Source organism: Manacus vitellinus, unplaced genomic scaffold, assembly GCF_001715985.3.
Source record: "Manacus vitellinus isolate BGI_N305 unplaced genomic scaffold, ASM171598v3 scaffold_9_pilon, whole genome shotgun sequence".
NCBI lineage: Eukaryota > Metazoa > Chordata > Aves > Passeriformes > Pipridae > Manacus > Manacus vitellinus.
This window is the reverse complement of record NW_021940917.1, coordinates 605816-749994: the sequence shown is the minus strand read 5'-3', so window position 1 is coordinate 749994 and position 144179 is coordinate 605816. Positions and strand designations below refer to the sequence as shown.

Below are 144179 nucleotides of genomic sequence, written 5' to 3'. Positions count from 1 at the left end.
GTTATCAATATTGTTGCTGTTCCTGTTTGTTTTCTTATTTCATTGCTGTTTCCATTAAATTGTTTTTATTTTAATCCATTTTCTTTGCATTTTGTGCCTCCAGTTATCCTCTCCAGCCAGCTGCACGGGATGGGGTTGGGGGAGTGTGCAAGCAGCGCATGGTTTGGAGTGTTTTGGTGAGAGCATGAAACTGGGGAATACCATTGCTAAACCACGACAGCCTTATTTGGTGCCCAATGTGACACATGAAGGGTTGAGACAAAAACATATCTGCCCAGAGTAGGTTGGAAACAAATTTGAGCTAAGAATTTCTTGTATTAGGTCCAGAGGCACTGGTCGCAATATTGCTTGGTCTGCTCACATGGTTGTGGTACCTAATCATATATGTATTTCCATATATGCAATTTATGCTCCTAGCAGTGTTCTTTTTCAGAGGACAGAGAAGGATCAGGATTACTTTGTTGTTGTACTGTGTGATATCAACTTATGACATGACAACATCAGCGGCAAGGAGGGTCATTTAGTATGTATATTCAGTGTGGCTCTCCTACCCTTATCTCGGGCACTACCTTTGAGAGGCCATTAACAATCATACTCGGTGGGGAGAACAGGGGTCAGTGATTTTCCTCAGCTTTTTCTTCTTCAGAACTGTTACAATAGCTTTTGAGAATTTTGAATTTCCTGTGGATGTTAAGGAAAGTATGCTCTTGTTGCTATGTCTCCTATGTCTCCTCAGTATGGTCTATATCATGTTTAGAGTCAGTACAGTGAACACCAAGTTTAGAGTCAGGACAGAGTTCAAAGAAGGTCATTCAGAGATTGACCCTGAGGGCAGCTAATCATGAGTGGTACAGAATATGGGAGAAAACGGGCCAGTTTTGGGGGAAATTGTCTGCTCCAATCATTAGGAAGTTCATCCATAAGCAGCTATAGGACCCTGATAAAATGACAGAATATTTGCAAGGAGAATGCTGTGGCAACTCCGTAAAGGAGCAACTTACTGAATTGTGCTGGGCCCTGGCTACTATTTATTGGGACACTACTTGTCACTAGACCACACTCAGCGAGAGAAGGAGGAAAGCAGTCCAACAGGCACTGTGGCCACTCCAAGACCAAATCAGTTTGCTTAGTGAAGTATGAAGAGGTAGCAGGACCCTCAGAATAAGCCAAAGAGGCAGGGCCAGAGATAATCACCTGATCCCTATCCTTGAGTGAGCTGTAAGATATGTGAAAAGATTTCAGCTGCAAGTCAGGTGAGCCCCTGATGACCTGGGCTGCTCTGATGCTGGGATATTGCCACCCACGATGTGAAATCAGATGGTAGTGAAGCCAAGTAACTGGGACCCCTGTCCCAGGACATGGGCATTGACAAGGAAATTGGGAAGAGGATAGAGACTCTCAGCCTCTGGAGGTGACTCTGTCAAGTCTGAGAGAAAGGTATTCTCACAAAGATGATCTAGTAGTGTGCCCAAGCAGGTGAAATACCATGGAGAAAGGAATCCAGTACCTGAGAGAATTAGCTGTGCTGGAGGTAATCTACAAGGACTCAAAAAATGTTCCCTGTAGGTCCAGTGTACACAATCTATGTGGTGGAAATTTGTATGGAGCATGCCATCATCACACACCAACTCATTGGCATTGATATCGATGAAATAAGGAGAACAAAGAGTACTTTAGGTGGCTGACTCCACAGATGTGAACATCAGTGTGCCCAGGTGGCCAAGAAGACCAATGACATCCTGGCCTGGATCAGGAACAGTGTGGCCTACAGGTCCAGGGAAGTGATTTGTCCCCTGTACTCAGCCCTGGGGAGGCCACACCTGGAGTACTGTGTCCAGTTCTGGGCCCCTCAGTTCAGGAAGGATATTGAGGTGCTGGAGCAGGTACAGAGAAGAGCAACTAGCCTGGTGAAGGGACTTGAGCACAAGTCCTGTGAGGAGAGGCTGAGGGAGCTGGGGCTGTTCAGCCTGGAGAAGAGGAGGTTCAGGGGAGACCTCATCACTCTCTACAACTCCCTGAAAGGAGGTTGTAGCCAGGTGGGGGCATGGTCTTAAACTGTGCCAGGGGAGGTGTAGATTAGATATTAGGAAGAAATTCTTTCCAGAAAGGGTAATCAAGCATTGGAATGGGCTGCCCAGAGAAGTGGTGGATTCTCCATTCCTGGAGGTTTTTAAGATGATGGATGTGGTGCTGGTGAGACTGGATGTGGTGCTTAGTGCCATGGTCTAGTAACCATGGCAGTAGTGGATCAAGGGTTGGACTTGATGATCTCAGAGGTCTTTTCCAACTGGGCTGATTCTATGATGCTACGATTCTGTGATCGTCTCCTTTCCTCCCTACTGACCAGCATCTCAGCTATGGAAAGACTTTCCAAGACTGCAGACAGGTTTGAAAGATTCAAGAAAATTAGAGAGGAAATGTTCCATTCCCCACTGGTATAGACCAGAGCATCTGCTAATAGGAGAAGGCACCCCACTTTGTGAGAAAGAGGGTACACACCACAAAGTGTGTTTTTTCCTGTGCAACAGTGGAGATGGCATGGAGTGGGAAGTGGGATGGAAAATTCACCTCTGCCCTGCAGACATGGTCACAAGAGTTGAAAGGAAGGAGAACCACAATTCTTCAAGCATAAATATCACTTCAGTTTCCAGTGGGCAAGTCCTCACACAGAATAGGAGAGCTGATTTTACCTTTGATTCTCTTGAGGGGACCTCCATTACTTATTTGCAAGAAGGGAGCAACAAGTACTATGAACAGAAATAAAGGGGCTCTGCCTTCAGCCAGGTGGAGGAAAGGGACAATTGGATCTTTGGACTATGTAGATTCAATAACCTGACACATCAGGTTATTGAATCTTACTTGAAAGTGTAAGGCTTTACTTGACACCAGTGCACAACACACCCTGATGCCATCAAGAAATGTAGGGGCAAAATCCATCTCTATTTTGGGAGTGACAGGGGAATCCCAACATCTGATTGTACTGGAAGCTGAAGTGAGCCTGACTGGGAATGAATGGCAAAGACACCTCACTGTGCCTGGTCCAGAGGCCCCGTGCAGCCTTGGCATAGATTATCTCAGGAGAGGGTATTTCAAGGATCAAAAAGGCATTGTTGCTTTTGGGATAGCTGCTGTGGAGACAGAGGAAATTAGACAACTGAATACCTTCCTGGTTCTCTCAGAGGACCCTTCTGCTGTGGCACTGAACAACGGGTAGCGATCGCTACCACAGCAGTGTACTGTCGACTGCACCAGCCGGGACCCCGTGACCCCCAACCAAGAGATGATTCGTGAACTGGAGAGCCAGGGAGAAGTCAGCAAGACTCACTCACTCTTTAATAGTCCAGTGAAGAGTGGAGATTGACAGTAGACTATCATGGCCTGAAAGAAGTCACACCACCACTCAGTGCAGCTGTGTGAGACGTGCTGGAACTTCAGTACAAACTGGAGTCCAAGGCAGCAAAGTGGTGCCACCATCAACGTCGCTAATGCATTTTTCTCCATTCCTTTGGTGTGCAGACCATTTTGCTTTCACCTGGTGTGGTGTCCAGTACACTTGGAAACGACTGCCCCAGAGGTGGAAACACAGTCCCACTATTTGTTATGAACTGACCCAGAATGCACTGGAAAAGGGTGAGGCTCCAGAACACTTGCAATACATTGATGACATCATTGTGTGGGGCAACACAGCAGAGGACGTTTTTGAGAAAGGGGTGGAAGATAATTCAGATCCTCCTGAAGGCCGGTTTTACCATAAAGCAAAGTGAGGTCAAGGCACCTGCCCAGGAAATTCAGTTTTTAGGAGTAAAGTGACAAGATGGATGTCATCAGATTCCAACAGATGTGGTCAACAAAACAGCAGCTATTTCCCCAGCAAGCAGCAAAAAAGGAAACAGAGGCTTTCCTAGGCATTGTGGTTTTATGGAGAGTGCATATTCCAGATTACAGTCAGATTGTAAGCCCTCTCTATCATGTGACCTGGAAGAAGAACGATTTTAAGTGGGGGCCTGAAAAACAAGCTTTTGAGCAAATTAAGTAGGAGATTGTTCATGCAGTAGCTCTTGGGCCAGTCAGGACAGGACAAGATGTGAAAAATGTTCTCTACATTGCAGCTGGGGAGAATGGTTCCTTCCTGGAACTCCCGGAACTCCTTCCTGGGGTCTCTGGCAAAAAGTACCAGTGGAGACTCAAGGATTCTGGAGTGCTGGATTGACTGGTGTTCTGGAGTCAGAGATACAAAGGATCTGAGACCTGTTACACCCTAAATAAAAAAGACATATTGGTAGCTTATGAAGGGATTTGAGCTGCTTTAAAAGTGATTAGAAGCACAGCTCCTCCTGGCACCCCAACTGCCAGTGTTGGGCTGGATGTTCAAAGGGAAAGTCCCTTCCACACATCATGCCACTGATACTACGTGGATCATGCTGATCACATAGCAAGCTTGAATAGGAAACCCTACTCGACCAGTGATCTTGGAAACCATCATGAACTAGCCTGAAGGTGAAAATTTCAAACTCTCATCATCAGAGGAGGAGAAGGAGGTGACACATGCTAAGGAGGCCCCCACGTTTAATCAGCTACCACAAAATGAAAAGCAACATGCTCTCTTTACTGACATTTCCTGCCCTATTGTAGGGATACATCAAAAATGGAAAGCTACAGTGTGGAGTCCTATGTCATGAGTCACAGAATCTACTGAGGGACAAGGTGGATCAAGTCAGGTTGCAGACCTGAAAGGCACTCAGCTAACTTTAGATATCACTGAATGAGAGACATGGCCAGTGCTCTACCTTTGCACTGACTCGTGGATGGTAGCAAATGCCCTGTGGGGTTGGCTAGACTGATGGAGAAAGATGAATTAGGAGGATAGAGGTAAACTTACCTGGGCTGCCGAATTGTGGCAAGGCGTCACTGTCTGGGTAGAGAAGATGGCTGTAAAAGTACATTATTGTAGATGCACATGTACCCAAGGGCTACTGGGCTACTGAAGAACATCACAACAATGGACAGGTGAATCAGGCTGCCAAGATTAAAATATTTCAGGGGATCTGGACTGACAGCATGAGTGAATTATTTCTGGCTCAGTGGGCCTGTGATGCCTCAGGTCATTAGGGAAGAGATGCAACATAGAGATAGGGTCATGATCAAGGGGAGGACTCAACCATGCACACTCCTAGGTTTTCCATAACTCTGAAACATGCTGCAATCAAGCAGGCCAATCTAACCCTCTGCGGTATGGTGAATGATGACTGAAATATAAATATATGGAGACCTGGCAGATATGATTACATCACACTCCTGCAAACATGCCAAGGCAAACGCTACATGCTTATGATGTTGGAAACATCCACTGGAGGCATACCCTCTGCCTCACACCACTGCTTGGAACACCCCCTTGGGCCTTGAAAAGCAAGTCCTGTGCCAACATGACACCTCAGAAAGAACTGAGTTGGACAACAGGAACTCATTTAAAATAGCCTTAAAGAAAGCATGGTATGAGTACATATATCACATTCTCTATCATATACTCACCTCTGGGAAAATTGAACAGTACAATGGACTATAAAAACCACATTTAAAGCAATGGATGGGAGAACCTTCAAACATTAGGACCTACATTTAACAAAGGGCAGCTAGTCAGTTAACGCTAGAGTCTCTACCAATCCAGCTGGCCCTGCCCAATCAAAACCCCCACCAGAAGGGGATAAAGTCTCTGTAGTGCATATGAGAAATATGTTAGGGAAGACACTTTGGATTAGTCCTGCCTCAAGCAAAAGTAAACCCATTGTTGGGATTGTTTTTCCTCAAGGACCCGGGTGCACTTGGTGGGTAAAACAGAGGGACAGGGAAACATGATGTGTACCTCAAGGGGATCAGATTTTTGGGTGAGAACAGTCTGTAATGTTGAGTTGTATAATACTGGTTGCTAAATGACACTGCCACTGTATGCCATAACTACCATGGACAATGAGGATGGACTGCTCCAGATACACCAGCTGTGACCTCCTGATGCAGCTTGCAACCAGCTGACAGTACTCCTGCCCTGAAAGACATCTAGGATGGATAGAACCCACAGTCATGGACTAAATGAACTCAGCAGTCATCTTGGAGGGACAGCTATTGGCTATGGAAATGACACCTGTTCTTCTGTATATACATATATATATATATATGTGTGTGTGTACATATATAGAGATATATATATGTATAATTGGAAGTTGGAATATCTGGGCTTGACAAAAATGGTATAAAATAAGAGGTGGATAATGTCCTGGTTTCAGTCACAACCGGGTTCATTTTTGCAGGAGGGGCATGTTCAGAACTATCTCTCATCATTTCCAGGGGTAGGGGAAGGAGTCCCTTTCCAGGTCACATAGTATGGTGTGGTCAAGCTGGGGGGCTTTGTGGACTAGTGGTGAAAGGTTAATCATTTGCCTATTGTACAATTTGTTATTAATATTGTTGCTGTTCTTGTTTGTTTTCTTATTTCATTGCTGTTTGCAGTAAATTGTTCTTACCTCAGACTGTGATCTTTATCTTTTGTGCCTCCAATTCTCTTCTCCATCCTGCTGCAGGGGAGAGGGAGGAGTACAGGGAAGTGAATGAGTGGCACATGGTTTGGAGTGTTTCATTGAGAGCACAAAATTGGGGAATACCATTCCTAAAGCTTGACAATATGTGAGTGAAAAAGTACAGCTCCTAAAGGCCAAGATTCAGATGGATGTTTGACTTTATCTACAAATCATTTTACTGAAGTCATAGTACTTTTCAAAGGGAGTCTTAAAAGTAAAACAGGTGGATTATTCATTCACAGAGAAAGACCAAGTTCTGCTTACTTTCTAGTAGACATAAATGACTACTGCATGGACTATGGTATAAGTACATCTAGGTAAAGGATCAAAAGGTAATTTTTCTCAGAAAAAATCTCAAAGAAAAATAATCTTTGAAGTCTAAGATTCAAGTTCAAAACACTTTTCATATAGTAAATACTATGAATAAGATTGGGAAAACGAAGGATTAAAGTTCAAGTTTAAATTTAACGAACAAGTAGTTGCTAAATTTGTAATCATGCCCTATCTTCTTTAAAAGAGTCTTTGACGATGGTCGCTGTGTTGTGCAATGCCCCAGAGGAAAGTTTGAATTCAAAGGACAATGTCATGTGTGCCATCACACCTGCCTGGATTGCAGTGGAAGTGAACCTAACAAATGCACCTCTTGTGGAACAGGTAAGAAATATTTCTTCTTGCCAGTTTTTTTCCCCTCCCTTGGCCTCCAAGTTCCCTTTTCCCTCAGCTCTCAGGGCCAGTTTTTAAGAGTCAATAAAATGAGTAGTGCTTTTGCTACCAACCTGTGTCATAATCTTGTTGTAACTCTGAAGGGTATTGGAACTCAATTTGTTTTTTAAATAGTACAAGAAACCACAACTCTGTATTGTCCTTGCAACTTAATGCATTTCTGTTGGTATATTTTCAAGAGGAGCTACGTTAACAGAAAGAACAGCACAGGGGCGGGGGGGGGGGGGGGGTATGGACAGAAAACCTATGTAGCCTGTTTCTGGAAAAGAAATTTCCATACATGCCTCCCCCAGCCTCTGCACAGGATGTGCTATACTGCAAGTTTGCACAAGCAGGCAGGGAGCCAGGCTACTTTCCATAACATCTGTCTGGGGAAGGCTAAGAAACAAACATGGTGGGTTCCACTGCAGATTGCTGTGTCCCTACAGCTGAACAAACAGAGTTTGCAAAGAAAAGCTTACCACTAACAGACATTTTTATAGAACTTTGGTTGAGAGGCAGGCAAATGTAGTTAGATTTGTGGAAATTCAAAAAAGCAACCCTTCTCCTTTTGAAGCTCCATTTTAAAAATTATTCTGTCTTGTCTCTGTAACACCTAATGGCTGTAACACCTGAGGCTGTTACATACAAGTATGTTAACTAGTCTGAGCTTCCTTTGGAAATAAGTATTTAACTTCTAATATACTTAATAAAGGGCAATTTTTAATGAGCTTTATTCTGAGGACTCACAATGGATTCACAGCCTTTTTAATTTCACCTGCTACTTCCATTTCAGTCCTAGTCATCAGTGTCCCAGGCTTTATTTAGTAAGTGTTTAGATTACAAGCAAACACTAGCATAGCTGGCAATTAGTCATACTGATTATGATACTGGCTTTTTCACTTTGGGAAATGTGACTCAGTAGCTGACATTTTCAAACAGTACTTCAGGCCTAATGTGAGAGCAAGTGTGTATAGTTGTTCCTTAGGTCTGTTCCTTATTGTAGACAGAAGTTCTTGTGTTTCTGTGCATTAAGAAATGAAGACATTGATGAGATTCACACCCTTAGGAGTCTGGAAAAGTTAATTATAAAAGAAACAAAGGCAGTGCTTCTGCTATTATTGCTATTATTGCTGCTATTGCAGCAATTAGTCTCTATTGCTGCAATTATTATTATATTACAAGCACTTTCAAAAATAAATTATGGTAAGCAAATTCTTGCTCTGCAGTTAAGGCAATGAAATACACTTAGGACAGTAATGTATGTAATTTATACTGAAGGGTAACCTACTAGAAAACTACCCATGTTACAGCAGATGGCACATGGAGTTATGGGTGTTTCCACAGATTTCATTCAGAAGGATTTGAAGCAGGGGACCCCCCAGTTCCTGTGCACTACAGAATGCTAATGTACTGATAGCAAATAGCTGCATATTTGCTATTCAAATTCAAATCTAGATGATTCACTAGGGTAAAGATTACAGTTGAATATTCTAGGGACGAAGACTGGTCTTTTCCAAAGGTGAAGTGAGGCACTTTGCTTTCCTAATAGTAATTCTATACCTGTATGTACAATGCAGTACAAATACTCATTTTTCCTCTGCAAGGGAAACTCAGTGGTGGAAAAGTGTTGATCATTATTTTACTATGTTGATGGATGTAAACAGTCATAATTCAAGCATGACATCTTTATAAGCCATAAATCTCCAGGAAAGCAGAATGTTTGAGGTCCTGAAACTCTTATAGATGTGAACTCACCTGGCGTAAAACTGTACAAATCTAGCAGTCAGTGTCTCAACCACAGAACCAGTGTTTTGTAAAGCTTCTTCTTATACTGAAATGCCTTCTATGGCTGACAACTTTTTCCTATTTGTTTGCCACACAGACAGAAGAGGGACTGAACGTTTCTTGTATCGAGGGGAGTGCAGAGAGAGCTGTCCTCCAGGTCACTACCATGCAGACCATACCTGTATGCCTTGTTCTGGCCACTGTGAGGTGTGCCTGAACTCCCATCACTGCAAAAGATGTTTCAGAGGCTACTACCTTACTGAAAATATGTGTCAGAAGCATAGTTGTAAAGAAGGTAAGCATCCTTCAGCAGGAGTTAACAAATATTCTATTAAATTTGTTACAGAAATCTGGTTAAGCATATTAACCAAATCCTGTTTTGGAATATACAGTCACACCTGACCTCAAGGCCCTGAAGTTTCTACTCTGATTCCCTTCTAATGTCATGTTAATGTAAAATAGCAGTATTTTCCTCAAATTGAGTGGGGTTACACAAGAGCAAGTGAGAAAACAAATTTCTGTGAGTATTTCTCCTTTTTTGATTTGAATCAAGTTTATTTTCAGGAACCTTGCTGAGTCCTTCCAGATGTAGCCCTTTCATTATCTAAAATTAACCCATATTGATGATTTGCAAAACACAGGTGAAGTGGAAGATCCTGACTCTGAAGAGTGCATACCATGTTCAGATGGATGCCAGAATTGCAAAGAGGGTAAATATTCCCTTTATTAACCTTTATTCTTATTCTTAAAGTAGGGAAAAAGTGGTTCTCCTTACTCTTTTCACAAGTTCAAGTGCAAGCTGCTGAGTAATTAGTCAAGAGACGTTAAGGGAGAGTATCTGTACTATCTTTGTTGATGTTATTTCCCCATGCTAGTATTTTCAATGTTCTTCACAACACTTATGACTTAAAATTCTTTTTTACTCTTCTGAAACAGTTTAGTGTCAATCTGTGTTTCGAATTGTTGCCGCTGTATTTAGATGCTGAAAAAATCTCCCGGAGCAGTTAATTAGCGGTGAGATAAGAAAGGGTTTATTCTGCCAAGGCTAAGATGTTACAGGACGTGCACTGGCCGTGCCTGAGATGTTACATTTTATAATACCATCCATCCAATCCAGATGTGTCCACCCTGTGGCCTTTACTCTGGTCCGCCCCAGGTCCGCCCCCCTTAAAATGAGTCTGGGGTGCATTTTGGGACCCCCCCATTCATCCCATCTTCACCATCATCAGAGCACAAAGGGTACATAGTTACCTAATTCTTGACCATATTCCGTGGTTTAGGCCCTGATATGCTGTTCTCCCACAATCTAGGCCTTGCCTTGACAAAAGACTAAACATTTCTATTGGATTTGGGGCTATGAGTGGGGTAGAAAGGAACAAGGGACAAAAAGGGGGGGGAGGTTGCTACTTCCACTACTTATAAAACTTACAAGTCTTAAAAATATTAGAAAAATAAAAAAAATTAGGGGCTTAAGGCATCAGAATTAAGGTGAAATGCATGGTGCATAGGAATTTTTCTTAAAAACAGTAATTGCAAGTAATTCATAGAATGATCTTCTTTGTATATTAACTTAATAAACCCGCATAAAGAGACTGGAAGGCTATTCATACAGAAAAATGGCATACAGAGAGAGGTTGTGCTCATTTACATTTTTTTCTCAGATGATCACTGATATCCTAAATATTAATCATCCATAACATTTGCTACATATATATTCTCAGATTCTTGCACTTAAAGTTCTGACTTAATATAGGCCCTTTAAAGCTTGAAGATCAGCAGAATGGCTGCAGGTAAAACAAAGACTGAATTAGTTTTCACTGCTGTGTAAAGTCAGAAGTATTAAGATGCCAGAGATTAATAATGGACAGTGTATTAAGGAAACTCTTTGATGGTTATGATGCATATATTATTGAGAGTCAAAGAGAAGGCTTTATTGTTAGCTCTGTTTGGAACAGAAGCACCAGCAGTGGGCTAAAAGCACAGTCCCAAGCAGATTTTGCAAATTACTGTGTTTTCCTGAAATAAAGCACAACCTGTAAGCTTCAACTTACTATAAGTCTGGTAGATATGCTGTTTTCTTGTGTTTCTGCTCTCAATATTCAATGAGTTTTCAGGCATATCAATAACTTAATTCATAGATAAGTTGAGTAGAGTAATAAGTTTTTCATGTCTAATCAGAAAGCTAGAGAGAGAGACTTTCGTAAAAAAAAACCAACAAAACAAACCTAAAACTGAACTGCTTGTCTCATAGAAGAAACTGATTATTTTGAAAGCTGTAAAGAAATTGCACTACCATAAAAATACTTCAAATACTAAAACATCTAGATGAGAAAATAAGGAATGTGACACATTTAGTTTCATATCTAAATGGTCTTTCTACAGACACTCTTAAAAATTAAGTGAATGCCACGTGATCTTGCAATCTCTTTTTGTCTTATCTTCCTTGCAACACCACTGATGAATTCAATCTGAGTAAGAATTGCAGAGCGGGTGTAGGAATTGTTCAATGCTATGAACGTTTCAACTAGAAGTGTAGTGGGGAAAAAAAGAGAAACGTAGTCATTATAGTAATTGGAATCAAAATTATATAGTTCACATATTGAAAAGTAGTTATTCATATATATAAATGCAAATACATTTTGTGTATATTTGTGGATCTACAGAAGACCCAAGATTGTTCTCTCACAGAAAATCTCCCAGCACCTGCTCTTTCTGAAGTGTTTTGAGATCCTTCAATATAAACTCTAAGAAATAAAAGTAATTAACTTCCTTAGGAAGTTATACTGAACACAGAGTGACTTAAAGAGTTTTTATTAATTCAAAAGGGGATATTAGGCCACCTTGGCATTACATTGTAAATAGGGAGCAATGAAATGTAAGTGCTTCTCTTACTGTCTACAAATTACAAAGATTATTATATTTTTCTCTTTTTTGTAGACACAAATCTGGTTTTTAGGAGCGATAGATAAGCTAATTAAGAACTACCTGTTTTCATACTAGCCCAAAAGACACACATTTTTTATTCCAAAATTTTTTTCACCAGGCACCAAATAATAAATTAAACCACTATCTGCAGTCTTGGTCAGTTTTGTCCTGCTTGGCACAGGCAAGAAAATTAATAGGATTTGTTGCCTTTTGGCATGGTGCCAGAGGCCAGCATAACAGAGCAAGTAGTGGAGGCAGACTGTGTGGGCAACCTCTCTTCTTGATCAGTAGTGACACTACATACAGTTTAAGACACAGGTATTATACTTTTATATTGGTTTGATACTCCTACATGCCATATCAAGTATTTCATAGGAGAGTGTAAAACCCACCCAGTAAGTAACACTGCAGGTTATTCTTCGCCAGGTATGAGGAGGAATACTGACAGTGTTTGTTCGTAATATTTTCTGAAATCCTTATGGAATATAGTTTTCCTCCAAGTTTGGAGTCAATTTTGTTTTAAGGCACCTGTGTGGCAAATATGTCTTTATTGTATCAACACTGGAGGTTAAGAGCAAAGACAGGAACTGTCAGAGAGACTTAATCAAGGACAGGTAAGTCCGTGTAGTTTAAATACAGATGATGATTTATTTTAAATTCAGTCAATTCTTTTCTTTCTGATTTGCTTCATTGATTGCTTGTATTCTGAGGAGATAAAGAATCTTTATTGCTCACAAATATCATTCTGCCTGCAGGCACCGACGAGATGTGGCACATGTAATAGGAACATTGCCTTAGCAAAGCACTAATCACAAAAATATCTATGGCTTTTTGTACACAGTGTCCAAACAATGGCTACAGATATTAGGGTTCACCTTTGTACCTTCTTCTGCCCACATACTCTTGAGTGCAGTTGACTCTGCTTGATGCCATACTAGCCTAATTGGCATGCTTATGAATGGTCTGGAACTAATTTTTAATGTGGAATAACATATGTATTAAATATTTTATTAAGCCTCTATAGTAATGTTAAAAAAAACACAGACAAACAAAACCCACAAAAACCAAATTACACTGTTCCTTGACATATTTGAAGCAAAACACTCTTCCAGCATAACAAGGCTGTGCTTTTAACATTAATGCCCATACTGCAATCCCAGAGTAGAAAAGAACACAAATTCATTTCAAATCAGAGAGTCCTAACAGTTTGTATGACTGTTTGACCTTTCACCAGTATTTAATCTTGACACATACCTTTTCTGTATTATAACATATCTGTACTCCAAATGGATTGTACTTGAGAAGGCTGGGTGTGGAGAAGGGAACAGGAATATCAGTTTATTACACACAAGGGAAGAAACCAAATTTTCTATGAACTCTAGACAATATTTACTTATCTAAAAAAAAGACAATGAAACCAGAACAAAACAGGGGAGTATTTTGTGTCTATGGCCTTATGTTTTAAAAATAGTTGAATGCTACTTTAAATGCTATCAAAATCACTTTTCTTTCTGTCTTTAAAAGAGTGACAAAGCTAAAATCAATACAAATGGAAACTCTAAAATATAGATAAAATATTAATAGCTGTCAAGACAAGAGGTCTTTTGGAGCATGACATCATATAGATCAACCCCCTTTGCACCACAGAGATCTCATTACTCAGTGAACATAGGATGTTTACTACCACTAATCCAAGAACTGATTGTGGCAGATTTTAAAAGAGGACAGTGTTAAAGAACAAACCACATGCATATATCCATAAAATTCCCAAGACTTATTTCATTCTTATAATTAATTTCCAAGATTTTGCAAACATTACACATGTTACATATAAAATTTGCTATTGCAGCAATAGTTACTTATTTAGTCTCCTCTTTGCTGGCTATTAGATAGTTGCCCTTTTTGCATTTCTTTCCAAATTATGTTAATTATTCCTCAACAGTTTAAATTCAGAAACTATGACTAAGTACAGAAGGTAATAGATCTTCTCTTTAGTGGATGTGTCTTTGATAGAAAGAGGAATGTTTCAGTAAGGGTTGATAAATGCCATAATATACTATAAAAAAGCCTCTAAATTAACTCACACTAACATAGTGCAATGAGTGCATGTTTTCATTTTGCAAAATTGTCAAGAAATTCTTCCTGCTCCTGCCGCCAAAATCTTAGGTCGAAGAAAGCTTCAGTTCACTCCCAAATGAAATACAACAAAGCAACTATTATGAAATTTGTGGCCTTCTAATAAGGCATTTAATATTACCACTTCTGTCTAAACTTTGTGTAAGCAGTAGAATACAAGTTCTATTAGTGATACTTTTTTTTTTTTTCCCCTCTCCACACTATGTATTCCAACTCACAATCTAAATTAACTATTTTTATCCATGTTTTACCAGATATTTTCATTTAGATCCTAAACCAACTCAAAATATGTTATCTTTACTTAATGGTCACTTACCTAATACTTGTTTCTTCTAATCTCTTTCCAGAGAAAAACCATAAATTTTGACTTTCTTTGTAATTACTGCTGAGATCTGACTCAAACTGAGCTACATAGATAGTCATCCATGCAGGTAAAACTGAGAGGGCAGTTAGGAAGAAACAATCATCAGAACATCCCACAGGCAAGAAAGCAAATAGTCCTTTCTCCATAAAAGCCAGAAAGTACATGGAGAATTAGTTACTAAACCCACAAACAAATTTAATGATCTCTTTTGGTGTGTACTTGTCTCAGTTTAAAGGAGACTGAAGTGTTTTGCTAAGGAGGATGAGTTATGCGGTGGACCAAACTCCTCTCTCTCAGCAATTGTAAATCCAAAATTTAGAGGCTCCAATCGAGGAAGTATGGAAAAAGAGAAAATAACAACCCTTTATTAAATATATGTGTATTGGCAGAACAACAAAAGAACATAAAAACAACTAAACAATAATCCTGTAACCAAAAGTCCCCTTCAAAAAGGAAACAGTTTGATACTTCTCTGTCCTCTGGCACAATTCTGATTCCGGTTGGCAGGGGCACTGTTGGATCACTGGAGGAGCAGAGCCTGCAGTGCTGGGTGTTGGTCAGCAGGGCTGTTGGGCTCCGGATCGCAGGAGAAGCTGAAAATGGCAATTTCCACCCCACAGAGAAGGGAAGGGGGAAAAGGGGAAAGAAGGGCGGTTTCTTTCCCACGAAACTCATATTGTCTGCAGCTGATTGTGGTTGGGACTTCCCCCTTTCCTCAATGAGCACAAACTGCTGCCAAAACACAGGATCGGAGGAGGGAAAAACTAAAACGACCCCCTCCCCAAAAGGTTCCTCTGCAGGATGAACCAAACTTCTCCCATGAAATCTGAGCAGGTCCGGCTGGTGACAGAGCAGACCATAGGCAAGCCGAGGCCGGAGAACAGCCAGATGACCAGGTCAAGAGCAAAACGGCCTCAGAGCTTTTCCAACACACACCTTGCTCCCGTTAAGGCAAAGAGTGAAGTGCCCCCCGTTTGCAAGGAGAGGAGGCGAAAAACTTCTACCCCCATCCTGCAGTTTTGGAAGGTCCATCAGCCTGGAGTGCAAGTCTGCCAGCCAGTTCTTTTGTATAGTCAATTACCTCTTCCCCCTCCCTCATTCAACATCCTTCTTTTAGAGCAGGACAAGGGAAAGGAAAATTTCTGCTTGGATTTTTAGAATAAGTAAACCTATGACAGTACTCTATTTTTTTTTCCATCAACAAAAGAGAAGGACTGTATGTACCAATATTATAATAATTTTCAAAAGGTATAAATACTCTTATTTACCACTGGCTCCTAACAATACTATATTAACACTTTAAATGCAAAAAAACCACACAAGTGAATTGAGGAAAATAATATCTCAAGAAGTCTCCTCATTTAGAAACAATATTTCATAAATCACTCAAAATGAAGCCCTGGACAAACCAAATGCCTTTTACCTGGAATTAAAACAAGACTTCATAGAGAGTGAAGAACAGTAGATCAGGTCATTGCTGTTTCTCTTTGTGCTTTAAACACTAAAGGGAATATTTTAACAGATCTGCAACATTTCTGGGTAAAACCTTACACCTCACAGATAAATTGCTAGAACCAGTTGCAAAACCAAGTGTGTGTTGCCTAATGAGTTTGCATGTGTGAAGTGTGTTTTATTGTAAACACAGTTCTAACAGATGCAGTGAAAATTTTGCACTATGTGTACTGTTAATATCAAAAATAATTTATAGGCATTTCATAGTAGAACAATTTATAAATACATTCACCCCACTTGTTATATTTCCTTCAATTCTGCTCCCATTGGGAACTTTGGTTAAGGTGAAAGAAAAGAAAGCTAATAGACAGCAATAGAAGGAAGGTTATAGAAAATATTCTTTATGTTGTGAGCATGAAGCCACATCCATAATTTTAACAGTTTTAAATGTTCCCGTTCATTCAACAAAATTTTTGAATACAAAAATTAATTTTCTGATGAGAAAATTTACCCAAAAGGCTTACACTTCCCCCACCACTACCCCCTCCCCAAATACAGAAACCTGCTTGTCTAGCTCAGTATTTTTAAGGTTAAACTGATTGCTTAGATGTCCTTGAAAAGTTTGCTTTTAGAAGTGTCAAATGCTTTTATCTCTGCAACAAATAAAGAGGGTGAAATTACAGATTTAGATAAGTTAAATCTCCTTTTAGGAGTTCATTTGACCCAATCTGAGCCCCTGTGAACATTCTGTTTTTCAGATCATCAATTCCTAAGCATTCATCATCTTCTAGGTACCTATTGGGGTTCATAATGAGGACTAAAAAGCCACAGGTTTTTATGAACCTATGAACATAGAGGCCAGAATCTGATTGTGGAAGAGTTTATCTCCAAAAAAACTGTAAACAGAGATTCAGAGGCAACGATGTTCTTGTTATGGCTGTAGCTATTTTAGTGTTAGAAATATTAAAATAAAAATGTTGTAGCAATAATTCTTTTTAGCATTCTGGTTTTAACTCTGAAAATTATTTACAGAATTTTATATTTTTAATTTCAGATGATCCAAGAACCTGTATAACATGCATTCAGAACTATTATATGTAAGTATAGCTGCATAGCTTTTCATGCCTACACTTTTTTCTAAAGCAAAAACACATGGTACACTACATAGACCTGTGCTCTGTATGTTGTCTCATTCCTTAAATTGCCTATCTGAGAACAGTAACTTTGGAAAAGACTAGGGAAATGCTGGAAACTCACCAATCACTCAGAATTAAGGCTTGTTTAACCTTAGGGACTGATGTGAACTTTACATAAATGAAAAGAGGACTATGAAGAATGGGTCTAAAAATTAAATAGTGCTTTGGGACTGGATTTCAACTAGTTTGCTCTTAGTATGTTGTGTCCAGTTCTGGTATGTGCTGTTCATTAGACATAAAAATGTATGGAGTTTATGCAAAGGAAAAAATAATTCATTAAAAGCTTAACTTAAGTGGAGAGAAAAGAACTCTACTGCTTTTCGAAGAGACAGTTAAGAGATCTCTGTAAAAATCACCATGACAAAAGAAAGTGTTGGTTACAACCTATCTACAAACTACAGCATTGGATTATATGTTTTTACAAGCTCTTTACAACAGCAATACAGTAATTTCTAATTAAGCATGTGTTCATTTTTGTGCTTTCATTTAAAAATTCAATTAGCTATACTTAAGAATCATGAGATTAGAAACCATGTCTTTGTCAGTTGAATAAGTAACATAACCACAAATACAATTTGAATCCTCATTAGAGGAATTATTTCTGTTCACTAGGATGACATTAGAACTTTATGATTACCACTCCTAGAAACACACAGAAAACAAACTCAATAGTCTCAAAAGAACTTACTAATGATGTTCTACTTTATCTTGCAGGTATAAGCACTATTGCTACAAATACTGCCCAGAAAACACCTACAGAGATGAAGATTCTCTGCAGTGTAGAGATTGTCCTAGCAATTGTGATAGCTGTGACAAGGACAAATGTGACTCCTGTGAGGAAGGCTTTTATCTCTCAGGTAAGCAAAGTACCAAGTATGGCATATCTACAAAAATATTTTAGACCTTTTGTTTAGGGAAAGATTCTGAATCCAAATTCTTGAATTCTTAAGTCTATACTATGTCAGACAGTGGAGGCTGAGGGGAGTTAGCCTTTTGCAAAATCAGGCATTTGAACTAATGTAAGGTGGTTATGTTAGCCAGTGGTGTAATTTGATTCAAAGGATCCATGTATTTGAATTTCCACTCTTTGGGTATATAAAAAAGTTTTGTATTTGATTCAGATTTTGTCTTTAACTGTGGAAAGGCACTTAAATGTTTCCTTTCTATTTGCAAGTCTAGTTTTACTTTGACTTTCAGGTGCATGTGGAGTAACAAGCCTTAAACACTCTGAAATAAGTTCAGTTAAAACCACTAAATTCCACACCAGGTTCACACAAGACTAGGAGTTTCTTAGCTTTATTAAGAAGCCGTAAATCAGGCAGGTCTGGTTCAGACATGGTGCCAAAAATTAATCACAGGAATTTCTGAGATTATAGTATTCTTTTGCATTACCTGCTGAAGGTGCCTAGTAGTGTCATCACACTCATGGAAAACTGTGGTCACAACCAGAGGTGATCTGTCGGTCTACAGTTTTATTAATTGAAATCAGAGGAAGCTGAAAAAGCTATCAGTGTAACAACTTCCAGGACCTTTGGTATGCCAATCCTTAAGCTGAATCAGGATTGCCTGAGTTTAATTTTATATTCAGCAGAAACTAGAGATCCCAAAAATCTGCATATATCTAAAATTGATTTTCTATTGGGACTGTATAATAATTGGGACTCAACCACAAAACTTTTATTCAGACCTGGACTTCCATAAGATTTGTATGTACTAGGATTTAGCATACTGATTAAAGCCCAGCATGATATAAATTTAAGTGCAGATTGGTTTGAAGTTTGTGAAGCTTGCGTAAGCAACTGAACTGAATTTAGGTTTCATACTAAAAAAATTAGAGTTCATGTAGCTGCAAAAAATAACATGTGTTCTTATATACTGGTTCTTTTCCTTAAACCATTTCTTGCTGGAGACAGAGATAAGCTATACATGAGGTACCTCCTTGCAGGGTTGACAGGGGTCAGTATGATAACAGTATGATAAATAGACATATGCTATGTCTATTGCAGGTGGCACATGTGTGAGTGAGTGTGGAGATGGCTTCTTCGCTGACGACATCTCTAGAGAATGCGAACCTTGCCACAGGAACTGTGCAACCTGTGTTGGGTACAGTTATGAGAACTGTACTGGGTGCAAAAACAGTTTCCAGTTATCTCATGGGCAGTGTCTGAATCCAAGAAATTCTCAGTCAGTGGGAAAGTTCTGGAGCCGTAAGTTGCAACAGATTCCATAATCTTTTCTGTTTCTTTGAAGACTACTAAACAATTTGAAATAGTATAGCAAGATCTTGCAGATCGAGTGAAATTGCACTGTTGTCAAACTTGCTGTAATTTTAAAAGTATAAATGACCAAACCCATTGGTTTCACAGAGTGAAATCCATCTTCCTGAAAATAGCATAACATTTCAATATAACATGTTTCTTATCTGTGAGTTATCTTATCTGAATAGATAAAAGATTAGAAATATAACAGATAAAAAGACAAAACATATGAAAAGTGTAAAATATAGATAATAGATTAGGATACTGGGATTTCCTTATCTAAACTAGTTGGAGCCTTATGGGCTGTGTCTTAGAGTAGCTTTGTGGCTATTGGTTCCCTACATAGAAGTCAATATAAGTTGAACTCGATGATCCTCATGGGTCTCTTCAAACTTGCCATATTCTGTGATTCTTTGAAAATAATCTAATATGTGGCTCTGTGTAAGGGTAGTGTATGCTAAAAAAAGCTCTCTCTTTTCTTTTCCCTGCTCTTCCCTAGATAGACATACACTGCTTTCTGAGAGACCAAACATGGGCTGTAGAACTATATTCTGGCATTCTGCTCCCACACAGGATGTTACCACAATCTTCACAAAATAATCAGTTCTTTCTTGGTGCCCTCATCCCTAGCATGGGAAAATCAATTCTCTGTTCCAAAAAGGCCCAAATAATCCAAAAAGTATTTGGAAGAAAAATGCTTTTAAAACTAAAGATGTTGAGGGGAATGCTTTGTAATAGTTTTAAAAATTATTTTCCCTCAGGAGCATCTTTAAATGCATCACAGTACTGCCACAAATTTATGAAGAAAGCTTTAAATGAAGAGTGTATATGTAGAATATTTGTCATTCCCATTATGCCAGTTATATAAAGTACAATTGAATGTTTATGTTACCAAATGAAATTGCTAATGGAATAAATGGGACTTTCAAATAGAATAATGGAGCAATAGTGGAATATTCTGGGAGATTTAGGGATTTACATCACTAAGGGTCTTTAAGAGCAAATGAAAAGTATCTGACAGGGATGTTCACTGAATGAAGCAAGAGACCAGATTAATAGCTATATTTTTGAATCAAATATACATTTTCTTCTGATCCCTATGTCTTTATTTGAATGAAACACATCAAAGAATGACTATCCTTAGAACTGTGTGATCTTGTACTAAAAATTAAAATACAGTGACAAATATTTTCAGGAAAAATATTTACCATTTCTATTCATTGCCTATCTGATGGAGAAATGTTGTTTCAAAAGGAATAACTTTTCTTCATTTCAAAAAAACCCACAGACCTAAAAATGAGAAATATTACTAGAAAGTTGATCTCCTATATTCATTTCCTTGTGTTTAATGCATATAAGCAAGTATTTTTTTTTCAATTTGAGACTGTCTACGTCAGTGCCTTGGGAAGAGCATATCTGCAGTCTGGTCTATGTATTGGTTATTTCTTTCTCACACTGTAAAACAAGGTGACTTCTTGTCAGCTTTTTTCCTTTGAGCAGACATCTGATGCAATTCTGTATATATCAGCATTGCTGATATATACAATCAGTGATATACTGCTGTGCTGTGAAACTTCTTTCTCTCTATCTTGCATACCATTTCTCTTTCCTCCCAGTACTAAAAATATGTTTGTCTTAGGGGCATTTCAAACTGCAAGATACATCTCTCTCAGAGCTGTACTGGCTTGAATAATAGTGACTACTCCAAAGTTGCAGGATTCCTGCTGCAGCTGGAGATGGGATGCCAGGGAACATGGCTGGTGGCTCTACACCTTTTTGTGAATAGACTTGCTGCGATTCCTTCAGTGTGGTAGCTGCTGTACCATATAACTGCTGGGAAAATGATGTTGAACTTGTTGAAATCCTGAGCCTTTTCTGTCAAGGATAGGCTTCCAAATACTAGTAGTCTTCAAGTAAAAATGTTAATGTAGTTGTTACTGTCTTTCCTGAAGTTACACTCTTAATAACTACACTTATCTACATTTTGTGAAGTTTCCTGTTCAGACATTCTAAGATCATCCAGTTCTCATAATAGTAATTTTCATTGTCTAATTAAGAACAGAATCTAAATAATTGAGTTTTTGGCTAGACTGTCAGTCATTCATTTCTTTTGATGATGCAGTCAGGGAACAGATGTCAGCTGAGTCCAGATTTCCAACTGTCTGAAAATCCTTGTTGCATGCTAAAAATCCTTAACAAAAAATACAGGATTTAGGCAGGCAGGACTAAAGCACATTTAGCTCTAGCAATGCATCACACCAACAGGATAGTTCCTGGTTAGAGACTGCAGTATGTTTCACACTCTGGTAATGTTTTGAAAAATTTCAAAGGGGCGGAGGGGGGGGAAACAAAACCAAAAACCAAACCAAGCCAAAAATCCAAAAGTTTCACAATCTCTTACAATTATTTTCTTCCTCATCTAAATCTTTCTGAAAACCAATAAAATTTAGGAAAGGCAGTCACTATCCTTGTCTACACTATTCTGTAGGATTAGTACAAACACGAATAAAATGAAAACATGTTTGTGCTCCTTGAAGCTTACTGTCGGTGAAGATTCTGGTATTCATACCTGTACAGAAAACATCCCTGGGCCCAGAACAAGTGAGTCCTCTCCATCTCTTTTTAAGCATATCTGCAGGATCTCATCTTTTCCATTCTTTACTTCAAAGATCATGGGGACAGAGAAAGTACTTTTTCTTTCATACAAAGGGACAAACTCCATAGCATCTTTCCAAATTTTCACTTGTTAACCTGGACAAATCTACAAATATTTTATCCAATTTTACTCTATGTTTGTTTGTTTGTTTCTTTGTTTTTTATTTTTTTTTAAATACACTTTGATTTCCTCCAGGGTTATTTTTTCTTAGCAAAATACAAGGATCTTCCATCTCATCTGTTGTCACACTCCTTTTCTAAGGGTAGCTGTAACGTGGGGTCTTTATATAATAAATGGAGTCAGCTCTCCAATGAGGTGGCAATCAAAGAGGCTTTAATTCAAAGCCAGCGCTCTTTTTATCCCTTAAAACCATGTGACCTTGTGACCAATGGGGTTGTCTATTCCGGTGCATGTCCCCTGGGCTTCCTTGCCCTTAGTGTGTCCCCTGCAGCCCTGGACACGCCTCCCACAGGTAGCCTGTCATGCAGCACAGGCATCGTCCAAGAAGCTTGTCCGGGCTGCAGATGATATTAGAATACTTTTCATGTTTGCTCACCAGCCAGTGTGGGCAAGGTTGCGGCTGATATTACACGTTTGACTCTCATCCTGTCTGCCCATTTATCAATATACACTTCTTCCACTGAGTGCTCAGCATCCTAAACACATTTACATTGGTACAGCACCCTGGCAGAGCTTGCCTGAATTAAAGAATCTGATTAAAGAACACAGGCCACATGATTATTACTCCCCCTGCTTTGTGAGATTGAGGTGGCCAAGTATTAAATAAAAAACCTTGCCCTTTGTCACAGGAATGAAGATATCATATCACCAAGCTCATCCTCAGTACATGGCCTGCTCCAGAAAATGCAGGAATACAATACAACTAGGACAATAACCAAAATTTCCAAATCTAGTAATTTACATCAGCTTTTACTATGTTACTTTTCTATTTACTCTTTTTCTTTAGAAAAGTACTATTAGAGAGATGAGGTATTAGACCTTGAATTGTATTTACAAATAATGAAACCATTTATCTTTGGCTCTTACAGTCACATGGATTCAGCGGGTTCCACTATGGGTTTAGTGACTGTGTTGACACACAATTTGGAACAATGTGATTTCTGGGAAACAGATTTGTTTTGTTAGTTCCAAGACTAACATACATTAAAGGGCAGTACATCAGAACCTGCAATGGAGAAATCAACCCAAAGTCTGACTTCCTTTGCAATTTGAGAGACTAGTCCACCTAGCGTTAAAACCTTTGTGAATGTGGAATGCATCTTTTTTTTTCCATATTGAAGCTTTCCCTTAATTTCTTATGCAAGGATGAATGATAGACCTGTCTTACGAATTTTTATTAGCAAACGCTCCAGTAACCAAAACATTCTATTAAAAAAGAGACTTTTTCAAATTATATTTACTTTGTGGGTATATTTTGCTGGGCAAAGAGTTCAGCTCATATCAGGAATCCCTAAAAAGTCATATTCAGTCTGAAAAAAATGCAACAGACTATGTCTGTTATTCAGGCTTTTAAAAAGACAGGGTAAGCTAAGAAAGGGAGAAAGGAAAAAGAAACAAAACGAACAACTGAACTCTGTGTTTCTATTGTGAAGCATCTGTATTTTTTCTCATGTGCTAGATGATGAAATGACTTTGGAAGCCAGGAAACACACTAGTGTAAGCTTAATTCACCAAGTCAATACACATACCATTTCAACTGGATCAGATGTTTTCCAAGTTCTGCAAAACACTGATCACTGAAATGCTGCACTCTAAAAACAGTTAATTCCTTGGTTTAGTCTGCCATATTTTTATGAAAAGTGTGCTGGTTTAAAAGTAAACTGGTGGAAGAAATGAACCCAACTCAAGAGAGAGTACAGGTCAGAGTTGCAATTTACAAAAAAAATTACAATAAATACAATGATACAGAGAAAACCGGTTTTAACCCACAAAGACAGATGTGTAACCCTGCACCCTGCAACAAGAACAGAACGGTGTTTGTTAACCTCTGTGCTGAGCACCATGTGGCCCCTGTGGGTGCAAAGAGGAAGGGAAACCTGTTGGTCCAGATGATGGTCTCAGTTCTGTTGAAGTAATGATTGCAGTCTTGTTGAGAGTGGCAATGGCAGTCCTGTTGGAGTTCTGGGCCTCCTCTGGATCCAACAGGTGCTATCAGAAGTCCCAAAATCCCAAGATCATATATGCTCAGGTTTAGGTGGAAATGCCCAGTACCTCCCCCAGGGTAGGGAGTTTCACAATGGGTGATCTAACTCTGAATCATTGGATATTTTTGAAGTCTTTGATAGTCTAGGTGTTGAGCTGCCTATTATGCCAGTCCAGTATGGCCCATTAGCAGAGATGACCCCTCAGGCTGGGTGTGAAGGTGCAATGCCTCCCAGGAGAGGAGTTATCACAGCAGAGTCATAGATGTGAAGCCAAAGAAACACTCCTTGCAGAGTACTTTAACACCCAGCTTGTAGCCTGAGGTGTCAGGTGTGGTCTGGGCAGCTGCTGCAAATGATCCATTATTAACAGTCCATCAGAAATGACATAGTGAGTGTAGATTACACAGTTTTGGTTATACCCACATAGTGACAAACTGGTCAGAAGTCTGTCCAGGACAGAAACTGGATATGGAATGAGGTCTATTTCTGATGAAAATTCAAAATGGAACACGTGCTTCTTTACGTACAGATAATATATGCTGTAGCAAATTACATATCCAAATAGCATCTGGTTCAGTTTACTATTACATACCACACCCAATAATAAGAGCAATCTCCCATCAGCAGCCATTGACATATCCTGTGTATTTTCCTTCTCCTAAATACACAGCAAAAAAATCAGTAAAAATGTACTGGTTGAGAAAAACAATAATACACGCTTTAAAAATATTACTTAAAGGACCTCAATGCAGCTCTGCAGATATATATATAAAGGTCTCAGAAAATGGAAAGGGGGAAAAAAGCAGGAATGGGATATGCAAAAGACAGAAGAGAAATCATCAGCAGAAGAGAACAGGTCTTCTAAATATGAAAATGCTACAGCATTTAGAGTGCAGAATTAGAGCATCATGGGAAGAGGTAGGATACATTTTTAAGCATCATCTATATGTGAAATTTCAGGTTGTTTAGAAGCAAGCAAAAATTATTCATTATCACATATGTTCTTAAGCATGCCAAATTCACAATCTAGCTATTTGTTTGTAAAATAATACTATCATTGTTACAAGATAATTAGAGTGGGAATTAATGGTTACTGGAGAGTGTGATTCACTTCCCAGCACGCCTATACTTTCCTGGAATTTACAGTTCACATAAATCTTCAAAATGGGATTGGTCTAGTATTTTATTGCTAATTTGTATATTGTTTTCAATGCAATTACCTCTTGGAGATAAGTAACCTGTTTTTGCGTTTTCATTCATGATAGTATCGGTTTTGTAAGGACAATGCCATGCACAGAATAAAATCTAACAAACGAAGTCACATTTCAGTTGGATCACATTCAAATCACATGCATAGTAAAAGGTAGACAGGTCATCTTCTGAAAGGAATGTGCTTGCAGTTACAAACAGCCATGGCACTTAATTTTCTTCTGCATTCCTTCTTGCACTTATTGTGCTACGGCCCAATTACAAAATATACCGTAAATACACAATCCTTGTAGAAATCATTATGTAAAAGCTAAGGGTATTACAAATGTACACAGAGACCTACTTCAATAGCAACTTAAAAATAGAAGTTTTTAAGTCCCCTTTTTACTCATAGAAAAGGATGAATAAATGAGATTTAAAATTAAGGAAATAAACCATCTTTTATCAATCTGAACACTAACTGCTTGCAATACCTGACATAAAGGTCCATTTTCCATAAGGAGCAGGTAGAGAAAGCAAGGTGGACAGCACAAAGAGGATAAATATATACTAGAAAGGACTCTTATAATACAGTTGTGGATCTGAATGAAATTATAGAAGAATTATAAGGCAATTCAAATGCTTTTATGTTAAAGGCATACCTCTTTATATATGACCATATCTTTGCTCATATGTCCTCAGGTTTTGTAGAGGGTTTCGTAGGTTTTTTTGAATAAACTTTACATTTTCCAGAATAAGCAAGGAGAATGTGAAGAGGACCATACTTTCCACATGGACCTATGTTTTTCACCCTGAATATTTTTGAGGATTCATTTAATCTTTCTCTAAAATCAGATTGAAAATTTTGGGAGCTCAAATGAAGATGACTTAAGCAAAAATAAAGGAAACATAGGGACATTGTGTTAAATGGAACTAAAATTTTACTCATTTTTTCTTGATTCATTTTGCAGTCACAGTTAAAGTCTAACAGTACTAGGTTTCAAGAAACTTTGCCATTGTCTCAATAATGATGCACAAGCCCAAATGAGAAAAGAGAAAAGAAAATATTTTTCAGTCTTTCCCCACCTGTCCAGTTTGACAATCCCTTGAATAAACTGTGTGTGCAAGAGCACTGTGATAGCTTCAGAGCTGCAGTGAAGTTTAGCTCAAGTAATGATATGGTGGGATTCAGTTTCTCAGTTTCTAGAAAAGAATAAGAGACACTTAGCTGGGTCAAAAAAGAATATCCTTGTAAAGGTCATTCATTTTGGCCTTTAAAAAAAAAAGAAGAGCAGAACAGCCTAATAATAAACCACAGTGTTCTTTCAGAGTCAATGTCCCACAATTGGTACATGGATGGTTTACAACTGTGCTGGTTTTAAAAACTCAGCAGTAAAAAATTAACCCCACTTGGATGCCCTCCTCCCACCCCCTTTCTAGCAGCAGGAGAAACACTAGGGGAGACCAGAAGCAGGAGTCACAACTTTCTTGAGAAAAACTTACAATAAACACGACAATACAGAGGGAATAATTTAACCAACAAAGGCGAGATGTAGCCTGGCCCCCCCCAGAACAAAAGAAAACAAAATGGCAGCCACTACCATGCTGCACTCCATGTGGGCCCCCAGGAACAAAGGGTAAAAATTGGGGATGGCTTCCACACTGATCATTTTCCTCCCCATAGCCAGACAAAACTACAGGGAATAGGGGCAAAGCAAAAAACCTGCAAAGCCGTTTCATCCAAAAGCAGCTATGCTGCTGAGCTGCTCACTCTGTGTCACTTGGCAAAGCTCAGGTCCCGGTTGTAACAGCAGTGTTGGTGTTCTCTTATCTCCATGGTGTGGCAGGAGTAAATGAGGGTGGGATGCAGCGCAGTGGTGAGCGGTCAGTCTCTCTGTCTCTCTCTGACTCTCTCCCTGCTGTGGTAACTGGTGGTGGTGGCAGCAGCAGTGGTAAAAAGCAGTGGCAGCAGCAGTGGTGGCAGTGCCAGCAAAGGGTCTCTCCTGGCAGCAGCGGGCCGACTCCCACTGTGCTCCCCTAGTTTTTTGTTCTGCTCAGCTCCTCTGGGCTGGAAGTTACCCCTGCTGCTCCATTCTCCCACAGCAACCTCCCCACACTGGAGCCATCTTTTCAGCACCACAGCAGAGCTGTGGCTTGAAAAGCAATGGGTAAGGGACTGGTGGCGGTGGCGTTGTGGTTCCAAGTGGTGGCCACCTCTCTCCAGAGCCGAGGAAGAGAAAGCTTTAGCTTCCACCTGCAGCTTTTAAAGGGACCAGTCCGGTCCTTTCCTCAACCCAGGCAAGAAAAAAAAGGGTTCCATTTCCTTCACCTCTGAGTTCCCTGACGAACAAAAAGCTCCCCCATTCTGCCAATGGTGACATGGGTGATGTGGAATAAACAGTGCTGAAAAACTCCACCCCTGTTTCTCTATAATCATTACAACAGCATCATATATATATGACCCCTACATTTACAAGTTTCATTGGCCGCTGTAAGAGCTACAGAGTGAAATTTTAAAGGAAAGCTTGCTGGATCCCCAAGTCCTTTAGGGGAAAGCAAAATAAAACCCAACAGATAAAACCAGTAATTTTCAAGCTTTTCATTTGTCATCAGTCCAAAGTCCAAGGCAATACACATTGCATGACCATTTTTCATGCAATTCTTTGGAAGATCTGGTTACATTGTCTGAAGTAGTGTGCACAGGTTCATGTAAAAAAAATTGTTGCATCACATTTTCCCATTCGGAGAACTTTTTGCTGTGCAGGAAAATTACATTGAGAAACTCCACATTATTCTAAATGTGTGCTTCATTTGGGTTTTCTCATAAATAAAAGCCTATTTCCAGTCACATTTAACCTATCCAGAATTTAAAAAAAAATAAATAATCTTTTTCACAGATTTCTTCTGTCGATACTAAAGCTGAGGAATTTAAATACTTATATTTGACTGGAAGATAAAGGTTGTTTACCTTGCCAACTATCAGAACCCAATTGCTTGTTCGCATTCCCCTCTGGTGGCAACCAGTATATATTACAGAATATAGCACACGCTGCAAAGGGCAAATGTTAAACAGAAATAAAAACTACTTTACTGAAAAATATCTTTATTTTTAATTGTAAGTCTTGAAACATTTTGAAACAATGACCTCTTTTAAATACTCTTCAGCAATAGCTAACAAATTCTCTGCTTAACCTCACCTTCCTGCTATTTACCTTCATTCAAGAACAGCAAAAGAGAGAAGCTCTGCATAAATAAAGTGAGGATAATAGAAAACCTAGTAACATCAAACATCTAAATTTTCTGGAGTATTCCTTATATTCTTACAGGCACAATCAAAATGGACCCTTTTTAAAGTTTTGTTGAATAATGAAGAGTCAGGAAAAACATGAAGTTAAGAAGTAGTCTCTCAAAAAAAATTTTTGACAGTGAATTTGTGCATCTCACAAAAGTAAGCAATGATCTCTTTTAGGATTATTTAGATGAGAAAACTCAAGACGCTTGTGCGCTATATGGCTTAAAAAAAGACTCAAACTGCCCTCTGCACTCGGGAGCACTAAAACAGACTAGAATCCTCTTAGAACAGCATGTTGTAGCCTGAAATATAGAAAGTAGGTCTTCAGCAGGGGAAAAAAAACCATAGAAGTTATGTCAGCAGGAGTCAGAAAGGATCTAAATTCACAGGACCTGCTGTTGTAAAAAGCCATACAAGACACTCATATCTACATGCTTAAAAGAGCTAGGAAAAGAAAAACAAAATACTTTTTCTCCTCAAGAAGGATGAACTGTACAGGCAAATAAAGATAGTATTTTAAATTTATTTTGTAACTCTAGCTTATCACTGAGCATACTACATACTACACTGAACATACATACTACACAACTATTAATCTGCACGTGAATATATAACTTATACATAGAGAGTGCAAAGTACAGAGCCTAATCAGAGTTTTCAAGAAATCTCCTTTCACCCTAAATGTTCAGTGAATCTGACAACTGCCTCCCCAACAGAAGGAATGTCGTGGCAAAGAGCCCCAGAGCTCAGTTATACTGTTGATACCAGAAGATGGGGCATTTTATTTCTGCTTTGGGTAGCACTGAACTCACAACATGCACCAAGGTTTCCTTGCCTCTCCAGTCCTTCATCAATGCCTACGCCTGTGCTGCAAATTCAGAGATTACTTAATAGTAAATCCCTCCACTTCTTGTGCTCCTAGTGCTTATACATAATTTCCATTTGTTCTTATTCCACAAGCCAGTCACTTCCTCACTTAGTCTTGTCTTTCCAAAGAGCTTTTCCAGAGGTTTTAGTTTTGCACGCTCAGATTACCTGATACTATACCCCTCTGGTTCAGCTGTGGTCAATATGGAGTCACAAAGCTAACACAGACCAAGTACACACAGTTTGTGTATTCAAACACAGGGGTTTAATGTCAGGTGCTTACAGTGCTTGAGGCTGCCCATCTCAAAATTCAGTTTCAGGCACTTTCTACCTCTTCTGTTCCTTTGAAGTTGAAAATTGTCTTCAGTCAGCACTCACTGAAATACTGTCATAGTCCCACCTCTCTCAGTCCTTGATAGATTTCTGACTCACTATGTCACCAACGCTTCTGGCTACTAAAACCAATGCTAAAGCTATATGGTCTTTTGTGGAGTATACCAGGGTCTAATATTTTGTCCATTGACCTCAGACTTGGCAAACCCAGTCTGCAATCTGGACTGTCACAACTCACATTCACCCTGGCAACATGCAGCTTTCATCTGTTACCTACATTATCCTGTGGATCCTATGACCTGTGCCTGGGCCCTGCAAACACTGGGTCCTTGTTCAGGGAGTTCAGAGATGCTGTAGCCAGAATGGTAGTGACAAGGAAAACTCTGCTAATCTCCTGACAAATCTGGAGTGGCTTTATACTGTGCTAGTTGCCAGCAAGAATAATACTATAGGCTTTCACTGTACAAGTAGTATGCACAAGTGTTGCAACCCACCCCAGAAGGAGAGGCTAACCCAGATTCTTATTAATAAATCCCTTGAGGCAGATTAGAGTGAAACAGCACTGAAAAATATCTAAACACTTACATGAAGGGTTTATTTTAGAACAATTTTGTTTCAAAGGTAAACAGGTATGTTGTCGTTTTGGGTGTTAGCAGTACAGCAGTATTACAGCATCTATAGCAATATAGCATTATCAAAGCATAGCAATATTAAAGCATCTATAGCTATATAGCAATATTAAAGCATAGTGATACAGTACTATTAAAGCATAAAGATAACACTTAAGGAAATGCATGAGGGAGAGAAAGGGAAAGAAAGGAAAAAGGTGGAAAAATATATATAGTCACTGCCCACTGGATCCAGTGATAAAACTTGGTAGGTACAGCTTCCACATTGGTTGGTTGAAGTGGGGGTCTTGCACTATTGGGGTTGGGGCAAGCCCCCCCCAAAACTCAAAGGTGTTATGAGTTATTATATATTTCTAGCTCAGGTGGGAACACCTTGTACCTCCCCGGGGTGGGGAGTCTTACAATGGATAGTGTCACGGGACATGTGACTGAGTCTCTGACATCTTCTAAGACAGCTGCAGCTGCCTATTGTGCCAGCACCAATCATGGTCCATCATGGTCCAACATTTGAGATGCATAGCCCAGGCTAGATGTGCGGAGTTATCATGTAAAGGGAGGACATTGGCATGATAAGAGGGATTCTCCCACCTTGCTGGGCTTGCCTCTTCTTAGCCTCTTCCCTTATTTGGAAATCCAGCTTGTAGCTTCAGGTATGCATCCGCACCCAGGAGACTTGGACAATGGCACCCACTTACCTGATGTGAAGGTCCTTCAGCAGTGTTCAGGGAAAGGCAGGCTTTACTGGGTGAGCAGCTGCTTCTTTTCAGTTTGCAAAAGTCTTTTGATGATCTGAGAATGTGTAAGTCATTAACCGTTTCAGCCTCTGACAACAAGTAGTCCTAGTAAAGAATCATAGAACTATAGACTCATAGAATCACAGATTTATAGAATCAACCAGGTTGGAAAAGACCTCCAAGATCATCAAGTCCAACCCTTGATCCAACACTCCCGTGGTTACTAGACCATGGCATTGAGTGCCACATCCAGTCTCATCTTAAAAACCTCCAGGGATGGAGAATCCACCACCTTCCTGGACAGCCCATTCCAAGGTCTGATTACTCTCTTTGTAAAGAATTTCTTCCTAATATCTAACCTAAACCTCCCTTGGCACAGTTTAAGACCGTGCTTTCTTGTCCTACTGCTGGTTGCCTGGGAGACCGCCGCCCACCTGGCTACACCTTCCTTACAGGGAGTTGTAGAGAGTGACGAGGTCTCCCTTGAGCATCCACTTCTCCAAGCTGAACAATCCCAACTCCTTCAGCCTCTCCTCACAGGACTTGTGCTTAAGTCCCTTCACCAGCCTTGTTGCTCTTCTCTGGACCTGCTCCAGCACCTCAATATCCTTCCTGAACTGAGGGGCCTAAATGACTAACCATGTCCTTGCTGAGTGACCTACAATTAAATATCCCTTTCATCCCAGATGCAAAAAGGAAGTTGCTGTCCTGTGACTCTTCATGTAGGACCTGTGAGAAATCTGCTGATATGTGTACTACATGTCCAGAAGGTAAGACTTCAGCTTCCTTGGGTAAGTTTTGCAAAAGACCATAATATTTGGTATCCTACACCCTACCAGGGAATGTTTCTGTCAATAGTCACTAGAAAGTTCCTTAACAGCTGAAAGGATAGGCAGGGAATCAGACAATCAGCACCTGGAGTCAGGCATCAGCACATGCCTTTGGCAATATGGGTTAAAAAATTGTCAGGTAAATGGTGTTCCTTTCCTTTCAGTCAAAAGTTGTAGGTATGATGCAGGAGTTACCAAGCAGGGATTTATTCAGGAAGATGTACTTGATGATCCTGATGATTCCTTCTAACCATAAATTTCAGTGAGGTCTGAGCAAAATACTTCGGGAAATTGCTTAAAGAATGTTTTATTCATGCTTTTAAGCATCCATGTTGAATTTTGAGAAGTAGAAAGCTTCTTTTATAGCCATCCAAGGCAGGAATCTTTTAAATATATTTCTAATTGATGCACTTACCCACCTGGGTTGCTCTTTTTCCAGGAAAATTTCTTATCCATGATACCTGTGTTTCTCTGTGCCCTCAAAAAACTTTTGGCAACATTGCAAGTGGAAAGTGTGAGATGTGCAGGGATGGTTGTGAGGTATGTTCTGACCAATGGCATTGTCAGAAGTGTCAGGCTGAACAGGACCAGCTTCTCTTCCTCCACAAAGGCAGATGTTTACTGGAGTGCCCTGAGTAAGTAGCGCCTGCTGGATAACTGGTCCTTATTTTTTTTCACTGTGCTCTTTCTCTTTGAAGTTCAGGTCCATTATAAACCTTTCAAGGAAGACCTTAATGTAACCTAAGGTACCAGAAACTGCCACACTGTAAAATAATTTAGTCTGCCTGAATAAACAGCATTTTCACTTGATTAGAGAAAAATCAAAAGTGAAGCTAAGATATGAAATCCTATGACAGATGGAACAGCTTCCATTGATTTCAGTAGGACTGTGGTGCTTCAAGATGGTTCTTTATGGTGAATACAAATAAGCCTCTAGTCATTCTTCAGATTTGTTTCTTCCTCAAAGTAGTACAGAGAAGTGGTATGAATCAGAAAGTTAACCTATCAGAGTCCAATATGGAAATACAGTGCTTTGACTCATATTCTTTATTTTTTCCTGTAGTAAATGAAATTCAAAAAGAGAGATTCCCATTTGACTGCAACTGATATTAGATGGATACTCAGGCACATGAGTAGAGCAGGTTCTGCCTTTTCTGTGCTTTTTTAATCAGCATTCTTCATAATCAGCATACACATAAAACCTGTGCTACCCAGCATGAAAATCTTGCTTAGTTAACCTTTTTCTTCAAAAAAATGTGCAACACCTACTTTTCTTGCAATCAGTGCAAATTCTTTGCCACTATATTTCTGGTAATTTTGTCAAATGAAATAGTGAATGCCAGTGGAACATGTTTTGTTCATGAAATGTCAGAGTAAATACAAAGTAATGGCACTAAAGCCGACTGTAGTCCAGAAAAAACTTTTAATATCAGAAACTGTGGCATACAAGCACAGATAACGTTTTGGCATTAATATGCATGTTGTGAGTACCAATGCCCCAGTTATCCTACGCAGTGAGTATAACACAATTAAATCTTTTTGTATAGCACTAATCTTTTCAGGCATTATTATCCCCCTTTTTCCCAAATTCTAGACCGTAAATAATGGCTTCTCATGATTCAGCAAAGTTCTCCTGTTTTAAACTCTGGTTTGAGACTCTGAGGCAAAGTTCTTGAGGCATAACTACTCTCCCCTGGAGCAGAGGATTATATGAGAAATTTTTTTAGGGGGTTGGTTCAGTTTGATTTTTTTGAGTTTTGGGACATGCTGTAAGGGATAAAGAGGATTGGCTTACTGCACTGGTAATTTTTAACAGAGGAATTTTCAAAGACCAGACTGAATACTCAACACAGAAACAAGAGATGACAGGACTGTGAGAAATAGATGCAGAATCTTGACAAAGGTTAGAAGAAAAAAAAAAGATGAAAATAGACGGCATGCACAGCTCTTCCTATCTTTTCTCTAACCTTACTCCTAATGCATCTCCCCAGCCTTTCCTTGGAAAGATTACCTCCAAGAAGGAAAGGAGAAGCACCCTTCTACAGGGAAAAACAAGCTTGTTAATGTAAAGTACATATTCTGGAACTATTTTCTATCTCATCTTCTTCCCTAGTTTTCACCAATGGCTCTACAGATATGGATTAGCAGTCAGCTAAAAATGCCAACTTGCTTGTCCTTTAATCTTGTAACATTGGTTTTGAGATTTTAGACAGCCTCTCTTCCTATACATCTTCTCCTGAAATACAAGTGCATTTTTTTCTGTATTGTCTTTATGACAGTTACTGTGGCTGTCTGCATTTGCTCTCACACCACAGATACCAATGAAACATAACCCCTCTTCATCACCTCTAGCCTGCCTTCACACTACCAGGGTTTTCTCTTCTCTTTCGCCTCTCTAGGGCCACTGAGATTGTATTTCTCTGTCTTTCTCTGGTATCACCATCACAAGTCAGCTGTGCAAGACTAGAAATTGCACCTTTCTTTTCCTAAAGATCTATCTTATGTAAAGGAGGAAATAAAGAAATGAGCAAGTAAGAAAGTTCAACGTGCCTTAGAGAATATGTACAAGAAAAAAGGAGGGTCAGATGCCCTGCATCTGCACTAATCATGCACGTTTTCTTTTCACGGACACAGGGGATTTAAGTGGAGGACAGGTAACAAGTTGTATGAGAAACCTGTAAGATCCAGAGAAATGTGTGTGCTGGGAAAGTCTCCTTGAGAGTTCTTATAGCCTGGACTGTTTGATAACTCCACATTGACCAGAAGTCTGCTTTGTGTTTTTTGTTTTTGTTTTTTTCTTCAATAGGGGATATTTTAATGATTCTGGGACTTGCAAGGAATGCAGTGGATCCTGTAAGACATGCACAGGAAGTGCAACCAAATGCCTGTCCTGTAAAAGCCCTTTGCTTTGGGAGCACTGGAAATGTAAACCTACCTGTTCAGAGAAGTATTTTGCCTCTGAAGGAATCTGCAAACACTGCCCTGAAATGTGTCAGGAATGCATTCACAATGAAATATGCAAAGGTATTACGAAGAATTGGTCTTGACTTGGCTAAAATCCACCTAGATCTGTCTGGAGACAGACTGACAGAAACATAGATCAGAATTGAAGTTCTGTAATGTGCAAAAATAAAAAAAGAAGTGATATGCATATCATTTCTATTCTCTAAGACAGAGGCAAAACAACTGGTGCTTTATGATGAGACTCAGTCAAATGGTTAATCTGTAAAGATTTCACGTTGCTTTACCTGTTTCCATTGTTCCTCAGAGATTCCTACTCATTTCATTCTATTTCTGATCTAGTGTATACATATCTAAACACTTACATATGCATTTATACCAATGTGAAATACAGAACATTTCTTTCCTTATTTGGTTGAACTTCACATCCCCTAGCGATTTTTGCCAGTGACTGTTGAAGAAAGAAATTTCCGTAATGAAACATATTAGGAAAGCCTGGGATATCCTGGTGAGGCTGAGTGCCCCCTCAAAAATTTCCAGCATAGTTAATATTAAGTTAGCCGTTCTGGAAAACAAACATATTAAACCAAGTACTAGTAACAAAAGTAGCAACTGATTCACAGCTCAAAGACAAACATTCAAGTCAATATACTCTAGACAAACTCATATTTTAATAATAAGCTAAACAAAACTTCAGATGTGGACATTCCTGATTTTGCAGAAAGTTCATAATGCAGATACAGTATGCCAGGAAAAGGCTATCTATATTCAGTGGTAAATGGTTTAATTAATATCAGCAAACCTGAACCAGTGAATTTGATTCACAGTCTCTTGATATAGCACAGAAGATACCATGTGAGGATTAGGCCAATATGAGTGTTTTAAAGAGGAAGGAGTCGAAAAAGAAAGTCTCAAGCTGTTCTGTCGCCTTCTGTTATGACAGATAATGCAGAATTTATGGTTTCCTAGGATTTATTCACTCCATCACTTAGAGGGTGAGAATTAGCTGCCCCTTTGCTTACCCGTTTTCTGGTCTTCCCTGTAGAGTGTATGGACCAGTTCTTCCTGCACGAGGGGAAGTGTGTGCAGGAATGCCCTTCACACTTCTATGCTGAAGACAAGCACTGCTTTCCCTGCCATGCCGACTGCAAGGATTGCAATGGGCCAGATTCCAACGACTGCACAGCATGCACCTTCAGCTTGTTTGTCCTCTACAATGGCATGTGTTTTGAAGAATGCCCTGAAGGGAGTTACTATGAAGAAGCCACTGGAGACTGTCAAGGTTGGCAGCTGTTGTTTTCCCCAAAACAGTACTGAGATACAAATGGGTCTGTTTAAAGGCCATGTTCAGAAAGTGTGTGTGCCAGCTAAGGTCGATACCAGTGTCCTGGAATCAAAGGAGGTAGCTAATGCAGAAAAATAACAAGGCTTGTCTCAGAACAGCAAAGTTTGAAGAAAGCAGAGAGGGAGGTAGCAGAGCTACATATGTTTAATACTATGGGCAACCACTATGGTAAAATGCTGAGAATTGCCAGAGACCATATGTTGCAAAACCAGTGCTGGTTCAGAAAAAAATGTAAGGAACTGTCTGCACAAGATTGACAATAATTTCTTTCAGCCTTTCATCCTGAGATGACAACTACTTCTTTCAAAATTAAAGCTGTAATAATACTCTGAGATACATCAAGAAGTGGTGATGTTCCTATTGTTTGTCCATTTCAGCGTGCAACAGGACATGCCAGACTTGTTCTTCTTCCAATGCCTGCCTTACTTGCAGAAATGGCCTGATATTGAACCGTGATGGGCACTGTGCGGTATCTGAGTACTGCCCTCCCACTGAGTTCTACGCTGAGGAAACTCAGACTTGCAAGTCTTGTCACAAGAAATGCTTCCACTGCTCAGGACCCACTGAACACCAGTGTCTTAGCTGTGCAAATAACCGCTATCTTCTCCGTAAGTATCTCGCTCCTACCTCTAGATTTCATTCTACACCCAAAGCATGAAGTAGGCAAGTCTCTGTCACATTTATACAATATCTAGGGCTGCATCAACCAATAAATACTGTAAAGTTGACCTGACAAGTAGGTAAATTGTACAGAGATAATTTCTTCTGTGAGGCTACCTGGAAACTCTTTATGAGACTGGGCTTGCCACTGAGGCCAAAGACGGACTTTTAAGTAGCAACAAACTCCATGGCTAAACAAAACTCATATGTTTAATTTTCTTGGTATGTACTGTTCCTGTTTTTTCCTGACCTTAAAAAAAATAAAAAGAAGGCTATCCTTAGCATCTTTTTTTTTCGTTTGGTTTTATTTGTTTGTTTGTTTGGGGAGTTGTTTTTTTGTGGGAGTTGGGTTTTTTTGCAACTGTATCCACAAAGGGCTCACAGTGTCATGTTGACTTGTTTTATCTGTGCAGAGGCCTGATGAGTAAAGAAATACATAGACAGAGCTGTTAAAAAGTGATATATTGATCCCTAGGTCAGTATCTAGTGGGTGGCTGAGGTGCAAAGCTACTTTTCCGATTTGAAGCAAAAGACTATACTGTCTCAGAAACTAATTTGTAAAAAACATTAAATCCTAGAACTTAAAAATTGCTTCTTTGCATATTCTTCTAGAAGTAAACAAAAAATTTAGAAAACAACTGGGAGAAAAAAATTATTAAACTATCTTTCATGCAGGAAAAATCTAAAGAGAATGTGGATTGAAACTGAACCTAAGCTTTTTGAGTCTAATTCTAATGCAGATTTTGCATTCTTAAATTTCTGAGGCCTTGCATCAGACCTGTCTTTTTTATCAACACACCCAGCTGCTTTGCACCATTACAATTGGTAAAGTTAATGGAAGCACGTAAAGAAACATCCTGGAGTTGAGAAAGAAACGCAAAAAAGGGAAAAAAACCACAACATCTCCCCCCGCAAAACCTAGAAATAAATAGAAGTATCTTCCTTTGCCCAGTTGCAATCTAAGCAGCAAAACTATCAAGACAGGCTATGTAATAAGTACAAGCAACTCATGAGTAATTACTCCTCTCTTAGCTTGATGCACTTGCAGCTTGTTAGATTAGCCTTAACTTCTTATTCAGGATTCCTATTTTAAAGACTGAAATTTCACTGAAAAAAAGTGGGATCTACCTGGTACACTTGGTAGCATTACAGACATTTAATCCCATATAAAGAAGCAGGCACAGACAAGGGTAAAGACCAGTAAATAAATGTCATTAGATCTCAGATATACCATCTGATTTGTCATATACACAGAATGCAATGAGATTGATACTTAGAGCAAAACGTAAGGAAAATGGCAATGCAGATAGAAAATTTCCTCATTACTAGTGTTGCCTAAAAGTGGCACTTAAAAGAAATCTCTAAGACTCAATTTGTGAGTTAGAAACCAGGCATTCTTTAGTTGGCGCCGGGTACATTGCCAAAATGCACATCAAGCTATCTTCACTACACCTTATATGTCAGCCTTACAAGATTATTCATTTTTTGTTCCCTGCATTCCTGTTACATATTCATGATGCTTCCCAACATTTATTATCATATATGCTTAGCGTTATAAGGTTTCTGAGGGTCTTCATCAAGGGTCTTGGTAGTCTTTCCTGTCTGGAGCCCCTCAGAGTTCTAAATGACCTCCTTGTGAACTTCTTCACCTAGTTATACAGTAACTGGGTGTTGCCTGACTGGCTGCCTCAGTTCCCGTCCTCATTTTTTCTTTAAATCACTTGGCTCAGCTATCTGTAGTTTCTGTGTTGTAAATACTATCAGTTCTTTTACATCTCTAAACCTCAACATCACTGGGATAAGATTTCTTTTGATTATTCCGAAAGAGGTCACATCTTCTGTTTATTATTATGTTTATACATTTATATTCCCTAAAGTAAAAAACTTATTTGTTCTGCAGAGCCTGCTAATATACATAAGACACCAAAATGAGGATCAATAAATTAACAAGACTTAGAAGAATCAAAAAATAATTTCTATATCCCAGCATTTGCTTCTCTTGTTCTGGTACATGTATATCAGCATCTCCTGTTACGGAGTTTGCTCTAGCACAACTGTATGAGTTGTTTTATAGCAGCAGATACTGAATATGATGCATTATTCTGCATTGTTGTCTGTGCAGATACAACCTGTGTTGAAACATGTCCAGATGGATATTATGCTGATAGTGATGAGGGGCAATGTTCTGCATGTCACAGTGCCTGTGTCACTTGCACTGGAAGATACAGCTCACAGTGCCTTTCCTGCAAACCGGGTTGGTACAGACAAGGAAAAGGATGCGTAAACCAGTGTCCATCAGGGTAAGGTCCAAGATCTTTTGCTGAGAGCTGTACCACAGAGAGAGCTTTGAGAAATTAGATCACTCAGCAGTATTCTACTTCAGTAGAACTGTGTTTTGTTTCAGGTGAAAATTTCTTATGTTGTCCCACTACAGAGGTGGTAGAAAACCTCCCCTCACAGTAGAAAACTCTCAGTTGGTGCCCAAGTTGGGACCATTTTGATATGGTGTGGACATTCTTATACTCCAAAGGTGATCTGAGGCTATATCTATACAGAACAGTGTGAACCAGAATAAGTATATGAACTTATCTGTCCATCAGCTTGAGCACAGGAAGCAGTGTAACTTTCCTCAAGAACCTTTGCAGCTTCCCCTGAAGTTTTGATGAAGTTATTTTTTTTTTGCATTTAGTGAATGTTTATAATGTGTGATAATAAAAATAACCATTAAAACACCTCTCAACTGAGCACTCATAATTCTAGACAGAAACTTCTTTAATGAATCCATTTAAGTTCAAAATGTGAATTCAGTGTGCTCTTGTGACTATATCTCAGAAATTCAAATTTAGAAAGTGGACCTATGATTTCTGTTTCAGATCCCTTTAGTTCAAAAGTAGAGTACAATTGCACTGGCTGTTAAATTATCATCCCATTAAACTGGAGGTCTACAATGACCGCGTTTTAGCAAAACCCCAATGTATCAATTCTTCTTTTTACCTGAGAGCATAACTTGGGTGAATAGAGTCAAAGCAGAGTTGAGCTTTTTTGAACCCTGCCTATTTATATACTTTGTGACTGAATTCACTCTAGATTTTAGAAAGTATTGCTTTATACACCTTCAGTTTACAAAGTCTTGCTTTGTAGCTGAACTCCAATAACCAAGGAAAATTAAAAGGAAATTAATTCTATTTTCACTGAGATTGCAAGTAATTACTGTGTTCACATTAAAATTATTTTTATACATTGATGTAATCACAGTAAAAAGCTAAGAATTAAATATGTTTTGGTTTTCCTGTCACTGCTGAGCTTTATGCAAAGCTATGACTATCTGATCTGTTTCAGGTATTTTGCACAAAATTCCACTGGATTATGTGAGAGATGCCACAAGAGTTGTAAGGAGTGTACGGGACCTCAACCCACAGATTGTCTTTTATGTGATACATATTTCTACCTGTTGCACTCGAAGAATGAATGTGTTAGCTCTTGTCCTCAGTACTACTACGAAAACAAGGACAACAATGTCTGTGAGAGATGCCACCCTTCTTGTCTAACGTGTGAAGGTAAAAGCTTACACTCTGCTTTGAGCAAAAAAAGGCATCACTAAAACACCTGTAATCTCTCCTCCAAGATTTGGAAACGCTTCACAAAGATACATTACAGTGCTACAAACCTGGCAATGACCTAAGTAGCTACAGTGGGTGATGCAGACCTCTCCCTGGCCCTGGGTGACTTGCTGCACTGACTGTTCCCTGCTGCCAACTTACTTTTACAGTATTGAACAACTGAGATGAAAATAAGAATATGAATTCCTGCCAAGCGGTCCACAGGGCTTCCTCAAGCACAGAGCACAAATGTAAAGACAGCCACTTAACAGGGAGGGCTGGAACTGAGTTCTGTTTCCAAGTCAATGAAGGGAAACAAATGGACAACGGTAATGAATTTTCCATCAGCCAAGCCTCTCTCAAACATGCCCATGAGCTTCAAAAAATGGGCTCTGTTAGTTGCAGAGCTGGACCTCATTTCTCACACAAATACTGAATAATAAGTGAAATATACCTTACTCTCTGAGCCATCCTACTGTATGCTGCTATGTAAAAGTCAAGCCAAGGAACCTAATTCCAACCACACATCTGTACAGTCTGCAATGGGAAGAGTAAAGACCCACAGAGCATATCTTTAGGGTAAAAGAAAAAAAATATATATATAGTGACACACATATATTCAGATTCTTAGTTTTCCTAATTAATCTATATCTGAAGCAAGCAGCATTAATCAGTTAGTTAGCAGGGCTAATAAGTATGGATTTTGTGAAGGACAGCTTTTGGCTAAGGTTCTCCACAATTTTACTTTAGCGCACTGACCTAATTGATTTTCCTGAATGTGTCAGAGCTTCCCTGTTCCAGAATCATCTTTTCATGAATATAAAAACACATAAATATATTTCGTGGGCACATAAAAAACCAAGACAAGGCCCAAACTTCTTCTAATACCAACCTCTTTCTAATACCAAACTCTTCATGCTGAACTCCTCACCAGTGATTCTTATTGTTGACAAATACCCTTTTGTTTAAGTGGTAGTTGTCAGTATGATTTTTAAAGGAAGTTAGCTGGCAATTTTCCTGTTGTAATCCTGTTGTTTCATTTGCTCTTCTAGGAAAGGGAGCATTCAGCTGCACATCTTGCGTATGGAGCTACAGTTTATTAGGTGGAATGTGCAACTCGGACTGTTTTGTAGGTGAATACAAAGTCCAGGAGACACCAGGACAAGAGGTACCCCTTTGTAGGCTTTTTCTGCTGTGAATCTTACACAATACTAGGAACAGATTGCTCTTTGCTGAGTTTTTAAGTGTGCTTATCTTTAAGTATGTTTACCTGTTTGTTTCTCTTTCTGGGGTTGTCGACTATAGAGTAATCCTCTATAGTCAACAATGATATCAAAACATTGTTTGATGATATCATATCATGTGAACAAAATCAACTTTATTAGTCAAAGAGCTAATATCATTATATATTTTGGTATAACTGAGATTTGCCCATGGATTTCTGATGCCTTTTCTGTAAGAAATCATTTTGCATTTCTGATTGAGAGCTTTGCTGGCACAAACCTCTAGTGGAGGGACAGGCTGAAGTTAACAGAGCTGTATATTTAGAAGAATAGGACCACAGTTAGATTTGGGTCTGTGCCACAAGTCTGGGCACTCCAGCTTCCAGATTTCCACACCAACTGCCTTCCAAAAATGTTTATTCAAGAGTATATCATGAAAGCATAGCAGCTTGCCTGAGATGTTTCATACCCTGGAGTCTCTGGCCTGGAATATCCCCTTAGCAGGGCTACTTCATACCAGTGAGAAAACAGCCTAAGAGCTGGAGACCACAGAGGTCCTCAGGTCTTTGCAAAAGCTTTGACTCTAAGAAATTATGATCTGCTATGATCCTCCCATCTTGCACAGGTTCTTCAATCTAGGATAAGCAGCCTTGCAAGTCTGACAGCAAGTTTGGTGAAAGTTTATTAGAGTTTCCAAATCCTCACAGTGGGGTCCTTGGTCCCACAGCAGAAAAATAAAGTTTTTTCTCCAGTCAGCCAGTAGAAAAGAACCAACACAATCTAATAGAAATCTGTTTTGATAGAAAATTTCCAGCTATCTTTATTCCTTATTTCTGCTCGTTCTCCAGTTAGAAAGAAAATGCATTCTCTCAGCTGTCTTTTTTTTTCTTTCCCTGGGATATTTCATGTTGCTTCTTCCATGTCAGTTACTTTTAATGATACTCTTGAGGAAGCTTCTGGAAAGTCACTTTACCATCATTACTGCTGAACTACCATAGATCTGCTAGTGTGGGACTAGTAAAACAAAAACACACTTTCTGGCCCAAAGAGCTTGCACTTTGAATAAACTTTACCTTCTTGTCTAGCTAGATGAGATCTCTAATCTCCAACAACAATTTATCCCATCCCCCTACAAGCAGACCACTGAGAACTCAGGAAATAGGAAATTTTAGATTTGCTACTGTATTTGCCATTGACACTCATGGTGCCCAGAGATGATCACCCAGATAGTAAATGACAGGATAGAACTATCAGGTCAGATCCCAAGAATCCAAAATGAAAGGTGCATTGCTTGTGTTCTGTGTTTGAAGGAGGATGAACCCAAGTGTGAGAAATGTGACAGCTCATGCACTGAGTGCAAGGGACCTGGTCCTCTCAACTGCACAGTCTGTCCAGCTAGCATGCAGCTCTACCTAGAGGAAAGCCGCTGCCTGCCCTGCTGCAATGACTCTGATCCAGCAGGCAACACAGAGTGCTGTGACTGCAGGGAAACACAAGGTAGGACGATGCAGTAGAAGAGCAGTAGTAGTGCTGAAGGGTTTTATGGCTGATTAGGCTGACATTTAAAAATCAAAAGGAGAATAGACCAAAAATATGCTGCTGAGCTGTTGGCAGTGTGTTTCTACTGCTCCATCACCACAATGGGAAAGGCTTTACAAAAATAATAGCAATTGCAACTGATACTGGAGATGGCAACTTCTCTCACTCCCAACCATTATGTCAAATGGCCAGGCATTTTATAAACCGAATGACTAAGAAATGCTTGCTTCAATGAGTAGAAATCTGAATAATTTCATTTGTGTGCCTGCTAGCTTTTCTGATTCTTTCTGATTATTTTGAATCAAATAAAGAAGAATAGGTATCTCAACAACCTTGCTGACATCCTTACAGTATCACAGCTACAAAAATACAGTTGTGCTACTGGAAAAGTAAGCTATCTAGTTAAATGATTTTAAAAATGTAAACAGTCCTAAACACTGTACTGGGCTTTTTAAGACAGATATACCACACACACACACACAAACACATGCACACAAGCTCATATAATTTTTTTTTTTTTTTTAACTGCTGTTGTAGATGACTGTGTGTTACAGAACACTGTACCCCCCGAGAGAAAAAGCAAAACTACTTTCTTTGTTATCATTTGCATTTTGCTTCTCCTTGTCATTGGAGCCATTGTATTCATCTGGAGAAGATCAAGAGCCAAAACCCAGGCTGTCAATAAAGGTGGGTATGAAAAACTGACAAATCACTCCAAAACCTTTCCTTCCTCTGTGAGCAACTACCACAAGAGTCCCAGTTACCAGGAGGATCAAGTGATTGAGTACAGAGATAGAGAGAATGGGGATGATGATGATGAAGAAGATGACATTGTATACATGAGCCAGGACGGCACAATCTATCGCAAATTTAAATATGGACTTTTGGACGATGATGAGGAAGATGAACTTGAATATGATGATGAAAGTTATTCATTTAGATAAGTTTTTACTAACTTACTAATAGCAAATTGGTCCTGCTCTGTTGTTTTTCTTATGAAATTACAGCAATTTAGTTAAGTATATTTAGTTACTTGATAGCATGCTGACCTCCAAATTTTTTGCTAATAGTTATTGTGAGAGCAGACTGGTTTCTAAAAACATTTTTTCCTAAAGCTTTGCATAAATCCTTTCTAGACTTTTAAATATCACGCCAGATATAGTCTGGTTAAGAGATTATGTTTCTGTGCATTTGTGTGGAGAATAATTCCTTTCCCAATATGAATTTGTGTGCATTATAAGTAATACAAACTTTGCTTCAAACCATGCACACACACTTATTAAGAACCTTGTCAATCACTACCAGAAATGTGATAAGCAAAATGAATGTGATAAGCAAAATGAATGTATCTACCTTATGAATGCCACTGGGATAGGGTGACAGTAGTTTACTACTTTGTGATTATAGTTACTCAGCAGTTCATGATAGAGTAGGCAACTTGGCTGACTTTACCTAGGTTTTCTTCATTGGCGTCACCTGGTGCATCTGTATTCCCTGAAGCCAACACATTTCTCTTTATAATCCTTATAGCACTCTTTCCAGGGAATTTGGGCATCTATGATGTGAAGTTTTAAGATTTCTGATGGTGACTATTCCTCACAACCATATTGTATTCACAGTTTATATGAAATATAACTAAAATATTTTATATATCAGCCTCTGATTAAAACTTACCATGAGTGTTTGTCAACTAATCTTTCATTGTACTGGATTTACCACAAAGGGGAGTATTGTTAATAAGCATGGCGTACACATACATGTGCCCTAAGCAGCTTTTCTATTTCTATTATAAATGGCTCAGGGTGTTCAGAAAAGAGCAAAGGGGATATTTAGCACTTATTTGATAACTTGAAAGAACACAGAAATATGATTTTTAATTATTATTGTTATGATGATAAAACATCATTTTAAAGAAAAGTATGCTTTGTGGCCCTTTGTTGTGAAGTAATAAATTCTTTAACTGTCTTAAAAATGCTGTTATTTGTTAAGTTTCATTCACCTTCAGAGTTCCTTTAGATTTCCAATGAAAATAACTGCTCTAGAATGATAAACCAATTAGATTTAGTGTCTACAAAGGAATTGTGTGAAAATACCCATTTTATGGCTCAATACCTCAGTGGAATTTTTTGCATTAAGTATTCCTAAAGACCTCAAGATAGTTCTATCTGTAAGATTAATGAAGTTTTATGGCGAGGTTTGAATTTTAACCTTCTAGTCATTTCACCTCCAGTAAGGGAGAGGAATGTCATGTGACTTCACAAAAGCTGGAACAAGTAGCTATATTTATCAAAAGTTGTATGACAGCAAGGTACTTTGGAAAGATGGATGTTATCTTTCACTTCAAGTTTCGAAAAATTGGAACAGGAAAAAAGGAGTGAAAAATCAGTTTGAAAGGTCATACTACTATCCTGCTTTCCTAAACTTGTTTGGATTAACAATATGCTTTATTAATGTTGCTAGTGGCTTACAACACAAATATAAGAATTTGCTTTGACCTGACGTACCTCCTCACATTTCAAAGGCTTATTCCTAGCTATGCCTGAGCATCTGAAACCATTGTGATAGATGTAATGAGCATTTAGTTTATGGGCTCTTAGATTATGAAATTATATTATTATGAAATAGGCATATAAATCTGGCAGGTCAACAAATGGTTAAAGCAATGTGCTGTAGTCAGGACTTTGGTTACTCAGACCATGGGACTTGTTTAGCCGAGCCTTGTTTCTCTGGAGGCTCACGGAGTCTATCTGACACAGAGGGAAAAAAGCATCTTTGGTTAGGGACTTGCCAGATTGGTGAAGGGGGCTTTAAACTAGATTTCTTAAGGGAGGGAGTCATCTATCCATCCCAATCCTGCCAGTTAGATGCCAACACCTGTAATGGATGCCTGGAAGAGTGCAATGGCATTCCAGATACTCCAGCCAGTGAATCAGCTTTATCTGAGGCCCAGCTCAGATGCCTGTACACAAATATATGTAGTAGGGAGAACAAACAAGAGGAATTAGAGACATGTACATGCCTGCAAGGGTATGATATTGGTGCCATCACAGAGACATGATGGGATGGCTCCTATGACTGGAGCATTGGAGTGGAAGGTTTTAGCTTTTTAGGAAAGATCATCTTTAAGGTCCATTCCAATCCCTTAACATGCTATAATTAACTTCATCATCACTTCATGAAAACAGTTTCTGACATTTTGTTAACCCAAAAGGTAAAAAACTATCAGCAAAATGCAAATAAGGACTCATTTTGTAAAACTTGCAAGTCAATATTTCTGGGGGAAAAAAAAAGGAACTCTTAAATTTTCTCAAATGCCAGTGTCTTAAAAATGGCAGATAATTGCCTTGAAGGTGACTCAGTCTTCTTAGAAGAGCAGTAAATAACTGATGAATTAAGTTAGAAGGATATGATAGGTGAAAGAGAATCACATTCAAAATTATTATATTTTTTTAAAGTTAAAGTTTCGAAATAGTGCTGAAAGAGACACAAATTTAGCAACCTGTATCACTTTACAGTGTTTACAATTAAAAAATCCCTGCTAAGAGTCCACGAGAAGACCAAGAAAATAAAAGTTTGTTACTTGACACAAAGAGGAAATAATTCAAGTTGCACTTCTAAAGAAACTTCATGGAAAACTGATTACAACGAAGGAAGACAGTGAAAAACAGGCAGAGAATACGGCACACAAAGGGAATATTGTTTTTCTGAATTATTTTACGGTCTTCCTTAGTCTGAGTTCCTTACACTCTTTCCTGAAATAAAGGCAGAGAACGTCAAATCCAGTTTTTGAATCCTGCAATTCCTTAGCCGATACAAAACCAATTTTCTTTTCTCCTGCTTTCTCCTCCAACCACCACAGTGAGAAAGATGTTCCAAAGGAAACAAACAACTTTGAAAACCAAAGCTGTTATGGTATCTCTTCCACTAGACTCATTAATTTTCTTTTAATCAGCCCAAAATTTCTGTTAACTTTAGCAAATTTCTCTAACCCTTTTGCTTCTCAAGTTCTTTTTCATCTAACACCTTCCTCCTGCACCTCTTTCTTGGCTGTTCTTTTTCATTCAAGAAGTTTCCAAAGTCCTTCAGTCACCAACAATTTTACTTTCTCTAGTCTTTTCTTAGGGAACTCTCTCTCTTTCAGTAGGAAAGCTCTTTCAAAAAGATTTCATACAAATCACATCTCCTACCTAGTTTCACTAACCACTTACCTCTCATACAGTCAAGTAACTTGATTTCAAGAGCAAGTGTAAGCTACCAGGGTTCTTTACCCACTGTTTCCACAGAGTTACATAAGCAGGGAAAAGCTTTCTCTTCCCTGACTCTATCCTAAAGTTTTGCTAAAAAGGTGGTGAAGACCAAGACTCCATCATCCTGTTCCCTGATGAGACTACACTCTCACTTGTATACCATGTATTTTCCCCTCGGTCATAAAATCATAGAGTTATAGAATACCCTGAGCTGGAAGGGATCATATTTTGAGGTACTTGGTTTTCTCATGATAAATAACATATGTTTCAAATACATATTTTCATACGTATTTACAAAAAGTTTTCTTAGCAATCAAACTCCACACTTCTAAAGTTACCTATAGAAGAATTCCGATTAACCATAATAAGTCATTATTTCACCTAGGTCACCCTGTTGGGGTGGGGACAGGATGGGGACAGAATATCTTTCAGAGTAGACCAGAATTAACTGTTGATTCTTTCATGTCCCCTTAACCTTTTACGTGTGCATGTTCTTTCAAGCCTGAAGTTAAAGGAGTAACAAGACATGCAGCCTGATGAGGAGTAGACAGATATTCCAAGGGAAGGCTCAGAAACAGTTTTGAATGGCAAGACTTTAGGAAGCTTTTCCACTTTTTTCCAAATTAGTACATATATATGACAATAATAAGCAATCATATCAAATAGCTGATTACTAAACATTCTGACTGTACACAGACATACAGTAACAAGGTACATAGGTGTTAAGATGCAAAATTAATGGGACACATACACACATGCAACTTCTGTTCTCCTTTCAAAGTAGGTACTGGATGTTCCTATTTTATTGATTGTTTACTACTGATCAGAAATATCTACAAAGTTGCCCAACACATTTCGGCAGATTGTACCATAGATATTATGATATCATTAATTGTTAACATGACAAAAGACAATTTTTTCCCCATGGAAAAGATATGTTATGAAGTAGGCAGTAACTGAATTTTTTTCCCCCAGCATCCCTTTTCAGATTTAGGTCTATACTTGAGGAACATCTCCTCTTGGACCTTAACAAACAAACAGATGCACTTATTACCTCTTTGCATTATTTTGCAGGGTTATATTACACATTTAATCGAATAGTAAAAAGGAAAATAAGTATTATTTTATTCTACCTAATTTATATTGCTTATTTAGCATCTAGATAGTCAGATTTTCCTTTTCAGGTAGAGTTAACATACCATATATAACTAAGAACCACTACGCTAAATATTTATTGCTCTTTTTGCTCCATTTTTTTTCTAGTGTTTCTCCATTGTTGTTCACTGTGTGTCATGTCTAAAATCCTCATCCAATTACGTTTTCTGAATCCTTTCTTCCCCTTCTTGTCATCAGTTCCCAGTTCTTTTTTCTGATGCAAAAAAACTATGTTAGTAATTTTAGTATCTCATCGTGAGTAACAAAACACCAAAAAGTCCTGATATAACTCTTACTGTATTCGTTGCACTGGATTTTACCTTCTCGCAGTGCCAAATCTATGCACTATGGAAATGCAAGCTAATCATACACTCAAAACAAATAATAATTAAAAAAAAGTAGTACTTAACTTTGCAACTCTCAGGCACGCAAAAGAAAGCAGAATTAAATTCTTGGACATTACAGAAGATGACCCTTATGTGAAGTCAGCACCTTCAGGTATGTAACTAATCATATATTAATTGTCATTTTCAGCAACATTTATAAAGTTCTAGTCTCCCTAAAAACACAAATCTTTCCAAATACTCCTCTAGATCAACAGATAATGCAACATCTTTAAACATCACACTAATAAGTACAGCTTTCTGTTTATAATTTCTCTTTCATACTTCCACTGTGGGTTTTTGGAGGATGCATATTCCAGATTAGAGTCAGATTGTAAACCCCCTCTATCAAGTGACAAGGAACAATTTTAAGTGGGGTCCTGAACAACAAGCTTTTCAATAAATTACACAGGATATTGTTCATGCAGTAGCCCTTGGGCCAGTCAAGACAGGACAAAAGAAGAGGAGCCCGGAGAAGAGGATGCTCGGGGGAATCCTCATCACTCTCTATAACTCCCTGAAAGGAGGTTGTAGCCAGGTGGGGGTTGGTCTCTTCTCCCACACAACTATCAGCAAGACAAGACAGCATGGTCTTAAACTGTGCCAGGGGAGGTTTAGGTTAGATATTGGGAAGAAATTCTTTACAGAGGGGGTAATCAGGCATTGGAATGGGCTGCCCAGGGAAGTGGTGGATTCTCCATCCCTGGAGGTTTTTAAGATGAGACTGGATGTGGTACTTAGTGCCATGGTCTAGTAACCATGGGCTGTTGGATCAAGGGTTGGACTTGATGATCTCAGAGGTCCCTTCCAACCCAGCTGATTCAATGATTCTATAATTAGATATGAAAAATGTTCTCTACACTGCAGCTGGGGAGAATGATCCTTCCTGGAGTCTCTGGAAAAAAGCACCAGGGAAGAGTCGAGGATGACCCCGTAGGGTTCTGGAGCCAGCAGTACAAAGTATTTGAGGCCTGTTACACTCCAACTGAAAAAGAGATACTGGTAGCTTATGAAGGGCAAAGTCCCTTCTATACATCATGCAACTGATGCTATGTGGAGTAAGTGGGTTGCATTAATCACACAACAAGCTCAAACAGGAAACCCCAGTCAACCAAGGACCTTGCAAGTCATCACAAACTGTCCCAAAAAGGAAAATTTTAGACTATCATCATCGTCGGAGAGGAAAAAGTGACACGTGCTGACCAGGCCCTACCCAGTAACCAGAAAATGAAAAGCAATATGCTCTCTTTACTGACATTCCTGCCGTAATCTAGGGATACACTGAAAATGAAAAGCTGACGTTTGGAGTCTTAGGAGGCAAGTGTCAGCTATTGAGGGACAAGGTGGATCAAGTCAGGCTGCAGAGCTGAAAGCCATCCAGCTGGCTTTAGGTATTGCTGAATGAGAGAAATGGCCAGCACTCTATGTCTGCACTGACTCATGGATGATGGCAAATGCTTTGTGAGGGTGGCAAAATGATGGAAAAAGACAAATTGGCAGCAGAGAGGTAAACCCATGTGGGCTGCTGTATTGTGGCAAGATATCACTGCCTAAGTAGAGAAGTTGATTGTAAAAGTATGTCATGTAGATGCACACATACCCGAGAGTCAGGCTACTGAAGAACATTGCAACAATGGACAGGTGGATTGGGCTGCCAAGATTAAAGTGTCTCAGGTGGATCTGGACTGGCAACATAAGGGTGAATATTGCTGGCTTGGTGATGACACCTCAGGTCATCAGGGAAGAGACGCCCTGGACAGATGGGCTCATGATTGAGGGGTCGACTTAACCATGGACACTATTTCCCAGGTTATCCATAGCTGTGAAACATGTGCTGAAATCGAGCAGGCCATATCTCTGTAATATGTTGAACAATGGTCAAAATATAAATGGGGAGGCCTGGCACACTGGTTATATCACACTCCTGCAAACCCACCAAGGAAAGCACTATGTGCTTATGATGGTAGAAGCAACCACTGGATGGCTGAAGACCTCCCCTGTCCCTCATGCCACTGCCTGGAGCACCATCTTGGTCCTTGAAAAGTGTAAGTCCTGTAGCGACATGGTACCCTAGAAAGAGTTGAGTCAGACAACAGGATTCGCTTCCTAAATAGCTTCATCAGACCTTGGCCAAAGAGCATAGTATTGAGCAGGTATATCATACTCCCTATCATACACCAACATGTGAAAACTAAACACTACAATGGAATGTTAAGGTGGGACCCTCAAACATTGGGATCTACATTTAGCAAAGATCATCTGGTTCTACCCGTTGACCTGGCTCTGCCCAATCAAAAAAACCTTTGCATACCACAGGAGATGATAAAGTCTCCATGGTGCATATGAGAAATATGTTAGGAAAAACACTTTGGATTAGTCCTGCCTCAAACAAAGGCAAACTCATTTGTGGGATTGATTTTGCTCAAGGACCAAGGTACACTTTTTGGGTAGCACAGAAGGATGGGGAAACATGATGAGTACCTCAAAGGGATTTGATTTTTGGGTGAGAACAGTCTGCTATGTTGAATTGTATGATCTTGAATTCTGAATGACACTGCTAGTGGATGCTGTAACTACCATGGACAGTGAGTATGAATTGTTCCAGATATACCAGTCCTGAGCTCCTGATGCAGCTTGCAACCAGCTTACAGCACACCAGCCCTCCTGTCCTGAAAGACATCTAGGATGGACAGAACCCACAGGCATGGACTAAATGAACTCAACAGATGTTCTGGAGGGACAGCTATTGGCTAAGGGAATAATATTCATGCTTTTGTGTGTTTATATACATACATACATATATGTGTGTATCTGTGTGTGTTTACGTGTAGTTGGAAGGTGTAGGCTCTGGGCATGATGTAGATGGTATAGAATAAGGGGTGGATAATGTCCTGGTCCCAGCTAAGACAGGGTTAACTTTTGCAGCATCCAGGAGGAAAATGGTTAGCACTCTGGGGTTATTCTGTACCACCTCACGTCGTGCAGAGGGATCATGAGAGGGATGTGTTTCTTGGTCTTTTCAGTTTGATGTGCGTTCTATGTGGTGAGAAATTACATGTGAATCATTTGTTTATCTTGCACACACTGTTGTTACTACTGTTGATACTGGGTGTTTTTCTCATTTCATTGCTGTTTCAAGTAATTTGTTCTTATCTCAACTCTTTTTCTGCCTCCATTTCTCCTCGCCACCCTGCCACAGGGATGCCACAGGGGGAAAGTGAGCAAGCAACGCATGGTCTGGGGTGTTTCTGAGGGAACACTAAGCTGGGGAATACCATTCCTAAACCACAACACTATTACACAACAAAGCAGTGATTCTTACAGATTAGAAACTGAATAAACTATTTTCAGGAGATGCTATATGTCTAAGTGTCTTAGTTTAAAGGCAAATACTGGGGCAGAGACTCCAACAAACAGATCACCTCTCCTTTTTTAAAAAAAATATCTCCACCGTCACCAATACAGAGACAAAATGCGAGGAGTTACAGGTGAAAAAATAAGTTTACTGACAAGAAATAAAGAAGCAACAACAACACAAAAACAAAATGGTAAACAACAGAGAGTACTTCCAGTCTCCTCCCCCTTTTGTACACAGACAAAAATGGTGACCAACACATGCTCTCTTCATCAGCCCCGCCCTCTCTAGGAGAACAAAGAAAAAGTACTGTGGCAAAGAAGATTCTGAAGAAATGCTGATCTCCGGCTCCACTGGGCTGCACTCTACACAGCTCTGCAAGGGTTTGGGCTCTGCACAGCTTGGCTGGGCTCAGCTCCATGCTGCTTCTCCACTCATGTATGGAGCCAGGTGGCTGGTAGGGCTCATGTGTCTGCTTCCTTTTATTTCTCCCGCACTGGGGAAGAAAGATGGCTCTGAGGTGGTGAGAGTTCTGGTTCTGCCCAGGCAGCCAGCACTACCATGGCATGCTCCGTCCCCCTGCCCAGCCCAGCTGTGGCAAGGGTGTCACTCTTAAAGGAAAAGTTTATCCAAAACAACGCTGGAATAAGAAGGGAATAAAATACAAAACCTACTTTAATCGTGACACTAAGGTAGGGTAAGAATTAAAAAGGATACCAACTCTAATTTTTAGATAGCAATTTAGAAATGGTTTTCTGAGAAGAATACCAAAGTTACCAAATACCAAATTATTAAAAATATCAAAATAATACAAGGTCTTTTGAAAAAACTTTCAAAGTTCACCTACTGCAGCCTTGTCATTATTTAATTTAGTCAGAGTTATTGGATACACATCTGCATCTATTCAAAGAAATAAGAACTTTCTTCTCTTTCATCCCAGTACAACCCCTCAATGCAGATGTGGCGAGGTGGCAAAAATACCAGTAAAATAGACTAGACACTTGGTATCTTTGGCAAATTTCTCTCACCTTCTTGTTTTTCAATCATTTTTTCTATCTCAAGATCTTTTTGTTTTCTCTTTCCTTCCCCTGTACCTCTTTCTTTACTCTTCTTGTCCATCCATAGAGTTTCCAGTAAACTAGATTTCACACTAGTGTTACTCTTTAGTAGAAATCTTTTTAATGACATTTCCCTTTCTAGCATTTTAATTCACTGTGTTCATCTAAAAAATTGTGTTTGACAGTTTCTATGTCCAGAATATGTAATGGCTGAAAAATTGCTGAAATCAATAGTATGAATTTAATTTAACAGTAATTGAGGGTTTCACGGAATGATAGAGAGATAGGGGAAAGTGAGAGGGGGAGAGAGAGAAAGAAAGTGACAAGAGAAATAGATTAAGTAGAAGAAAAAGATACCATCACTGTAGATTCCAATGACATCTCATTGCTCCTCTTCTTCTGGTCTTCTTGGTGGCTGCAGACTGTACCTGCAAGGAGTGGTGGAGTTTATATTGTGTGGAGGCTAGGTGGAAATGCCTCCTGTACCTACCCTGGATAATGTAATACTGGATAGTGGGACATTTCATGAGTCTTTCACACCTTCTAAGATGTTGTATCTAATACATCAGCATAATTGAATCAATCATGGCCCAGTGTGATCCATCATCTGAGGTGAATAGCTCAGGCTAGGTGTGAATGTCTTTGGTGTTCCCAGGAGGGGTTTTCACAGCTGAGTCATCACGTAAGGGAGAACATTGGCATGATAAGAAGGACTATCCCACCTCAAAGGATTTGCCTCTTATCATCTGGAAATTCAGTTTGTAGCTTCAGGTATGCACCTGGGATAGCTGGACAATAGTACCCCCTTATCTTACTTTAAGGTCCTTTCACAGTCCAAATTAGTGGGCATATTCAGGGAGGGATGGGCTTCTGTACATGAGCAGTTGTTTCTTTGCAGGTTGCTACAGTGGACAAAAGTCTTTTTGTGATCTTAACAATGTTTAAGCCATTAACTATTTGAGTCTATTACACATAGGAAATCTGTTCTAAAGTAAAAAGGATACCAACTCAATACAGGTTCCATATAGAGTCATAGGATCATAAAATGGTTTGGATTGTAAGAGACCTTAAAGACAATCTAGTTCCAACACCCCTGCTATGCGCAGGGACATCTTTCAGTAGACCAGGTTGCTCCAGGGATGGAGCATCCACAGTTTCTCTGGGCAACATGATCCAGTGCTTCACTAACCTCACAGTAAAGAATCTCTTCCAAAAGAATCTGTTTCCAGTAAGGCTCCAAATTTTGAATGTAGGTAGGCATACAATAAACCTGTATATATAACTATTGCAGACTATTTGTCTGGGCATGTTGTACCTTCGCATTTTCCAGATGTGAAGGCATGATGCATTTTAACATCTGCTAAGCATATGAGATAGATATGCTTAGTCAAATTAATGCAATGCCATTTCCTCTAACTTGAAGGTAAACATGCAAAGAACAGTTTATTCCTTTATTGTGTACACATTTCATACTTCTGGTAAGAGCCGTGAGTAAACCACATTTCTCAAGTTTTCCTGTTGCTACTGTTCTTCACTCTCAAGCATAGTGTTTTTAAACCAAATGACAAAAGGAATCTCAGGAAGTAGCATTCATGTGCTGCTACAGAATAGTGTTACTAAGACAACCAGCTGGGATTTCTGCAACAAACACATGAAAGTGCTTGTAATGGTTTTGAGTCTAGGCCTTCCTTCCTGGCAACGAGGAAGGAAAGAAGGAAGTATTCCATCCTATTCCTTCACATAATCAAACATATAAATAGACAGAGAGAGAAGCCTCTTCCTCTCTTCTCTTCCGGCGAGGTTTGGAGACAGCAGACTCCGGCAGCCGGTCTCGCTCCTGTGGGGGAGCTGAGGCCTGGTCGGGCCTACGGGGCCTGTTGTTTCTGCCGATCTGGGGTCTGGTAGCGTGGTGGTGGCGTTTGGTGCGATTGTGCTATCTCAAGGAAAGTATTAAGATTTTCTTTGGCTAGTTCTTTATTGAGTACTCATATGTGTTTTTAGAGGTTTTTTGTTTTGTCCCTTTTCCCTTTCTCTTTGGGGGTGTTGGGGGTTTCTTTCTCATGTGCATATAGTCTTTGTAACTGTATATAAATGTAATAGAATTGTAAATATATTTATATATTGCTTTAGCTCTCTTATTTCGGGTCTCTTGGGGGTTTTTTTCTCTCTTTTCCCTTGTTTTTTTTTTTGGGAGGAAGCTTTTACTGTGGTGTTGGAGACTTGTCAGGGAGCCAGCTCCAAACCACAACAGTACTGATAAAAAATAATTTTAAACCACAGCTATGATCTTAGCTACAATATCACAATTAATATTTTTTTTTAAAGGAGTTCTCAACAATACAATATGTTGATAAGCATGGCTATTATTTACTCTTCCATAAGAGTAAAATAAAAAGTAAGAGCCTGATATTGCTATATTCTCAAGTACGCCTCCCTACACCAGGGAGAAAAAAGTTTGAAAAAAAGTCTCCCATCACCAACCAGTTCTGAAGCAGGGAAAAAAAGCAACTCACTTTCCTCAAAATTGTTGTACAGATTTCCAACATGCATAAAGTAGGAGTCCATTAAATTGTTCTTGGTAGGTTTTGTGGTTTGGGGGAAGGGAGGTCTTTGGGAGGGGTGAAGGGGGAGTTTGTTTGATTGAATTTCTTTGTTGTGTTTCATGTTCTTGGATTGGGTTGGGTTTTTTTGTAAGTATACCTGACAGCAGGCAGGTTAATTTAATTTTAATATTTTCCTATAAGAAAGGCTTAAAATGTCCAGACAATGGTTAGAATAAATCTGTCAGTGTCTGTGGAGAGTTAAATTTATAAACAACCATAGCAACATAATTCTGTTTATTCTAATAAATAGTTTTGTAGCAGTCATTCTTTCCTTCCTCAAGATTTGTGTATCCCTTCTACCTTTGCCACTAATGAGCAATTCATACAAATAATTGCTGTTTTGGGTTGAGTCCTGCACAGCTATAAGGACTGCTTAGTTGATCAAGGCCTTTTCCCAAACACCCTATGAGATTGGCAGCAAGTTAAAACATTATGAATTAAAGCCCTAGCAGGTTGACAGTGCCCACAACAGAGAATTCCCATAGGGCTATCCTGTGGGGGGTAGATTTAGAAGCACACACACTGCATATACACTATATATACGTACCTACTATACAATTTTTACAAATATTTTCCAAATCACTTTTCATTTTCACAGTACCACTTCTATTTATCTATGCAAATATTTCAGAGTGGTAAGGGCCTCAATAACATAACAAATACTCAATATCTACTAAAATGTTGATGTATTATTCTGAGAATCACAGAATCAGAGAATGGTTGGACTTGGAAGTCACCTTCAAAAGGTCATCTCCTCCAAACCCCCAGTAATCAATCAGGAACATCTTTAAGTAGATTAGGTTACTTGGCGCCCTGTCCAACCTGATTTTGAATGTTTCCAGGGATGGAGCATCCATAACCTCTCTGGGAAAGCTGGTCTCACCAGACTCCTCTAGTTTGAAACCACTACCCCTTTTCCCATTGCAACAGGCGTGGACAAAAAATTTGTCCCCATCTTTCTTATAGCCCGGCTCAAAGTATTGAAAGTGTCAGAAAGGCCCCTCCAGAACCTTCCCTCTCCAAGGCTGAACTCTAACTCTCTCAGTCTTTCCTCATAGGAGGGCTGTTCCATTACTCAATATCTTTGTGGCCTTCTCTGGACACACTCCAACTGGTCTTTCCTGTGCTGAGGCCCCCAGAACTGGATGCAGTACTCCAGGTACCTCTCTCACTAGAGGAGAGTAGAGGTGCAGATCACCTCCCTTAACAACTGCTGGTCATTCTGCTTTTGATGCAGCATAGGATGTGGCTGGCTTTCTGTGTTGCAAGCTCATATTGCTGGCTCATGTCCAGGCTCTCATTCACCAAAGTCCTTCTCAGCAGAGATGCTCTCAATCTGTTCATCCCTCAGCCTACATGGAGATTGGGTGTTGCCCCAACCCAGGTGCACCATCTTGCACTTGGCCTTGTTGAACTTCATGATGTTCCCATTGGCACATTTCTCAAGCTTATCCAGGTCCCTCTGGATGGAATCCTGTCTCTCAGGTGTGTCAGCTGGACCATGAAGATTTATGTCATGTGTAAAATTGCTGAGGGTGCACTCAATCTTACTGTCTGTCATTGGTGAAGATTTTGAATACTGAGTCCCGAGGGACACCACTTGTCACTGACCTCCATCTGGACATTGAGTTGTTGACTACTACCCTCTGGATGCAACCATCCAAACAATTCCTCATCCACCGAAGAGTCCACCCATCAAATTCTTGCCCCCTAATGTGATCACTCTATTGTAGAAGGCCACTAGATTGGTCAGGCAGGAGTTGCCCTTGGTGAAGCTGTGATGGCTGTCTTGGATGACCTCCTTGCCGTCCATGTGCTTTAGCTTAGCTTTAGGAGGTGAGAGTTGGGACTGTTCAGCCTGGAGCACAGAAGGCTCCAGGGAGACTTTCTAGCACCTTCCAATACATAAAGGGGGCTACGAGAGAACAGGAGAGGGAGTTTTTAGAAAGGCAGTCAGACATCAGTTATTACTGGTCAGAACCACCTTGGGGCAGGGGGTGGCGTGGAGGGGGAAGGGATGGGTCGATCCTCACGGAGGTGGGGTGGCGTCATATCCCTCATGGCAGGCCCCTGGAACCCACATGGGGAAACTCCGGAGTAGCTGTCAGTCACAAAAGCCTGGGCAAACTATAACACACCACACCTCCTGGAGCCCCTAACCCAGCCTCAGATTGGCAGGGATGGTGAGAACACTGCCCCTCACCCTGGCCTGGACCCCCAGAGTGGCTGGTGGGTCAGAGACCCCATCTGGAGGGGTTGGCCATAGACACCAGAGCAGATAAAAACACAGGCACGTGTTTGCCTCATGTTGCGGCCCTGTCACTTGGACTTGTGCGAGCCAGTCTTCTACAAGGCTTCAGTGGCAGCTACCTCTCCCTTCTCTCCTTCTCTCTTCTTGCTCCTCTGCTTCTGTTTCTTTGCTCCTTTCTTGATGTTTAGGGTGGCTTGGAGCTGGAGGGATTGGATCTTGATGTAAGTGTTGTGGAACTGGTTGGATTTTGCCTTAAGTGTCGTGGATTAATAGTGTATGCCGAGTTAGTATTGTGGTGGTACATTTTTGTCTAGCTTGTGTGGTGTCCTTTTGAACTTTGACCAAGTTCCCTTATTTGCTTCCCTAACTTAATAAAGAAATCCCTTGAGAACAAGCTCGTGGCTTATCTTGAGGTATTAAAGAACCTTATATCTATAAATTTAAGGAAAACTCCTAGCCAAGCCCATGAGCTGGCAGCTCCCTGGGGCCAGAGTCTTATGAGGGCATGTGATAAGACAAGCATGTAGGTTTAGAATACATTTTATGACAAAATTCTTCATTGTGAGGGTGGTGAGGCACTGGAACAGATGTACTCCCAGGGTACTACTTCCTACCCTTTTTAAAAATAGGTGCAATATTTCCATTTTTCCAGCCACCCCTGACTGCCATAACTTAATTCCCAAAGACTGTCATGATCTACAGCCAAAAATTTGGATCTGACCTGCACTTAGTGCAGAGGGCTGACAGGATTTTTCTGTGCCTTACACTTAAACTTCAACCTGAAGTTACTCATTTCGCTGTCAGTATAGTGAACAATCCAGAATTTTTCCTCATCTAGGCAGCTGCTAACAGGAACCAAAATGCAGTTGCCTTTAGTCACCTCCTCTGCCTTAGAGGCCAGAAAGCAGAAGTACTGTTATACTAGCTCTGCATCCTTTAAGTGTGAATTCTTGCAATGTACCACCTTTCTCCCTAACTTTCACTTCCTGAACTTCCATGAAACACTTCCTCAGAAGGCAACTACACAGAGTTATGTGTTGTCATATGCACAATCAACTAGGCAGAAGTATCTCACATTCCAGTAACTCAATGAGTAACAGTCATTTCCTGTATTGCAATTAAAACTACAAGAAATAATTCCAATTAAAATTAGAGCTACAACCATGACAACTCTACAAGATATCAAAAATAGGAACTATTGTGAATTTTTCTTGTTTCTGTTATCAAATCATTGGCATCCTCCACCACAGGTGTACTTTTGACTCCACCAATATAAAAAATTTCTAAGGTGCTACCTACAATGTGAACGGAGGAAAGACATAAAATTGTGTCTGAAACCCTGACAGTCTTCACTGAATTTTTTAACTCTGCACACCTCAGGGGCAGAAAAGGTGACAACTACCTTTGGTCTTGTTCCACATGTGCTAAGATCTCTAAATGATCGTTAGCATTTGGATGCATGAGTTTTCCTTAAAGCTCTAAACTAGCCTTCTCTTTTTTTGCATGACTGGTTAAATGATCAAGTAACATAAACAAATTTATATCATCGTGTATGGTTTTAGCATTCAGTTCCAATCCCAATTAGCTACACATGTTCTGCTGACAGGCAGTTAGATATAATACAGCTACTTGCTCACTTCTCCCACACCCCTGCAGTGAGTGGGACAGGGAAAGAAGAATATCAAGATAAAAGCAAGAGCATTTGTAGGTCAAGAAAAAAAATAAATTAATAAACTAAGGGGAAGGGCCAATCTCCCTAAATCCTCTTTTCTCTATTTTATTGCTCAGCATGACCATTATATAGCATGGAATAGCTCTGGTTAGTTCAGGGTATTTTTTCAGTTGTGTCCCCTCCCAACATCTTGCACAGCCCTAATCTATTCACTGGGGGAGCAGAGCAAGAAACAGAGAAGGCTTTGATGCTGTGCCAGGACCATTCAGAAATAGCTAAAACAGTATGTTACGTTCACTGTTTTCATTGGAAATCTGAAACACAGCACCATAAGATCTGCTACGAAGAAAATTAACTCCATCCCAGCCAGACCCCATACACACACACAAGTATCATATATCAAATGCTGCATGATACATGCTAGTACAAAGAGCTCCAGGAGATGAAAAAAACCCACATGGTTTTGTTAAACCATTAAGGTTTACTGGTTTGCCTTCTGGCAGATGAACGACTTTGTCCTCTTTGGATTTAAGATGTTCAGCTGTTTTTTTGCTCCTTCAATGCCTTCTTGGATTAAGTGCCCCTGCAAAGAGAGAAGACAAGCAATACTTAAAAGCTGGTCTAAATTCTGAACACAATAGCAAGTGAAAAACAGTGCACTACAGAACACTAGAAAACAATCACAGAGACATAACACATTTGTTATTATGAAGTTGGAAAGACAACATTGCTTCTAAAATGACATGCTTTTATACTTCTGACACTGCTCTAAACACTATATTGTTTGTGGTCCAAGCCATCTTATTAAAAAAAAAAACCTGAACAGAATTTCATTGTTTGAATTTTAACACAGATACATTTTTTAAAAGAAATGGGCAGACTAGGCTTTTACAACAGGCTCATGATTTTCAAGCTACTCTATAGATGACTGACATGAAAATAAAATTTTTAGACTGAAATTCATAACTAGGCATGCTTTGGAAGTTGTGGGGTTTTTCTTGTTTTAATATGACCAATCTATAGATTAGTAGATTCAGCTTAAACATTTTATGGAAAAGTAAAAGGTAAAACAAAAAAATTGTATCATATTTAAGTTAGAAGGGACACATAAGGATCACTGAGTCCAACTGCCAATCCCTGCTAGAACAACCTAAACCTAAACCATATGACTAAGAGCATCATCAGATGCTCCTTGAACTCTGACAGACTTGGTGCTGTGACCAATTCCCTGGGGAATCTGTTCCAGTGACCAAACATCCTCTGGGTGAAGAACATTTTCCTAATGTCCAATCTGAGTTTCCCTCGAAGCAGCTTCTTTATTCTCTTTACTTGTGTCCTGTTGCTGGTCCCCAGAGAGAGGAGATCAGCAGCTCCCCCCTTCCTGCACCACTTGAGGAAGCTGTATGCTGTGATGGGGGTCATGCCAGTGCTTCTCCAAGCTAAACAAACCAAGTAACCTCAGCCACTCCTCAGAAGTCTTGCCCTCAAGGCCTTTCACCATCTGGGACCCTTTCCTCTGGACACACTCTAGAGTTTGATTGTATTGAGGCGCTCAAACTGTAAGCAGTACTTGAAGTGGAGACGATCAGTGCAGAGTAGAATAGGAGAATCACCTCCCTCAGCACAGCTGGCAACAGTGTGCCTGATGCACCTCAGTGCACAGTTGGCCCTCCTGGCTGCCAGGGCACACTGCTCATTCATCAGAACACGGTTGACATAAGGGTAACAGGTTTCTTTTGTTATGTAATTATTACAAACTGTAGTGTTTGACAAAGAAAAGTAATTTTGTATTCTCCAATGATTTGTCAGACTAGCACTATAGAGATTTCCTTCAGGAAAATAAATACAGACAGAAACACTCATCCTATATTGACTCTGTAACTCCTTAATTTACTGTTTCCAGTCACTTTTCATGCTTCAATGTGTCACAACACTGCTTAAAAATGGCTAGGTGACCAAGGCTTTTTTTTCTACAGGCCTGATCCAGCTAAAATAACCTGAATTTGCATAAGTATCATTCAAGATAGCAGATAGACATGCATATCCACTCTGTACTACAAAGCAGACAGCCCTAAGCTGGTCCCTTATGTCAGTGTTATATATGCCAAATAATTTAGGACTGCTATAATACACTTGTGCATATTTATATAAAAGCATATCAATATCTTGAAAGATCATCAAATATCTTGAATTGATTTCCTATTAATTTCCAATTGTTTCACTAAAGCACAGTTGCTTGCTTTACAAGTTTGATATAACTGGTTACAAAAATGCTGCAGAAGTTACTTCTAATTTTATTGGTTAATTTAAGTTTATATCTAATTTTCAGTTTATATCTAAGTTTAAGTTTATATCTAATTGCATATATCTAATATACTTATATCTAATTGCATTGAAGCTGATGGTAGCCAATTAATCCTAATGATGGAGAACTCTCTTGAAAAACTGATAAAGGTTTGGGAAGTGGGCTCCTGAGAGATTATGACAGGGACTTTCATCGGCAAGGGCAAGCACCTAGCACCCAGCACTGGTGCTGCCAGCTGCCCAGGATAGGTTAAGGCCACAAATAGCTTTCTGTCCTGGAACCTCTTGCATTTAACTCCTCCCCGAACCTCTTCAAGTTTTGCCTGCTCTGTGCAAGTTTCAGATGCGGGCTCCCAGAGGGGATGACAGTGCCTTTCTTCTTGGCAAGGAGAAGCAACCTAGCCCAAGCCTTTGTGGTGCCCACCATAGGCTGCCCGGGAGAGGGAAAGGCCAGCTACAGCTTTCTGTCCTGGCGTGTTTTGTGTGAGAGAAATTGCTAGACACTTGCAATTTTGGATGTGGTCTGCAAAATTCTGAGATCCTGAGAGATGATGTCAGTCCCTTTCCTTGGGGAGGAATGCACCTCTCTCCCTGGTGTATCCTCTCTTCAAGGGGAGCTAAAGGCCTGCAACAGTTTGGTTTTTTTCTTACCATTTCTGTGTGAGCTCTCTGCAGATGTTTGGAGAGCTGGAGATTTCATCCCAACTTCAGGGGTGAGCTGAACGTGGATGAGAGCGCCTTACCTTCGGATGGAAAGGACTTATCCCTGGTATTATTGGTATAGGAGACAGGCTGCCCAGGGGATATAATGTGGGAGCGCATCACTGGCCCCATTCCCTTCTGGGGGAGGTATGCACATTTTGGCACCTTTCTCCTGAAAGGCGATGGAAATACCTTTCCTCGGCAGGAAAGCACCTAGCCCCAGCTTTGGCGGCAGCAGAGGCTAGGCTGCCCAAGGGAGGTAAAGGCCCCTGGTCAGCCCCCAGTTACTGAAGGGGATAAGAGTGCCTTTCCTTGGCAAGAAAGGCGGTTAGTCCCAGGCTTGGTGGTGCTCATGAAAGGCTGGCTGCCCAGGAGAGGTAAAGGCCCCCAGTCAGCTTTCTGTTCTGGAACATTTTGTGGGGGAGCAGTCCCATGGTGCCTTCAATAGTGGTGATAGTGTGCAAATTTCAGAGTTTGTTTCCTGAAACAGGATGACAGTGTCTCTCCTGGCGATGGAGAGCACCTGGCCCCAGTGCTGCTGGTGCAGCTGGTTGGCTGCCCAAGGAAGGTGAGAGTCAGAAAACCTGCCAGAGCAAAACTAGTTGCTGGATTAGCCTTTCTCATCACAGCCTTTTAACTACATCCTTGGTCTATGGACATTCCTTCTCAGATATATGCACCATAACATTTTTTCACTCTCACAGATCACAGTTTCTAACCTGAAAGAAACCAGGGGCTAATCCCTGCAAAAGCTCCTAGAACAAAAAGCCACCACTGATTTTTCACTTTCCTCTGCAACCAGAGAACTGCACCAAACACATGGCTGCATTGCACTTCTCACCTATTCATACTGTCACTCTCAATCTCACAGGCTAAATCAAAAATGAAGTGTTTCGAACTACACCATGTAAAGTGTGCCATGAGAGAAAGGTTTCAGTGACCTACCCTTCTAATTGCAAGCTTCTTTGCTCTTGTCAGTCAAGTGGCAGCCACCTTCCCCTCACAGCCTGTAAACTGTAAAACCCATGGTGCCCTGCACATTCTTTTCGGCTAGATGTACCATAAAGCACTTTCAGTCTCACAGAGTCTGATACACTTCTCACACAAAAAAACACACAGTTACTGAATTTCCTGTTCGCCGTGCAGCCTTTCATGAACATGTCACACACTGGGGCTGTGTGCCTTCCTTCTCAGCTCTATGTACCCTCACATTTTTTCACTCTGTCAGATCCCAGCTTCAAACTTTAAAATGCCCAGCAGATACTCTCTTAAGAAAAAGGTACTAGAACAAAAACTAGCCTTGGCATTAACCTTCCCCTGCTGCCTAGAAACTACACTCAATAGTGTTGCTCAACACTTTCTTCTGACCTACTTGTACTACCACACTCTTGCGGTCTGAATGTAAACTGAGAAGTTTCCAGCCCCAGCTCACACATATAAACGTGCTAGGACGAAATGTTTGCTCGCATCTTGCCCACTATGCTTTCTGTCCTGGAATTTTTTGCGTGCAACTCCTCCCCAAACCTCTTCAAGTTTTGCCTGCTCTGTGCAAGTTTCAGATGCGGGCTCCCAAAGGGGATGACAGTGCCTTTCTTCTTGGCAAGGGGAAGCAACCTAGCCCAAGCCTTTGTGGTGCCCACCATAGGCTGCCTGGGAGAGGGAAAGGCCAGCTACAGCTTTCTGTCCTGGCATGTTTTGTGTGAGAGAAACATTTGCAGTTTTGGATATGGTCTGCAAAATTCTGAGCTGGGATCCTGAGAGATGATGCCGGTCCCTTTCCTTGGGAAGAAACACACCTCTTCCTCAGTGCTGGTGGTGCAGAGATAGGCTGCCCAAGGGGAGCTAAAGGCCTGCAACAGCTTGCTTTTCTTCTTACCATTTCTTGCTTTTCTTCTTGCATTTCTTCTTACCATCTGGAAGCTCTTCATGGATGTTTGGGAATTTGGAGATTTCTTCCCAACTTTGGTGTCTACACTGTTCACATGTTCTCACTCTGCTCTTTCCTTGTTGCAATTTTAATCTGCGCAATAACTTTCTTTCTGTTCTTAAATATGTTATCATAGAGGAGTTACTATCATTCCTAATCAGCTCAGCCTTGGCCAGCGGCAGGAAGCCCATCCTGGAGCCAGCTGGCATTGGCTCCACCAGACACAGGGGAAGCTTCTAGCAGTTTCTAACAGAAGCCACCCCTGTAGCTCCTCCTGCTACCAAAATCTTGCCACAGAAACCCAATATATTTTGAAATCCAATGATGTTTTTGCAGTTAGACACTATCACTGACGACTTACCAACCTTATTGACCTGTCATAATTTGTATTATTAAAGAGCGTGATTCCGTAAGCTGTTAGAGTGAGTCCTTTATAAGGTGCTAGCAGTGGCCAGCAACAGATAACGCATTGGGAAGATTCGCTGAGGTGTCTCCACACTGTTGGCTTAGCCCCTAGAAAAGGGCAGTCGAATCACCCTCTAATCCAGTGAATCTGTTCAGTGAAGATTTCCCCTTACAGGACTCTGTCAGACTAGCTGGACATAAGGGTTTTGACTTACCTGAGGCACTGACAGACAAATAAAACACTAAGGGTCAAGAAAAGCTCTCCTCTCTAAGGGTCACGCAACCCCCCCTTACCTTTCTCATGACAACCCCAAAATTGCAGACCTAACAGGGAGTCTTGAAACACCCTGCTCCTGAGGACTTCCAGTTTTCTCACCTAGGCCGCTACCAGAGTCTCCTCGCTGAAGAAGTTGCAATAGGGGCACAGAGTCAGGGAGCAGCAACATTGCTAGCCAGCACCATAAATCACTCCTATGTCCAGGCTGCATTGCCAGGTCACTTTTTCCATCCTCTGAACTCCTTTGCAAGATACCTCCAGCTCACAGTGGATGCCTTTACCAAACCATCGCTGTCTCAGTCACCATCAGCTGCATACTAGAAAAAATGAGAATGGGCACCACTGTGCTCCATCCCATAGTTCTGATTTGATAAATAGCAAAGCTTGCTGGAAAAATGGTGGGTGAAGACTTTTTCAGGATAAAATGACAAATTATGCATTTCATAAGCATTGTATTTTGAAAAAAGATCTGACAACAGCAAAGCAGTCCAAAGACTATTTAGCCATGAGTAGTATTTAATTGTATAAAGTCAAAAGTAATTTTTTTTCCAGTACAAAATGCCTCATCCATCTAAAATGAATCTTTTGATAAGATCTGTTTAATAATCAGAGTTGATGTCAGGGTGCTACAATCCAGCTAGGCCCACAGGAACATTTCAGATCAGGATTTCAGCAAAAGATTTCCACACACACATGCTTTTCTCTGGGTTGCAGTGTGGAGAGAAGCAACCAAGCCATGAGGTTTCATGTGATGAACATGCCCTTCACCCATCCTTGAGAAACCACTTGGGGAAAGAACAGTCTTCCATCATGCCAAGCAAAGTCCATGGAAACGGGTGGCAAAATTAACTATCCACACCCCTGGCACTGCTGCAGCTTCTCCCATCTGGCCCAGGCCCTGGGGTTGTCCCTGCTCCTGCATGCCATGAGGGCAGCAGCCACACGACCCCCCGTCCAGGAACATCACTGTTGAACATAATATGCTGAACATATTATGCTTCTAAAATGCCTCTAAATTCCTCTAAAATGCCCAGGCATGGGAGGCTTTTTGTTCTGCAAAACTGAAACCTAGGCATTTTGTTGTTCACAATTTTAGTATTTTTTCCATTTCCATTTTATTTTGACCTTTAACTAAGCCATGATGAATTTGACCCTATTGATTTCAGATCATTTTATCCAGCTAATCAAGACTACTTTGAATTTTAGCCTATTTTCAGAAGTGTTGATAGCTCTCCCCAGGTGCATTTTCTCATGTTTAATAAGAAAAAGGTTCCTACTCCTGCATTCAGAGTACTAAAAAAGTAAAAGACTTACTAAAGAAGTAAAAAACAGAACTACATAAAATTCTTGCAGACATTATTTATCAGCCTTCCCACTTTTTGATTTTTGGAATCTACAACTGAGTTTGATTTTAGTTTTGAACTTAACTTACAGTAATTTTGTCTAGACTCTATTTCCACATGAAAGTAGATCAGATAGGCCATTGTCCAAGTGCATTCAAAGTCTGGATTTCACCTTTTTTTTTTTTTTTTTGCAGTTAGACACTATCACTGACTACTTACCAACCAGGCTAGTTATCCTGACAAAGGCGGCAGAGTGTTATTTTTACGTGGTTTCTTGGCAAATTCACAGTGGCAGTCTCTTACCTCTTTAGTGACCATGATGACCTTGTGTTTACAAAAATACATTTTTGTTCGACAGAACAATGGTACCTCTCTCAGCAGAAGCTGACCAGGCCAATGCCCTTGGTAGCCTCAGATATGTCTCAGAAAGCTGCGTTGACCTGAATACATCTAATCAATAAGTTTGAACCTGTTGGCATTCCAGCCACAGTCTTTCACTCCACAGTCTCTCTTCAGTGTTAATACTGCATAACTCACTTGGCATGTTTGAAAAACAGATTTTCTCCTTTGTTAGCTGGTCAGCCTTGCATGCTGCACACCTCATTTGATTAATGTTACAATAATGCAGATGCATAAGCATAACTAACACAGTAACTGAATACAACCGTATTGTTAAATCCATTTGTTTTACACTTAAATTAGCTCAGTTCTAAACCAACACAGACATATTATTTATTGCCAACAGATACAGGAAGGTGGTTAGGGGCTTTTCCTTTCTCTCTCTTGCTCTTCAGAACAAAAGTTCACACATAACTAACAAATAACTTGCAAAAGTCAAAAGTTTTTCTTTTAACAAGTCAACATTTTCTTTTTAAACAAGCATTTTAAGAAGACTATATACAAGAAGTACTAATGTAGGCATACTGAGTGCCTACTGTTGACTCACAATCTGCTACTTGTTGACTCACATACCACAGTACCACCTTGCGAACAAGCATCCCTACTTCCTGACATGGTAGCTCCGGTGTTTCCTGCATTGTCTGGAAGCCTGCCCCATGCACTGGGCTTCTTTAGACAGTGTGTGACACAAGATGTTTTTTTTCCAATTCTTCTTCCATTTCAGAATGTACCTCAAAATGGCACTTTTGTAAACCTAACATTAGTGCATCTTAAAAGCTCATGTCTTCAAAGAAAGCACTGTCCACAGAAGTGACAAAATACAATTTCCCCTAATAATTTTTTAAACATTCAGGCATTAAAAAAAGAACACCCAAAATACATCCAGTTCACCGCAATTTTATTTTACTGTATTCTGTACAATGTACTGCACTTTGTTCAGACCTCTGGAAAGCAATCAATTTCTTTATTCTTCTCCCTCTTGAACAAACAATCGTATGGACATAAATACTTTCTCTAAGTATGCAGCCCATTTATTTTAAGTAATTTTATCCCTACCTGAACTCATTTTAACCAGATTTATCATGGCATGTGCTACAGAGTTTGAAGGCTTTTTTAACTGTTAGTTTGCTCCTTGCCTATGATATATAATAAAAAAATAAAATTCTGCCATAGCAGCAAGTTGTATAAGGTTAGCAGTAATGTCCTGTGGACACAAAGACAGAAAACAGTTAAAACCCTCATCAGTATGTAGCTAATTCCAGTGTGGTAAGTTGTTTATGGAATGCATGTGGAGTGCTTAGCCATCAGAAAATATGTGTCCTTTTTATGTTTAGTCTTACTAGCTTACTGCTACTGCTAGGTATTTAATTACAGATTTAGAAAAGGATTTATGTATTAAGTATGTCATTCTGAATTGGTACTATAGCAGCAAGCACTGTCATCAAGAATAAGCAAACTTAAGTGCTGCTATAATTATATTTCTCCTTAAGCAGAAGAGTTACTATCTAAATCCAATCTTCTTCCAAAACTACTTTGGTTTTTCGTCACATCCCTGGAAAAATGTGAAATAGTATTTTTATGTTAACTCTTCCTGTAAGCTTCAATTCTGTCTTCTGTGTTTATATTTTAGGTTTCAGTTCTCCACTCATTGATGCACATTAAAGCATTGACAGGACTTAAAGAATGCCATGAATTGTTTCAAAACACTGTCAAAGAAGGAAATTTCCATAAGATAAGCCACCACTACTGGAACTTGTGATAAGAACCAGGTCTGGTAAGACAGATCTGGGTAACCTACTCAAACAAAGATTCCCACTGTAGAAAACGGTGAGAAAGGAAAGCATTAATTACAGACATAAATGAAGGTAAAGGTTTGAAATTAGCACACTGGACAAAATTCCACTGTGCAAGCTGTAAGAAAGAAAACAACTGCTTACACTCATGCCATCCCAAAGTGTGGGAACATCTGAGACTCCCTGTGAATATCTGAGACTTGGACTGCATAAAAGCAGTACCCAAAAAGCACAACATTGGGACCCTCATCACCGAGAAGACCAGAAGGACCAGTGAGATCCTGTTAGAATCCATGTGGTGATGATATCTTTACCTTTATCTTTATCTTTCTACTTAATCTGTCTCTCTCTTTCTCTCTCTCTCTCTCTCTCTCTCTTTCTCTTTCTATTTCTACCTTTCTACCTCATATTTACTGCTAAATAAAACCATACTATTGACTTTGGCACATGGTCCCATTTGCATCTTAATTCGGGCAGAGGCATCTTTTAATAATGGGATCCTAACAAGCATTTATTTGCAAAATCTAACTGCATAACAGAGATGCAGTTTTCATCTTATGCTATGCAAATCACACTATCACCTTTCAAAGAACTACTCTACTCACAGATTTGGTTAGAGGATTCTTGGGTTTGGTTTTTTTGTTCTATTTTCCAACCGTGACCAGAGATCAGATTCCCCTCCACATGTGCAATGAGGAGCCTATGCACATTATGAAATTTTAAACAAGCAAGGAGTGATAAGTACCAGATCTAAAAGCAAGAGGTTAGCAGTCAGATGTTGAAAAGATGGAGAGTCAGTCATGTATATGATACAGGAACGCTGATATAGTTAAGTACTTGAATAAACTGCGTCTATGTTCAGGCCAGTACTCGTTATTAACTTTTTGATTATATTTTAACTGCTATAGCTTCTCTTAAGTGGATGAATATTGCAGTTTGAGGGGTTTCTGGGGGGTCACTGCCGGATGCTCTGTGAAGGTTTTCAGGGCTGGAATCACCCCCCACCGCCCGTCCCTCGTGGCAGGGACAGGTGGTGGAGGTACTTAAGCCAGGAGACAGAGACCACGTAGCACGCAGGGAATCCAGCAGCGAAGAAGGGCCTTTATTCAAATTTCCCACAGCTTATAAGGTCTGCTGGGCCAAGGACGGGATTGGCCATTTGGCTAGCCAATGCAAGAAGACAGTTTAATAACTATGGCAACACAGAAAGCAATGGTAGACAAGTGAGTTAACAACTTCCAAACCCCAGCAGATGAATGTGTATTTAATGTGGACCTATAATCAATCTGACAAATTCCACTGTAACGTTGCCTAACAAAGCAGTAACTGTTTGGGAATCTTTACTTTCAATAGCTTATATAAGACAATAATTCTAATACTTGAAATACAGTATAATATTACAAATGCATAGTGTTTTCATACCCTCAGTCATAATAAATCCAGGTTGTTTCTGTCTACTCCCCAAGCCATTTGTCAATTGCATTCTCATATTTTTTTTGTTCCTTTAACCAGTCTTGATGCCACCTAAGGTTCGCAATAACACTTGAGTAATTCTGACCCAAACTTTGTTTCCAACTGATAAACTGTCGTTTGTTATACTCCTGAACAGAAGAAGAAACCTTTGGATAGTTTACTATAGAACGGAGTATTTTGTCCAAGGAACGTACAATTAGTGGGAATTTTATGGCAACATTTGTTAGCTCATCTGGATCAGCAGTAAGATCTGGAACAAACAAAAAGCCAGTTAAGACTGTATTTAATTAAATTAATGAGTTAGTCAGGACATAAAAGTTGTAACATACCAAATAGTTGAGGCAGTACTGAACAGCCATCCGAGTACGCGATATATTTCCATTTGCCAGTTCGCAGCATATACACAGAAGAATTCACATTGCACCCATGGAACTCACTCAGCACCCAAGAGGGCCGAGGTCCACTTGGTGACACTTCACTCTCAGTCTTTTTATGTAGCAGCGGTATAAGAGAATATCCACTGAGGTTCTGTGGGACAGGAATTCTTGCTATATCTAAGGAAAGATATACAAAACCAAAATGCTATTGCAGTTTCCATGATTAAAAAAAGCCTAACACAATGCTACAGTTGTCTGAACATTTTATTTTTATAATAAGATGTACATTCCTAATTATTATTCTTGTAGAACAAAGAAACACCAAAAAACACAATGAAGAAACTTTAGGGAACTTCCTGAGGCAAGCTGCCCACCATCTTGATCAAATTCACTATCATCTATGTCTAACAGAAGTTTGTGAAAAGAAATCACAATAACCTCCTTTGATGGGTGGTGCTTTTTTATTTTCTAATCATGGTTGTAAACATTTCTCTTCCGCTTTGACTGCGGAGAGACCAGGCAGGAGAAAAAGAATGTCACAGTATGAAAAGACCCCAAAAGCTCCACATTCAACATGGCATAGCATTCATTCCTTTAACAATAACAGTGCTAAACTGCTATGTAGCATTCTTCAGCAGTGAATATTGAAATGCTTTACAAAGGTGGATGTTATGGTTATCATCTGTAACTGGTGGGGAAACTGAGAAGCAGGGGCACTTGCTTCTCTTGCAGGACTGGAGATAAAGATGGTATCAGAAGTAGTATCAAGACAGTGCATGTATGGAAAACACTGGTGACTCCATAACCCACTAGATGATCCTCAGAAGATGCTGTAATATCCATAAGCTCCTCAGCATCAACTTACATCACAAGTGTCTCTAGGTCACAAAGATCAGGTCAATATTAAAACGCTGCACAGGTTTGTCAAAGACATTCTGAAAAACATAATCAAGAATCCCAACCATGTCACCTAAACTTCAGCATGTCCTAAAAAACAGGTATGACAGTTATTTTTTAATCACCACCCTGAACATCATCTATAGTCATTCAAAATTCAACATCTTCCACTTCACAGAGCACAGTGGTAGTATTTAATCTTCAGTTCTATGCCAAGTAGCGATACTCTGTGCATACAAATTGCCCATAAGTGACTTCCTTTATCAGCACACATCTTCCTTTTTGTCCTCTGTCCAGCCAGCATCTGACTAAGCGCTAGAAAGACTTGTAATGTGTAAACTCAGCAGTTTCCAATGAATGGGCAAAAACCTTGAACAAATACATACTACATTTAAACAAATGAAAAAGGGATATAGGCTCTTCTGTTATCCTAAATCAGTAATGCTATTAGTTGAAGTAACTGCATGTGCAAAGAATGTTCCCGGTACCTTCAGCAGTTCCTGCTTTTCCAATAGAAAGCCAAAGGTACTTTCATACAGATCAAGAAACTCTGTGTTGCCTGGAGGAAAGGTTATGTAACATCCTGTTAAAAAATGCGAGAGCTGTTGTACTTCCATCTGAATTATAGGTATCACACAGATTCTGCTGGAATCAAAACATCTGTGCCTATTCACAAAGTTACTAAAGGTGGAAGTCTTGAGCAAAGCCTTTGGATGGTGTCTTAAGATGACACAAAGCAAAGGGATTATATTTATCACAAAAATAGGATTGAAATCTGTTTCCTCATTAGCCAGCAGTAGCATACAAACTGAGGACATAATAGTCCACAGAGGTAGTTCTTCACGTTTTCACAGTCACCTCGACATATATGCCTTTCTGACATTCAGTTTACAGAAAAGGGGAACTGCCAGAAGAGAAGGAAAGTTCTGGGGTGCGGAGGGGGAAATAGAAGGAAAAGATAGAAAGATGTTAAACCACCTGGCCAATTATTTCATTTGGGAAAAGGGGACAAAGAAGAAAAAAAAGAGATTTTTAACTCTTTACATATGATACCATAACTTCATCATCATCATCATCATGGCTAGGCTTCGCAAACAAAGATTTAGGAAGGACACTACCCACATTTGCTACAAGTGTGCTGGTGGCTAAAGAAGCCAATGAGAGAGAGACAAGTCCAGCTGCAAAAGCCACAGCAGAAAGACTCCTTAGATGGTATTGGCAAAACATGATTCTTTCTGTGTTGTCTTTTCTCCTCGAGAGTGATCCTGTGTGTGTTCTCAAAAGAAGCAGCAGCGTTATAGATGGTGTGTCTCCAGGCCTCTGGATTGAAGGCCAGAGTAGACCAGTTATGAAGGTCAATATGGCCAAGGCTGAGATGTTGTTTCAGGGAGTCCTTGTATCTCCTCTTCCAGGCTCCTCTCTTGCAGCAGCCAGTGGCAAGTTCACCATAGAGCAAGATCTTAGGGAGGGGGTGGTCCTTCATCCTTGAGACGTGTCCTGCCCAGCACAGCTGTGTTCTCAGCAACATGGCCTCTATACTTGTGACTGCTGCTTGTTCTAAAACAGATGTATTAGTCACAAAATCTGATCAGTGGATGTTTAGGATTGTATGGAGACTGCGTTGATGGAAGCGTTCTAGGAGTCACAGGTGGTGGCGGTAAATGACCCATGATTTGGATCCATATAAAAGAATAGACAGCACAATGGCTCTGTAAACACTGATTTTTGTGCTTTTCTTCAGGTGTTTATTTCGCCAGACTCTTTTATGGAGTTTTCCGAAGGCACTATATGCCTTTGCTAACCTGTTGTCTCTCTCTCTCTGTCAATCTTACCATCCAAGGAGATGAGGCTACCTAGGTAATAAAACTGTTGGACTGATTTGAGCTCTGATTAGCCAATGGTGATATGGGGATGATGGAAGACTTCCTGAGGTGCCAGTTGATAGAGAACTTCTGTCTTCTTTAAGCTGACTTCCAGCCCAAAGAGCTCAGCAGCGTCTGCAAAGCAGGATGTTAAAGTAGCAGCAGAGCTACTTCTGTGTGGGCGACAAGGGCAGTGTCATCAGCATAAAGCAGCTCCTGGACAAGATGGTTTAAGGTCTTAGTGTGGGCTTTCAGTCACCTTAGGTTGAAAAGGCTTCCATCAGTACAGTATCGAATGTAGATACCATTTTCTTCATCGAGGTCTGCCGTGGCCCTTTGGAGCATCATGCTGAAAAAGATTGTGAATAGGGTTGGTGCAAGAACACAGCCTTGTTTCACACCATTGGTTATTAAAAAGGGCTCAGAAAGTGTATCGCCATATCTGACTTGGCCCTGCTGATCCTCATGGAGTGAGATGATCATTTTAAGGAACTTGGGGGGACAACCTAAACGTTCCAAAATCTGCCACAGACCTTTTCTGCTCACAGTATCAAAAGCCTTGGTGAAATCAACAAAGGTTACATAGAGACCTTTGTTCTGTTCCCTACACTTCTCTTGCAGTTGTCTGAGAACAAACACCATGTCTGTGGTACTCCTGTTGGCTCTGAAAACACATTGGCTTTCAGGTAGAATTCCTTCTGCTATAGTGGGTATTAGTCTGTTCAAGAGTATTCTTGCCAGGATTTCACCAGCAGTGGAGAGCAGAGTAATACCACGGTAATTTGAACAGTCTGATTTAATTCCTTTCTTCTTATACAAGGTGATGATGACTGCATCATGAAGGTCTGATGGTAGTTCACCTAGCTCTCCCAACAGCGCACCACAAACTCATGAAATTTAGCATGGAGTGCAAGGCCCCATGTTTCCAGATTTCAGGTGCAATTCCATCAACCCCAGCTGCCTTGCCAGTTTTCACCTGCTGTATGGCCTTGAGAGTTTCTCCCATAGTAGGGGCAATATCCAATTCATTCTTCACCAGTTGCTGTGTGATGGACTGAATTGCTGAGTCTTGAATTACATGGCTAGTACTGAAAAGAGTCTGAAAGTGTTCAGACCATCGATTCAGAATGGAGATTTTATCTGTGTGAAGCACCTGACCATCTGTGCTGAGTAGAGGGCTTTGGACCTGATATGTAGGCCCGTATGCTGTTTTCAGGGCCTCATAGAATCCTCTGTAATCACCTGTATCAGCGCATAACTGATTTTTTCCTGCTAGATTGATCCACCACTTGTTCTGGATGTCACGGAGTTTCTGTTGGAGCTTGCTGCATGCAAGATGAAAGGCTGCTTTTCTTACATGTCAAGATGTCTGAGCAAGGTGTGCTTGGTGGGCGGTTCTCTTCTTCCTCAACAATTCCTGGATCTTTTGATTGTTTTCATCAAACCAGTCCTTGTTCTTCTTGAAGGAGAACCCTAAGGACTCTTCAGAGGATTTGATATCAAATTTGAAAGAAAAAGTCACTCAGATTTTATATCCTATTTTCAACTGGATAACAGGATTTTTTGCTGACATTCACTGCTAGAAGTACAGTTTTATCTACTGCCCCATGTTCTCTCAGCCAGCTGCAGTGTACACGTGACACATCTTAAAGAGAAAGCTTTGCAGACTGGCTTGAAAAGAACGCTTTTCTGATTTGTAGTCTCAAACAGCAACTTCACCTGATGTTTAGTTTCAATGAGAGTCATCTCTTGCATGATTTATCACAGACAACTGTTTAAAACTTCATTCTTAAAAGTAATTTCCATCCAAGTAATTTATTGTCAATTCTTTTCATTTGAGTCTCTGTCCCATACTGAATACTTTCATATCTAATAAGGTAAGGAAATAAGATACAATAATGGATATCCATTCTTACCTTATTAGTCCTAGGACTACTGTCTAGGGTTTTTTTGTGTTCTGTTACTGTTTTTTGCCAACATACATATATCTTTTAATAAAGGGTTGTTATTTCTTCTGGTTTTTTTCCCACACTTCCTCGATTAAAGCCCCTTAATTTTAAATTTACAATTGCTGAGAGAGAGGAGTTTGGTCTATCTCATAACTCATTCTCTTTAGCAAACATTCCATTCCAGTCTCCTGAGACTGAGACAAGTTGCTATAGTAAACTGTTAGGTATGAAGGCTAGCAAGGATTATACATATCTCAAATGCATCCAAGGAGGCATAATTCTGACTATAATACAAATGCATAATAATGGTAACTGGGAAAAAAAATTTCATTTGAAATTACTTAACTCACCAAGCATAGTAGGATATATATCCACAAGAGATACTACATTTGGTATTTCCTGCTGTTCTTTTACACCTGGTCCCATAACTAAAAGAGGAACATGGGAACTTCCTTCATACATGCTCATTTTATAGAACTGACGATGTTCCATAGCAAGTTCTCCATGGTCTGCAGTGAATATAACAACTGCTTTTCTAAGAAGCCCCGTATCTCGCAGAGCTGAAATAATCTCACCTGCAACGACAAAAAGGTACTGAAAAGGATACATTGAAAATACTTCTTCCAACTTCTGTACCTGCAAAGCAGCATGTAAACCTCTAGGAATCCCCTAGTCAGAGGGCTGAAATCTCCTCTCTTTTTGCACATACATTTGTGCAATGAAGATATGACATACACTCCTCTCCTTTTGCATGTACATTTGTGCAACAAAGACAGGGCCAAGATCAATGAAGTCAGTAATTAAGCAAAGCACTTATGCATCTTAAATATTAAAACACTAGAATGATTCTTTCTTAAACAAACTGGTCAAAATACATTACAAAACGAACACCCCAGCTTGCAGTCCCTTCATTCCCTAAAACTGTCAGGCTTCCACTGATCTCTTTTCATTCATAAAATGAGGAAGAGCAATTCTGCGTCTTTGAATTCAATTTATCAGCCTAACATGTCTAAAAGATCAGCTTATTTATTCATGAATTTCATACTAGTAGGCAAGTAAATTCTTGTTCATTCATGGTCACTTTTCAAATTAAGAAACAAAATAAATTAAGACCAATTTGCATTGTCATTTTTGTGTATGTAGACCTTATGGCAAACTAGGAAGAATTCTGAAAGTCTAATGAATTATTTCTTAACTGTCAATAATATGCTGCTAAGGGACACTCCAAATGTAACCTTATTGTTTAGTCTACACGTAACAGCTGTTATCCAGTCTACACATTTGAAATCAATCTCTAAGAACTACTTATGCACTAAAATTATCTTTCCTTACAGTTCTTCTTTGTCAGTCTGTCTCCTCCACAAAAATGTTTCCATTTAATCCAGTTAGCATTTAATCAGAGAGCATTTAGTTCCTCTTGTACATGGGTCATGCAATGTTTTGCTGCTGGTTTTCAACAGAGCCTCTGACTTGTGGTTGTGACTACTTTTCAGAGTGCACTGAATTCACCTTGCAAGAACCTTATAAGCTATCCCACTATTTGTCATATAGACTGATTAAGCAACAACTTACTCCCAGGTCTGAATTGAGGTGGTTTGTTTTCTATTTTTTCCCCAAGGATCAGCCCTATCAGCATTTTCCTTAAAAGAGCAAAACTAGAAAACTCACTGTATAATGAAATATTACCTACCCAGCATGGCATCTGTCTCTGCACACATAGCATAATAAAATGCTCTAATATTTCTCACTTCTTCCTCTGTAAACTCTCCTGTGCAATTCTTGGTGTACGATGAGTAATAGTCTACTGGATGCATCTCAGAGAGAGAAGACCACTTGGGTATTTTAATAGCTTCATAGGTTACCTAAAAATAAGAGGAAATAACCATCACTTTAGCAACTGAATAAAACACATTTTTTTAACACAGATTTAATTAAAAACTTTCTCACATAAATGCACAGTTCTCAGTTTACGGTCCAGGAAACACCACCTGCTTATCTGTTATGTGGTGCTGCTACCTTGTCTGTACTTCACTGCGGCTTACACAGGTAGCAAGTAATTGTAAAAAATCATCTAGAAACTAAGGCTAGGAGCCAGAAATGTGTGCTTTACCAGCTGTTGTATTATTTTAAGAGAGAGAGCACAGAACAGTCTTCTAGAACTGTACTCCCGAATAAGTACAGAAGTATTGGCATAGTGTCTTCATTAACTGTATGACAACTATAAACCTCATGTAACAAAAAGATTGGGTGTTATGTGGGACGACATGGAAATTCATGCAGTCTGGGAAAGTCTCCAGGACAGTGATGACAAGTCTTGACATCTTGAAGAAAAGAACTGACTATATTAATCCAATTTTCTAATACTTTTCTACTTGTTTGTACAGATGTCAACCATTTACTTATAAAGAAATGCAAGATCAGTGTGATACTAAGAAGCCAATACATTTCAAGTAGTGATGGATATGTATATTTACACTGGCATACTCACAGATATTGTGTGTTGCAGTACTAGATTTAGAGCCTCCAAGTTTGACATATACATTTAGCCTAGGCTGTCATACCTATAAGCATTCCCTTATGTAAGTGCTGCATTTAACAGTTAATAATTTCTATATAATAGACTTAAAGCACAAATTACCACAAAAAGCAGAGAAGATGTAATCTTAGTATGGAAAACTTAAATTTATTAAAAACTAAACCCACACCTGTTGCCTTTGTTTACCTCTGAAAATCTCTAACAAACAGATCTGAGGACTAGATTATGGCACAGCAACTCCAGTGTCTGTGGAGCACATTCCCGGGGCTGCAGTCACAGCTCCACAACTCAGCTGGCCCCAAACATGGGCAACACTGGTTCCTGATAAAATAACTGAGATACTTCCTGTCCAAGAGGCTCTGTACAGCACAAAAGCAATCAGATCAAAGTTGTCCCTGGAAACATTACATTCCTGTTTACTTGGAGTATCAATCCCATGTTGTACTGGAACACATGGCCAAGTATGGATAATGAAGAGCTGCCTGGGGAGCTTGTAGTACAGTGCCTGTCTCTTGAGCCTATGGTATATCTTTGACCATATGTTAATGTCCTTGTGTTCCAATACCCACAACATTCCACCTTCCACAATGTCAATATTATCTCTTAATATCTAGCAGATGTATTAAGCCATAGAGTCGTAGAATCATTAAGGTTGGACAAGACCCCTAAGATCATCAAGCCCAACCATTAAGCCACTACTGCCAAGCCCACCACCTAAACCGTGTCCCCAAGTGTCACATCTAGATGTCTTTTAAATCCCTTCAAGAAAGGTGAATCCACCACTACGTTGGGCAGCCTGTTCTAGTGCTTGCCAAGTATTGCGGTGAAGAAATTTTTCCTAATATCCAATCTAAATGGTCCCTGGTGCAATTTGAGGCCATTTCCTCTCATCCTATCACTTGTTACTTGGAGGAACAGACTGACAGCTAAACAAGTTGGTAAGACTGCAAGAGTTAAAGTGCCCACAGGCATAAAACCTGGCTTTGTAATACTCAAACAAACACACCAAAATCTGAGTTTCCTTAGGCTCTACAGAAAATAGGCTGCTAGAAGAAATCACGGAAGATAAAATAATAGCAGACAACTGCTGCAGTCATCTTCCTACTGCTTAAGGTACTTGGCTACATAAAGTTACATTTTAGACTTCTCAAATTGTATTTATTAGCTTCTTAAGATATAATGGGAGCAAAAAGTGTCCCTCTCTATCCATGATTCTTTCTACAGAACTACAACCTGGATGCACAAAGTCATAATCCTTTTGTCTATATACAGTAATTCATAGCTAGGAAAGAAGCCAGATGCCCTGAAAAAGTGACAGCTTGTGCAAAATACAGGGGACCATCTGCTTAACAACACAAGGTTTCGCAAACATAGCATGTTGATACTCAGTTCTGTATTAGAGCCCCAGTAAACAGGACATTTAATTCAGTTCTTCATCTATGCAATCAAACTTCTTCATGAGATTATCTCTGTGATTTTCAAAGACTGCTTCTTCCTGACCAAAATACAGCTACATCCCAGAAGAACCAGCCAGTGTTCAATAAATGATAATATGTAGTTCACACAACACAGTATGCATATGTAGTTGTGCAAAGGACCTCAGCAAACTATGGAGTTTAAGTACTCTCTCTAACTGGATTAAGGATGACACAAAAATTTGTCAGAGATGTTATAACTCTGTCTGTGACTTGAAAATGGTAGCCACCCCTTCCCAGGACACATCTAACCTAGCAATTAGCACCTAGCAAGTTTTCCTTAATAACTAAGCTAGATCTTGTTTTTGTAAATGAAGGGTTTTTCTCCATGTTCTTCCTCTCCCCACGAACTTTTCACCATTCCCAAAAGAACCCACAATCCTCACTATTACGAAGAAATTCAAAGAAATACAACCTTCATTTGTATACCTTTTTCTGTAAGTATTTGTATTTTTGGTGCACCTAGATATTTAGCAGTTCTCCACTAGAGAAGGCCACAAATTATACACACTGCATATGAAGAGTTTTTCTGAGGTATAAAGTCTTTTCTAACCTAATTCTAGTGCTTCAGTTACAGAGAATATTTCATGCCTTTCTGCAATGCAATCTGTTGTAACATATTCATATTTTATGGCAGATAATGGCAACTGGAGACCATACAAAATAGAGGAAAAAGTATTTCTTCTTTGAAATGAAGTGGTATTTGTTAGCTTTACATATACAGACATAATGGGACTTTTTTGTCCTCTAAAATCATTGCAAACCCACAGTAGCAAAGGAAAAGTTAACAAAAAACAAAGACTTCTGTTGTGTCTTATTTTGCTTCATGGTCTAGGTTCATACTGCAGGAAAAGTTAATCTTTCACCGTAAAACTCAGACAAAATGGTTACCTATAACATCATTTATAACAAGAAGAATACAGAATATTCGTAACAATGAACTTCAGACCATTAACTGAAAATAATTGACAGCTATAATTTTGTTCTTTTTACATTTCTGGCCATTCAACTCCAAACTTCTTTATTGATTCAGTGACTACTGCTACAAACCCTTTCCTACAACAGAGAGGAATTTGTCCCTTCTATTTGCCTAGCCTTAAATCAGAAATCTAACACATCTTTCTTACTGTATACTGAAATATGAAAACTCAGTATGGCTTGAAAAATCAGGAATAAAATACTGTATGTAAAAAGTACAGTTATTAGTAGATTCATATTGAAATTTCATCTTCACATACCTTTTCAAGCCAATAGGGAGATGTTAAAAATGTAGAGGATCCAAAATTTTCTCCTGCATAGGGTGATGGGTATGGGTGTGGTAAATTTAGTCCCAAGTAAAGAACAAATGGTTGAGTAAGGTTAACAGCTTCTTCCTTTATCCAGTTTACTGCTTTATCAGTATTCCGCCAATCTGCTTCCATCACTCTAACCCGCTTCCTATCACCTGTAAGATTTACCATGGGTCTCCCTTCTTGCCGGAGCAGGAAGTGAACATCCCTAGTCCAAGCTTCCACACGGTTACTGAAAATACATACACAAGATACATACTCAGCAGAAAATGTTTTCTTCACTTTTCCTCCAAGCAAAAAGCATTATGAATTCCTGAAAACCTTTCCTATACTTTTAGCTGCAATCTATCTGTAATTCCTACCTAAAGGAAAATTGTTATTCAATTGAGCTATAGCTATTGTGCCTCTATTTTATACTCCAACTTTCAGCCTTTTTTTCCTGCTTCTGAATCTTCTTTCTTATTTATTATCACTTCATGTCAGAAGAGCTCTTCTCACATCTAAAAAATAATATTTAGAAATAGAATCTCCATCTTATTGACACTGCTCTGCATTCTGGCATGGATTCACATGCTATTTATTTGGTAAGGAGGGTCTTAGATTTTTTTTATTGAAAAGGATTCAATGAGAAATAACTTGCCTGGTGAGGCTGCCTTTAGAAACAACATTTTTAAACACACTTAAGACAAAAATCTGTAAGAGTGATTTATCTTGTTCATTTACTTTAGATGTAGTTGATAAATGCTATTGAGGAGAAGCGTGTAGAGAAAGCAAGAAGGGGGGAAAAAAGGCAATATTTTAATGATAAAATACTTTTGGAACAGATTTTCTAATGCCATGACAATTATTACCTCTCCAAAACACTGGGAAATCTGAGTTGTAGATGGCCTTGTTTCTTTGCTAGAATGAATGATGCTACAACTGAGGGAGGAAACAGCCCATCTAAGACCTTGACTAATCTTTACCTTGTTCATGGCAATTTCAGTAAAACAAAAGAAATTCTAAAAGGAAGTATGAAACTGCTGAAAATTTGATCATACGCTTAAATCCAAACAAAGCACTATTATTGTTTAGAGAGCACCTAACCAGTTTTATCCCCACAGGAATTTTACCAGTGCACTTTTAACCTCCAGAAAAGCTATTCAGAATTATCTGTAACAATTCTTTTTTATTTTAACTTCTTGTTTAGGCTCACACTTCCAAGCTAAACAGGCTTAAACAAATTACTTAGAATAAATAAAGGTTGCTAGATGGTCCACAGAGAAAGCATGTTGCACAAACACTGAAATGAAATTATGGTAAAGGAGTGTGTGTGTAAAATTGCATCTAATGCCATAATACTGACTTAAACTTAAAAAAATATTATGTAGACCATAAACCAGTCAGATTATCCAGTCAGACTGAGACTAGGATCAAATTAAAAGAACAAAATCCTCTCAAAATTGAAGAACAAAAAAATCCCCCCCAAAAACCCAACCCAAACCCAAAACCAAAAAACCAAACTCAAAAACCCAATCCAAACCAAAACCACTCCCACAAAAAAACTCCAATAAAATCCCACTTCAGACCCTTTCCACATTCTGGAGCAACAAAGGAGTCATTTTGACACATCCAAGAGGAAAACTAATCCTCAGGCAGAACAGGAAATGCCAAAATAAGGCTCTTCAAAAAGCCAGGTGGAGTACTGAAGAAGAGTGCAATACTAGACCCAAATCTACAGTTTAAAATGAAAGAGCAAGGACTTGACAGGTAATTATTTAAGACCTTTGGAAGTTAAGGTCAATTTTCCACTTTTTCAATGGGAATGAAAAGAGATCACATCTCCTTTGCTAGCAGATAGTACTCCAGTGATTGTAACAAATATATAACCAAAAAAAGCCATATATAAAGGATATAGCAATGCAACATTGAAGACACACCATAATGAACTACCATCATTATTGACCCAAATGAAAGTGACTACATGAGAGTCAGTAATTACACTTATTTTAAATGAAATAGCCATCAATACTCAAAAGCATACATGGAGTCTTTTTGACAGGAAGCAGAGGTTTGATGTATACTACAGTCCAGAGGCTGAAGATTCAGTTCTTTCACTGTGTTAGCATATATTTCCTAGGAAACCTCTTCTCCAAATCTCATTAATTCACAACTGTGAAAAATTATCTTATGAGGAAGTCACATTCAAGTGGCTCCTTTTCATTATACATTTGTATTTTTAAGATACATAAACTTTCATAGTTAGAGAGATGTGTTAGCAATGAACTATTCGCAATAGGTTAGAACAAAGTAGAATTGATTTATGTCACCTAACCTAACTGTTGAAGCAGAAAAGTTAACAAGTTTTTTTTTACGTAGGTAAACATGGGATTAGGGAGCAGAAGTGGTTTTATTGTCCAAAGAAGCAACATATATGCTTAAGAAAAACTTCTAAATTTCTAAAGAGATAATACTGCATGCTGAATCTTGCACTAGCTGAACTATGTCCCTTTGCTAGTCTCCCTTTTAACAGGAAATTAAAACAGCAGGACATTTTAATTATCTCCACAACAAACAGGAATCTTTGTTATAAGTCCTCTACGCTGTTGAGAGATTACCGGCTACTTAGGGTTTTCAAATGTCTACACAGACGCCATGCTGGGAACAAGATGTGCATTTTTCTCTGACTGAGGAATTGTATCTGTAGTTTTCATTTTTTAGATTAAAAATGTTGTAAATTGCCATTTTCAAATTTGTCTTGTGTAGGTGTAAAAGGTTGACTAACTATGCGTTTATTTTCATTTATTCTCAACCACTACCTGCACTTATTCAAATAACATTAAGTACAGATCTCAAACTTTCACTGAACGGAAAGTCAAAACAAACGTATAAAAAGTTTGTAGTAGGCGAAAAGGTAGGGTCAAGACATAGAAAAAAAGATAATTAAAAACTGCAATACCATAGACTTCACAGTATTTTCCTATTATATCTGAAGTGCCTAAATTTAGCCTCATGGGACCAAGACTTACGCAAACATGATGTCATTATATGGTTATATCATAATTTTTGTTTGTGAGACTCAAATCCTATCATCACTGAAGTAGATACATGCCAGAATGAGGAAAATAAAAGCACACCAACGTAACTCCACTGATACTGATGCTGCCATTTTGAAAAGCACTGAACTGGCTTAATTTGTTTCTCATCTGTGAAGACTCATGACAAAATTAGAATTTAGAATAATACAATGAGAACCATGCAAATGTGAGAGTACCAGACATAATGAGAGCAAGCTTAAAGCATCAATAGTGAGGGAACATGAATGACATCAGCAAAACAGATCAGTACTGAAGAAGGGGATTTCAATGTTAAGATCACTGTACAGATGATGAGTCAGCAGCATTCTGATAGCAGAATGGCAACCAGTTCATCATGCACTCCGTATGCCATTTCTCTTTCTGTTATTTGAATGAGCAGAGTAAAATAGGATAGTTGTAATAAGTAAACAAAAAGGGTATTTGACTAATGTTCCTGTAGACTAAAGCCACCAAGATTTCATGTTAAAATATCACGCCATATCAACTTCTCACTCCTACAAAGTGTAAAATACCTAGGGAAAATGCCATTTCATCATTGCCGATCAACACAAAAATAGGAGAGATCTCATCAGGTGACATCAGTTACCCTATGACATGTCAGAAATCTTGTTCAGACTATTTGAACATGAACTAGTATTTGTATGTTTATGGCTATGAGACTGTGAGCTGGCACACTTTACCGACATAAAAAAATTAAGCAACATAAAAATTACATTCCTCTTCTATATAGTCTTACATTACAGTTTTCTTTGCATTATTTCTTACGCAATAGAATTTATTTGAGAACTAAGGAGTAGTTCAGCTTTGCACACCTCAGTCTGGAGTCAGAGTTCACCTACAATGGCTGACAATGAAAGCAATACTTCTGGAATCCAGGCACTTACATACAACTTTATTTCAGTGCCACCTCATGTTCCACTTATCACATGAACAGCCATGAAATTCTAGAATTATTTAGAGCTGCTCTTCTTTAAACCTGAAGTGACTTTACAGATTAAACATATTTCAATGTTATGCTACATTTCTTCTATCTCAGTGAAGGGCAGGGTGAATGTATACTACTAGTATTTAGGCAACACAGAATTTTCTCTGCACAAAAGTGATTCAGAAGAGAAGTAAAAGCGTCTGTATATTACAGCAGGTAATTTTCATTTGTTGGGTAATATTACTTTACTAAAAATCAATTCTAGAAATGCTGAAGCATGATTCACCCACAGAATCATTTGTCTTGCTTCATTACACAGAACAAAATCTGTCCCTTTGCCATCTCAAAGAATCATCTCTTACTGGCACTTTACAGTATGCTCTTAAGACTATTTTGAAAAGTATGAATGCCTGAGATAGTCACAACAAATAATCTCTATGCTACAAATACACAAATACCCATAAGCAACCATCTTAATGTTGTTTCTTGCCAGAGAGAAGAATTTCACAACATTCATACAAGGAGGTACAATGAATAAGAACAATACTGCAACGGACAACTTTCTAGTACTTTGTACCTTGTACAAGTACTTGTTTCTCACCAGAAAGAATAAATAAAATCAAGAAAAATGCAGAATAATGAAAAAAAGAACAGAGTTTGAACACCCATCAGATAACAATCATATGCTAAGTTATTAAGAAGAGCCGCAGACAGTGACAAGCAAGAAGCATAAGAAACATACAAATATGTACACTCTCTGGTAAAATAAGTAAACATGAAGTTTTTGCTGTAAGTCATTTGAATAATCCCTTACATGCAGCATAGAACTGGTATACAGAAAAATGGGAAAAAAGCTTGCTTTTTCTTTTTTGACAGTCTTAAACTTGAGAGGAAAGTATTACTTTGGCCAGATTCTGAAGTGGATACTATCTATCAAGTATTTTGTCATTAAAAGCAGTGTATACATACCCATAAGCAACCATCTTAATGTTGCTTAACATACTAGTAACTACTTATGTCACCTTTCAACTTCTAACAGCTCATTTTACTGAGGGAACTCTAACCTGTTTAATATAAAAGAAAAAACTACTCTTTATATTATTTCAACAACAGACATCATTACTAATCAGTGAGATAGAGCACCTTCATAAAAACTACATAGAAGGAAGACACCATTTTTTGTCCCAACTATCCAGACATATTATGATTATTCTTTTTTTAAAATAATGCACTTATTCTCTAAATGTTTAACTATGTTTCATTAATTTTTGTAATTCCTAGTCACAGTAAGCTTTAAAGCATAGGAAGTACAGCTCTATTGGTTTTGCATGGTAAATCATCTCTTACTGGCACAGTAATTTTTTCAGTTAGAGCCAATGCCAGCCAGCTCCAAAATGGACCCACCACCGGCCAAGGCCGATCTCGATCAGCAACAGTGGTAGTGCCTGCAGGATAACATATTTAAGGAGGAGAGGGGAAAACTGCACAGCATCAGCAGCCAGAGGAGATGGGAGTGCATCCCGTGGAAGGGACCCACAGTGAGGCAGTTCGTGAAGAACTTCAGCCCATGGGAAGGAATTGGAGAAGTGTGTGGAGGACTGTCTCCTGCAGGAGGCATCTCACACTGGAGCAGAAGAATGTGAGGACTCCTCTCCCTGAGGAGGAAGGAGAGGTAGAGACAACATATGAGCACAGTCTGCGCTCCCTGTCCCCCTATGCTGCTGAGGGGATTAGGTACAGAATTTGGGAGTGAAGTGATCCTGGGTAGAAGGGGAGGGTGGGGGAAGGTGTTTTAAGATTTGATTTTACTTCTCATTGCCTTGTTCTGAATTCTAATTGGCAAAAAATTAAATTAATTTTTCTGAGTTAAGTCTGTTTTGCCTGTGTGCCTGAGTGATCTCTCTATATCCTTATTTTCAGCATTAAGTCTTCCATTATATTTTCTCTTCCCTGCCCAGATGGGGAAGGGCAGTGATGGAGCACCTTTGGTGGGCACTTGGTGTATATCTAGGGTCAACCCACCACAACAGCACAAATCTGTGAACATTTATGGCCTTCAAAAAAACCCCACAAAACCTCTCATGTTTTGTGATGATAGATTTAATATTAAATTATTATAATTATGTTTTTTTGTTCTGCTTTTCTTACACTGCTAGTATAACGCAGAAGCCAGGAAGTCTCAAAGCAAGGCAAAAACGGTTTATGAATTTCACTTAGGGAGCAATACCAGTGATAAAAAATAACCATTCATGTTGGGCAAAACCAGTTTTGATATCACCTTCCACATACAGGTGCATGGGATATGCTTGCTTCTGCATAAAGTTGCAGGACAGATCTCTGTTAGGTATCTAGCACAATTTCTTTTAAATTAAAGCTACTACTATTTCAATCAGAGATAGAAATCATGTAACAGATCATTACATGGTTTGTTCACTACTGTCCATTACATAGCAGAAAAATCTATCTGATTACCTAACTGAATGATGTCCAGAAGTATAGTCCAATTTCCCAAACTTCTGTGTGTGGTAGCCATGCTTCTCCATGAGATCCATCCATGTTACGTAATCTGGATCTAGACCTTTGAAGTTATTCCAAGATTCTGTTAAATGGGTGAAAAGACCACTCCACATAGCTGGGGGAAAAAAATAAAATTTTGATGAGTAATTGGTACTCCCTACCTGTATACCTGAGGAGGGATTAATCTTCTCATTATTACAGAGGTTAGAAGTCCACATTGTGATCCAATAGAGCAAGAAATACAAAGTATTACTCTTTCAAATCTTGTCATAATCAATATAAGTAACAAAATTTACTCAAATAATCCCCAGAATTGCAAAAGAAGGTCCCATCCTTCCAGGTGCTAAGCAATCACTAAGTCAAGGTTTTCTTAGACCAGAAAATATTCTTATTGATTTCTGAAAGAAAATGGTATGGTAGTACAGATCCCAATCCAACAGTCCTCTACTTACATGTTTTTCAGAGTATTATTTCCCCTTACTACAGTTAGATTTTAATATGAGTTTAGGTATATTTGTGAAGGGAATAAGAATATAATGTTTTCATAAAAAACATATGCCCTCAATTTTATCCTTTTTAGGTAATGTACTTCACTACCAGCTGCAGAAACAAAGTGAGAATATTTAAGATACCAAGAAGAAATGAAACCAAGGGAAGAGTTGCAAAGGAACTATAACAGAAGATTGTTTTAGTCAATAGCTATTTCTTTACTGCTTGTTGAGAATTGTTCACTCTTTCACTCACTAATTTAGAGTTAAAGGGAATCCTAAAGTGAAACTAAGTCATTCCACAAGCAATAAAAATATCCTGTAAGCATAGTGCATCAACCCCACATGGCAATACTCCTCTTTCCCCACCCCAAAGTCCTCTTTCCCACCATGTCCTCTGGTATCATCCCCAACACCTCCATATGAGATGTACCCTCACTTCCTTGCAGCTTTTTGTAAGCCACTGGCTAAACAAAAGCTGTCCTGCTGGTTCAGAGCCCCACATGTGATGACTGACCAGTGGCCACAGCCACCCAAAATGCTACACAGTCTTCATCACTGGGAGCAATAGCTGCCATATTCACAAAACTTGGTAAGATTAAATAACACAAAGTTATTACTCTCAGCAACAAAAATTGGCTGAAAGATACAAAAATCAAGAAAAAGAAAAAAAGACTGTTTGTTCATGTAACCTCGCTCACTTAAAATGGGACCTTGAGAAAAAGGTTATCAATAAAGTGAATACTAAAAATGTAAAACTATATTTGACAGCCTTTGCCTGCTGTCTCATCCAGTGTATGCTTTGAGAGAAAGGATCCCCCTCACAGCTACAGATGAGGGGTGGTCTTTGCAACTGAAAGGACTAGACACATTTTAAGATTGAGGAATACAGTTTCTTTCTGTCTTCCCAGCAAATTCTGCAACTAAAATTGAACAAAGAAAAACAAGTGCATTAAGTAAAGAAAAATCCTGAAGAATTCAATTAAAGCTACTGAAAGATACATCATGTATCTAAAAGTGTGTTTGGAATAAATGTCATTGGAAGACAGTGATAACAGCCATCACTTCATTCAGCATCAGTCTCTTCTCCCAGGCAACCAGCAGTAAGACAAGAGGGCATGGTCTTAAGCTGTGCCAGGGGAGGTTTAGGTTGGATACTAGGAAGAAATTTTTTACAGAGAGAGTAATCAGACATTGGAATGGGCTGCCCAGGGAGGTGGTGGATTCTCCGTCCCTGGAGGTTTTTAAGATGAGACTGGATGTGGCACTGAGTGCCATGGTCTAGTAACCACAGTGGTGCTGGATCAAGGGTTGGACTTGATGATCTCAGAGGTCTTTTCCAACCTGTCTATGATTCTATGATTTTTTAAAAATCTGAAGCTTCAGTGGAGTTTGCGAAAAGATTTGGAAGCTTATACTTACCTGAAAAAAACAGTACAAAAAATGAAAAGAAAGGAGGAAGCATAAGAAACAGGAAAGAGAAACAGATGAAACAGGAGAATACTGTAAAAATTCAGATACAAACTAGAAAAAAAAAAAGAAAAACAAAACAAGTCCCCCTCAATTAAAAGCTTTGACATTTCCCATCATTACCATATATTTAAATTGACATGTGCAAGCATTTATCTGATGTTTCGCTTGCTTTTACCTGCACGCGAAGGACAACAAATTGGAGAATTGGTATAGGCATTGAGAAAGACAGTGCCATATCTTTTCATAAAATTTATGGAAGGTAAATCCACAGTCTGATTTCCTGGAAAAAATGTCAAGCGTCCATCCTGCAATCAGAGAAAAACAACATATAAACAACCATTACCACAAACTATTGGCTGCATTAATTCATAGATTTGTTACTGTAGTGGGTTTCTGTGGCTCGATTTTGGTACTGGGGGGGGAGATACAGGGGTGGCTTCTGTTAGAAGCTGCTAGAACCTTCCCCTGTCCCATGGAGCCAATGTCAGCCAGCTCCAGGATGGGCTTCCTTCTGCTGGCCAAGGCCAAGCCAATTAGGACTGATAATAACACCTCTGTGATAACATAGTTAAGAACAGAAGGTTGTTGCACAGGAAGAATTCCAGCCAGGGAAGAGCTGAGTGAGAACATGTGAACAACAAAGCAGACACCAAGTTCAGTGCAGAAGGAGGGGCAGGAGGTGCTCCAGGCACCAGAGCTGAGGCCCCTGTAGCCTGTGGTGCAGACCATGGTGGAGCAGCTGTGCCCCTGCAGCCCATGGGGGACCATCGGGGTGCAGAGACCCACCTGCAGCCCATGGAGGAGCCCATGCTGGAGCAGGTGGATGCCTGAAGGAGGCTGTGGCTCCATGGGAGGCCCAGGATGGAGCAGGGTCCTGCCAGATACCTGCAGCCCGTGGAGAGGGAAGCCCACGTTGGAGCAGGTTTTTCCCAGGTAGGACTTGTGGCCCCTGTGGGGGACCCACGTCAGTACAGCTCATTGGTGAAGGACTGCACCCCATGGAGGAGTGACCCACGGGACAGCAGTTTGGGAAGAACTGCTGCCTGAGGGATGGACTCACGTTGGAGAGACCCATCAAGGATTATCTCCCGCGGGAGGGACCCCACAGGAGCAGGGGAAGGTCTCCTCTCCCTGAGCAGCAGCAGAAACAACAACCGACCATAACCCCCATTCCCCGTCCCCCTGCACTGCTGGGGGGGAGGGAGAACATGGAATGAAGGAGGGGTGGGGGGAAGATGTTTTTAAGATTGTTTTATTTCTCAATCTGTGGCTCTTACCCTGTTAGTAATAAATTTAGGTAATACCCCCACTTTGAGCCTGTTTTGCCCATGAAGGTATCTGATCTCTCCCAACTGTTATCTCAACTTATGAATCCTTAGTTGGTTTTTTTTTCCTCTCTCTCCTCTGTCCAGTTGCAAAGGGAGAGTGAGAGAGTGGCTTTAGTGGGTACCTGGCATCCAGGTACCTGGCTAGGGTCAAACCACTAGTTACCCTGAACTTGCTTAAATGCTGCCATTTCTACTCAGGTATGAAAAATATTGTCGAGAAGCTTTAATTAGATCAATATAAAATGGATTACTTATGAAAAAGTGCAACATAAAAGATAACTGGGCTTCTTCATAGTAAAATTAATTCCTTTCCATCACTATACATTTTCTAAGCTTCAGTTTTAGGGAGTAGGGTCCTACGATGACACATTCAATGGGAATAGGTACAGTGAAAGATGACAAGGAGTCAAGCTGAATCCTAACACAGATGTGCACTAGTATATATTTCTATGAAACCACCCCTGAACCCTCATAATTTTTAAAGGTCTATCCACATCACAACTCCGAACTTATTTTAACCTACGTACTGGAAAAGTACTGAGAAAGCTTAAGAAAGGCTATTCTCCCACTGATATGCCATGCACAGTGGTTCCCTTTTGATACTTGCATATTGATAATTTAATTTTTGCCTTTTGTTTGGATAAAGTTTTTAATCAGTAATTTTAAAAAGACAAACCATTTCAAATAGGTACTTTTACAGTAAAAAGTTATAATCACTTGAAACCAGGTTGCATGCAGACTGCTCTATTTCAGGTAATTGTTTTTTCCAGTCACTTTTATTCCTTTCCTTTCCAGTCACTTTATTTCCTTTCCTATCCTGGTTCAGCAAGATGTCCCAACACAGTCCAAGCCTGACTGGCTCTTCAGTGTACAGGCAGGTGACAGCGAATCTGCACAGTTTTAACTGCAGAAGAAAGCAATTCCCTCCATACTTTTTCTGGCAGAAATACTCTGGGACAACATGGCATAGTAGAGAGAGTCACTTCATTTGGCATCAGTAGAGCTGGCACCCCAGCCTCTGAAATCAGAACATGACAAACAAGTCATCACCTAATTTTATACACTACTACAAAAGGCAACTAAAACAAGCACTCAGTAGGACAAACTGGAAGTAAAGCTGTAATCTGCAACAGGAACTTGAAAGAAATTTTGGGCTGAAAGTGCTCCTCAGAAAGTTGTCCTGGTTCCAGCCAGGACAGGGCTAATTTTTGCTGGAAGGGGTATGGCTAGGACATGGAGGTTATTTTATATTACCTCATGTCATTTTCTGAAAAGGTGTCCCTTCTGGGTGAGGGTAGCATGGTAGCAGTATTGTTGGGCTCCAGTATTGTCAGGCTCTGCATGGTCCAGGGGTGAGCATTCACATGTGAATCGCTGGCCTCTCTTGTACTGTCTCTTACTAATACTGTTGCTGTTCCTTATCTCACTGCTGTTTCCAGTAAATTGTTCTTATCTCAACCCATGATGTTTACCTTTTGTGCCTCCAATTCTCCTCTCCAGCCCACCACAGGGAAGGGTGAGAGAGAAGGCAGAGTGAGCAAGCAGCATGTGGTTTGCAGTGCATACCATTCCTAAACCGTGACAAAAGTACACAACTGATGCATAATCCCATCAACAATATATTCTTAAGTTTCTTCAACGGTTTGCACAGCTGGAGATAAGAGTTCATTATATTGATACTGTGACACAATATTCAGTGAGACATTAGCAAAAGAATTCTGTATACTTTGTGTCATGGTATACTTCCTATACTGAGACATGATGACTGTTTCTATAGGTGATGCAGGTATTCAGTGAAAGTTCTGTTCTTGAACAGGCTGAGAAGCTCAAAAGCTATTTCTGGAAACTTGTCCTCTAAGAATTATGTAAAATTTGCAGGTTTTGACATACCTAAGGAAATAAAATTGTTTTAACACAAACAAGCACATTTAATCTTGAGCAGGAACTTGAGCAGCACTGCAAGCAAAGCCTCACATCATCCAGTTTACTTCAAGCAGCAATTCAGGAGCCGAATTGCTAGCACATTCCTCCAGGAAACGTGCAAAAAGCACAATGCCTGATGTGACACAGCAGCAGAAAGCTGGCTGTTAAGTAAAAGGTCACTGTTCAGGAGGCCAAACACAGTCTAGTATCACTGAAAAGAAAACTTTTGTCACACTTGACAACATAGGTGTGCATCTTTCATAGGCAGCATGACCCACAACAAAAGCAGGCACACTTTCTAATGAAAGCCCAGACATTTCAACAGCTTGCAAGACTTAACCTCTTTTTTCCAGAAAAACTGTTAGTTTCAACAGTACCTGTTCTCTACTAGTGATGTAATGAAAATGGTTAATCTATTTCTGCCTTCAAACCCATCTCAAAAAAAAAACTTACACAACACAACCTTTAACATATTCTTTGTATGCACCATGTAGACATGACACTTTTCAAAAACAGCACTTTGTTCTTGATCGTTTATGTAAGAATTTCAAAACATCTGGGATTTTACATTTCTTTTTTGTAAGGCTTACCTCATTAATCCCTGTAATATAGTAATGAAAATATTCCTGTTTACAGGTGACATAGAGAAGTACAACTAAGACTTGTCTGCAGCTTCTGCTAGTATCTGGAGACAAAAATGGACATTGACCAACCCAAGGACCATAAATATTGTAAATTCAACTATTGGTAAATAACAGTTTTAGTAAAAGCCGAACATTTGGAGAAAAAGCATGCATTACTTTGCAATTTTAAGAGAGATTATATAATCAAAATAAAATAAACAAAGAATAGAGACAAAGAAAGTCTATACAGTGCTATTGCATTAGTACACAAGAAGCTATTTCTTTATCTTTGAAATCACAGTGTATGTCTTTTAAGATAGGGTTTGAAAAAAGATAATACACATTTACCAAATATTTAGGAAGAATTCATCCCAAGAAGCTCAGACAGCAGGCAAGAAGTCAAGTGTTCTGTGCAGTCAAGGATGGAATTCTGAGAAGGCCAGGAATCAAGACTTCTCAACAGTGATTGAGAAGCAATGAGATATGAAAGCCCTTGGAAGTAATACCACAGAGCTTATGTTTGATTCCACAGTTAGGAGAGCTCATATGAGGCAGAGAAACCTGCCTGGTTTTACTCCTCAGAGTAAAACCTACATCAATGCACTTCCAGTATGCTGGGTGGGCAATTAGAAGCATGGTGAGAAAAGTGTGAAAAATGTGCTGTCTTCAGGTGTGTCCAAGGAAACATACTTAGTATTAGTTAGTGGAAAAAATAAAAAAGTCTTTTCTACCTGTCTGGGTGTTAAACCAAATGCATCAATAAATCACTGTAATGAAGCCACTAGATACCTACTAATTCCTCTATTCTTTTAGCTGTAGATACACATCTGACAAGTTTATTGTGTTGTTATACCTTATAAGGCCCTGAGTAAACCAACAGTCAGTCATTTCATCTGTGAATATAGAAATTCTCTATCCCATTTCTTGAGGAGACCTAGTGTTCTTATGATTTACAATAGCAAGGATAACAGGGTTTAAAGTGACTTTCTTTTCGGCTTTTCAAGTCAACAGAAGAGCATTCACTGTACACACCAGCTCTGCTCCAGTAGCAGCTGCCGTGCCCTGCAGTACTGCTGACATGCCCCTCTCTACCCCAAGTTGTGGTGACAAGCTGTACGTATCACCCTAGACCGGAGGAACCACCTGTGCAGAGGTTTCTGACTATTGTAATGAATCAGATGCAACTGATTCCAGGAAGAAAGGTGAGTTTGGTTTGAAACACTAAAGGTTACCGAGTGTCTCTGAGACACAGCAGGCCTGCCCTTGTAGTCCCAAGCGAGACTTCCGCCCCGCGGAGGTGCTGGAGAGCTAAAACCAGCCTCGTTGGCGCACGCCTGTGGCTCCAGCCTGGATAAGGCACCGGTATGGCCTCGTTGCCGCATCCTCGGCGGCACCACTCGGGCCGCTGCCGAGTGTTTTCCCGCCCTTCCTCACCCGTGCGGCGGCCCACCCCGCGCCGCCGGCTGCCCCCTCCCCAGCCACTCACCAAGGAGTCGCAGGCCACCAGCACCACGCTGGACGGGGCTTGGACCCCAGGAGCGGCGGGCCGCGGCCTCGCCCCCGCCCCGGCGGCCAATGAGGAGCAGCGCCAGCCCGGCTCGCCTCAGCGGCTCCCGGCCGCCGCATTGCCCGCCACCCTGGCCCCCGCTCCCGGACCGAGAGGAGCAGCAGCTCCGAAAGCAGCTCCCAGGGCCCCGGTCGCAGCGAAGGGCAGGACACCGCCGCACCGCGGCCTACAACTCCCACGGTGCCCCGGAGCGGAGGACTGACTACATCTCCCAGGGTGCCTCATGAGGCGGGAACTATATCTCCCACAGTGCCCGGAAAAAATGGCGGTTGACTGGGTGTATCGCAGTCCTGAGGTAAGAGTGCGCCTGCGCGCGGTCGGCAGTGCCAAGTGGCGGGGGCGCTGGTGGGCGGAGTGAAGCAGGGGGGTGGCGAAGGGTCGTGGTGGCGGTGGTGGCGGCCCCGCTTAGCTGCCGCGGCTTTCCCTGCCGCGAGGGCCTGGCGCCCGGCCCGCGGCGGGCGAGCGGCTGTGCTCGGAGGACTGCGGGCGCGGATCGCTTCCCAAGGGCCCCGCAGGCCCAGGGCCCCGCCCGCGGCCCAGGTTGGGCGGCCTTGCTCCAGGGACTGACCGCCTCCGCGGTGCCAGGCTTTCCGCTGAAGCGACGTGTATTTTCTCCGTAGGTGGCAGTGGGGCTCCTGCTGGACAGTGCCCGCGGCAGGGTGCGGTTTTGATGAGCGAGACGTCAGTGCCTTCGTAAAAGCAAAATCATCTCCAGGAGCTGCTGAGCAATGCAAGTTCAACAGGTTTCTTTTTAGGTGTTAAAGAAGTCTTGGAAATTCATTCTCATCCCATGTCCTTTCATTACTAAATTAACACTGGGCTCTTCAACCATTCTTTATTTCTGCTTTTCAGCTGCTAAAAAAGTTTTTTTGTTCTTCATTTGGTCACCTTTCCCATCTCTTTTGGTGCTAGCACCAGCGCTATTGTTTCTCAGTGTCATCCCATCTAGGCAGCTTTGACTGTGGAGTTTCTAAAGTTTATTTAAGGCGAAATATTTACCACATACACTGAAACAGTGTATGATTATTGGAGTTCAAAAGCATGATGTCTCTTTGATGTGTCCTGAAATACTTATTCTTTTTCAATTCACGGCTGTAGCCAGAAGCAGAATCTGGAGTAAGAGTGTGTCAAGGGAGAGGACCATGGTGAGCCACACCAGAGCGTGACAGGCTGGCCATAGTGCTGCTGTAGGGAGCATGCAAGAAGAGCCCTGCCCTGATCCTTAGCAATCCTTTAAACACATATGCAGGGCAGTATGCTGCTTAAGTGCAGTTTGCTGATTACTTTCTTCTATAAAGAGGAATTACTATATGCAGGATGTTTTTCTCATAAGTCTAATGAAGGCCTCTTGTAACACCTTTCCTCCTACTTAAATTTATCTTAACCTGTAACAAAAGTTTCATTCTGGGGTAGTTACTTTGTATCATTTAACTGTTTGGAATATTGAGGGTATCCTGCCTTGGAGCTAAACCTGAGTAATTTTACCCATGTTACTTTTATTTATCAGGTGTTAGTGCTGTATGCATTTTAGCATATTACACTATATTTCTGTGTTTAAAATGCTCTCTGTGCAACTGCAGTAGGATATAAACGTTTTGTATGTGTCAGTATATCTTTTTACGAGAACTGATTATATGTCTTTTTTATTTAGCAGCCACAATGTCAAATAAGGAGGTGAAAGCAGCATTAAAGAGTGCTAGAGATGCAATACGAAATAAAGAATATAAGGAAGCCTTAAAACATTGCAAGGTAATGAATTTTTTTACTTGGAAGGTAAATATTTTGCAGGGTTTTTTTCTCTTCCCATATCCCTACAGCTGTATGGTTCTGCTAAGCGTGGAGTACTTTATTGATATAACATTTAAGATGGATTTTCAGATTTAACTTCATTGATCATTCGTGTTAGTTTCCCATGCATAAACTTTAATTCCTCTTCCTTTTGCATTTGCTTACATGTGGTGATAAGAGTATTAAATCTAGAATGAGAGAAATAGAAATCAGTTTGTAATCCAGACCTCACAAGAGTGCTTGAACTGCTAAGCTACAGATATGGTTACTAGCAAAACACTTCAGATATAAAGCATTTTCTGGCATAAAAAGATGAGTGTCTTCCTAAAAATTACTTAACTTCTAGGATTACCCTATAGAATAATTCTCCAAACTGTAGTGATAAAATGCAATACCTGGATCTATAAGTTACATTTCTCTCATCAGTTTCACTTAAAATTGTGTAACTCTAGGCAGTCTTGAAGCAAGAAAAAAATAATTACAATGCTTGGGTATTCATTGGCCTGGCAGCTGCTGAGTTAGAGCAACCTGATCAGGCCAAAGGAGCATATAAGAAGGCTATTGAACTTGAACCAAACCAGTTACTGGCATGGCAGGTACGTGAATGTCTATTTTTTATTTCCCTAAAAAGTGTCACTATGGAGTTAAAATAAAGGAACCAATCAGAGTTAAGACTTTTATATTCTTTTCTTGAGGCCCTCAGTTCCACAGAAGCTTTGGAGTAGCTGAGGTTCATATTACTTGTGTGTGCAATGTAAAGCCATGGTGAACTTTAGTTTCAGTATATTTGAGTTTGTATTTCTTGTGTAGACTACATAGCTGTGAAACATGTAAGGGAAAACATGAATTGAAACAAATACAGTAAATTTGTTGATGTAAAAATTTCCTTGCTTGTAACTCAAGAAACCTTTGACAGTGCTCCTCTTATAGGAGATAAAATGTTTTATCTAGTAACATAGTTTTCCACTTTTCAGCATCAAGTGGATTGTTAATGAATTTTGTTGATACTTCAAAGCAGAAGTGTATGTTTAAAATAGCTATGTGCTGGATGGTTGTACATTACAGCCTATTACAATATAGAGTTACAACATACAGTTGTGAAATTTGGAGATTTGTGAAGCATAATGTTGTGTATTGAGTCTATTGCTTATATCAGCAATCAATGTTTTTCTAAGGAAATCAGGTTCTTAGTATTTTCAATATAAATACTATTTTAAAGTATAATTGTTGGGGCCAGAATTCAGTGTATGTTGAAATTTCCTCACTTTTGCAGTCAGGTTCTGGCTTTCTTGTTACCATACCTGTGTGTATATCTATATATATATAATATTTTTTGCATGTGATATCGATTTTATCATACAGCCAAGTGTACTTTGCATATTACCTATTTTGCAGACAAGATCATGTAATATATGTAAGTTCCAAAGAGTTGTTGGTATTAATTAAGAAAGTGAGGAAAGCTTTTCACTTAATATGAGTAGAATTCAGAAGGTTATGCAGAATTCTGCTCAGCAATTTTTACATTAACACTTGACCCCATTTTAGGCAATGGAATAATTTTTATAGGCAGAACTGGTAGTGGTCTCATAATGCATAACCATTGACACAAAATCTTACTTATTTTTATGCTTTTTTTTAAGGGATTAGCAAATTTATATGAGAAACCCAACCAAACAGATGTCAAAGGAGACTTAGCAGATGTTTACCAAAAACTCTTGGAACTCTACAAAAGGTGAAGGACATTAAATGCCTTAGTTCAGTCTAAGATTTATAGTTTAGTGAATGCCATTGCTGATATACAGTACAGACTTTGATTTTTTTTTTTAAAGCCTTCTCATGTCAGTGGATCAGCACTTTTTACTAAGGTTTTCTCTACCAAATAAGGTTTCTTGTTTCTTCACTTTTGGTAAGGCAAAAACTCTTAGTTTAATTGGACTTGAGGTTAGTAGTTTAGCGAATTCCTTATTCTCCTATTCCTATGTAAACTCACTGCCTTGAAGCATTTAGCTCTGATTGTTCATTGCTTGCATTAATAAATAGGCTTATTTTTCTCTGCTTTAAGATCACAGAATATATGTCATCTGACTCAAAGAGATACAGTTCTAAACAAATTTAACTCAGCTATCACTTTAACTGACAGAAGTGTTCAGCTTGTTTGCTTTATTTGAAAATTGATCAAAAAGAAATGTACAGTCCTGAAAAGTATTTTTTTTTCTTATTCAGAGCAGCAATGAATAAAACCTAGAGGGAGATATGGAGCATTTATTCTAAATATTAGTTTGACAACTGAACCTACTGAAAATTTTTCACCAGAATTTGGAAAACATCATACTATTATGTGAAAAACTTAGCTTGTTTTTTGGGGATTTTCTTCCTCCTTTCTAGTGGTGACAAGCAGAAATGGTGTGATGTATGTAACAAGCTCGTGGAACTATATCATCAAGAAAAAAAGTATTTAGAGGTAGGTCAAGTACTTTACTTTCTCTCTTCTAACAAGAATTTTCAATTTGATCAGAAGTAACTATTTTTCATCAAGGAATCCTCACTTTTTGGGCCACAGGCGACTTAAGATCTCCTGTGGACCGCAGCCAGGAAGAATTGATTTTAACTGTGTTTCTTTCTTTTCCACTCTGTAAAACTTGGATGCAATCCATTAAACCGTCAGAAGGTGACAAGGCTATCAGAATACAGACTGAAAGGGTGGAATATAATTTTTCTGTTATATTTCTAGAAGTCACGAATGGTCTCAAATGCACATTTACATGCAATATATGTGAGTCAGGTGTCATTTGACTTGCTTGGCCAATTCTAGGTGTTTGATTAATCCTTCACTGGTGTGGTGATCCCCCCCCTAGACTGTCCCTTCCTGATGCTTCATTCCAGAGGGTAAGGTAGGATACATACACAACTTGAACTCGATTGCATGAGTCTTATGTACTGCATTCCCAGCACAACAATAAGGACACAAAAAGCCACTCAAGAGCTTTGCAGAAATAATCATGACCCTTGTCAGTGCCATGAGGTGGAGTTGTTGAATGCCTGAGTAGTTCAACAGTAATATTTCCTGCAGTCTCTGTAATAATGTTACAGAATGAGTATTTTGGAGGTATGCTAGTGACTTTTCCTTTGCTCTTTGAAAAGGTTGCTTTCTTACAAGATGGTACATCGTTGTACTCCCTGTCATCTTCCCACCTTACCTACAACAATGAGAAATGAAAAATTTTACATATCACATAGCATCAGGCTCAAGACTATTAATTTGTTCCAAAGCCGCTTTTTATACCAGTTTCTGAAACTCGATTCAATGCTAATAATTTAGCATATGAAGGCAGACTTGCTCTATGTGGAGCAGGAAACTGAAGTTAACCTTTGCAGTCGTATTTTTTCTTTTAAGTTCTGTTGACTTTTCCACACTGGAATTTCAATACGTACTGCTGCTGCTGTTCTCTTTCTGTTCATAAGGCTTATCCCTTCAGAGTTTATTGAAGGACTGTTTAGATCTGTTTCTGCTGTTGATTTCCTCCAGGAACCAGAGTCAGAATTCATACTTTTGATGTTCTCCATCTTATTTTCTGTACCTTGAAGGTGGACAGGTCCCACGCAGTGGTTTGGGACTTGTTACTGCTTTAATCAGAAAGCAGGTAAATCTGGGTTGTTACTTTAAAAAATGTTACTCTGTTGTCTATCTTAGTGTGGTAGAGTTCAGTATGCTTACATTGGACCTCCAGTTCTTTGAAGAGTAACAGCATGGTTCATTTGTTCCTGTTGACAGGTGGCTGAAACATGGCAGAAACTAATACAAATGAGACAGGAGGAAGGTGCAGAAAAGGCAGAGCTTCATCAGCTTTGGAAGAAAATGATCCAGTTACTGAAAGATGGTACAAGGAACCAGGATAATAAGACTGAGCAGTTGGTAATGTTTCTCACTCCTCCTTCAACTAGATAAATATATATGTACAATGCAGTTAGGACCTCAGTTGAAGCCTGTTTGTCTGAATTGACTGTCTCAATGTTCAGTGGTACTAAGCTTCTCCAACAAAAACAACAATTTTGCAGCAACCTGAGATGGGCCTTAGGTACAATGAGGCACCTAAATTCTTCATGAACTGCTCCAGTATGGGTCGCTTCCACTGGGTGCAGTCCTGCAGGAACAGACTGCTCCAGCATGGATCCTTTCCTTGCTCTCGCATATTCTCACTCCTCTCCCTGCCTGTAATTGCTGTTGCACCAGTTTCTTCCCTTCCTTAAATGTCTTTTCCCAGGGCACTACCACCATTGGTGATGGGCTCAGCCTTGGCCATCAGCGAGTCCGTCTTGGAACCAGCTGGCATTACCTCTGTCGGACATGGGCAGAGTTTCTAGCAGCTTCTCACAGAAGCTGCTCCACTAGCTCCCGTGCTTACCAAAACCTTGCTTGCAAAACCAATACAGACATTCCTCAAAACAACAAACTTCCCCCTGCTTTCCTCCAGGGTGGAAGAGATAGCTTTGTGCTGGTTTTCCATTTCTTTGTACCTATTGTTTATCTTAGATAGTTTGCTATAGATTTTAAGCTCTCACTTCTTAGGAAAGCATCAAAGCTTATTGAAGCAAACAGAATGATCACGAATTATACTCATCCTTGTGTTCTCTATGGACAAAGTTTATTTTGTTTTATCTTTCTATCTGTTCTTGCAAGATGAACCTCCTTCAACACGAAGGGTGGAAATTTTTTGTCTCTGGTCTGGTTGGTAACAGTGCTCCAGAAAGGCAGAAAATACAAATTGAAGCCATTTCAGACAGCAGAAAATTGAACCTGGATCTCTACTTTTGAGAAACCAAATGTTATAACTTATGAGCTACTAGAGAAAAGAGGTGCTGCAGGCAGCACTGGTTTCTTTTTTGGTAATAAAAAAGAACTTTAAAATAGAAAAAAAATTGCATAAGTGTCAGAATTGGGTTTCACATGCAGACCTACAGTACACTTTACTGCAGTTTTGAGTAAAGCACCTGAACCTAGAAGGATGTGGCACTGAAGGCAATGCACTATTTCATATTTCACGGACAAGCTGTGGGCAACTTTTTGGTTAGCATGCTTGTTTGGAAGCCTCCACTCTGGTGTCTGTGTTCTCCAAACTATAAGGAGTCAAGAAAAAAAAAACTAGATTTCTAGATTAGAGCAGAGAGAAGGGCTTACAGCTAACTGTAGAGGATAGTAACCTAAGTTCCTTCTTTTAGTTGGGATTAGGTTTGAAGAATGTATATTCTTACAAATTTCGCCTTGTGCTGTCTTATGTTATGTAGCAGTGTATTATTGCTTCATCTTGTACAAGACAATTAAAATGTTTTAGGTCCTGAGTACTGCTTCATGATAAGGAACTTGCTTTGTGAGTTTCTCTGTTCATAGTAATGAATAGGATCCAGATAATACGTAACTATCTAGTTAACTATGGAAGGACTAGAAAGCATGTCCTCCAAGGAGCAGATGATAACTTTGAGTTTGTCTTGTTTGGAGAAGAGGAGTCTGGGGTGACCTTTGGTGTCTGCAGCTTCCTGAGGAAGAGAAGGTGGAAAGGGAGATGCTGAACTCTTCTCCCTGGGATCTAGTAATCTAATGTGGGAATGGTTCACAGGACTTGCCATGTGGGAGCACTGTTTTACAAAAAGAATGATCAGACAGTGAAATGGCCTTTCTAGAAAGTCAGTGTTCAAGAGGCATTTGGTCAATGCCCTTAATAGCATGCTTTAGCTTTTGGTCAGATCTGAAGTGGTGAGGCATGTGGACTAAATAATTATTGTATCTTCCTTCCAACTGAAATATTCTATTCTATGAAGATAACATTTCCCTGGAGTCATTATTTTTTGCACTTTGACTTTTTTATTTTGATGCAGCTTTTGACCGCATTTGAACATGCAGTGAACTCTGCTGACACTATTCCTGGCGAAGACCACCAAAATCTTTACAAAGACTTTATCCAGTGCTTGTCAAAAGTAAGGTTATGTTAAGGTATCTTAATCAGTGAATAAATAATATCTCACATCTGATAGTTCACAAAAATAACTATTTACTTTTCTTCCTTCCAAGTTTCCTCATGAAGCAGCTAGGTTGGAAAAGGCCTGTAATGATATGATGGCTTTGTATCCTACCATGAGTTATCCTTTAGAAGTACTTTGCTTGCACTTTGTTAATTCAGGTGAGTAGGATGGATTTAGGCATTTCTGGGGCTTACATTATTTCTTTTATAGTTAGTTTTGTTACAATCTGTTTCCAAGTTTTTGTCCTTCATAACCCGATACAAGTACACTCTTTACTGCTATGTTATGTTTCTGGAAATGAAGTATTTGGTCCTATGACTTGCTATTTCCTAGCTCTGTAACTGAGTGTGACTGTAAATTGACAAAAAACTTCTGTGAATTAGGTCCAGCTCTGGCAATGTGTGAGGTCTTAAAGAAGGAACGCTGTGCAAAACTTGAAAGCAGTCTCTCTAGAAAAACGAAGGTTAGCTTCTTGAGAAAATGAGTGTATTAACTGGTGCTGTAAGGCAGAGGATGGGCTACACTTAGGTTATTCTTGACACGGATTATCTCTCTTGGTGGAAAAAAAAAACCCAAACAAATGTTTGTGAAATTTTCTTAAAAAGTGTACCTTGTGAATAGGAAATAAACAGATCTGTTTAGATATGTGTTCTAAGCAGAAAAGGAGAATCTTTCCAGGGCGGGGGAGGGACAGGTTGGTAGGAACAAAACGTGATGTGTTTGGAAGTGCAGGGATCTGAAAGTATGCAGTTGCTATTTTCAGTACTTCACTAAACAGTGCGGTAGTGTTGGACACTTTCTCAGCATTTTCAAAGATAATTACTAGATTTTGGTATTTAATTTATTTCTTAAGGCATCAGAAGTTGATTTTATTTTTAAAACAAGGAAAGAAGATCAGGAAAAGAAAACACATCTGGTTTATATAAAAAGAAATAACTTTTAGCTTAGGCAGAAAAATGCCTTTTCCAGTTTTGAAGGTAGGCTTCATGAGATAATGCAGAAGCAGAAAACAAGAGCGAATTTTTGACTTGTATTAAAAAGGATGAAGACAAACCAGACTCTAAATTCGCAAAACATTTGAAAATACTTAATGTTTTGAAGAAACAGGCAGAAACTAATTTCAAAGGAAGAAGTCGGCACAGTTCTTGTATACCAGTACTCTGACAACGTCACCCTCCCACAGGCTTGTTGGAGTGGGAAGGATGCTTATATTTTAGTAAGGCTGTTTGTTTTTATCTGAGTCATTCCAACTATGTCTTAGTCCTTCATGCCCTGCGCTTGTAGGCTTGTAACTCAGTCTTTAAGTCCCCTTTACCAAATGCAAATCAAAGGCAACCATTATGTCACATGAATTAATAATTTTTAAAAGAAAATAATAGTCCAAAGATTTTTGCTGCAAGTCACAATTGTTCCTTTTAGCACTGCCAAGACTACAATCATAGCTAAACACTAGTGTCAAAAGTTAGTGGTATCAGTTAAAATTAAACAAAGACATTATATGGTGTCACAGCAAGGTTGTTTCAGCAAGCTGATCACAGAAGATTTGTAGGTACACAAGGCCTACTCTGGAAAGAAATTATTTTGATTTATTTGTGGTAGATTTTGACATGTGGGTACTCACCTGGACTTAAATGAAAAGCATATGAAAGAGTTAGTTTTTATTAATAAAGGAAGTATACCTGTAGTAATTTAACAGAAGTGGTTATTCAGGTTTCAGACTGTCAGTTTATTTTGTTTGGGGATAATGAGTATTTACATTACTACTGGGTTTTTGGGTTGTTTATGGGATAGAGTGATAAGTATGTAATGCCTTTCGAAAACTACTTTGAACTCAAAGGTCATTTAAGTAGATAAGGTATGCTGTTGCATTTTTTTTAATCTAAAACTCTATAAAATGTGTCTTTTTCTGGAACCAGGTACTTTGTCAGAAGAGGCCCTGCACTGTTTTTCTAGGCTTTTGGAGATGGACGCAAGCAGTGGTCCAGGCATCATTGGTTTTGGTATAAAATGCCTCCAAGAAAAGAAATACAAGGAGGCTGTTAAGAGTCTTACTGAAGGTAAATATGTAATATGTGGTATAAGTAGTCTGTAACTTGAACACCAACTAGTTTATGCGGAATAGTTATATATATCTTACACTTGCATAGTACTTTGCCAGTTCTAAGACCAGCCTTTAAGAGGGTATTCACACTTTCTCTAATTGAGTGTTGAATTTTTTTGAAATGTAGCTTAAGTATAACATCTCTGAAGTCTGTCATTGGTGTTATAGTCAGCTCTGTAGTGTTTTAATGTAAACTCTTTTTAATCCTACTGTTATTGGGGAAATTTCTAGATGAAACAATAAATAGAGCAATAGCAATAAATGAAAGAATGTGGAATTTATAAAGTAAAATGTAATACACCTTCTCTAATTGAATCACTGCATTTCTCTCCCTGAACAAAGATGAATTTCCTTTGAAGTTACTTCATTTTAAGACCTCTTGAACCCTTGCTTTGGATAAATACTTACATTAAGTATCTAAAAAGAGATATTCGAAGAATTTCTTTTTGTTGTTGTTGTTTTACAGTAGCCATATTTGCTGAGGAGTTGGCTTACTCATCTGTCATTAATTTGCTTGTATTGAAATGGTAAAGCTCTTTGTAAAAAAGTATTCATAAGTAAACCAGTGGGAAAATGAGACTCCCCACCCTCACTGTGCTGGCTATGGCAGCTTATTGTGAATATTGGCTAAATAACTATTTGGGATGTAAATGTTCATGAATCAGTCAGGCAACATTGTGATATCCTGCATCCATTCTCCTAGGTTTAGAATGAGATTGTTTCTGAAACTGAATTTTGGAATATTCTGCAGTATCTTACCCACAGTGAAATAATGTCTTGCCTAAAATGTGAAATAAAATTTCATGTGCTTAAGAGGAAAAAGTGCTCCACGAAAAGCAAATTCTTTGGCTTAAATGACCACTGTATGTTTTGATGAAACATACATCATGTTTTTGACAAAAGATAGCATTTTTATTTTAATTAATATTAATTTTTCCCCTATTTTTACTTTTACATGAGGGAAGAATGCAAAGAACAAGGCTGTTGGTATAATGTGTCAATGTATAAAGCTCGGAAATTTAGTCTTTCCCGATGAGCCAAGTGTTTGCATCTTAGGCATCGAAGCTTCCAGGCATTATGGTTATATTTTAGAAGACAGAAATTCAGTTTTATTAATGAATCTTTAATTAAGGCAGGTTCATTAAGAAGTTTCAGTGAAACACTCTTGCCATCCTAATTTTTGTTGTCTTGAAGTTCTATAGGCCTTTTCTGGTTTCTAAGAAAAACTTTATAAAGCAATCTATAGGTTTGATCAACAACAAAGTGAAGGATTTTCTTCTTTTTGAAAGGAAAGTGTACTTTAAGACAGTGTTTTGCATTTTCTCACTTTACCCCCTTTTTTTTTTTCAGTATATGTAACATTATATGCAAAATTAAGCCTAACTGAAACTTACATGCTTCTTGGTTTTTGCCTTCTTGCATGGAGGTGTGTATGTATAAAACTGTCTAAAATAAGACTCAACAAGATTTGCAGTTAATTTTTTCTTTATCTGATTGATATTGTTTTTGATGGCATTATATGGTAATACAGCATCTCCCAACTATAGTTTCTTAGCAACCCTAAGCAACTTTTTTAATTGCCTTTCTTAAACTCCGACTAGGTTTACAGAAGACTAACCAGTGTCCAGCAGCGTGGCATTATTTAGCAGAGGCACAGGTGAAAATTCACAAATACAGAAATGCTGTCCTGTCCTGCAATCAAGGTAACTGCTTGCTAACTGAAAGAGCAACTGCAGAGGTACACTGCTTTATCTGGTCGAGCCAATGTGGCCTTCGTGTCCTAGGTCTGAGTTAGCAGCAGGCATAGACCCTTGCTTTTTGCAGTCTCACAGCTTTTGCTGCTTCTCTTGGTTTATGACAGCTGAACAGTACCTTATGCTGCTTAATCTCAGGAAGACAGAAAAAGCTTGGCTAATCGGAACCAGAAAGCTGTCTGATGGTTGACATTTAGAAGGTTTGCATGTTCTGATGTGCTGCTTCAGCTGGTGGTTGACCAGTGCTGCCAAACAACAAATAATTTCCTGAAACCACAAGGGTATGTGTCACCAGTATTTAGTCTGGTAAACTTTGTATTACAACCTGAAAGATAAGTTTTCAATCAAGTTAATGTAAAATGCAGAAATGATGCATAGTACACTGCATCTGAGAAAACCTCACTCAGTGTAAAACTTGATCTGTGCTAGCTGGGAATGAGGGCAGTTATTATGATCCAGTGATGCATGTCTAATCTGAACAGAGCCACTATCTGGTGGTTATAAATGAAGGAGCAGCCAAAATAGACTTTTTTAGTGACAGAGACAAATGCAATGAAAAATTTCTCAAGAAAGACTTGAAGAGGCAAAAGTATGCCAACCTGGCTGAACAGTCATGGTAAACTATTGACAGCAAGGGAAAGTACTTGCCAAGGAGGGAGATTGAAAAGACCTGTGAATTTGGGTGGAGGAAATATGAAAACTGAACAAAGCAGGTAAAAAGAAATTGATTGCTGAAAGAATGAAAATGTGGTAATTCTTTTCCCATCTTTCCCTACTTAAGAATTGACCAAGGATTATGAAGAGGAAAATGCTGGAGTACTAAGAGGTTTAAGGAGTTGCTTGCTTAAATTGTCTTGGCACCCAAATGCTTAGAAGTAGATACCATGGCTCTAACTTTTAAAAAGGGTTGCAGGAGAGTTCAGAGAAGCCACTGACAAGTCTAGTATGTTGAATGGTTGACTTAGATAAAACTGGAATTTTTAGAGTTAGAGAATTGATGTAGAAAAAGTATTTTGGGGATAGACAGCATGGCTTTTATAAAGTTGCCTTTTTTTCAGAACCCCTCGAAAGAGCATGTGAGCACACAGATAAGGGAGACTTCCAGGTAGTCATTGATAAGATCTCTTATGTGACTGGTTTCCCTGTGGGTTTGTATTCAGGAAGGATATTGAGGTGCTGGAGCAAGTCCAGAGAAGAGCAACAAGGCTGGTGAAGGGACTCAAGCACAAGTCCTATGAGGAGAGGCTGAGGGAGCTGGGGTTGTTCAGCCTGGAGAAGAGGAGGTTCAGGGGAGACCTCATCACTCTCTACAACTCCCTGAAGGGAGGTTGTAGCCAGGTGGGCGTCGGTGTCTTCTCCCAGGCAACCAGCAGTAAGACAAGAGGGCATGATCTTAAGCTGTGCCAGGGGAGGTTTAGGTTGGATATTAGGAAGAAATTTTTTACAGAGAGAGTAATCAGACATTGGAATGGGCTGCCCAGGGAGGTGATGGATTCTCCGTCCCTGGAGGTTTTTAAGATGAGACTGGATGTGGCACTTAGTGCCATGGTCTAGTAAATCACAGGGGTGTTGGATCAAGGGTTGGACTTGATGATCTTGGAGGTCTTTTCCAACCTGGTTGATTCTATGATTCTAAAGAAACTAAGTTGCCTTGGGTTAAGAGTTAAAGTTGTATTGAGTGTTGGGTTTTTTGTTTTAAATAAGTTAAAAGGTAGAGCACGGTATGGTAATTATGTCTGTTTTCAGGCTGGAAGGAGGTGTCTGACATTTTCAGCAATACCTGTGCCTTTTATGATTGTTGAGTAATAAGGTTATAGTTTGCTTCTGTTCAAAGTATGCTGCAAAACTTTGAGGGGATTACCTGAGTGTGTAACTAAGTGTTAGAAAAATTAATAAAATTCTATAGTCTTAAATGCAGAAGCATAGAGCTGTGGGAAGAAGTGTTCGCACAAAGGTATCCTACAGTCTTGTTGGAGTAGAGTGCAGAAGGGTCCTCATTCTGTATGAAAAAATAGGACTGCTTCTTTCATCTTCTATGCTTTACAGGCAAGTCAAATATTAGCAATTTCAGGGAAGGAAATGGTTAGTGAAACAGATCGGCAGCATGGTGCAATCTGTGTGCAGTTTTGATACTCATCCGCCCCACCTCAAAAAGAAAATAATAGTAGAAGTTAATAGACTAGTAAATAAGGATGATCAAATATATGAAAAATGCAGCATATGAGAAGTAAATAGACTTTCAAGTCCTTTTCCAGCCTTGAGAAGAGAAAAATGTGAAATCTGTGAAGGTGCAAGTGATACGGAATATAAATAAAGTGTTTTGTTTTCTTGTGTGAGGTCTTGTTAGTACCAAATGCAACTAAAATGGCAGGCTCAGAACAAAGTTTTGTTTCTCAATGCAAAGGGTAAGTTAAGGTATTGCTCTTTGCTAAAAGATGCAGTTGATGCAGACATTTTCCTTGAATCCAAAGAATCTGTGGAAAGTTGGAGAGAATTCTGGGGAAGCATTGCTTTTTGCTTGGCCTGTCTTACTGGCTGTATGAAGTCAGACAAAAGTTCATTATACATGAAAATAAAAACAATTAGTTGAATTATGCAGGAACTTCTTGCTTTTGGAGAATCCTGAAGCTCAACAAAGTTACCTTCATTCTCTAAAGTGAGATTATACTTTGCACTGGAAAAGTAAGCAGTACTGTGTAGAAAGGTACAAAGCACAGAGGAAAATCCCTGGTTTCAGTAATATTATTTTCTTTAAATACTGAAGTGTAAAAAGACTTGTCTGTTGAAAGGTCATTGTTTCTTCAGAACTCAAATGGGACAGAAGGTAGCATTCCATTTATACGGCCAGCAGCTAGAAAGCGATCAGTGTCCATGTGTCTGAGAGGACCTCCCTAAAACTGATTTAGTTTTTAAACTTGAATGAATTGAAATTTTACAGGACAATTTCTTAAATATGGGGGAGAGCAGTTCAAATGGTGCTTTATTAGGCTGAAAAATTGGAATGAACAAGATTTTAAATATATTTAGAACAGCACTGCTCTTTGTAGTTTTGGTTTTTCCTAGCTTTACTTGATGAAAGGTTCTTTTTGTCAACAGCTCTTCAGGCTCTTGAAATTCCTGAGGGTCCTAATCTTCAGTGGAAGAATCTTGTCCTTCAGTTGAAAGCAGAGACTTTGATTAAAATAGCTGATGCTGATGCTGCAGAAGAAGCCATTAAAGCACTTGAGCAGGTATTTTCATGGACTAAAATGCTGTAGTTTTTTTAAATTTTAAAAAGTTCTCTCATCTTTCTGTACTCAAGCTGTGTATTTCTATCCCTGCCTCCTTTCTACATTCTTGTGGTTTAGACCGTTCCTACCAGCTATAGTGTAATTCAAACATTTCTTTCATCTCTGCTTTTTTAGGGTTTTTTTTAGGCTCTTTTTCACTCACAATTCTAATTTTAGAAGTTGTTGCTTTTGACGTTGTCTGTTCTTGCTCACTGCTGCTGGGCTCATGCAAGTTCTGTGGCTGCTGTTCGCTTTAATTTGAGTTATTGTTATAATCCTTCGTATGTCCTTTGTTCACTTGTCATTAGTCATGAAGATACTTTAAGATAGCATGGTTGCTTCCCCTTGTTTTTTGTCTCACAGTTTCATTGTTTTTTGTTGTTCTTCGTACTTCTGTACCTTTGTCCTTGCTCTCTACTATCTTATACTTGTTCTTTGTCAGAATTATTCTGTCTAAGTCTTTTCTGGTGTACTAGAGAAAGCATGCAAATGTTTTCTTTTCATTATCTTCATGCAATCTGCCTACTTTTCACACCCTTGATTTCTTAGTTTGGGGAGAGAATAAATTGATGGTGTTTATTACTTGATTTTCTAGATTGTAGATGCAAGCAGTGATCCAGTGATTTCAGCTATAAGGGGCCAGGCTTATCTAAACAAAGGTTTAATGGATGAGGCTTCTAAGGTTAGTGCTTTATTGTTATTCCTATAAGCTAAGTGCAGTTCTGGGTTTCATGGAGGAAATAACTAGGAAACAATTACATCCTTTTTCAGATTTCACAAGAGCTTCTGTTGTCCCACCCTGATCTGGCTGAGTCCCATGCTCTAGATGGTTACATCCATTATTCCCAAAAGAACTATGAACAAGCAGAAAGAAGGTAGACTTTTTTTTTTCTGTCCTCTAAGAGGGAAATGTTATGGGGGAGTAGAATATGGAGTTTTGCAGCTTTTCAGAATTTGTCTGATCTGGCCTGTGTTCTTTTCATTTAGTTTTCTGAATGCTATTGAAAGAAAGGCAGAAACTGCAGAGTATCATCAGTACTTGGGGCTCACATACTGGTTCATGAGTGATGAGACAAAAAAAGACAAAGGAAAAGCACTCACTCAGTTCTTGAAGGTAAAGACTGCTTTAACTGTTCATGTAGAATTAGTGTTTTTCTATATCAGAAACCAAATATGGAAAATATGCTGAATGGAGTGACAGACTTGAATATTCTGCTTGTTACAATATATAAGCCTCCAGAGCCTGTAAACCAATTTCAGCTGTGCAAAAAGGCACTGTAGGGAGCTGTGCAGCTACCTGGAATCTCCCTGCTTTTGTTTTCTTCTTTTCACCTACTTCTTGAGGCGTTTGAATTAGCCAAACGTAGTGGTGATTTCCACAATCTTCATTCCTTGACAGTTGGAATGTTGAGGCCTCTTGGTGACCGGCATAGATCTTTGAAGACATTTAGAAACAGGGAGGGCAATATTCAAACTGGAAGAAAAGTGAGGAAGGAAAAAAGTTGAGAATGGTGTTAGAGATTCAGTCGGTCCATGGATTTAAGTCTGTAAACACCCGATCTTTTGCTTTTTAGTGATTGTGGCTTTTTCTCTGAACATAGATTTTAATGTGAATCCAAAAGATTTAGCCTGACATCTGTATTGATAACGTGGGAGTATACAAAAAAAGCATTATAAACCATATAACTTCGTGATAGGTATTAACAACTAAAGTCATTGCCTACTGTTTGCACTTCAATTACAGCAGAGTGTACTAGTGAGCATAACTGAAGTGGATAATACTTTCGGTTTTAAAATATTTTATCTGTTCTTTATTATTATTGACAAAGGTGTTTGCTGCTGCTTGGAGGCTGTGGGTTCTTAAGTATAAACAAATCAGCCAAGTGCATCTAAGAGGGAACTTAAACTTTAGAAAAGGCTGGAGTTAATTGGGATGTAATATAGCAAGAATATGAGCATAATGGTTGAAACAGTAGAATATGAAAATTATGGGATGTTAACTAGCACAAATAGTTTGTTAGTACTTCGTGTACAAAATGCTTTGTGTCATGAGGCTTGTAGCATATTTTGCAGATACTTAAAACTCACGTAATCTGGGTGAATCTAAAATAAAGTTTGACAACTCGGTATATCACAGAAAGGGCTTAAAAAGTTGATAAGTAGAGATTAAACAAGTAGTTATCACTGGACCTGTCTATCACTATAATCTTTCAAAATGCTCTCTTATGTTGTGTTCATATTTCCTTACAGGCTGCAAAATTGGACAGCTACTTGGGAAGTGCCTTTTTTTATTTAGGTAACTACTACAGAGACATTGCTGGAGATAAAAGTAGAGCTCGTGGTTGCTATAAAAAGGCTTTTGAACTGGACGAAATGGATGAAGAATCTGGATCAGCAGCTGTAGACTTAAGTGTGGAACTTGGAGACATGGTATTGTGCATACAGAATTTCAGATTACTGTTGTTTTGTTTTTCTATTAGTCCTTCTCTTTGAGGAATCACTTCAGGTTTCCTTTGTATTTGAGAATAAGATCTGAAAACAGATATTCTGTCATTGCTTATTAGCTTTCGTAGGTGGACCTGCTTCAATTTTATGCTCCAATTTTGAACTAAATTTATCTGGGGAGAAGGGTAGGAGAACCATTGGAGTCATCACATGAGTGATGTAGATGAGGAATTTTTTCAGCAAGAAACATGAAAAGAAAGCTAGGGCATTTTCCATATTTAAATTGTGTCACTTCTTTTTTCCATCCTCCACCTTGCTGCTTTCAGGAAAAGCATACAAAGTCATCAGAACATTTAAAAAACATATATTGTTTACTAACTTGACATTTTTGGTGCTTTGTTAGGATACTGCTCTGTCAATCCTGAATGAGGTAACTGAAAAAGCAAGCCCTGGTACAGCAAAATGGGCCTGGCTTCATCGTGGACTTTATTACCTGAGAAGTGGTCAGCCGTCACAAGCAGTAGCTGAGTAAGGGAACTGGTGATTGGTTTAAGTCCTTTTCTATAAATCCCAATGAAACGGTCTTTGATCGTAGCAAGTTTTGAAAATAAGTTAGCTGATTATAGGATTGCTTGTACTAAACAGTGGGAAATGAGTCTGAGCGAGCTGTGTCTGTCTTCTGTTCCAGAATCCTTAGAATGTAGTCCTGTTATCATAGCAGTGTTCTGTACGAAAAAGCCTGGTGACAGGCATAGACGAGCCTGGTATAGCACTGAATAATGAGCCACGGTTAGGTACAAAGCCTAAACTTGTGTAATGTCCTCTGAAGATGAAAGTGATACTATGCTGTGTTTAAAAGTTCTGTATAATTGTGCATTTGTGTCCTGAGAGTGTATAATGCAGAATTAGTGTTCTGAGAGTATGTAATGCAAGGAAATATTTTATGTTAAATTGTATCACCTTTTATTTAAATAAATTTATATCTTCATATCTTCAGTTTGCAGGCAGCTCTCAGAGCTGATCCAAAGGATTCCAACTGCTGGGAGTCTCTAGGGGAGGCTTATTTGAACAGAGGTAGCTACTCAACAGCTCTGAAATCCTTCAGGAGAGCAAGTGAGCTGAACCCAGGGCTCATGTACAGCACGTACAGAGCTGCAGCACTTGAGCAGATTCTAGGCAAATATGAAAATGCTATAGCTACCTATCAACAAATTTTAAAGAAGACAGAAAACTATGTGCCTGCACTGAAAGGTAATGTGTCTGAATTTGAAAGTATTAACTCTTTCTCCCTCTACACACTGTAGTGCTTCAGTCTTTTGAAGGGTTCTTGGGGTATTGAGGTTTTCCTGCATGGAAGGATAGGGTTATATAGTGGGTATGTAGAGCCATGTGATCCCCTGCATGAAAGCTAGTTTGTAGTAGCCCTCAAATATCTGAAGAACTCTTAAATCATGATGAGTGGGAGTGATTATTTCTCTTTCAAGTAAGTATGAAAGGTAATTAATCCTTGGCCTACCAGGCCAAGTGGGTGGAATAATTGAAGATAGACAGAGGAAGACAGCTAACAGTGCTGCAGTTTCACCTAACCAGTAAAACATTGACTCAATGGGCAATGGAATCAGACTGCTATTTCAAAGAGGAGGGCATATACTACTTTTCTGCTGCTCCTGATCATGCATTCCTCATTTCTTGTGTTAGCCTAGTGATCCAGAACACTCTGAGCTTCTGCAAGTACCAAAAAATAGCAGTAAATCCCAAGAGGTCTCGCAAGTGTCAGAGATGGCAAGAGGTAGAAATCTTCAATATACATAGCTAGAAGCAGAGAGAAATGGGTCAACTGGAACTTCTTCCTGGTGATGGAACTGTGATTCTAAAATTATATAATACGAGGATTATGTAAAATTTTAGTAACAAATTAACAAATAACAAAACAATTATCAAAATAACAAATAACAATGAATAATTGTTCTGTTTGCATTTTCTCTGCCACTTAGTCTTCAGTCATTCTCACCCTATATCCCTCTCTGAAAAAGATGTTTTTTGCTCCTTGATACTGGTATGAATCTTCAGGTATTCCTTCATTGTATGTAAGGCCTATTGATTTTTGAGTGAATCTAAACTGATTCTTATAAGACTTAAGTCAGAAGTGTTGGGTTATTATTAACAGTAGGCTTTTGGTTGAAAGAGTTGGTCCGGTTGACGCCTCTACTTCCTCTTGTATAACTTCATTGATTGGATTTTTCCAGACTAAAGTGACATGTATAGGTACAGGGTACAATAGCGTGAGGAAAATAGCTTCAGAACTGCCAGTGTAATAGAGTGAATGGTACTCATATCCAGTGATTTACTGCCCAACAGAATCACTGCTGGTGCCAGCAAGATATAAACCAAGCAGTTACTGGTTCCAAAATGCTAGAAATTGTGCCATGAGATGCAGTTCCTTTTTAACAGTGGGATTTATTTCCATTTGTGGTGGGTTGACCTTGGTTTCCAATCTTCAGAGTGCAGAGAGGCAAATTTTGTCTCTCAATCCACAAGTGCGGAGAGGAGAAAAGTTCAAATATAGCTGAAGCAAGATTAAGACACAAACGAGGCCAAATGTTGGTAACCAAAACTATAATTCACTTTTATTCCCTATTAAAGAGGAGAGAAGGCAGGAAATATGAAAGTAGGAAAAAGCAAAAGGTAATTACAGAAAGCAAGGTACAGTCACCACCATGGATCCAGTGGCATTCTGTAGATCCATTCCTCTTCTGTCCTTCAGTGGGGGAGATCTCTGTCCGGGCATGTCAGGTGCTTGCTTATATACAGGCTGGGCAGCGTGCTTTATGGTAGTCTATAGCAATGGTACGTTTGCCATGTATAGGCTTACAGCAATGGCACGTCTGCCGCAAAGTCAGTAGCAATAACACGTTTACTGCACGTAGGGATTGGTGTTCACACGACATTCATGTGGTGCACTTAGAGTCTGTAACTTAAAGCATTGATATCTACATGACATGTGTGTGATATACCTTGTTTGTGCACAGAGTCTGCAGGTTGTGGTTAACTGAACAGCTTGTTTTTGCAATTGTTGTCTGGCTGCAAGTCTTCATGGTGGAGCTTAGGTGATGGTGAAACAAATTGGTTTTTAGCAGTTCTCTATTTTTTTGATAGTTCTCTACACCTTGTCTGGACACCAGCTGCCCACCAAGCTGTTCTGTCACTCCCCTTCTAAGCAGGATGTGAGCAGAGGAGAAAATAAGATGGAAAAAAATTATGGGGCAAGATAAATGTAGTTTAATAAAGCAAAAGCAAAGGCCATATGCGGAAGCAGAGGAAAACAAAATTTATTCTTTATTTCCCATCAGTAGGCAAAATCCTACCACTTCTCGTGAAGTAGGACTTCAGTCTGCCTAGTGTTGCTCTAGAAAACAAATGTAATAACAAATGCCCCCTACCTCTTCCACCTTTCTCTTAGCTTTTATTGCTGATGTGATACGATATGGAATATCCCTTTGGTCAGCATGAGTCAGATGTCCTGAGTGTGTCTGCTCTCAAGATTTTGATCACCCCCAGCCTACTACTGAAGTGGGGGATGGCAGAGAGACCGCCTTGGTGCTGTTCCAAACACTGCTCATCAGCAGCCAAAGCCAGACCCAGTGCACCATATGAAGTAAATTCATACATAAATAGGATTAAATAATGTTGGCTTCAAGTATTCCTGAAAAAAAGACTTTCCCTTTTGCCTACTGTGACATTCTTTTTTCTTCTTTTGTGTTTCAGGAATGATTTTTGACATGTGTAAACTGCAAGTTGTTGTATTTGTCAAAGACTTGCCAACACAGAGCAGATTGCTCATGAGGGGTTTACTTACTATTTGAGGACAAACCCAAAGCTTAAATGCTATGGTTTTTATAATTAATTATGTTTATTTTAATATGCAAATTATTCTGCAGTTCACACTTGACAAGATAGATTAAAAGCAAAATCTCTGTTGTGAGCATTGTGGATCTTTTGATTTTGTGATAAATTCATAATCTGTGCAGGGCATAAATCTTTTTATAAAGCAGAACACTGACCAGGCTTCCACCCTTCCTCCCCACCTTATTTTTAAGCATATCATAAAAGCATCTCTTTTCATAAAGGATATTTTCTTTTATTTTCAGGACTTGGTGAATGCTATCTCATGCTGGCAAGATCAGCCCTTGATAACTACTTGGATAGGAAGGCTGTGGGTTACATAGAGCAGGCTCTTGAATATTTTACAAGGTTAGTACTAAATACTCACTTATTTAATTTCTGATGGGATTGTGCATGGCAGGCAGAAGAATAAAAATTAAGTGTTTGAGGATTTTCAATTAAACTGAATCAAATGGACCAGGGCTTCTATCTAGAAGTGAGCATATGCTTATTGAAAATGGTTTGAATAATTTCTAAATGTAGGCTGCTTAAATGAATGGCTATTATAGAGTTTTGGTTTTTTCTGTTTAAAGATAGAGAATGATTTGATTATAACAAAAGTGTGAAATGACACAGTTCTTTTCAGCAGTCCTGATATTTAGGACTGGAAGAAGGGGATTCCTACCAAAAACAGTGTATAAGAGGAAAATATTCCCTCCTTCCCTCAATCTTTTTGTTTTACATTTCATATAAAATGCTTTAGTGTCCTAATTTAAGTCTTGAAATAACTACTGTTGGAAAAGAAGGTCCATCAGGTTTCTGCAGATGAGTCGTGTCTTGTAATGACATGGTAGTTCTCTAAAATGCAAGGGAGTGTCTAGTCAGCTGACATGTTGATAGATAATGGCTACTTTTTAGAATTTTAGTCCCGATGATGTTGGAATATATTGGCATTTTGCAGTTTCTCTTTTTTTTTTATTTCTTTTTTGATTTTGACCTTTTAGACCTATAGCTTGAATAGGAAGAAACTGAATTTAAAAAAATAAAACAGCTCACTGATGAATTGCATTTGAGATTTTGCCACTCTTTGAAGTGGCGAACTTCTCTTCAGAAAAGGATATTGAAGTGCCTGAATGAGTGTTCGGTGGGTTTTCTGTTTAATTAATTACAGGGCAATAAAGCACCGTCCTGATATATCTTGCCTCTGGAAACTTCTTGGAGATACCTGTACTAGCGTGCATGTTATTTCACCAAGCAAAGTGCATGTTCAAGTACTAGGATCCCTTCTTTGGGGAAAAATGGGTAAAAACGCAGACAAACAGATGCTGAAGAAAAATGAGCTGCTCATACTGGGAGGAAGGTAATACTTTTTTTTATTATCAAGAGCTCCTAGGCAGCTTGAGACTCTATGGAGTCTCAAATATTCTAGAGTACCTAATTTCTGGAAAATGAAAAACATGCTGATCTGTTGACACCTGCACAGTGGGTAAATAGATTCTTGTGTTTCTTCCAAGTTACACTACTCATTTCAGGGTATGTTTCTTGTATTGCCACAGTGGCTATCAGCACTTCATCTAGCACCTGCTTTTCTCCTTGTTTCTGTCTCCAGAGCATGACTATATCCTCCCTGCTATTCCACAAATCATGCCTCTTTAAATGGAGTGATTGTAGTATTTGCTAACTAATTCTCCCAGGACAACTGAAGTCCAAGATAATACTTTTAACTTTCTGTCTGTACTTCATTCTTATAAAAATGTCATAAATTTAGAGGTTTAGAGTACACTGGAAGAGGAAATTCCTTGTTTCAAAGTTCATGATCTAGAAAATATTTGCAGTATTTCTGCAGCCTCTTCTGTGACTCCCTCTGAGCTTTTTGGAGCTGGATGAAGAAATGTAGCTGCTTAGTGAATCTCAAACACTATCTGTAAAGTCAGATAGTTCCTGGGGGAAGTCTGATAAACTGTAAAAATGACTGAGGTTGTTTTAAGTAAAAGCATGCATAATGTAACAGACAGAGCTTTGATTTAATGCACACCTACATAACCACACCTGTGGCTTCACAAGTGGTGGGGACTACAGACTGCCTTTAGACCAGGATAGATTCTGTGATGATAATGTATTAGTTGATTTTTGCTTCCCATACTTGTCTGATTTTGTTTTGCTGGTTTAGATTTTTAAGCACTCTTTTGAATGTTCTTTTGGCTTTCTGCTCTTTATGTAGCGACTTGGAATAATTGATTCTGTGATTCATGTTTCTGTAGGTGTTATGGCAGAGCTTTAAAATTGATGCCTTTGCCTAGCATATGGTGTGATCTTGGAATAAATTATTATCGACAAGCAGAGCACCTCACAGCAATGGGCACTGACATGAATGAGATCAGTGAACTGCTAGAGAAGTCTTTGCAGGTACTGCCTGTTTTTCCTGGTACATTCTTTAAATTGATGTTCATGCTTCTCTTCATACTCTCTCTGTCCACAATAAAACATACATCTCTGAATAAGTAAGTGCATAAAGAGTTAGTTTTTGCTCTCCTAATGATTATAATCCACATTTGAATTTCTTTCAGTGTCTCAAAAAAGCTGTAAGACTTGACAGCAAAAATCATCTTTTTTGGAATGCACTTGGTGTAGTTGCTTCTTGTAGTGGTAAGTCTTCAGCAAAAGGCCTAGCTCTGTATTAACCTAAATTGGAAGGCAACTTGACTAATGGTGTTTTGAAATTCAGTTAAATCTAGCTCTCCTTTTTTCTTTCTCCCCCCAGCTATTGGGAATTATGCTCTTGCTCAACATTCGTTCATCAAGTCTGTTCAAGCTGAGCAAATTGTAAGTGCTGTAGGCAGCTTCCATCTGTTTCAAGTGGGCATTTAAAACTTCTCCCCTGATGCAGTGTTATTTTTGCATAGTGATTTTAACTTTATTTGTTCTATCTAGAATATTGTTGCCTGGACCAACTTGGGGGTTTTGTATCTGGCAACTGGAAACATTGAGGTAATCTATTTCCCATCTTCAAATATTATTTCCCTTTCCATTTTTTTCTAAGGGTGTATCTGCAGATGGGAGTGTGGGGAAACTGAGAATAAAGTCCCTTTCAAATTCAAGAAACGTACTTCCTTCAAAAGAAATTAAACTGGTACCCACAGTTTACTTCAGGAACACAAATGAATTACATATTTGTTCTGGAGGGAGTAAGGTTAAGTGTGAACTTCTGCTGCATTGACGAGGTTACTGTGCAAGCAACTGGATGGAATGAAAACTTATTGGAAGGACTGAGAAATGATTAGTCAAACTGGAGCATGCCAGGTTTGGCAAAGAACTTTTAGTTGTCACAGAGTGAACTTTCAGTGTTTGAGTTCCCATAAGTAGCTACGTTCTGTTCATCAGCAGATGTGTGATTTACTGTGACACTCTAACCTTACAGAGTTTCTCTGGAGGAAAATTACAGTACATCCTAAGTGAAGCCTGGAGCTCTTATGCAGCTAAAGAACATCCTGTCCTATTTGCTGGTTAGAATTAAAGAAATCTTATTTAATTGTAAATCTGATGGTCAGAATTTTTTTTAATAAAAGTAACTTGATACTACAGGCTGCTTGCTGCTTAGACTACTAATGCTAACACTTCCTTCACCTTGTGCCAAATTGAGGAACTCTTAAGCATATGCAGTCAATAGGGAGATGACTTGTTCGTGATAATCAGTTTTATGCTTTTGAAAATGCATGTGTTTAACTGCTTGTGTTACAGAAAAGCAAATTTTCAAAACTGGATCCTCCCAGAGTCATATTTTTAAATATTACTTGTTCCAAGGGTTAATTTAGCTTCTGAACTCTTTTGGTGTTATGAGAAGGAAGTATATTTGGAAGAGAGGGTAACTTTCATGTTGTAAAGTTTTGAATGTTTTTTAAATTTTATTTAAGAGTAAACCTGTTTATTTCTCTGGGCAATGCATTGTTCTGTGTGGCACAGTCAATGTTTTAGTGGTGACCTAATTTGATCCATTAAATCTCTTCTAATATCTGATAATGTTAATACTCGTGTGTACTCAGAAGTACCCTGTTACTGTACCAGGCAGTTCAATAGCACTGTTATCTTTGTTTTACAGCAAGCTCATGAAGCCTTCAAGGTAGCCCAGTCTCTGGAGCCTTCTTACTTGCTGTGTTGGATTGGACAGGTATGATGAAAAATCATAAAACTGTGCACCAAAACCAGTTGTCAAAGAGTAGACTTGAGCTTCCTCCTAATAATTGGCCCTTATTCATGTTCCTAAAAATTGTTTGAAGTAAAGGGAACTTATACTTCCTTGAAGATGGATAGGACCTTTATTTCCGTAGTGGTGATACAATGGAAGCTACATTCATAAGATACATTGGCATAATGGCTGATGATGTGAGTTCAGTAAGAAACTACCAACAAAGCAATCACTGTTTGTGTTCTGAGGCTTTTTATTGACAACTGTCAACAAAGCACTGTCTTCATAAGGTGATAGTTATTTCAGCTTCAACTGTACCACTAGTTCATTATGTGGAACCACCTAACTCTCTGCTCAGCCCCTCCTTTCTAACACCACTGTTAAAACAAGTAAGCCTCTAATGTACCTTGGACAAAGCACTTCTCAGTTTTTGGAAAGTCCCTTCCTCCCCTACCATTGAGAGCTGATGTACCCCTACTAGTATCTAAGCCATCTGTGAATAGTTGAGGTACTTGTGACTCATAATCTTATGATCACTATAGGTGCACTTCATAATGCTAATAATCATCTAATTGAAGCTGGATTCTAGAAGAGAACTCTCACCATCACATGTTGAAAATTCAGCTCCTGTCAGATGTTGTTATAAATTGTTCTAACACACACAAATCTTTGTATTGAATAATGTAGAGTAGCAGCAGAAGACTTTGAATTACTGATATGGTAGAAACTGCTTGTGCTCCTTTTAATTTTGTTCATTTTATTTCTAAAATCTTCCTTGGAGAGTATGAGGAAAAGAAAGTGTCTTCATGTTGAATGTTTAAGATATGCCTGACATAACATGAGTTTTCTGTCAATATCGTGATTTTAAGGTACCTGACCACAGCTCCTTCTTCTCCATAGGCTCTTATTGCAGAGACGGTAGGCAGCTATGACACTATGGATCTCTTCAGGCACACAACTGAACTCAATATGCATGTGAGTATAACAGTTGTATTGTTCTGAAGTTTTTGTATATCCAATCTCTCCACTTAGGAGATTTAATTTCTTTAAAAATATGTATCTCTTCAATAGTGAAACTGTTACAGTCATGTTTCAAATGAGATTGGGTTATTTTCATTTTGTTGTTCCTGGCTTACACTGGCACTGTATAGCAGGCAGTTATTGTATTAAATGTCTTAGTCCCAAGGGTCCAAGAAATTAGTTCTGTAAGTAATGAGAAAACATTCTTCGTGTTCAGACTTGGACATAGATCAAAGGCATAAATTATAAGTCTTTCAGGAGAGAACAAGGACCTTGAGTTCCAAGAAAGTAGAGGACTTACTCCCTTAAAGCTTTTTTTGTTGTCATCCCTACAGTGATGCAGCAAATTGTATGAAAATTTAAGAATTTACTTTGCCCAAAGGGCAAGTTAAAAGTGTGTGTGGAGTAATTCAGTTTGGTATTTTCTTCTGCTTAACACTGATGCAGATTTTTGGCCAAAACTCTGTTCTAAAACACAAAATTGTTATTATAATCTCTAATTATTTTGCTGTATCTTGAGCAGGTTTAATGACTCCTCTTTTGGGGGTTGTTTGTTTGTTTCTTGAGGCTGAGGGAGCAAAAGGCTATGCCCACTGGGTATGTTCAACACTGCAGAACAAAGCCAACAGAAACTCTGAACTATATCTGTACAACATTGTACAAATGAATGCAATTCCAGCAGCCCAGGTGGTATTGAGCAAATATACAGGTAGGTAGTTTAAATACCCTTCTAACCTGTCACACCTAACAGATGCATTCAGAATGAACAGATAAACCTATAGTAGTATCTGGACAAGAGAGGTATGGCTGAGCTGGGAAGAGGCTTTTGAGCTGTAAAGTAATCAAAACAGGGTAAGCAGACCATTGACTTTTATTATCACACAAAAATAAAGCAGATGTGAGTTCTGTTTGCCTACTCATTTGAGTAGATTTTGTTTCAAAGACCAATGAAAATAGGGACCAAGGCCTTGTCATGCTTGTCATAAGGCGTTCGGTCTCAGACTCCCTTTGCATGTGTCTGTATGCATAGGTGCAGATAGATAATAAGTCCTCTGCCTCTGTGCCATGATGCTTGGCCGAAGACTCTTCCTGGGTGCTGTGTAACTCCATAGCCTCAAGCATATGATTGTGTTAACCTTCAGTAGGTGACAGACCATGGTTTTGCACATGGTTCCAAGCCAGCCTACCCATTGGAGTAGACTTGCATATGTCTAGCCTTGAAAGTAGTCTTTTAATGTGGATTTTCATTAATCTGCAATTATTACTGTAAATTAGTCATTTGAGTGATCTGTTGCTAACTTTTGAGAGCTAAAAAATAAGGTGCAAGCCCTCTAAATGAGATAAATGTGAGACTATATTTCTTTGTGCCATCGCTGTTCATAAGTGGACTGCTGGAGGGGCTTCCTTCCTAGTCTGGGAAGAAAAGTGACAAATCTGAGATGAGATGACAGCTCAGAAGTCTGTGCCTTACCCATTTTGTAATTCTGTGATTAATTGCTAAGGTTAGAAGAAACCAGAGTTGGTCATCTGGCCCAACCTCCCTGCTCAAGAGCAGAGTCATCCCAGAGCACTTTGCACAGAATGGTTCCAGAGGTGTAATATTAAAAATAAACAATAGGATTCTATTAGTATTTTATTAGGGTAAATACGAGATGAATACTTTCCTATTTCATAAGGGAAAAAAATGTGTGTGCTGAGAAACTTAAAATATTTTGAGTGCATTAATTCTGTGTCATATTTTAAACATTTTTGAGCTAACCTGATGTCATGTTGTGGGTCTTCCTTCCCTTCTGTATTTGCCTGCAGCTTGTCAAAATTATTCTAGTAAGCAACTGACAGAAGCACTTGGCAAAGGGTTTTGTACATATGTGTACACTATAGCTTCAAGGTAGCAAGCTTTTTGTAATGCTTTTTCACAGTTCTTTCTGATCTTGTTCTCCTGTTGTCAATTCTGATTTTCTAGAAAGAAATCCAGACGATGCATCTGCTTTCACAATGCTTGGTTATTTGAATGAGTATCTACATCTGAAACAGCAGGCAGCGTATGCCTATGAGAGGTAAACTGTACACCCTTGGAAAGCTTATAGAAGCTCATTGACCTCTTTTCCATGCACCAGATGAAAAACTTAAGGGTTTTTCTCTTCCTTAAATAAACAAACCTTACTTTGTCAGTTCAGCAGTACATTTCAGCTAAGTAGGGGGAGGTGTGGGGATGTTCTTATACCAAATTTGGAAATGCAGAACACAGAACTGGAAAAGTAAAGATGTTCCAGGGCTTATGTGTCTTACCAGGACATTTAACTAATTCACTGTGTGGGATTTAAGTAAAATCTTGGGAATAGTTAAGCTTGGTTTTAGTTTTATTCTCTGTCCCATTCTAATTAATGGATGTGGCTGGGCTTTGGGGTTTTTTTCCCTTCTCTCTTGTTTTCAAGTGGTAGAGGAATGTAGCAATGAAACAGTGTTTGGTGAACGTGTTTGTTGATGCATTAAAACAGTAAAATAAACTCTGTTTGTGTTTAATGAGCATAGAAAAGCTTCTGCATAAAAGAGTTGTCCATTCTGCTCTGAGAACTATTCTCAAAATATGCAGATGGTAATTGTTTTTCATTGTGGTTAATTTCAGGGCAGCTTCATTGCTGAAAAACTCTGAGGATACTGAGAAATACAATACAGCAATACAAAACTATGGCAGGTCACTGTGGTAAGTGTTGACATATTTTCCAAGCTCCTGACTTCAGTTTTGGATGGAGTGAGTGCAGTGGCACAAAACGTGGTGAGGCTTAAAGGTCATTGCTAAAAGTAATCTATTAAACATCATTCTTAACTGTAGACAGGTTTGACTGAACTTCATATTTGCTCCAGAAATGTGTAGTGTATTAAAAAAAAAAATCAAATTGCAAGGAATTGCTGTATGTCTTCAGAGGTATCAGTGATTCCTTTATCACTAGCTTGATACTATGGTGGCTTAATGTAACCTATACAATGTAACTGTTGTATAGTCTCCAGAATAAATTGTGATTATATTTTTTTTAGGTTTTTTTACAGTCTCCACATGTGAGATCTGTAATAGGCTTAGCCTAAATAAAATAGCTACTTCGAGGTTTATTTAAGATCCCTTCTGCCTGCCCTTTGAATTTGTATTGACTTGTACAACCTGCAGCATGTGTGGTTGGGGTGTTGCGTACATGTGTGTGATTTTTCTGCTGATAAACCCCTCTGCTATAGTCCTGCTCACAATTCTAAGTTCCCTTCATGATACCGTTCTAGTTCTGAGGGAATGCAGGACACAAGTCTTAATAGATGAAGACTTTCAGTCTTTTCTTTCATATGAGATAGTTCAAGCTGTGCTAATTAGATATTTGTTAGCTCTCTTGAGAAACCTCATATATTCTTAAGTTTCTGTACATGATGCTGGAACTTCTTGCCTTTAGTGATGTGATAAGTCATTAACTTCAGAGAATATTTTAGAAGCAATTCTAAAGCTGTATGTGTGTTGATTTCTGTGTAAAACTTAGACAAGAGCAAAGCTCTAGTAATTATTAAGTAGTTTAATAAACACAATCCTGTATTATTTCCTTCATAGTGGTCTTAGAACAAGAATGCTGTAAGGTCTGTCTGTATGTGCACTTGCCTGTCTGTGTGCATGCATAGTTTGATTTGCTTTTTTCGCGCTTCTCTTCTGCTATTTTCTCCACTTCCATTGCGTTGACCATTAAGTGACATCTGTTGTGCAGATGGGGAGGACTGTTTCCTATCAATTATTCTTCATGCAAAAGATAGGTGGAAAGATTAACTGCTATAACTGAAGAAGGGTGGTGATTCTTGTCCTAATATTACTCTTTTCCTGTGGTGTCTGCTAAAACCTACTGTATAAAAGAGGATACTGGTCTTCAAGAACAGTTTATCTGAATCATAGCAGCTGTTGCTACATGCTTCATACCAGTAATTTTATTTTTTTCACAGTGCCCTTGATCTGTGTGATAAGGCCATTGAAGTTTACGCATCAATACCCCTAACTGAGTTTGATGGCATTGTGGGGCTAGCATTAGCTTACTTCAAGAAAGGACTCTTAGAAGAAAGTATCAAAGGTAAAATTCAGAGCATTATGGGGCACTTCCCTTGAGGTTAATCCTAACAAAATTTGTTTATCTGACCAACTTAGCTGTCACTCAGTTTATTTTGTTCTTTCAGTCCTCGTGCATAAGTACAAACTCCACAACTGTTTTAATAGCTTGAGTACCATGTGCAGTTTTGGGCACCACATTAAGCGTGCAAAGGAGCACCACATGGATGGTGAAGGGTCTGGAGGGGAAAGGAGGAGTGGCTGAGGTCACTTGGTTTGTTCAGCCTGGACAAGAGAAGACTGACAGTCTTCAGCATCCTCTGGAGGGGAAGCAGTGGGGCAGGTACAGATCTCTTCAATCTCATGAAAAGTGACAGGACTTGAGAAAATGGCATGAAGCTCAACAGGGGGGGTTAAGTTAGATAATCAGGAAAAGGTTCTTCACCGAGAGGGTAGTTGAGCACTGGAACAGGTTGCCCAGGGAAGGTAATGGCACCAAGCCTGTGTGAGTTCAAGTTTGGACAATGGTTTCAGGCACACAGTGTGATTCTTGGGGTGTCCTGCTCAGGGTCAGGAGTTGGACTCGATAGTCCTGATGAGTCCCCTCCAACTCAACCTATTCTATGATAATCATTAGGCAGTTCAGCAGGGTGCTAGAAACTATTCAAATGTACTAAGGGAAGCTACATTTCTTCAAGTGCTTAATTCTTGTCCATTAAGCTGTTTTTATCTTAGCCTCCCTTGATCTCAAATAAAATTACTTTCCTGGATGAATCATTCCTAGTCTAGAGAAAAGACTGAGAGGTGATCTCATCAATATACGTATCTCGAAGACAGGTGTCAAGAGGATGGTGCCAGACTGTGCTGGTGCCCAGTGACAAGTCAAGGAGTAACGGACATAAACTAGATAAGTTCCACCTCAACCTGAGGAAGAACTTCTTTACATTAAAGAAAGTTGCTGTGCACTAGAACAGGCTGCCCAGGGAAGTTGTGGAGTCTCCCTCTCTGGAGACTTTCAAAACCCACCTGCACAGTTCCTGTGTCACCTGCTCTAGGTGACCCTGCCTTGGCAGAGATCTCCAGAGATCCTTTCCAACTCTAACTATTCTGTGATTCTGTGATAGGAGATTAATGTGTTGTTCTAAGCACTTTAGCTTTAGTGATAAATATGATTCTGTGTCATGGTCTGCAATGCTAAGATGTGAGACTTCACAAAAACGTATACTGAATTATCACTGTTGAAGTGTAAGCACTCAGAAAGGAACAGCTATGTCAGTGTTTTAAGTAATCTTGTATTTTGATTGGAGTGATGTGTGCCCATCTGAAGTGCTATTTCATAAATGAGCTATCACAGGGAAGTACTGCTACTGTGTTCTTGAGGCTTTTTCTTAGTATCTCTGTACTGCTTTTCAGTTCTGTTTCCACTTGCTACATATTAAACAACTCCCAGGCTCTAAGCAGTAGATCTGTGAGTCTTAGTTGAATTTTTTTTGTCTTCTGCTTATGATTTGAGGTGTGAAAATATATCAAACCTGAACCCAAAGTGTCTCTCTCTTTTCTAATACCATGCTTTACAAGGGTTGTTTTTTCTTCTACTTCAATTCTGAGTCTTGAATTTTTCCCAGCCTATGAAAAAGCCCTGTCTGTTGCTGAGTCTGAAAAAGATAGAGCACATATCCTGACTGCTTTGGCAATAATAGAATATAAACAGGACAAAGTGGATGCTGCAAAGACACTGCTGTTTAAATGGTGAGTAGAGGGAATAATAATCAGAATGTGATATCTTATTGTGCTGCTGAATCCTCACATTTCATTTTTGTGGGAACTCAGGTGGATATTTTCTTTTTGTATTGCAGAATAATAGTGGAAATGGATGCAGTGCTCTTACTTCTGTGATATATCTGTTTTTGTTTTATGACCTGTGTCTTCTACATTTTTAAAGCAGTATGGAGTGGAAGGACTGGGCAGTTTGGATATCCAGCATCCTTGAATGATAGTTTTGAAAACTTTATCTTTTAAGATAATATTACTTTGTAGTTTACCTAAGCACTAGGCAGTATTTTTGCTCTTTAGCTGTAAGAGCTCTATATGGCTAGTGAAAACAATTTCAATTTCAATAGCAGGAAATCTCCAGAACAGTTGTGTTCCAAGCATCATAGACAAGGACAAGCCTGTAGCTTCCCCATGAAAAGAAACAGATCTGTATTAGTTGTGCTGTTAAGTGGTGAATGTATTTTTTTTTTCAGATCTGTGTAACCTAAAAGCCTGTGCATCGTCGTTAGTTTCCTGGTAGCTTCAGATTAAGAGTTAACATCTCAGCCTCTCAGGGTCAACCCTTTGTCAGTAGAGAACTCCAGTAGTGGCAGTACAGTACACCATTTTGCCAGCAGACTCCTAACATTACTGAAATAGTGAAGGTCCATTATCTAGTACACTCTAAATCCAAAGTTACTCATGATTAGGTAGCTAGGAACCTGATATTTTCTACATCCTATAAATCACTGCAGACTTGTTTTTGTCATAATCATCAACAGTGAGAGTTTTCTAGATGACCTTTTTTGTGTTTAAAGAAAAAAAAGTAGTTAATGGTTTAGGAAAGAAACATCACAGTGAATATGTCTAGATCTGAATTGGAAGCACAGTGCTGCAAAGGTATATGGTGGATTTTAGTAATAAGAACAAAAATGGTGCATTCTGGTCCAATAGACAGGATGTCTCTGCTGTCTGGAATTCATGCTAGGTGACTTAAAGGGCCTCAATAGGACCCTGAACAAGAAGCTACCTTTTTAATTTCTCATAGCCAACTTGGCACAGAGGCTTTTAATAGTGAGTATGTCTTGATATCTTCCTAATATGATAGAATACCATTTCTTACTTGTGAAAGAGTGCCTTTTGCTTATGTTTAACAGCTCTTGATTTTTTCTTGCTTAAGTCTGAAAATAAAACACAGAATGAGAAACTTATATTCTTGTCTTTTTTGAAGGCAAAAATAATCATTAAGGGCTTGATTTGGAGCCTGTAGCCTGTAGGATATAGATCTAGCTTGATCCACAGTCCCACAGTGAACGTCTGTTAATTCTGTATATCATTCACGATACATAGGAGCAAGAGGACTCAGAAATACACAAGTACTCTAATGTTAACAGCAAATTTAATTTGTGCTCCAAAATAATGTCTCTTTCCCTCTTTCTGGTTCAACAGCTCATTAAAGGAACCTAGTATGGAAAGTCTGAAGGCTTTGTGCACACTAGGACTGGTAAAGCAGGACGCAACACTTGCAACAGCAGCCCTAAAAGAATTACTGAAACATGAAAAAGGGGATGATGGAATTTATGAGCGGTGCCTTACTGCATGTGCTATTTATGCATTACAAGGTAGAAATGTGAGGGTCCAGAGAGAAGTCTCCAAAGCAGTACACAGGTAGGTACTTTGTCTGGCTTTAGATTGCCCTGTAAATGTATTGCTTTGATTACATTGAACAGTAAGCAAACCTCTGTTTACTTGCATCATTCTTCTAGAAAAAAAAAAATTTAAATTGTTTTTCAAAGGTGAAGTCCTCGCTTAAGGTTGTAGCATCAACTGACAAAAGTTTGCTTTTTGATTTATGGCAGAAGTTTCATGGCTTATTCAGTATTTTCTGGTTTTGTTTTGGTGACTTCTTTGATAGCTAGATTAGTTCAGTATTCCATGAAAGCATCTTTCATCATATGTAGCATAACCTTCAGTCTAGAAAAGTCTCAAGGGTCTTTATTTAATATTTAAAACCAGCCTTTGAAGCTATCTGTTCCATTAGCTAAATGTCTGTATTTAAATGTGTTTTGATTAGCCTTACCATTCTGTTCCTTTAAGAAAAACACACTTCAGTCTCTCCAAGTGTTTTTGGAAACTATTCTTCATGCAAATTATATTTCTCCAACTACAATTAAAATTCCTTGTTCTTCACACTATGGGGACAAGACCTGTAGTCCTAAAGTTTTTTTTCTTCCCATGAATATTGATATGCATATTGTACATTTTGTTTCTTTAGTTAGCAATATAACTTCAATATTGTGTTGTTTGTTTTGAATTACTACCCATGTCTATTTTCTACTGCACTTCATTGTTTTCTTAATAGAGCAATTTGGTATCTATAGCAACTGCCTACTGAGTCATGGAAAACCAGGTGCATATCTAAATCAGAAAGTCTAATATCCTTTTTTTTCCCCAGTAACCCAGATAATCCTGCCCTCTGGTCTCTTCTATCTCGAGTAGTTCCACTGTCTGCATCACAAAAGGCAAAAGTAAGTGCATTGCTCTAAGATGTCTGGTGTTTACATCCTGGGTAGTCTGTGTTGTTTTTTAAGTAAAAAAACTCCCGACTTTTCAGTATGTGGACTTTCACTAGTTAATATGAAATCTTAAGGCTTGCATACACTGCAGTGCATAGCCACATACAGAAGTTATATACTATTATTTGCATCTTTCATGAGGTAACAGCTCTTGATCTTGAAATAAACTTGGAGGAAAAGTCTGCTAGAATTATTCCAACAATAAAAGGCTGTACTATGTATATTTTTTTGTTTAGTTTTATAGAGATGTGTGTAAATAAATATATATTAAAATTTATGTGTTCAATTTGATTAATCTAGTCAATTTCACTTTTCGCATTAGCCAATGTTTCCTTGCCACTTTTGTGCTTACTATTATCTTTTCTCCAAATAAATACTCTGTCTTAATTTATGTTAATTATGTAAACAGAAATAGCACCTGAAAACAAACTCCTTTGTATATGGGGCTAATATCTGAAACAAATCATATGGATAAGCTCTAATCCTGAATGTCTCTTCCTAATTTTTTATGAGATTGTGCTATAAGTAAGGAAAATACCTCATTTTGCAAATTCTGTATTCATGATTAACAAAGATAAAAAGATACCTGCATTATATTTTGCATAAAATTAATTAGTAACCAAATTAACCATGTAACCAAATTAATTGGATTTTTTTTAATCTTGCAGGGGGGAGCTGTGGCAGGAAGTATCGCACATATAATCGATGCAAAGCACGGAAAGGTTTGGCTTTCTTAAAATGAAGATTTTGTAATTCCATAAACAATCCTAAAGTTAATTCCATCTGATCACTTACAGTTTTAAGTGACTCTTATGTTCTGTTTTTTAGGAAGTCCTGCTGAATATTGCAGTTAATCAATTGGCAGCAGGTCACATGCTAGAAGATGAGAAAAACAACCCTATAAAAAATATCCAGAGGGCCATCCACATCTGTCCAGGTTACTCTTGTTCTCAAACACAGTAGTGATTTTTTAATTTTTACCCATCAAAAGCAAAATTACTGGATTAAGAAAAGTAGATTTCTTTTCTTGGTTTGGTTTATTGTTTAGGGTTATCCATGTACATTTTGGGGAGAATGCTTAGAACTGAAATTTTCATTGTCGTTCCAAATCATTCCCATTTAATTCCCATTGTCATTCCCATTCCAATGGGAATTAAACCAGACAAGAAGAAAAATATCACTGGGTTTTAAGGCTTATTCTGAAAATATGGGCAATTTCTTAATCCCTCAGTAGGAGAAGACATTAGTATTATTATTATGTTAGCAAAATTCCCTTAGAATTACCTTATGCAACACCAAGCAGAAGAGAATTACTCGTCTAGCTTGAGAATTTTAATTGGAAAGGTTCTGTTACAATGTGCGGGTTATGAACTATAGACAACTGTTCTCTTACTAAATGGTGTTCTTCCTTAAGTGTATGGAGCAAAAACCTAGCTTGGTTTTCAATTTCTAGTTTGCACTTGATGGAATACCAAAATGCTGTTTCTTCTGCAGTCATTTTTCTCTGATGCGGAAGGGTGACTGCAAGTAAAAAATTTCAGTTACTTTCCTACAGGAACACACAAGAATATGACTGCTAATCAAAAGCAGTATACTTTGCATTTTACTTTGTTGAATCTTCAAGCTTTGTTTCATTTTGCTGGGAAATTTAATTATCTTAGGGATGAAAATGTACATAGATGAAATCTTTAAATAATCACTGTTCAGTTCATGACAGAGACTACTCTTCCAGTAGTAGGTGTTCTTCACAGAGCTAGGTTAAGGTAAAGCTGACAGTGGAATTAGCTGGCAGTGGAAGTAGGCACTCAGTGCTGTAACTTTCATGTTATTGGTCAGACAAAACTGATTCTGTGTGACTGAAAGCTGTGGATGGCATTTTGGGATTTTTGCTGCCACTGTTACAGCACTAAGTGATAGCCAAGGTTAATCTGTGTAGTCAGACATAAACTGGCAGCTTCAGGTTAGCACACTGGTGTTTATGTAAAAATACATTGGTTGGTTTTAGGAACAGAATCTTCCTTTTATAATCTGGCAAATCTTATTAGTTAGAGACAAGTAGTTATCAGCTTCCTTGGGCTGAGTTCTATTACTTGTCTTGTTGTTGCTATCTCTTATTTACAGTCTATAGTTCCTTTGATAGCTATGTTTTTATGCTTTATCTGGTAAAGACCATTCTAAATGAACTACCAGTGTATTTAGAATGGCACAAGTTGCCTTTGACCATTCTTTTCTAGATAATCCTACTGCCTGGGCAGTGCTAATGGCAGCCTGTCATGCTGAAAACACTGTTGTCTGTCTAAACAACACTCAGCCGAAACGAACAGGTCTAGAGATGACACTTGTGTCTACAGTTTCAGCCAAAAGTAAGCTATACAAGTTTTCTAATTTAAAAAAAATAATAAAATTGATCTGAGCTTGCATTACTATTCTGAACTTGCAAAGAGGCTGAGGATTGCTCAGTCGAGAGTTGAGCTGTAACCGTACTGTACACATAAAAAATGCTAAATTCTAATGCACAGCTAGGGTTAATTACTTAATGGCAGCTTGCTTTCCCCTCCAAAGCCTCAAACGGTTTTCTAAAATAGTACTTCTGAACTCTGATGTCTAAATGGATGGTTGTGGGTGTATTACACTGCAGCAACACTGCTTATGAGGAAAGACTAAAGTACCCTTGAGTTCTGTAACTTTTCCAGTAAAGGCTCAGTCTTGCTCAATGTCCAAAGTGTTTTGAAAACTGGAATTAAAATTCCATGTTTGATTAATTATTCCTGAATCGTTAACTCAAATGGTGTATGCATTTTTCCCATCTTGCTTTTAATTTTACCATCTTTCAATATTCCTTCTAATGAAGAAAGTCATGTCAGATTAAAACTCTAGTGTTTTAACTGTCTTTACAGCTGGGGAAAGTAACCTTCCTCATAATTATGTCCGTATTCTGGAAGACTGGTGTCTCTGTCAGGCTATTACCAGTCTAGAGGAGACCGGTAAACTATCAGAAGCTGAAGCTCTTTGTAACAAGGTATGATGGTGTCACACTGGCAGATTGTGGTAGAATTGTAAAAATCATGTGTGCATTATACAAAAAGGTAGTCTTTGAATTAGCAACTGTCTGTTCCATCAGAGCTACAAATACAGTAGTTCACAGAATATTCTGAGTTGTAAGGGATCATTGAGTCCAACTCTTAAGTGAATGGCCCATGGGGGCGTTGAACCTGCAAGGCTGGCATTATTAGCACCATGCTCTACCCAACTGAACTAGTTGTTGGTATATTCTCCCTTCACCGAGATGCTGCTTCTGTTTGCAACACTGAAACTGTGTTAATAGTTGAAACAAGTAGTGTATGTCATGATAAAGATAAATCTGCACTTTCTGCCTAGAATTAACCTAGAATTAAGCAAAACATTACAGAAATTTGAGGCAAGAAGTTCATGTAGGAGACTTTGCCTGGGACTTTACTTCCTGCTGGGTTGTGTTGTTACTTTGTTTCAGAGCCACAAGGTTTTGTAAAAAGAAAAGTCTTGAGGAAATGCAGCTGGGGAAGGGGACTGGGGTGTTATCAACATGGAAGTGTGTGTTTCATGTGTTCATGAACAGAAGACTTGGCAAAAGATAAGGAAAAAAAAGCTGATGAACTCAGCAGCACACATCCTTGAGTTTCATGAAGGAAAATTACTAATCCCATGCAAATGTGCTCCTTGGTTTTGGTATTTTTGTATTAACAGGGATGAGAGTTAAAAAACAAACAAACAAACAAAACAAAACAAACAGATTTGTTGAACATGCTGGTTTTCAGGGGAAAGTACTTTCTTGTCTCTCTGTTTGCTTGGTGAGAAGGTGTTTTTCTTTTCTGGCCACCATGTCTACTGACCTGTCTTCTATTAATGATTAATGATTCTATTAAAGATCAGAGATTTCTAAACATACAAAGTATGTCCTTCCCCCCATCTTGTCAGGGGGGGTGGTTATGGAGGGTTTCGCATGTGTTTTGTTGGTTAAATTGCTTGGGGAGAGGACAGTCAGTGCCTGCAGTTAGTGAAGAAAAAGGGGAACATCCTCTGGTACCACAGACTCTCAGTGACAGTTTTGGACCCTGAAATTCTCAGAAAGCCATATAACTAGGGATGGTGAGTCAGGCACTGCTGTCATTCAGTTTGAGATAGGCAGCGTGATTCTGCACTTGTTCATGAGGGAAAATTGCAGCAAATTTAGGAGCTTCTATTGTGTTTCAGAAAGTCTCTGCATTCTTTATAAAGCAGCAGCTTGTTAAGGATTCACAGGCAACATATTTCATTTTATAAAAAAAAGAGATGTGTGAAAAGTACAAGTGTTGTTTCTTAAATCTGCTTTGAATTATAATTCTTGAAAGTATTCTGATTTGAGCAGGAAAAATAACATGAAGTGAGGCTTGCTGAAGCTTCACATACTTCACCTGAGAAGGGTAAAGCAATGGATGGCTGGGTTTCTGTCTTTGCTATTTTGTGTGTTTTTTCAAAAAAATGCTCTCTAGGGACCTACTGTTACGGAACAGGAAGTGTTTAGTAAAGTGCTTCTGTTCCAGGGAGAATAAATTTACTTACCTGGGAGAACTGAAACTGCTTGAAACACAGTCAAAGTCACAGGACAGGTTTTTACCTCTATTAATAGGCCCACACTGGTAATGATTGACAAACCAAATAAGAACTGTCTTTCAGACAGTTTAAGACTGCCTGAAATAATAACCAAATAACTAAGAGCAGGACATATACAAAATTTGGGATAGACTTCAGATGTATTTTGAGGAGAGTAGAAAAGGTTAACTATTTTCATGGGTCAATCCCTGGAACACTGCTTTGTGCAGAGGAAGAGGAAACTGCTATTTTGCAAACATCCTGAGAATGCTTTCAATGCTGTTTTCTGTACAGAACAAAATGTAAAGATGTAAGTTTCTTTGATATTTGGGAATGATAATTCTGATTGTTTTGGTCTTAGGCTTTAAAAAGCTGCCCTGAGCACCCAGCTCTGTTTTTGCTTTTGAGACAAGTTCAGTGTAAGCAGCTGTTGAAGTCTCACAAAGAACTTCCAGGCAACATCCTGGAGGAGCTTCGCAAGACAGTCATGACCAGTCCAACTTCAGTTGCAGCCTGGCAAGTAAGTGTGCATCCTTTCCCTGACTGATGTGCCACTCTCACAACCACTGTAAGAGGGTGAACATTAGTTTCACTGCTTGGTTTTATTTATCTGCTGACAGTCAATGACAGAAAAAATAGCTTGTATTTGGGTTGTTATAAAGTTGAAACATCATGTTAAATTTATTTAATAGTTGAAATAATAAGAACCACTAGTAAGGGTAAGCAGACAGGACAATTAAAAACTTGAGAGAAATCTCTAGCACCTGTGTCTTTAGGGAACTGTGATTTGATATGTAAGCAGAAAACAGTGAAATATTTCATAACTCATAAGACTAGATGGAAGTAAAGGGTTTCCTAATGTAGTAATATACAGTTCCTTATTCAGGATCTGAAAACCTGAATAAGTCTCTTACAGTCACCTTATTTGGGAGAATTGAAATCGCTTGAAAAACAGTCAAGGTCTTTCTCCATAATCTCCTGACTTCAGATGTCACTGTTGTTTTGAGTAAGTTGATTTTGCAGAGAAGAGAAATCACTCCCAGTAACAGTGTTCACTAACTCCCTTCCATGGCACCATGAGTGATCCCTTTTAGTAGATATGAAGATGCTATTACTCACTTCATATGCTGCTTCTGTGAGACAGTCTGAGAAGTCTGTCTCACAAATGCCAAGAGATCTTTCTGGTGATGCAGCACATATGTTTGTTTATTTTCTAACAGTTGGTTCTAGTTACAGTTATTATCTTCCTTTTCCAATGTAAGTAGCATATTGTTTAGAAAAATTCTGTGAGCTTTTAGAGTCCTTTATGTAGTTGAGAGATTTATGGCGCTCTCTCTGCCTATTGATAAAATAAAACCCTGCTTGTAGTACTGAAGTTGATTTCAGTCTTAGAAGACCAGTGCAAGGCTGCTGTAGAGATCATTATCTCACTTGTTTCAGGGCTGCACATCCTCTTCTCTTCTGAAACACAGGAGTATCATTTCTGTAAAGATACTTTTTTGATGCATTTTTCACTGATTTGTGAGACTTCCTCTTTCTGATCTACAGAACTCATTCAGATTGGATTTGCAAAATAGAGGGCATGCAAGACATGATTGTATCCTCTATTTTAGTAACACATTTTGGAAATTAAATTAGGGCTTGTATACATTCTTCAAACATCCCTTGCATAGCCAAGTCATCTTGCTTACCAGCAGGGATAAGTGAACTGAAAGTGTATATGATGTAGGGAGTGGGAGGGCTTGATTGTTTTGGTCTTCTTAATCCAGGCCACAGATAAGCTACCTCTGAGGAAGATCTTTTCAGTTCTAATTAAAGAAGGTATTTCTTAGGGCTTAGATAGCATTCTGAAAAAAACCTGGCTGCTACATCTGTTTGTAGTGGATAAATATATGCTTTTATGTTTTCTGTCTTTAGACTTCCTAAGTTTGATAAATGTTTTGTCTTACTCAGAAGTATCCACTGTGATGCCTTACAGTGTTTACTCAGTTATAGGGGCCCTTAACTATTCTTTTCGCTGAAGTTTTTGGCTTTTGTCTTAATAGTTGTTTTGCGGGACTTAGGAGTGCTGCTGAACTGCTATTCTGATGGCTATTCTACTTTTTGTGCTGTGGCTTATCAGGAAAATAGAGAGAAGCACATCTGGTAGAGTTGCCTTTGTGCCTTTGCATAAGGGTTCTCTTCTTCACATCTTGGGAGCTAGACATCTTCAACTGCAAAGAACTGAGGCCAAGGGAAGCTTTTTTTTCTTCACATGAATGAATGTTTTACTTTACAAAGCAGTCCTGCAGCTCAATGTCAAGAATGCACAGTCTCACTAGTGCTAATTAATGCTTTCTAACGTGTCTAGTGGATAAGTAACTTCTGTGCACCAGAAAGGGTTAATAATTTTTGTCCCTTGTAACACTAGACAGTCTTTAGCTAGCAAAAGTCTAAAGACCTTTGCACAAAAGCAAGGGAATTTTTTTTTTAATAAGAAATTGCTTTGTTTGCTTGATGATCCAGTGAAGAATATTTCTAGATGTGGCTTACACATTTTCATGCAGGCAGCAGAGGCATGAAACTCTGCCTCTAAGTGCCTTATTTCCTTTGTCCCATCTGTCTTCTACGGCATGACTCAGCTGATTCAGGAACTGTGTAACGCAAGTCTACACCCATCACCTGGATTCATGCTCATGTCATAATGTCTTTCTTCCTGGCATAACTCAAATGCACTGAGAAAATCTATCAAAAAGGTGTCCGTGAGTGGTATAGGGAACTCCCAGAATAAGTTACTGTAGTGAGGTGTACTGCCAGTTATGCAGCAGACTACATTTTTCTGCAGGGCAGTACGCAGTATATTGTTGGAATGAGGTATGGATGCATGGTGGTGTTTTTAACTAACAGTATGCTGTGGTACTCTCATAGATTGAACTAAATGATATTGTCTAAGGGCTGTGTGTTTTGGTGGCTCCATAACTGATTTTGTTGGATGTTTATTTTCAGTGGCTGGCAAAAGTATATCAGTCTCAGAGAATGATGATTGGAGCAGAGATGTGTTACAGAAAGAGTCTGCAGTTGGCGTCACAGCAGGGCAGCTGGAACGGGAAGTTATCCAGTCTGCTCAGGCTAGCTATGCTCGCACTGGAAATCTGCATGGTAGGATAACCAGTATAATATAACTGCATGATTTAAGAGGAGTTGCTGGAATGTAGGGCTTCTGTAGTCTTTAAATGAAGCCCCTGTTTAAATCACTTTGCATTTTATGAATGACAGCTAGAGAATAAAGTGAGATTCTAAGGAGTTACAGTGAAATAATCACATAGAACCACTATGTACAGAAAGAGGCTAACTTGTTCAATAAGACTTACTTGTCTAATAACAGTTTCAGTTGGATTATCCAAATTGATTTACCCTTCAAGTATCTGTCCTCTTTTTCAGAAAACTGCCTCAATAAACATTTTTTTCTGCACTGGTGCCTGGAGACATCAGTCACGTTTCAAGTAATTTTATGCCATATGGTCATTTCCAGATATGGTGCCTTGCCTTGTAGTGTAAAAACAATCTAAGGGAAGTGTACGTTGTGGTGTAAAGAAAATTATTCCTTGCAGCGAGGGGCAAGGTGAATATACCTCAGATTCTCAGCAAGTGTTTATTCTCTTTAAGCAGTGTCACTCCAGAAACTTGAAGTGCACTACCAGATTGCTTTAAAGCCTAGTGTACAACGTAGATACTGCTGTGATCTTGGCTAACACTTTTTCATGTATTTTAACAGATGACCCAGCTAAGAGCCATAATCAAAATCAGGCAAAGCAACCCCATCTATCCTGAGATCTTATATAAGAAAAGGCAGTCAGTTTTACAGAGGATAAAGCTGCAAAGCTGTTATGCCTTGTGGGAGAAGAGAATCACCCTCAGTGTAGACAAGTTTCTTTCTCACAAGGCCTATGCTTCAAAAGGTTAAATTTGTCAAGTGGCAGTACTTTTCCTGCCATGAATTTGATTATCTCATCTCTGCTTTCTGAAAGAGCAGAGCAACTGATAAGTGGATTCCTTTTCGGACTCTCTGATCTGCACTGATTTAATGAAACGTGCGAGAGCCTGGTGAAAAAGTTCTGTGTTTGAAAATTGCTTGTCTCCCAGTTATCTGTCCAAATGAAGTATAGTAGTTTGAATGCTATCCAGACACACTGGGCATAATAAGGTTTTTCTTAAGCCAGTTTTATTTTTTCTTTTCTTTTCTTGTTTGCTCAAAAGTCATTGTGTTAAGTAATTACCATCTTGGAATTGATTTTCACTGTTGGTAAAAAATGTCACTTCTGGGGATAAATTCTACATTCTAGAATAGTCTTGTATATGGGATGAAGATTTACAAGCTGAAGAGCCAACAAGGGTTTCCGAAGCATTACTAAAACTTGTATGGAAAAAACACAAGGATTGTTTGCATAAATGAGGAACTGGAATGCTGGCAAGGTTGATCCTATGTCAAGTTAATGTGACTTTTCCAGGCACTTCTAACCACTGTTTGTGGTTTTTTAAAAGGTATCTTTCTAACCTGTCAAATACTTTATATAACTCAGAACTGCTTGAATTAAACCTTCTTTCTAGAGAGCTGCAAACACACTACAATAAAGTCCTTTTTTGGTTTTGGGGGTTTTTTTTTGCTTGTTTGTTTGTTTTTTATTTTATTATTTTTTCCCCCTTTATTTTTCACTTTTATAATAGGCTAATGTCTCAAATGATCACTGGCCATCCTTGGTTCAGGAGGCAACAACAGAAGCTTTGAAACTTACTCCTTGCCCCCTGGCAGCTCTGCTTCAAGCCCTGCTACAGTATAATCGCAAAATGGGAGCAAGGTATGCATGATCTGTTAAGTTCTAAGTGGAATACACTGTCTAAAAATACACATTATCCCCAGATCTAACTCCAAGAACTAAAAGAAAATTGAAAGCAGGAATTAATTCTTGAAATTAGTATGGGAGTTAAAAAGGAGAGGAGAGAAAGTAGTGTGGGAAGCAGCTGAATCTTCCTCTATTTGTGGAAAAAAAAAATGTATATGACCTTCCTACTAAGAGAAAAACAGCTGTAAGACAATTTTTATTTTAATAGCATGTTACCTAAATAAATTAATCAGGAAGAATACACATTCTTAAAAATGCTGTAAAATAGCACAGTGGAAACACATATCACTACCCTATATACTGTTGGGATTAATTTTGATCCTGAATTGGCCTCCAGTCAAAGTTCATGCCTATTCCTGAACAACCAAGTGCACATTGTGGCTTTTTGAGGAAGGGAAAGAAGATTTGAGGAAGGGGTGCTTGGAATCTTCCTATGTAGTGAATTTGGTTCTTAGATCTTTTATAGTATTTTTATTTAAGATAGGGAAAGTTGGAATTTTTTTATGGTTTTGTTCAATAATTCACCTGTTTTGTAGATAATTCTGACAAACTGGCGTACTTTCTCCGTTGGCATTTAAGAAGGCAGCCTAATGTGATTGTGATAGTTGTCAATTATAATAAAATTAAGATAAAAACTTATTTAATCAATTAAAATTGGTCTTATTACAATTTCAGATATTAATTTATGTGAACAGTATATCACAAGATCTAATTGATCTGCCTAGGTGTTTCAAAATCCTGAAACAAGAAATTAATCTTAAATACAAATTAGAAACATAAAACAGTTAAATCACAATCTACTGGAAAATCATGTTGTTTATAACAAACAGAATGTAAAGAACAAGAGTCAAAGCTGATGGAGCACCAGTGAATTATTATGAGATTCCTAAACATAATTGGCAGTTTTTACCAGATTTCTAATGACACTGTGAATTTGAAAATGTATTGGTTGGGTATAAACTGTTGGTGTTGGAAGGTAGTATCAACCAAATAGAACTTCAGACCTCGTGTAATACTCTATTCCAATTTCCTTCTCTTCTGCAATTTCACATCCTGTCTCTGTGTTTGCAGGAACTGCAGTACCTTTTGTGAGTGCCTGGATTAAATATATTTGTGTATAATATTAAATTCTATTGGTATCACTAAATTCTAATACCTGCTTCTTTCAAGTGCACTGTTATTTCCTAGGTCTTAAAGAGGAAAATACCTGCTGTACTTGTTCAACAGATTACATACTGAAATCAGAGATTGTGCTGAAATCACAGGTGTCATGATGTTTATCATGCTCTTATAGCACTTGTGAAATCTACTATGTCAATCTAATTAGGATTACTTTCTAGTTAAAGCAGTAACTTGAGTGTAATATATTAGCCATAACAGTGGAGGCAGAATTCCGTAGCATTCTAGATGCAACTACATAGGAAACAAAGGGATGTACAACTCTAGACTCACTTTCTTGGGCAGTATGGAAATAAAGATGTGACCTTATATTACTTCTGACTGTTGTTGCTTGCTCTGGTATGTTACATGCAGTCTAGTCAGTTGCATTTGATTTGGATTATGTTATGATTATATTTCTAGGGAGACTCGACGAATGTTGGAAAGAGTGGTTTATCAGCCAGGGAATCCAGAAACTATAGTGTCGGTGGCACGCTGGTACCTCCTGCAACATCTGTATGCCAAAGAGGATTGTGAATTAATAGATGTAAGACAGTACATTTTATACAGAAATTCAATCTATTTACATTTTATATTACATTTACAACTTGAAAGAGGATAGAAGCAGGCTAAGGAGGTTCTGGCTTACCTGCTCTTAAGGTGCGATGTATAAAAGTTCTATATTGAAAAAATGTACTTTGGTTTTTGAAATTTACACTAGTTTGTTTGAAAGTTTTCCATTCCTCCATACAATAATAATGAAAAATTGAAAAAGTGTCTAGTCCAAACTTGCAAGAATTCTACTAGTGGCTCTTCAGTAGACACAAGGACCATTTAATCAAAATTTTACCAGAACGTACAAATGTACTAAAAGATACACACTCTAGCCTGGGTGTAACTTGGAGTATCCCTGACTCAAAAGATCTGAGCAGTAGGATGCTGTACGTTCTGTACTGAGGACTTATATCTGTAATGGTACATTATTTCAGTACATAGTAAATGGTACATTAGTTTCTGTTGACAGGACTTCACAAATGGATTTGGCCAAACTTATAAATTCACTCAGTTCTTTCATGTAATGCAAATGGGCAGTCATTCATTTTGACCTGCAACTGGAATCACTTTGCTAGTCAAACTCTGAATACACTCTCCTAGTAACCTCCTCACTGCAGCCACTGTCACGATGAGTCTTTTGCCTAGATCATTAGCTGTTTCCTGGTGAATGTTGAATCCAATAAAAAGTAAATTTGAAGGTACAGCATATAAATAGGCTCAGCACTGACAAAAATCCATACACAGACATGGAGGTTCATAAAAAAATCTAGAATTAATGATTTCAGATGATTCTGGTATGATCTCACTGCACTTCCTTTTGCAAAGTCATCTGTACTCCCTACCAAAGAGTATGATGATAATGACTGAAGATTCGTTTGATTCTACTTAATGGTTTTCCTTTTAATAGGTATAATGTGATTGGATTACAAGAGAAGTGCTAGAAGCTTAGGAACATTAGGCTGTTGTGCAAGCTTTTTTAAATAAGAGAAAAGCTCTAAGTATGGTATGTGGAAAAAAAAATCAAGGAAATATGAATTTTAGAGGGGGAGGGAAAAGAATATCTGGCAAGTTTTTAAGTTGCTGCAGAGAATACTCCAGTCTGGCAAATGGAGACTTATACAAAGGTTCTAGCAGGAGACGACTGTATGTCAGCAGGAAGATAGGTCTCATATAGCTCTGCCTGTTTAATTGCCAGCACTTAACTAACTTGTCAAACTTAGTTTCAGCCTCGAGTAACAAATGATGCTGTTAACAGAGCACTGGTAGTGACTACAGGTTTAGCAAGTCACTGTAGTGTGAGGTTTTGATCTTTTAAGAAAGCTGATGTGTAATGTTGAATGTTTTCTATCTGGGCTTTATGGGTGAGGTAATCTATTATGGAAACTGTCTCAAAGGAATGAAAATACATTTGAGATTGCCCGTAAAAAGCTAGCAGTAAAAATCTTAATTTCTCAGTTTTTCATTGTTTGTTTTTCTACGCAGGTACTTATAGAAAATGCCAAAGCTAATGAAGATGTTAGAGCTCTGGAACTAAATGAGAAGTTGTCAGCAAGCGCCTAGTATGGACTATCTCAAGCAAAATAATCTAATATTCATCTAACTTAACTAGTTCACCTTCCAGAAACATATATGGTTTAGGCTATTGTATTTGTTTGCCTGGTTTTGTTTTTTTCTGTTTCATCAACTGCAACTTTGTCCTTAGTTTTACTTCTTCTTGAACAAAAGTAGGCTATTTTCTTGTTGAGTTATATAACCCATAAAATCACACTTTACTTAGAAAAGAAAATCCTGTTTTTTTCTTTTGTTTGCTTCTTCACTTAAACTTCATTGCTATTCACAATAGAGAGTATTTTTCTGTATTTCCCCCTTGGTCACACACAAAAGTACAATATTTCCAATGGGGTCCTGAACAGCAGCAAGCTTTTAAACAGATTAAGCAGGAGATTGCACACACCATGGCACTTGGACCAGTCAGGACAGAACCAAATGTGAAAAATGTACTTCATTCCACAGCTGGGGATAATGGTCCCTCCTGGAGCCTCTGACAAAAAGTACCTGGTGAGACCCAAGCCCAACCATTCAGTTTCTGGAGCCGAAGCTACAGAGGATCTGAAGCCAACTACACCCCCACAGAAAAGGAAATCCTAGCGGTTTATAAAGGAATACAATCAGCCTCAAAGGTGATTGGCACAGAAACACAGCTCTTACTGGCACCCCAACTACCGGTGCTGAACTGGATGTTCAAAGAAAAGGTACCCCCTACCCATCATGCCACTGATACTACATGGAGCAGGTGGATTGCTTTGATTACACAGTGTACCCGAATCAGAAACTTGAATCACCCTGGAATCCTAGAAATCATAACAAATTGGCCTGAAGGTGGAAATTTCAGTCAGGCCGATGAGGAGGAAAAAGAACAAGTGAATCAGGCTGAAGAAACTCCACCATACAATCAGTTATCCAAAGAAGAAACACATTATTCCCTCTTCAGTGATGGTTCTTGTCATATTGTAGGGAAGAACCAGAAGTGGAAAGCAGCTATATGTAGTCTCACCCGACAAGTGGCAGAAGCTACTGAAGGGGAAGGTGAATTGAGCCAATTTGCAGAACTCAATGCCATTCAGTTGGCCCTGGACATTGCTGAACAAGAGAAATGGCCAAGGCTTTATCTCCACACAGACTCATGGATGAGAGCCAATGCTCTGTGGGGGTGACTGGATCGGTAGAAGAAGATTAATTGGAAGCATGGAGGAAAACCTATCTGGGCTGCCATGGAGGAAAACCTATCTGGGCTGCTGATTTTATGACAAGACATTGCTGCTCGGGTTGAGAAGTTGACTGTGAGAGTCCGCCATGTAGATGCCCATGTACCCAAAAATCGAGCTAATGAAGAACATCACAACAGCAAACAAGCAGACCGAGCTGCACAAGTCAAGGTGTCGCAAGTAGATCTAGATTGGCAGCATATGGGAGAGTTGTTCTTAGCTCAATGGGCACATGATGTTTCAGGCCATCAGGGTAGAGATGCAACTTATAGATGGGCATGAGACCAAGGAGTGGATC

General features: G+C 39.1%; 3 protein-coding genes across 9 annotated transcripts in view; 2 read left to right on the top strand and 1 right to left on the bottom strand.

Moving 5' to 3' along the window:
- Positions 1–45277, top strand: part of PCSK5 (proprotein convertase subtilisin/kexin type 5) — a 249914-nt gene extending 204637 nt beyond the window's left edge. For 3 of the 5 annotated variants that reach the window (XM_018085966.2, XM_018085965.2, XM_018085964.2), the window contains exons 22-37: positions 7087–7223; positions 9157–9354; positions 9701–9769; positions 16991–17033; positions 17847–17989; positions 19139–19339; positions 31941–32024; positions 32524–32719; positions 34891–35108; positions 36091–36327; positions 36768–36998; positions 39173–39350; positions 40390–40607; positions 41702–41817; positions 43183–43369; positions 43949–45277. In XM_018085966.2, coding sequence (XP_017941455.2) covers positions 7087–7223; positions 9157–9354; positions 9701–9769; positions 16991–17033; positions 17847–17989; positions 19139–19339; positions 31941–32024; positions 32524–32719; positions 34891–35108; positions 36091–36327; positions 36768–36998; positions 39173–39350; positions 40390–40607; positions 41702–41817; positions 43183–43369; positions 43949–44355 — 2863 coding nt within the window. In that variant the 3' untranslated portion in view covers positions 44356–45277. Of the gene's footprint in view, positions 1–7086; positions 7224–9156; positions 9355–9700; positions 9770–16990; positions 17034–17846; positions 17990–19138; positions 19340–31940; positions 32025–32523; positions 32720–34890; positions 35109–36090; positions 36328–36767; positions 36999–39172; positions 39351–40389; positions 40608–41701; positions 41818–43182; positions 43370–43948 lie in introns of those variants that run through there. The other 2 variants (XM_018085967.2, XM_018085968.2) reach the window with 2 other exon arrangements.
- A 25462-nt stretch (positions 45278–70739) lies between these two features.
- On the bottom strand, positions 70740–96553 carry ARSK (arylsulfatase family member K). Its single transcript, XM_018085941.2, is given in 11 exon segments — positions 70740–71008; positions 71088–71312; positions 76194–76418; positions 77534–77705; positions 81093–81375; positions 87618–87777; positions 89799–89928; positions 94984–95073; positions 95075–95230; positions 95313–95785; positions 96550–96553. Coding segments are annotated over 11 exon segments (2187 nt in total).
- Positions 95263–142713, top strand: TTC37 (tetratricopeptide repeat domain 37). Of its 3 annotated transcripts, none has more exons than XM_018085939.1 (42): positions 95263–95359; positions 95685–95794; positions 96716–96813; positions 97305–97448; positions 98493–98584; positions 99238–99313; positions 100625–100765; positions 102724–102822; positions 102917–103025; positions 104784–104924; positions 106570–106671; positions 109819–109952; positions 110587–110673; positions 110763–110866; positions 110979–111105; positions 112242–112421; positions 112840–112964; positions 113434–113687; positions 116585–116687; positions 117490–117678; positions 118580–118724; positions 118886–118964; positions 119080–119141; positions 119250–119306; positions 120415–120483; positions 121402–121476; positions 122089–122230; positions 123485–123578; positions 124148–124225; positions 125488–125612; positions 127213–127336; positions 128789–129007; positions 129795–129867; positions 130584–130637; positions 130744–130852; positions 132150–132278; positions 132813–132934; positions 134885–135043; positions 137509–137661; positions 139228–139358; positions 140985–141108; positions 142599–142713. In XM_018085939.1, the coding sequence occupies exons 3-42, from the start codon at positions 96724–96726 to the stop codon at positions 142674–142676; spliced, it is 4698 nt and encodes a 1565-aa protein (XP_017941428.1). In that variant the 5' UTR covers positions 95263–95359; positions 95685–95794; positions 96716–96723; the 3' UTR covers positions 142677–142713. The 3 variants fall into 3 exon arrangements, with proteins under 3 accessions (XP_017941428.1, XP_029821228.1, XP_017941429.1); XM_029965368.1 differs by having other exon boundaries at positions 95685–95807; XM_018085940.1 differs by lacking the exon at positions 132150–132278.
- The last annotated feature ends 1466 nt before the right edge of the window (positions 142714–144179 follow it).

Coding starts and splice junctions, on each gene's coding strand:
- TTC37 (XM_018085939.1), top strand. CDS start 96,724: ATGTCAAATAAGGAGGTGAAAGCAGCATTAAAGAGTGCTAGAGATGCA. Junction 112,422..112,839: donor GTGTGGAACTTGGAGACATG/GTATTGTGCATA, acceptor GTGCTTTGTTAG/GATACTGCTCTGTCAATCCT. Junction 122,231..123,484: donor GGTATTGAGCAAATATACAG/GTAGGTAGTTTA, acceptor CTGATTTTCTAG/AAAGAAATCCAGACGATGCA.